Source organism: Nycticebus coucang, chromosome 6 (assembly GCF_027406575.1).
Source record: "Nycticebus coucang isolate mNycCou1 chromosome 6, mNycCou1.pri, whole genome shotgun sequence".
NCBI lineage: Eukaryota > Metazoa > Chordata > Mammalia > Primates > Lorisidae > Nycticebus > Nycticebus coucang.
The window spans coordinates 134,468,513-134,592,798 of record NC_069785.1 but is presented as its reverse complement, the minus strand read 5'-3'; the positions used below and the strand labels follow the sequence as shown (position 1 = coordinate 134,592,798).

Below are 124,286 nucleotides of genomic sequence, written 5' to 3'. Positions count from 1 at the left end.
AAAGAATTAGCAAGGAAGCAGTTATAGGTTTCCGATGATACAACCTACAACATATAAAGCCATGATCATTAAAATACTTTACAGGCAAAAATTTGGGAGATAAACATGCCTCAAAGCTAGCTTTTATCAAGGGATTCTGCAGCAGCAATGACCGTGAGTTTCTATTTTAAAGAAATACAGGGTGTTGGGAGGAGACAGGCAACAGAGTCCTGAGCCCACTCAGAATAGAAAGCTGAGAGAAGACACTTTCATAAAGTTGAATTAGATAATTAATGTCAGGGTGAACATAAATAAACTGACCTTAAAGAAAGAGTCATCCGGGAAACTTGCTTTTCTTGACCAAGGGTAAAATAAAAACACTTTCAGACAAATGAAAATCAAGAGAATTTACCACCAATTTACACTAGGGTTAGCAATAAATAAGGCAGAGGAAATAGGATCACAGGTAAAAGGTTGAAGACACAGGAGGAATTGTGACTTCCTTTATGTAAAGTGAGAAAAGTTCCAAAGATGGTGGTGATGTTTGCACAATACTGGGCTAATGGGCTGAGTAAGCCCCTTAAAAGTTGTTAAAATAGGAAATTTTATGCTAGTTTTACCAAAATTAACCAAAAAAACTTTTAAAAGATGATTTTAAAAGGAAAGAATTATAAGGCAAAATGCTAGAAAATACATAGGTAATTCTAAACCAATACTTAATATATAAGACAATAATGTCTGTATGTCTAATAGACAAAAATAACAATTTTCTAAAATAACAAGGCTGAACCAAGGTCCTAGACAAAATAGCACACAATTACAGAGGGGGACAGTCTGGGGTAAAGTAGAATAAAAGTCTCAAAGTATTTCAGAGAGGGTAAATATATCACTTCATTTTATATTCTGTTGGAAATACATGTTAGGAAAACAGCAAAAGAATAAGCAGAAGTGTAACTTCTAGTATAGTAGAAGTAAAAATAAAATTGAAAGAGAAAAAGAATCAATCCAAAAAAGGCAAGACAGGACAGAAAAAAAGTAGAGCAAAGGAATAGCATATAATAAAAGAAGTACCAGCAGATCCCAATAAATGGATGTTTCAAATGTACTGTACTGAACAGTACAACAAAGAGAAAAAGATTGCCAAATAATGTATACAAAAGTACACACAGAGAACTGTACAAGCTGTTCTTAATGACACCTAAAAAATAAGGATGTTGCAAGGGCTGAAAGTCAAAATATAGAAAAAGATACCAGCCAAATACTTACTGAAGGAAAACTAGAGTTAATGTCAGACCCCAAAAAGAATACTTACTACATGATTCCATTTATATACAATTCTCGAAAATGCAAACTAATCTGTAGTGATAGAAAGTGTATCAGAGATTGCCTGGGGAATAGAAATGGGGTTGAGGGAGGATGCCCAGGAAAAGGGAGGTCTAAGAGAACAGAGGTCGTCTCAAGGAGGCCCCAAGGACACATCTGCAAGGTCCTTCCCGTGGTGACTCAGCTCTTAGGAATTTATAGAAAATTAACTTCCTGGAACCTGGAAACTAATGCTTGTTTACTCTTCTGTAAAAGCCAGAGCCCCACTTCTCCAGCTTGACTCAAACTGACCAATGACAAAGGTATTCATGGGTCCCAACTTTTAACTGGAGATAAAAAGGAGAAGACTGAGCCAGTTGGGGAGTGCCATCATTTTAGACTCTAGTCCGCCATTGCTCAGCCAGCTGAAATAAAGTCCTTCCTCTTTTAAACATGGTGTATGGGTGCTCTTCCTCTCCATTGGGCCTCATCTTCCTGCAACAGGGTGGGGGAAGAAGTTGCAAAACTTCAAAAAGAAACTTGAGAATAATGAGTATGTTCAGTTTTTCGATTGCAGTGACAGATTCATGGAGACATACGTATTTCAAAACCTATTAAGTTGTGATCCCTTTAAACATGTACAGTTTAATGTATGTTAATTATGCCTCAATAGTGCTATTTTAAAGTTATTTTGGAATTTCTGAAAATTATAAGCCAAAAACTCTTTTAAATTGGTTAAAAATATGAAAAGATAATTTAATCTCCTTTGTTTATAATATGATTAAGATTCATTAAGATCTCTCAGGATTTTTAGGAAAAAGAGTCATCCCTTACACATGTATGAGACGGGGCAAACAACCCAGTGATATAATAGATACAGAGTATCAAGAACATTTCACAGAAGAGAAAATTCAAGTGCCCTTTGGGAAGCTATGCGCTGATACCAGCGTCTAGTCCATCTTTGAAAGCAATTTTGGAACTTTTTCTAAGGTCTGACAATTAAGTTTGAGGACTTGCCATCGTGCCCTTATATTGGCAGCACTGTACAAACAACTCTGTAAAGTTTCATAATCTTGGCATATCAGGGTCTCATAACTGTGTTAGTATTGACATGTGGCAGTGTCCCACCAAGTGGTGTTCACTATTGTTGTTTTATGTTTTTTTTAATTGTTTCAGATTCATTAAGGGTACAAACAATTAGGTTACACTGATTGTATTTGTGAAGTAAAATCCCTCTAATAATTGTGTCCTTCCCCCCAAGAGGTGTGCCATACACCATAACCCTCCTCTTCCCCTCCAATCCCCCTCTCCCCTGTTCCCCTGTCCCCCACCTTGAATTGATTTGAGTTTATCTCTTATGAGGGTATATATTAGATAGTCTATTGGCTTCACATTAGAACTGAGTACGTTGAATTTTTGCTTCTTCATTCTTGTGTTTACACCTAAGAAGAATGCGTTCCAATTCCATCCAGGTTGTTGTATGTTCTTGTGTGCTGTATGACAACAGCTCTGATGGTCATTCCAGAAAAAGAGTTCCAAAATTGCTTTGAAAGGTGGACTAGGCCCTGGCATCAGCACATAGCTTCCCAAGCGGAGGTACTTCAAAGGTGGCTGTAGTGATATTCAGCAGCGAGATATATAGCACTTTTTCTAGGCTGGGTTTGAGAACTTCATTGTCAGAACTTGTGCATGCATATGTGTGTGTGTGTGCGTGCATTATCTTTAAAAAGATAATTATTGGAAAAGACAGAACAAAATCATTATACAAAAATCTGAAAGAGATGTGTTAGCATACAATTGAGTCTGTAAGAGAATTTGAGTGGTAAGCAGTCACAAAACAAATACAAATTGATTGTTTCTTGGCTAAGTGTGGTGGCTCATGCCTATAATCCTTGCACTTTGGGAGGCCAAGGCAAGAGGATTGCTAAAGGCAAGAGGATGGCTTGAGGCCAGGAGTTCAAGACCACCCTGAGCAAGACAGCGTGACCCCCTATCTCTATAAAAAAAATTTATAAAAATTAAAAAAAAAATTTTTCCCCTAAATAGTAACAGTAATCATAGGAAACACCACAGAAAATACATGCTTACAGTGAGCCTACTATGTGCTTACCTGGGTCCTTCAAGAAAGCAGATGTGAGTGGGGTGCCCCTTTTGTGACAAGGTGACCCAATAGAAGGTGCTTGCCAAAATTGACTAAGGCACCTTTGGGGAGATGTTTAAGGCCAAGCACCCCAAGACCGGCCAGAAGGTGGCTCTGGAGAAGAGTTTCCCATTACAGCCCTGCCAGAAGATGAAGATCCTCCAGCTCCTAAAACATGAGAATGTGGTCAACTTGATTGAGATTTGCCAAAGCAAACCTTCCCCCTATAACGGCCTCAGGAATGGGCTGTTCTTAGCTTAACCCTCAAAAGCCTTGGGGCTAGTGGAAACTCCTGGTTTCTTGAATAGGCAAATTTTATTGTGTTTATTTTGTTTAGTTGTTCAGAGGCATTCCTGGATGCAGTTAAGTCAGTTATAATTAAAAGCTGACTTTTTTCCCCAGGAAAGAAAGAAAGAAAGGAAGAAGGAAGGAAGGAAGGAAGGAAGGAAGGAAGGAAGGAAGGAAGGAAGGAAGGAAGGAAGGAAGGAAGGAAGGAAGGAAGGAAGGAAGGAAGGAAGGAAGGAAGGAGAGGGAGAGGGAGAGGGAGAGGGAGAGGGAGAGGGAGAGGGAGAGGGAGAGGGAGAGGGAGAGGGAGAGGGAGAGGGAGAGGGAGAGGGAGAGGGAGAGAGAGAGAGAGAGAGAGAGAGAGAAAAGAAGAGATGTGTGAGATGACTCAGGCATGAGCAAGGATGGGTGGAGAATTCTGTCCCAGACATGCTAGACCGGCTTCACCACTTTGCCTGTGGTCCGTTCACTCACCCAGGTGATTTTGATCCTCCCCCTTCCCCTCACTGACAGCAGGAAACACAGCTGAATGGTCCCTGATTCCCCTTCCTCTGATCACACCCATGAGTCCCTAGGTAGTTTGCAGGGAGCAGCTTGGCGGCCCCGTCCGTGGGTTCACTTGTGGCTAAACAGTTGAGCAGCTAGATTGCTAGTCATTTGTGGGAGATGGTCACTTCTGGCTTGTTTTTTTAAAAATGTGGGGGTTTGCCAACTTCTTCCCACTAATTATGATTTGGCTTCCCCTCTAGCTAACAATGACGGGGGAAATGATAGGAGAGTGGAAGAGAGGGACAATTGTAGAGTTTGAGACAGTGGTTTGCGTGTTTGCCCTGCAGAAAAAAACAGTACTGGGGAACAAAATTTAAAAAAAAACCCAAAAACTTTAGTAGAATAGGCTGAAAAGATATGAATGATTAGTTTTTTCCAAATGACAACTCCCAGAAAATATGAAAGAAAATACTTTCTAAGAATTTTCACATCTGAAACATTCAAACTTTTTGTTTGTTTCTGTTTGTTTGTTTACTTAAAGCTTAGTTTTTAGATTTCAGTGCAGGGTAAGGCATTTCTATTTTGAATAAAATCCCCCTTTTAGGTAGTGCTCTACAGCTTACAAAGCCTTTCATACAAATAGTCCCGTTTTGATCCAAGTGAGACTGCAAATATCACAGCTGACCTAATGGTAAACTGTGGTGAATTTTATACTCAATAAGAGAAAGGAAATGGGAAAATTTTTAGAAAACAAATCCTAAAGCCCAATATAGCAAAGATTAAGATCTACAGAAACATTGTTCTGAGTATTTTGGGTAATCCATGAATAATCCTCAGAAACAGATATTGCTCATGCAAATAAGATGAAAAAAAATTGGGATAGATTTTTTTCCAGCACCTATGAGAAGACTAAAAAGACAGTGATATTGTTACCGGGGCCATAGATGCATAATTTTGAATACTGAGAAGAAACTAAAGGCTATTAGTGAGAGAAATAACCCTTACCTGTTGGAAGTACCACATTTCTCTAATTATTAAAAGTGGGAAACAGTAGGAAATGAGGGGGAAACTGTTGTAACTTGACGCCTCCTGTGATACTTCACGTTATGGTTTTGAGTTTCCTGAGCTACCTGCTCACTCTCAGCAAACATAACAAGAGATCAGCAGGTCCTGCATGTATTTAAGGAAGAACTTTTCTCTGCCTTAATGGTGTTTTTTATTTATTATACTCAGGTGGTTATGGAATGTAAACATTCTTTTAACTGCTCTTTCTTATCACATTAAAATAACCAACAGAGAACTAAGCAAGATTCTTCTGCCTTAGGTCTTCTCTTTGAATTCCGATATAGGACTCAATTGCTTTAAAGTGTAGTCAATAAAAAAAAATCAGAAGAAAAAAAAAATTTTTTTTTGAGACAGAGTCCCACTCTGTGTCCCTGGGTAGAATGCTGTGGCGTCATAGCTTACAACCACTTCAAACTCTTGGGCTCAAAGTGATTCTTTTGCCTCAACCTCCTAAGTAGCTGGGACTACAGGTGCTCACCACAATATCAGCTAGTTATTTGGAGTTTTTCTTTTTTCTATTTTTGGTAGAAATGGGGGCTTGCTCTTTTCAGGCCAGCCTTGAACTCCTGAACTCAAGCAGTCCACCTGCCTTGGCCTCCCAGAGTGCTAGGATCACAGGCATGAGCCACCATACCCAGCCAAAATCAAAAAGTTTTGAGTTAAAACTTCTAAAAATTGGGCGGCGCCTGTGGCTCAGCGGGTAGGGCGCCGGTCCCATATGCCGGAGGTGGCGGGTTCAAACCCAGCCCCGGCCAAATTAAAAAAAAAAAAAAAAAAAAAAAAAAAAAAAAAACTTCTAAAAATTTCCTAATCAGCAAGAAATATTAATCACTAATATCTAAAAATGCAATCATTGCTGGTGACTAAGTTTCTAGGAAAAAATATTTTTAAGTGTTGTTTGTTTCTCCATACAAAAGACACAAACAACTCAACTATTTATGCTGTTTTCATGACCATTTGTATATGATTTATTTAAAACGTTGCCCTCTAAAAGGCTAGAGAATAAAATAAGAAAGTATGAATCCTTCCAAAACAATGACATTCAACTGGTGTGCCATGACAGGATCTTAGGTATGTCATGAAAAATTTTAAAGATCATTAATTAAGGCTCAGTGCCTGTAGCTCAGTGGCTAGGGCGCCAGCCACAAATAGAGGCTGGCGGGTTGGAACCCAGCCCGGGCCTGCCAAACAACAACTACAACCAAAAAATAGCTGGATGTTGTGGTGGGCTCCTATAGTCCCAGCTACATGAGAGTCTGGGGCAAGAGAATCACTTAAGCCCAAGAGTTTGAGGTTGCTATGAGCTGTGACACCACAACACTCTACTGAGGGCGACATAGTGAGACTTTGTCTCAAAAAATAAATAAAAAAAGATCATTAATTAAATTATTTTCAAAAGAAGTTCAAAGCACAGTAAGTATATTCTTGTTTTTGCTCTTTCTTTTTATCAACATAATTTAAGTGTGCCATGGAAGTTTAACCATAGTTTGAGAGTGCTATGAGATAAAACAAAGTTGGAAAACACTGCTCTAAAACTGTATTCTTCTGGGCATTTTTTTCCAAGGGGAGATCATAGTTTTTAGCACATTCTTCAAGGGCTGAGACCCCCTAAAGGTTAAGAATCATTGCCTTATAATTACTGAAAACCAAGATAATTTTAATGTTGAATTCCACAGACTTTCTTAATTAGCTATATCAGTGCTTCCCAAATTTTAATTCAAATATGAACCATCCTATCTAAAATGCAAAATATGATTCAGATCCAAGGTAGAGTTTGAGATTCTGTATTTCTAATAAATTCCCATGTGATACTGTTGCTGTTGGTCCATGGATGACACTTTAAGTGATAGCAAATAACATGAGGTCTGACCATGAAGTTCGGGAACTTTCCACCATGCACTTACACTGCCAGCACTGTACAAATAATTCAGTAGGTTTCATAACCTTGGTATATCAGGGCTTCACAGCTGGATTCATGTCCACATGTGGTAGCATCTTACTGAGTGGTATTCATTATTTTTGTTCAGTGTTTTTGCCTGTTCTGTCATGAGAATGTTGGAGCTTGAATGAAAGCAACAAACAAACATTACATTTCTTGTTAAACTTGGCAAAAGTGGAAGTGAAATCAGGGACATATCATCAAAGTTTATGAAGATAATGCCATGAAGAAAACAGTAGCGTACAAATGGATAAATGTTTTTCTGAGGTGAGAGAAAGTGTCACTGATAAAGAGAGGTCAGGGAAGCCAGTAACAGGCAGAACTGATGAAAACATTGCAAAATTCATCAAATTGTGCTTCAAAGTCAGTGGCTGACTGTGAGAGGCATAGGGGATCAAGCAAACATTGGTGGAGAAACAGGAAAATCTTAACTGAAAATCTTTGCCAACAACTCATGGCTCTTGCCTCACAACAATGCACCAGCTCACATGGCACTGTCTACAAGAGAGTTTTTAGTCAGTAAACAACTGTATTAGAACACCTTTCCTACTTACCTGATATGGTCCCCCGTGACTTTTTTCTAAGGGAAAAAAGGAAAATTTCCTTTCCTTTTTAGCTGCAGATAAAGGAAAGATTGAAAGGAACACATTTTGATGACATTCAGGACATTGAGGATAATACAAGGACAGCTCTGATGGCCATTCCAGAAATAATTACAAAATTGCTCTGAAGTGTGACTAGGGGCTGGTGTCAGTGCACAGCTTCCCAAGAGGGATACTTCAAGATGACCATAATGATATTCAGCAATGAGGTAGGTACCACTTTTTCTAGGATGAGTTTGCAAACTTAATTGTCAGACCTTGTGCATGACACACCCAAATAGGATCTGCAGAATTCAGAAAGTTTCACTCATTAAGAAGATTCTAATACTGTATTTTGTTAATACACTCTAATGTTTGGCAAAGACAGGGCAGTGAACATTTACCTTAACTTTGGCACAATTAAAATAAACAGTATATTCATAAAGGGATAATTTATACCCCTCACCACTATATATATGTATATATATATATATTTTTTTTTTTTGAGACACAGTTTCACTCTGTCGCCCTGGGTAGGGTACCATGACATCATCATAGCTTACAGCAACCTCAGACTCCTGGGCTCAAGCCATCCTCTTGCTTCAGCCTCCTGAGTACCTGGGATTACAGGTGCCCACCACAAAGGCAGGCTAGTTTTTCTATTTTTAGTAGAGATGGGGGTCTTGCTCTTGCTCAGGCTGGTCTCAAACTTGTAACGTCAAGCAATCCACCCACCTTGGCCTCCCAGAGTGCTAGGATTACAGGTGTGAGCCACCATGCCTGGCATCAGACTCTTGAGCTCGAGCCATCTCTTGCCTCAGCCTCCTGAGTGGCTGGAACTACAGGTACCCGCCACAAAGTTGAGCTCGTTTTTCTATTTTTAGTAGAGACAGGGTCTCACTCTTGCTCAGACTGATCTCAAACTCCTGAGCTCAAGAGATCCACTTGCCTTAGCCTTCCAGTGTGTTAGAATTACAGGCGTGAGCCACTGAGCCCAACAAACATCACCACTATTTTGAAGTCCGAAGTGGATTTTTTGCAGATCTCATACACCTTAGAGCCTCTCTGAATTCCCTATTTTTTCTGTTTCTTCCATTCCCCCAAGTCTGAGATCTGGTGGAATAGGAATTTAATAAAATGCTTTCTGTTCCCCAAGTGCCCACACAGATAGAAACTGCTTGCTCTTGATAATTAAAAAAAATAATGTCCTTGTTACATTATCTTCAACACTATGAAATACCACCTTCTCTTTTTCATCCTCAGGCTTATAAAGCCTTGTTAGAAACAGGTGTTAAAAATAGCTAAAACAGATACATTTTATTATTCCAACAGAAACAGAATCATCCATGTCTTACAGATTTACCTTCTTGTTTTTCTTATCTGCTCATTATAATTGACTTAACCATGATTATTTATACCTATCTGGAAGTTCTGCCAACATTTGAAACTTAACACAAAAAATTAAACAAACAATTCTCTTTTTACTAATATGCATCTTCTATGGTCCAAACAACTTTGTGATCAAAACCTTAAGATTTGTTTAAATTTGGGCCAGCCCTGTGGCTCCTGCCTGTAATCCCACTACTTCAGGAGGTTGAGGTGGGAGTATCGCTTGAGACTAAGAGTTTAAGACTAGGTAGCATAGTATGACTCCATCTCTACAATATATTTTAAAAGTAGCTGGGGGGCAGGGACAGTGGTGGTATGCACTTGTAATTCCACTTGCATGAGGGACTGAGGTGGGAGGATCAACTGAGCCCAGGCATTCAAGGCCGCAGTGAGCTATGATCACACCACTACACACCAGCCTGGGCAACGGAGAGAGACCCTGACTCTAAAAAGAGAAAATTTTGACTGGGCTTGGTGGCTTGCACTTGTAATCCTAGCACTCTGGAAGGCCAAGGCAGGTGGATTGCTTGAGCTCACAGGTTCGAGACCAGCCTGAGCAAAAGCAAGACCCCGCCTCTACTAAAAATAGACAAACTGAGGCAAGAGGATCACTTGAGCCCAAGAGTTGGAGGTTGCTGTGAGCTATGACACCACGGTACTCTACCCAGGGTGACAGCTTGAGACTCTGTCTCAAAAAAAAAAAAAGAGAGAGAAGATTTTGTTTGTCTCTATGTTAAGCTCCTCCCTGACGCATTTATTATAAGTCTTATTAAATCATCCTCCCTCTCTGGTCTGTCCTTGTGGTATGTAGAATTTCAAATGGGAAAGAAAATAAAGAACTGCACCAGCTTTTTTCTCTCCAGCTCTAACCAAAAACTGCAGACTTCCCTCTGACATCCGAAAAGGAAAAGACTGTAGGGAAGAGGAAGAAAAGCTGCTAACGAAGGGAAACAGTAACACAAAATGTGTTCTAATGCTGCTCGTCCCTAAGTGGAGAGCAGGATGGAAGCCATTTTAAAAATTGTGCCATATAGGGCGGCGCCTGTGGCTCAGTCGCCGGCCCCATGTACGGAGGGTTGCGGGTTCAAACCCAGCCCCGGCCAAACTGCAACCAAAAAATAGCTGGGCGTTGTGGCGGGCGCCTGTAGTCCCAGCTGCTCGGGAGGCTGAGGCAAGAGAATCGCCTAAGCCCAGGAGTTGGAGGTTGCTGTGAGCTGTGTGACGCCACGGCACTCTACCGAGGGCCATAAAGTGAGACTCTGTCTCTACAAAAAAAAAAAATTGTGCCATATAATGAAACTGTTGGGCACGTGGTCTCTGCTGTCAAACCTACCTCTCCCACTGCTTCTTAGCATTCTTATGCTAAGCATTCTTAGCCTCCTTTTCTATGTCTATAAAATAAAGGTAACGCTACAGGATGTCTACCAAATTAGCTATCCTTCCTTTTTGTTTATTAATAAAATTACCTGTGGTAATCTCCAGACTCCCCTGCAACTAGAGATGACCATGGCACATAGCTTTAACCAAAGAGATGTTGACACAAGTCTTTGAGAGATGCCCTCTGTCCTTTCTCTCCGGAAGGCAAATGTAACGTCTGGAGAAGTTACATTATGACTTTGAAAATAAAAGACATATGCTGAGACTAGTGGAGAAAGAAGACAGATCCTGTAAGAAAGAGGCCAAGAGAAAAAAAAAGAAAGAAAGAATATAGAATAAGCCTGAGTTCTTGGCGACTTCATCGAGTCACACGCCAAACCTGGACTGGCCTCCTTTTTTTTTTTTACAGTTTTTGGCCGGGGCTGGGTTTGAACTCACCATCTCCGGCATATGGGTCCAGTGCCCTGCTCCTTGAGCCACAGGCGCCGCCCTGGACTGGCCTCCTTATTGAGTGGAAGAAAAAAAAAAAAACCCTGACTTTTTTTAAACTCTTTTTTTTTTTTTTAACTTACAATAGGGTTTTTTGTTACATAAAGCACATCCTGATATACTATTTGACAGTTATTAAGAACATTAAGTGTTGTGGGCCAGCCGTGGTGGCTCATGCCTGTAATCCTAGCACTTTGGGAAGCCAAGGCAAGAGGATTGCTTGAGCTCAGGAGCTTGAGACCCATCTGAGCAAGAGCAAAACCCTCATTTCTACAACAACAACAACAACAACAAAAAAAAAACAGAAAAAATTTAGCCGGGCTTGGTGACACCTGTCTGTAGTCCCTGACACTTGGGAGGCTGAGGCAGGAGGATTGCTTAAGCCCAGGAGTTTAACCTTACCGTGAGTTATTACTGAGACTGTCTCAAAAGAAAAGTGTTATAATGAATATAAAAATGGCTACCATAGGCTTAGCATATTGTAAGCATGCAATAAGTGTTAGTAATTATCACTGTCGTTATTAATATTATTATTCCCTATTGCTGCTTCTCTCCACCTAAGCACAAGATTTTCCCATTCTACCTTATTTCCACACCCTTCAACCAAATTGAGGCACTCATTACATCACCTCTACATATATATATTTTTTTCTTTTTTTTTTTTTTTGCAGTTTTAGGCCGGGGCTGGGTTTGAACCCACCACCTTTGGCATATGGGGCTGGTGCCCTACTCCTTTGAGCCACAGGCACTGCCCACATCACCTCTATATTATAATCATCCCTCAAAGTTGTACCTTGAAAGATGAATTATTTTAGACAGGCAGAGAGAAGGGCTGAGGGCTTTATTGGTGAGAGAGAAAATGGTATTAAAACAGGTAGAGAGATAGGGAAACAGTACAGCAGAAAGTCCATGCCTTTCTAGAGGATTAGTGGGAGATAAGGGAGAAAGGTAGGTTGGAACCAGATGGTCTGTAACTGGTAAAGGACAGGCGGAAGAATTTGCAGTGCATTTTCCTGTAAGAATTGTAGCACCGCCTTCCTATTTTTTTTTTTTTTTTTTTTGCAGTTTTTGGACAGGGCTGGGTTTGAATCCACCACCTCCGGCCTATGGGGCCAGCGCCCTACTCCTTTGAGCCAAAGGAGGAAGGAAAGTAATCTGATTAAAGGAAAGTCAGAATACTTGGTTCTTTTATTTACTTGGTAGTGTTATTCAACTTCACTGGAATTTAGTTTGCTTGACTATTATATGAAGAAATTAAAGCAGATGCTCTTAAAGATCACTGCCAGTTCTAAAATTCTAAGATCCATTGGAAAGTATTAAAATGTCTAAATATATATAAACTTGAGTTAAGAGCCAGAAATTCAGTATCAGCCATGACTTATCCTTCTATTCATTTATTCTTTCTTTCAAAAAAATGAATTTATTTTATGTTGTGTGCTTTGCATATGAGGAACCTTGCTGCTATTGCCAGTCTCAACGCAAGCCAGCTAGCATACCCACAGACATCAGAACAATCTTCCCCCAAATGCCCCAGGAGTCTACAGCAGCAAGCCGTGGCCCTCCTTTCTTCTGTCTTTTTTTTTTTTTCCCCTTTCTTTTCCTCTTTCTTTACTTCATTCTCTTTCTTTCTTTCCTTCCTTCCTTCCTTCCTTCCTTCCTTCCTTCCTTCCTTCCTTCCTTCCTTCCTTCCTTCCTTCCTTCCTTCTCTCTCTTTTTTTCTTTCTTTCTCTCTTTCTTGACACAGACTTACTCTGTCACCCTTGGTAGAGTGCTGTGGCATCATCATACCTCACTGCAACCTCAGACTCTTGGCAATCGCTCGCCTCAGCCTCCCGAGTAGCTGGACTGCAGGCAACTGTCAAGACACCCAGCTAGTTTTTCTATTTTTAGGTTCTTGCTCTTGCTCAGGCTGGCATGGAACTCCTGAACTCAAGCAATCTATCTGCCTTGTCCTCCCAGTGTGCAAGGATTACAGGCGTGAACCACTGAGCCCTGCCCCTCTGTTCCTACCTCCCTTTCCTCCTTCCTTTTCTTTATCTTTTCTTTTCTTTCTTTCTTTTTTTTGGATAGAATGTAACCCGGTTACCCAGGCTAGAGTGCCGTGGCATCAGCCTAGCTTACAGCAACCTCAAAGTCATGAGCGCAAGTGATCCTCCTGCTTCAACCTCCTGAATAGCTAGGCTGCAGGCTGCCATCAAGACACTAGGCTAATTTTTCTAATTTTAGTACAGATGGGTTCTTGCTCTTGCTTAGGCTGGCATGGAACTCCTGAGCTCACGTGATCCTCCCCCCGCCCCCCAGCCTCCCAGTGTTAGGATTGAGCCCCTGTGCCTGGCCCCACGCTGCTTTCCTACCCCTCTATCAACCAACTCCGGTACCTGGGGAGTTCCCATCTCTTTCTAGTCTTCTTTCTCTATCCTTCCACATGATGCCGGATTCCTAGTTAGGCCAAACATTAATTTACAAATCAGGGCGGTGCCTGTGGCTCAAAGGAGTAGGGCACCGGCCCCATATACCAGAGGTGGCGGGTTCAAACCCAGCCCCAGCCAAAAACTGCAAAAAAAAAGAAAACAAAATCAAATGTGACAGAAGAATACAAACAATTTAATAGTAACAAATGTATTATGCTTATTTTTAAAACAGATCTATTATTTTTCAATTATATTTGTAATACCAATCATAAGAGAAAATAGAGGAAATATTTTGAAGGAACAATAAGGTAATAATATCACCATCTAAAGGGTAAAAATGTTAACTTTGGGGGCTATTTCTTTGCAAGATGGCTTTCATATAGTTGTAATCATTTTGCATATGTAATTTGTTTAAGTTGCAAATACTTTCTATGTTATTACATTGGCTTTCTATGAAACTAGTTCATAGCTAGATAAGATTTTAAATCTATCATGAAATATTTAACATATGCAAAATATATAAAGAGGCTCGGTGCCCACAGCACAGTGGTTAGGGCGCCAGCCACATACACCGAGGCTGGCAGGTTGAATATTGGCCCGGGCCAGCTAAACAACAATGACAACCGCAACAAAAAATACCCGGGCTTTGTGGTGGGCACCTGTAGTCCCAGCTACTTGGGAGGCTGAGGCAAGAGAATCACTCAAGCCCAAGAGTTCGAGGTTGCCTTGAGCTGTGATGCCATAGCACTCTGCGAGAGTGACATAGACCCTCCCTCCCCCCCAAAATATATATATACAAAGAATAGAATGCATATCCATGTATCCCCACAGAGCTTAAGAAATAAAACACTGCATGAGCAGTGCCTATGGCTAAAGGAGTAGGGCACCAGCCCCATAGGCTGGAGGTGGCAGGTTCAAACCCAGCTCCGGCCAAAAACTGCAAAAAAAAAAAAAAAAGAAGAAAGAAAGAAAACATTGCCAGTGCAATCGACAATTCTTTTTTGCGTTATGGTCCTCATTTGCAGTCTCTCCTTCCCCAACAACATAACCACTTTCTGAAATCTGGTGATTATTCAGCCGTTCTTTATTCTTTTGCCACATATGTATGTATTGCTAAGTAATACTATTTGCATGTTTCAAACTTTACATAACTAGTATCATGTAATATATATAGTATCCTACAATATGCTTTCATTTCTTTCGTAACATTGTGTTTATCCAAATTGTCCATTTTGATTCATATTTACTATATCATATTTCATCAAATAAATATACAATAATTTCTCCTGTGTTCGCCTACTGTTCAATATTTAGGTGCTTTGCAACCCTAAATGCTATTTTGACCAATGCCTTTTTGCATAATATATTTATTACACGAATTTTCCTCATTTAGGATTATTCTCCATGTATAGATCCCAGAAGTAAAGCAACCAAAAAGCATGAATATTTGTGAGATGCTCACATGCCCTGCCACACTGCTTTCCAAAAATACTGTACACATTTTATATTGTCTTCAGATATATAACAGTTCCCTTTTTTATCACTTACTCACCAGTTATGAATGATATCATTAGTGTTTGCTTAACTTTGGCTCATTTGCTCAGCAAAAACTGGTGTATTGATTTCTGGTGAAGTTGAAATTGAATTACTTGGCTGGGTGCAGTGGCTCACGCCTATAATTCCAACACTCTTGGAAAGCCGAGGAGAATGGATTGCCTGAGTTCAGGAGTTTGAGACCAGCCTGAGAAATAGCCAGACTCCATCTCTACTAAAAATAAAAAAATCAGCCAAGTATTGTGATCAGCGCCAAGAGTAGCAGCTCTCAGGAGGCTGAGGTAAGAGGACGGCTTGAGCCCAAGAATTTGACATTGCTCTGAGCTATGATGATGCCATAGCACTCTACCCAGGGTAAGGGAGTGAGACTCTGTCTAAAAAAAGAAACAAGAAAAGAAATTGAATTACTTTTCCATATTATCTATTAATTCTATTACCTCCTTTGAAATCTTTTTATGCCTTTAGCCCATCACATCTTAGTAACTTTTTATGTAACACTATATTAACTTTTAGCCAAATTTGCTACAAACTTTTTCTTAGTCTTTTTTAATACATGGCTTAGTTTAGTTAGTTTTTTTTAACTTAATTTTTATTAAATCATAACTGTATACATTTATAAGTTACAATGTGATGATTTGATATACACTATGGAATGCTAAGATCAAACAGATTAATATAACCATCACCTCACTTACCTATTTTTTGTGGTAAAACATTTATAATAGACTCTTAGTTGTTTTGAAATGTACCCTTGCATTATGCACATGAAGTGAGATCTCGCCAAATATTGTTCCTCTGCACCTTCCACCCCCGTCCTCTCCCCTTTCCAGGGTCTCACTCTGTTGCCCAGGCTGGAGTTCAATGGCACGATCATAGCTCACTGCAACCTTGAATGATTTTCTTTTCTTTATTTTTATGTTCTCTTAAGAAAATAATTAGCAGTTCAAAGTGACCTGTTAATTATTTTCCTAAGAGAACATAAAAACAAGTGATTAAAGCCTTTCAAATTACATTTCACTAAATTGTCTGAAGTTAGGAAAATTAGCACTCCATGGCTTTTTTTTTTTTTTTTTTGTGGTTTTTGGCCGGGGCTGGGTTTGAACCCACCACCTGCAGCATATGGGACCAGTGCCCTATTCCTTGAGCCACAGGAGCCACCCAGCTTTTTTTTTTTTTAAGCAGGATTTTGTTCCGTCAGCCAAGCTGGAGAGCAGTGGCACAAGCGTAGTTCACTGTAACCTCAAACTCTTGGGCTCAAGTGATCTTCCCACCTCGGCCTCCAGAGAAGCTAGGATTATAGGTGAGTGCCACCGCCATGCCCAGCTTCACTTACTATTTCTTTGTGAATTTCTTCTACTTGGGAGAATGACAATTTTCACAATTTTAAAATAAAGATTTGACCTTTGGGGTGGCGCCTGTGGCTCAAGGAGTAGGGCGCCGGTCCCATACACTGGTGGTGGTGGGTTCAAACCCAGCCCCGGCCAAAAAATAAAAAAGATTTGACCTTTGAGAAAATTCAAGACACAGGTTGAATGAATCAGTGATTCTATTCTGAGAAGAGTGGAAATAGATATTTTTAATTATCCCTATACCTTCTCTACTATGAAGACAGTCCAAGGAATTAGCAGATGTTCTCCTTTGAAGCCTTATAGAATTAATAAAGCTCTTGACAGGTCGAAACAACTATCAATCTAACAAGAAATATTATAGAACAATTGCTTTCTGTTGAGGCCTGAGGCAAAGGCTAGAAAACACATAGGGAGTGTGTGGTTGTCCTTTTAAATAGAGCAGAAAGGGAAAGGAAAGCATGAGAAATCAGGCTGAGCTGGCTGAGTCGGGTAGTAAAGGATCTTTTACGACCTGCTGAAGAATATGAGTTTTGTTCCACCGCAATTGACAGCCCTAAAATACTATTTTTGCTTTTATTCTGGACATCCCATACATCAATAGTTATCTTTAAAATACACAGACATGTTTGGTACTATCTTTGTCATAGTTGCAACATCGTGAATCTAATTAAATAATAGAATGTTAGCATTTCTCCTTGAATTCAGGAGGCAGTGTAGAAAATGGCCTGGATAAAGGAGATAGAGATGGAGAACGGCCACTGGGAGACTGACTGCAATAGTCCAGGTGGGACACCAAGAAGGTCTGATGTTACATCGTGCTGTGCACTGCAGGGACCCACAGCTGAACAAGACACGGCCATCGGCCATCGGGGACGGATCGTGAAAATGCCAACTCCATGCTTGTTTCCCCTAACATAATGCCCCCGGAGACAGCAGTAAAGAAAGATCTGAATAAGGGAAGACGGGCTTTTATTAAAATCCTGCTGAAGACAAAGATCATAGAAAATAATTTTTGCTTGCTGTTTTCAGTTTGACCCTGTTGCTTCCCATAATCGATTTAAACACCCTGCTGTTTGTGTTTTGACCAACTGTACAAAACAAGGCAACAGGGACGTTGTAGTCAGCAGCTGCCTGGACTCGTTAGTGGATGTGATTTCAGTAACTAACTACTTGCTGACTCAGAGACAGAGGAAAACAAAACTCTCTGGTCCCCTGTTCTCTGCGGCCAGCCAAGCGATTACAAGACTGTCAAAGTCCACGGTGGTGAGACTTTTTATAGTGTTTGGTATTTGCTGTGTCACTCCTTAATCTGAACTGAAAATAAGTCATGTAAATCATTGCTGGGACTTGGCATCTGGCCCCACAAGACCAGACGTCCCTCCTCCTTCTCTGGCCCGGGCCTCCATTCACCTGATCTCTGTGTGGGTCCACAGAGTGGGCTGAAGGCAAAGTTACCGCCGCCCCCTCCCCCATCCCTGGTAAAGAACACAAATGTCCAGCACAGAGCTAGTCCCCTAGTAGAAAAAGGATGGAGTTTGGAATCAGATGTGGTTGAATACTGGCTTTGTCAGGCTGAATGACTCCTGCAAGTTGATTCACCTCTTGCAACCATTCTTAACGAGTGAAATTCCCACACATACAAATTCAAAAATGAGAGTTGTGCAACACCTGCTGTGCTCACACTTTGCTGGTAGAAATGTGTAATGTGCAGCCACTTTGGAAAATAGTTTTGCAGTTTCTTATAAAGTTAAACATTAATTAATCATACAACCCACCCATTCTTTGCCTGGCATCTATCTACCCAAGAGGAATGAAAACATATGTCACACAAAGACTTGTGTGTGAACATTCACAGCAGAATTATTCATAACGGAGCTGCGAAAACACAGTGCTAAGAGAAAGAAGCCAGACAGAAAAGATCACGTATTGTGTGAATCCATTTACAGGAGGAGAGAAAAATCTTCAGACTTAAAGTGAGTTAGGGCTGCCTGGGACTGGGGGACAGGGATGAAAAGAAACTGCAAATGGGCGTGAGAGATCATTTGGGGGATGATGGAAATGTTCTAAAATTGGATTGTGGTGATGGATGCACAACTATAGATGTAGTAAAAGTAACTGAGAAGTATACTTAAAATGGTGACATTTTGTGGCATATAAATGATACCTAATAAAGCTGTTTAAAAAAAAAAAACACTGGCAAGTAGTAGGCACTCAATACTATAGTGTATAGTTAACATTTAATAAGCACTTATTGGTAAGAAAACACTACTTTAAACGTGTTATTAATACATACCTTTGCTCAAATTAACTCTTTAAAAAAAAAATACATTATATTTCTAGCTTTTTCTTTTCTTGAAATAGAGTCTCACTCTGTTGCCCAGGCTAAAGTGCCGTGGTGTCAGATGGTTTAAGCCATCCTCCTGCCTCAGCCTCCCAACTAGCTGGGACTGCAGGCACCCGCCACATTGCACAGCTTTTTTTTTTTCTTTTCTATTTTTAGTGGAGATAGGGGTCTTGCTCTTGCTCAGGTTTTCCTCCAACTCCTCTCAGGCTCAAGCAATCCTCCTGCCTCGGTCTCCCAAAGTGCTAGGATTACAGGTGTGTGCCACCACCATGCCCAGCTTTTTTTTTGAACAATAAAACAATTAAAAGTTTTAAAACTAGAAAAAAGCTTGCAGAATAAAAATAGAAAGGAAAAAATTTTTCAAATAGTTGTACAATGTGTTTATGTTTTAAGCTGTGTTATTACAAAAGTGTCAAAAAGTCAAAGAAATAAATTAAAAGTTGATAAAGTAAAACAGTTACAGTAAGCTAAGGTTAATGACTTACTGGAGAAAAATATTTTGTATAGGCTGGGCACAGTGGCTCATGCCTGTAATCCCAGGACTCTGGGAGACCGAGGCGGGTGGATTGCCTGAGCTCACAGGTTCAAGATCAGCCTGAGCAAGAGCAAGGCTCTAAAAATAGCCAGACATTGTGGCAGGCCTCTGTAGTCCCAGGTACTTGGGAAGCTGAGGCAAGAGAATAGCTTGAGCCCAAGAATTTGAGGTTACTGTGAGCTACATCACCACAGCACTCTACTGAGGGAGACAAAATGAAATTCTGGGCTAATCTTACTGGAGTTAGATGATATCTCAAGGTGGTTTTGATTTGCATTTCTCTGATGATTAAGGATGATGAGCATTTTTACATGTGTTTGTAGACCATGTGCCTGTCTTCATCATAGAAGTTTCTGTTCAAGTCTCTTACCCATATAGAAATGGCGTTATTTATTATTTTCTTATTGATTAATTTGAGTTCTCTGTAGATTCTAGTTATCAGACCTTGTGTCGGAAAACTACAGACAAAGGCGAGGATGCAGAGAGAAGGGAACGCTTCTACACTGCTGGTGGGAATGCAAGCTAATATGACCTTTTTGGAAAGAAGTTTGGGGAACACTCAAGGAACTAAAAGTAGATCTACCTTTTGATCCTGCAATTCCTCTACTAGGTATATACCCAGGTGATGAAAAATCATTTTACAACCAAGACATTTGCATCAGAATGTTCACTGCAGCCCAATTCATAATAGCCAAGACATGGAAACAGCCCAAGTGCCCATCAACCCATAAATGGATTAACAAATTGTGGTATATGTACACCATGGAATATTACGCAGCCATAAAAAAGATGGAGACTTCACATCTTTTATATTTACTTGGATGGAGCTGGAACATATTCTTCTTAGTAAAGTATCTCAAGAATGGAAAAAAAGTATCCAATGTACTCAATACTACTATGAAATCAATATATAATCACCTACACATCCTATGAATGGCAAAACATAACTATAGTCCAGAAAGTAGAAGGGAAGCGGAGAGAGAGGGAAGGGGAGCAGGGTTATGGGAGGAAGGAGGGCATTTGGGGGGACCTCATCTAATGTGCAAGATGCAATGGTACATTTCAAAACTATTAAGAAATGAGTATAATTGTGATGGATGTGTTACTTAGTTCAATGTAAGCATTTCACGTTGTATATCGAAGCAGTACCCTGAACCCCATATATACATCAATGTACAAAGTTATGATTTAATAAAAAATAAAAAAAATAATAGGGTGGTGCCTGTGGTTCAGTGAGTAGGGCGCCGGCCCCATATACCGAGGGTGGCGGGTTCAAACCCTGCCCTGGCTGAACTGCAACCAAAAAATAGCCGGGCGTTGTGGCGGGCACCTGTAGTCCCAGCTGCTCGGGAGGCTGAGGCAGGAGAATCGCCGAAGCCCAAGAGCTAGAGGTTGCTGTGAGTCCTGTGACATCATGGCACTCTACCGAAGGCAGTAAAGTGAGACTCTGTCTCTACAAAAAAAAAATAATTAAAAAAAATAATAATAAATAAAAAATGAAATTCTGTCTCAAAACATTTTTTTTCGTAAATTTAGGGCAGCCTAAGTGTACAGTGTCTATAAAGCCCATAGTAATGTCCGGTAACGTCCTGAGCTCACATTCACTCACTCACTGACCCACCCAGAGCAACTTCCAGTCCTACAAGCTCCCTTCGTGGTAAGTGCCCTGTATTTTCAACATCTTTCACACTGTATTCTCACTGCACCTTTTCTCTGTTTAAATATGCTAAGATACACAGACACTTAGGTATGTGTTAAAGCAGCCTGCAGTGTTCAGCGCAGTAACGAGGGTGCAGATTTACAGGCTAGGAGCGACAGGCCGTGCTGTGCTGCCCAGTTGTGCAGTGGGGTACCCCATCCTGGTTTGTGGGAGCACACTCCGCAGTCTGCACACAACTACCTCGATGCATTGCCCAGAAACACCCCTGTCGGGAAGCAAAACACGACTGTGCTGTGAAAATAAGCACGAGGAATGCCACACAGTCTGTTCACAGATGGATGCAGTTGCTTGAAGGAGGGTCTCTCTGAAGGAGGCTAAGGAGGCTGAGTGTGAAAGAGCCAACTTAGCCCTGCTGGACGTGAGTACGCTGGCAGCTGGGAGCCAAGGCACACCCCACCTTCTACACACAGTTGAGATCACTGGAGGCCAGAGACCTTCTTAGGGCTCATCTGAGGCAGCTAGGCCTGCTGCTGCTGCCGCTTTCTCATTATCCATGATATGTCCATGAGCAGAACCCCCCGGAGACAGGGGCTGGGCAGAGGGCTGGGGCCTGGCTCACCAGGCCTGGCCCCTTATGAGGCAGCAGGACATGGCTATCTGCAGCATCCCTCTGGAGGTGGCCTGGTTGCTCCCCGAGGCTCTGAAGGGGCCTGAGAAAAGGGCTCAGAGGCTGGGATAGTGAAGGCGCTGCCCCCCACGTGGACTGTGGAAAGGGAGGCCTCTGGGGCCCCTGTGTGCACATCCTGGAGTTCAGATGTGTGTGCCACATAGTCATGACCCTCAGAACAGGAGCAGAGGGACAGCTGAAGTGTCCGCCCTCCCAGGGGAGGAGCCACATGGCCTGTGAGGCACACTCAGACCATGTGAGAATCAGAGCTTCCAGGCCCTGGGCAGCAACCCAGCCAAGAGAGGGCCACACAGCTCCTCTCTGGGAGGAGGAGGCATTTGTCCCCTTCTGCTAGAGGACAAAGGACCCTGCGGGGATGGAGAAAGGCATGAGGCTAGGATTGATTTGAATAGAAGATCAAAAATTTGCTGTCCGCGGTGGGTTGTGGGAGAGATAGGCCCGCTGCTCCCGGCGCGGCCTTTCTTTCTTTCTCTTTTTTTTAAAATTTATTTATTATTAAATCATAGCCGTTACATTAATGCAATCATGGGACACCATACACTGTTTTCATATACCATTTGACATATATATATGTATTTTTTTTTTTTTTTGGCCGGGGCTGGGTTTGAACCCACCACCTCCGGCATATGGGACCAGCACCCTACCCCTTTGAGCCACAGGTGCTGCCCCATTTGACATATTTTCATCACACTGGTTAACATAGCCTTCCTGGCATTTTCTTAGTTACTGTGTTAAGACATTTATATTCTACATTTAGTAAGTTTTTTGTTTTTGTTTTTTTTTTTTGGTTTTTGGCGGGGGCTGGGTTTGAACCCGCCACCTCTGGCATATGGGACCAGCGCCCTACTCCTCGAGCCACAGGCGCCGCCGGTAAGTTTCACATGTACCCTTGTAAGATGCACCGCAGGTGTGGTCCCACCAATCACGCTCCCTCTGCCCATCCTCCCCCCTCTTCTCCCCTCCCTTTCCCCGTTCCCCATATTCTTAGGTTATAATTGGGTTGTTTGGGTGCGGCCTTTCTGAAGTGCTGAGGCTTGGTTATTCCTTTCCCGCGGGCCAGGTAGCATGAGGTCCGCTGTGCCTTCTGGGAGATGTAGTCTGGGCATCCTTAGGAGGTCACCGCGCTTCTGAAGGTTTCGTTGTCATTAGTCGTTGGGCAAGATATGAGGGAAATGGGCATTTTTTTTTGAGATTTCAAAGCCTTCTTTATTGATATATAATAATTCTACATGTTTATGAGGTGCATGTGATTTTTGATGCATACATACAATGAGTAATGATCAAATGGGGGTTTGAGAATATCTATCTCCCTAGATATTTATCATTTCTTGGTGATGAGAATATTTCATGTCTTCTTTTCTAGCTATTGTGAAATACAATAAACTACTGTTAACTAGAAAAAAAAAAAAGAAGATCAAAAATTTACACTGGCTTTTTTCTTATTAAAAAAAGTCAGATCAGACATTTATGGATTCTGCTCAAGGAGTAGTAGAGGAAACCTTACCTTTCTTCAAGTTAGTGGCTTACCAAGAATACAAGAAATCTTGGGAATGAGAAAATAATCTTCCTTTCCCACAGTAAGGGTAAGATTGAGTGTGGTGGAAGGTGTTAATTAGGTAAAATAAAACATTTGGTTACTTCACTTGGTTTAGACTGTTCGATAAACAGGGTAGAGAAGGATTAAAACAACTTCAAAAGATCTCACTTTCATACTCTGCCATTTCAAGTAATGCCTATTACTGTCAGATCTAAAATTATCTTTGGTGCCAGCTGTATTTCGGGAAACCCCGCTCTAGGGAAGTGAAGAGCTGCCTTCAGCCCCACCCTCCAACCCTGGGGTTGCCCAACAGGGGCGCTCAAAGATGTGGGGGTGGAATGATAGCTGCTTCTCCTCCAAATCTTCAGAAACCTTGGTCTGTCTTTTCCCTGTGAACATCCAGGGTAAAATTTAGGGACTCACCATACCTGACCCAAATGAATATTTTTCTCTCCATTTATTTTCCCCCCCTTTCTACACGGAACCAACAAGGCTCCAGCTTAGTATTTTCTATTTTTTCTCCTTCTCTCATTTGCTCTATTTTTCTTCCCCTTCCTGATTTCTTGACTCTTACTTTTTCTTTGATCAGCAAGGGAGAAATTCACCCAGCATTTTTTCCTCTCCATTGGCAGCTCTTGGGGCAAAACGAAAACCCAAAGTCAGAACTACCCAAGGCACCGTTTGATGTCAGGTTCTGTCCCTGAACTTCCTGAATTATATTTCTTTATCTGTTGTCTTAATATGAATACCTGCTTCCCAGGAATTTCGTGAAGCTCCAAGGAAGAAACATAAAAATGTACATCGTTGAGTTCCAAAAAAGGGTTTCTTTTTATTATTGTGGTGGTGATTTTTAATAAAGCACCTTTTAAAAAATAATTGTTCAAATTAAGATATTTATATATGTTTCAACATCTCCCAGAAACATAAGAGTGAATGAAAAGAGTAAGTTGCAGAACTATATGCAATATTATCATGAATTTTAAAACCCACAAAACAATTTTACTACTACACGAGATTCACAATTTATACATCTGTAGGAGTAGCATTTATTTCATATGGGTAGGAAAACATACTACATTCACGCTAAAGGTTGCTCCTGAAGAGAAAGGTGTAATGAGACTGGGGAAAGGTACACTGGGGACTTCAGCTATTAACTAGTGTTCTATTTCTTTTCTTTTCTTTTTTTTTGAGACAGAGCCTTAAGCTGTCGCCCTGGGTAGAGTGCTGTAGTCTCACAGCAACCTCCAACTCCTGGGCTCAAGCGATTCTCCTGCCTCCGCCTCCCAAGTAGCAGGGACTATAGGCGCCCGCCACAATGCCCGGCTATTTTTTGGTTGTAGTTCAGCCGGGGCCGGGTTTGAACCCGCCACCCTCAGTATACGGGGCCAGTGCCTTACCAACTGAGCCACAGGCGCCGGCCCTAGTGTTCTATTTCTTAAGAGAAACAGATATTGAAGGCAAATATGACGAATTATGAACAATTTGTCGTTCATTTGTACAATTTGTCGTTAATTTGTTGATTGAACAGTTGTTCAAGCTGGGTGACAGGCACATGAGGGTTTATTATTCCATGCACCTTATTGAAAAAAATTTGTTCTTAAAAAATGTTTCAGTTCATTGCTGAAAAGTCTGGAGAAAACAGAAAACAATAAAGGCAAGAGTCACAATAACAGAAAGAACTGCCAACATTTTTTGGTATGTATACCTCCCATTTCTTTTTTATTCATTTATACATACAATTGTAATTTTTTTTTTGAGACAGTCTCACTGTGTTGCTCTTGGTAAAGTGCTGTGGCATCACAGCTCACAGCAACCTCCAACTCCCGGGCTTCAGTGATTCTCTTGCCTCAGCCTCCCGAGTAGCTGGGACTACAGGCGCCCTCCACAACACCCAGCTATTTTTTGTTGCAGTTGTTGTTGTTTTAGCTGGCCTGGGCTGGATTTGAACCCGTCAGCCTCAGCGTACGTGGACAGCACCAGAAACACTGTACTATGGGCTCTGAGCCATATAAATGTAATTTAAAAACAATTGGATAACTTTATTTTGTGGTACTTAAATTGCAACCGGTTGGATTACCTTTGGCCTAAGTGTTAAACGGCAGATCTGATGCAAATAAAACCATTTCTACTCCCTTTTGTTATCGAAGCTTCTGGCTTATAAACTTGCCCTTCACAAAAGATCTGCTGTGTGGGGTGTAAATATTTAATTTAATCCACATTCACTTAGACCTGCCTGATGTTTGTTCTTCATTTATATTTCACCATGTTATGTAATGCCAAATTCATCTGCCCATTCACTGCATTCAGTTTAGGGTTTAAAAAAACAAAATAGTTTGTTGGCATTGTATAGATGCCTCATTTTCAGATGATCAACTACATTTTTCTTTCTGATCTAGTTGGTTTAGAACTGTACATGTGTCCTCTTTAAACTTTAATAATAGATGAGGGTATTTTTTTTTCTCTCTGCTCTTCCATTTTTCAACCACCTACTTTTACTTTGGGTTCAAACTCAGGAGTCAGAGAGGGTCAAGGTTGCAATACTCAACCAGTCAAGAAACCTGGACTTGGTGTCTTATATTTAGAAAAGTCACCTGGAAATCTAGGACTGCCCAATATAGTAGCCACTAGTTACGTGTGGCAATTTTAATTTGTTTATTTATTTGAGACAGAGTCTTACTCTGTCACCATGGGTTCAGTTCCGTGCCATCATCAGTATTCACAGCAACCTCAAACTCTTGAACTTGAGTAATCCTCTTGCCTCAGTCTCTCAAGTAGCTGCGACTATAGGCACATGTCAGTCTAGTTTTGCTATTTTAGTAGAAATGGGGTCTGGCTTTTGCTTAGGCTGGTCTTGAACTCCTGAGCTCAAGCAATCTGCCCGCCTCGGCCTCCCAGAGTGCTAGGATGACAGGTGTGAGTCACTGCCCCCAGCTGCAATGTAAGTTGAATTCATGAAAATAACAAATAAAATAATAATAAATAAAAATTCAGCTCCTCAGTCACATGAGGAATATTTCTAGAACTCAATAATGACATGTGGTTAGTGGCTATTGTATTGGCAGCACAGATACAGAACATCTCCAATTCTGGCAAGTCACTGTTGATATTCTGGTCTGTAATTAGGGGGCAGCAGCTATGGTCAGAGCTCTCTAAATTTCCCACTTATCTTCTAGCTTTGAGAAACATTTTCAGCTGCATCTCTGGATGAAGAAACTTAAGACATGAATGATGAAGACAGGTTATAAGAGGCCTCTCCACTCTTCCCCAGAGATGGCTATTTCTGGGCAGCACTCTGGCTCTGCTCTGGTCTACACCTCTGAGCCATTATAAAATGTTCCGTAACACCGGGCGTGGTGGCTCACACCTGTAATCCTAGCACTCTGGGAGACCGAGGTGGGTGGATTGCCTGAGCTCACAGGTTGGAGACCAGCCTGAGCCAAAGCGACACTCCCGTCTCTAAAAACAGCTGGGTGTTGTGGCGGGCACCTGTAGTCCCAGCTACTTGGGAGGCTGAGGCAGGAGGATTGCTTGAGCCCAAGACTTTGAGGTTGCTGTGAGCTGTGACACCACGGAACTCTATGCACTCTACTGGGGGCGACAAAGTGAGACTTTGTCTCAAAAAAAAAAAAGTTCAATAACAATCTTACCGGGAGATGGAAGTAGATCCACCCATCTAAACTTCCTTATTTCACAAATTCATCTTTGTGAAAGACAAGAATTTAAGGATCTGAGGTAAATGTAATAGAGAATCCAGTTTTATCCTTAGACAAACTTCCAGTTACTCCATCTATCTGTTTGCTTTTTGGAAAAAAGACTAATGGGTAATTAATACATGTTGAGTATAGCAAGCAGGGAATTAGCCAATAGGTATTAAGTGACTCCAGAAGGCTAATAAGTGATCACAGCTCAGAATGAATGCCACTTTTGGAAAACACATGCTCTGCGGAGAGGCAGTGTAGGCAGCTAAGTTGACGCCTGGTAATCTTCGAATCAAGGAAGAGCAGTTAGCAAATGAAATTTCTGGTGAATACATCTTCCCCAAACTCATGAGATTTCTTTTACAATCCTTTCCATCTTTTCCATGCTCTCACCTAGTGCACTGGTATTTAATTTTTCATTGGCTTCTTTCTCCCTCTAGATTTTTTCCATTTGGCTTTTACAGAGGTGGGTTCTGTGGCTATTCTAGAATGACTCAATATGGCATTTAAACTTTAAATCACCACATTTTATTAGAACACCTATAAAGTATTTATTATTTCAATTAATAAAACTATGTTCTCGGCAAAAATTGCCTTGGGCCATAAGTACAAAGTTAAAAACATTCGGTAAGTTATGTAAAACCATAAAAGCCTTCTGCAAATGACAAATGTGTGCTTTAGGCAGTAAGCCATTTTAAAGCAGCTTTCACAAAATACTCTTCTATAGAGGAGCCAGCTGAAGCAAGATAAATGTCGGCCCAAACTCTGTAAAAAGCCAAACTAGAGGCTTCAGCAGGACTGGAGTAGGAAGTTTCATAAGCAAGCAATATTGGTGATGAGGCCTCTGCGCTGTCTGTCCCCTGCTCTGCAGGTGGTACTTGGGAACTCTAAGTAGACATGGCCTTCCTGATCCCAAATGGCCAGAGAAATGTAGGGAAGAAGGTGATCACCGGGGTAACCAAATCTCAAACCACTTAAGTCTCTAATAGACATGGTCAACCCTTCAAATTTTCCCTAGAAGCAAAATAGGCAGCTTGTTCAGGCCCCTGAACACAAATTTAATCTCACACTTTCAGAGTTTCAGAGGTAAAAGAACTATAATAAGTCTGATTCATCTTAACTTCATTTCGTGTTTTCCCCTGAGCGGTAGGCAAATATTAGCTAGGTGTGCTGTCACCCTGGGCTTCTCTTCAACTCACTAGAGGCTAATCAACACTCCCAGCTCATCATCTTTTCCTCCCTGTATTAGCAATAAGGAGCTTGGAAAGAGGATCTGAGAAGCTTCTTTGATTTAAATCAGCAGCACGGAGTTACTAGTTACAAATAATCTCGCAGGTTGTTGAACAAATCCTTCAATGTTGCCTGTATAAAAACAGTCACATGTGTAAGAGAACGCAGATTCTTGGGCTCCACCTAGGACCGAGGGAATCAGAATTTTTGGAGAGAGGTGCCAAGGATTTGCATTCTAATAAGTTTTCTTTGCGGTTCTTATGGACATTAAAAATTAAGATCAAATGGATGGAAGAAAAAAAAGGGTTTCCTTCCTTTGCCTTTTACTACAAAGAAACAAGATGAGTTGGAGATACCGCTAAGTCTCCGGATCAGAAAGTAGTAAAATTGATCATTGAGAAATAAGTCAGGGCAAAAAAGCAGAAGGAAAGAATTTAAATGCTATAAATTCAATGACTTGGCAAGTCCTTAGTGATCAGATGCCTCTCATTTTTCAAGCTATTCCCAATTTCAAATATCATGTTCTAGCCGTCAAGACCATCAACAAATGTTCATCTTTTCTTTATTTCCATTTCTTATCTGTAAAATGAAAATAGAAATAGTGTTTTTAGAAAGATGGATCAAATTAGATAATATATCTAGCTGAAAGTAGTTGGCAAGCCATAAAGTACTTTTCAACCATTAGTAAGTCCAGGGAGTAGTGAATTGTATTATTCTATCATTGCCTAATTCTTTGTCAGTTTGGAAAAAAAAATCAGCTCCCAATTCAATCTTCTTTTTGAACTAGGGCCATATCTTTGAATCATGAATGAATTGTATTTCAGCACAATCCAGTCATTCACTCTGTTTTTTTCTTTGCAACTGAGTTATCCATGCGATAATTAACACCGATTGTGGAGATACTCAGACAAGATGCATTGTTAAATCCTCATGCCTCTAATCATTCTTCATATTGTTTCTTTTATTTTTTGTTCATGTAACATTATCTATTTGAAAGTTTTAAATTATTTTTTTAGAGACAAGATCTCACTGTGTTTCCCAGGCTGGAGTGCAGTGGCCCAATCCTAGCTCACTGCAGCCTCAAAATCCTGGGCTCAAGTCATTCATTCTCCTGCCTTAGTCTCCTGAGATCCAGGACTACAGGATCAGCACCATGCCCAGCTAATTTTTAAATTTACTATAGAGGCAGAGTCTCATTATGTCGCCTAGGCTGGTCCTGATCTCCTGGGCTCCAGCAATCCTCCAGCCCTGGTCTCCCAAAGTCTGGGATTACAGGTATAAGGCATTGTACCTGACCTATTTGGTTTTCAAAATAAGTAATACATTTGTGGCCAAGTGTAGTGGCTTGTGTGCCATAGTCCCAACTACTTGGGAGGCAGGAGCATCGCTAGAGCCCAGGAGTTTGAGGTTGCAGTGAACTATGATCGCACCGCTGCACTCCCTAGTTGAGGCAACAGAATAAGACCCTGCCTCAAAACTAAATAAAATAAGTAATACATTTGAAAGAATCAAAAATAGAAAAGAGGGCGGCGCCTGTGGCTCAGTCGGTAAGGCGCCGGCCCCACATACCGAGGGTGGCGGGTTCAAACCCGGCCCCTGCTGAACTGCAACCAAAAAATAGCTGGGCATGGTGGCGGGCTCCTGTCGTCCCAGCTACTCGGGAGGCTGAGGCAAGAGAATCGCTTAAGCCCAGGAGTTGGAAGTTGCTGTGAGCTGTGTGATGCCATGGCACTCTACCCGAAGGGCATAAAGTGACTCTCTGTCTCTACAAAAAAAAAAAAAAAAAAATAGAAAAGAATACAAACCTACAAAATAAAAAAGTCTGTTTATGGCGGCGCCTGTGGCTCAGTCAGTAAGGCGCCGGCCCCATATACCAAGGGTGGCGTGTTCAAACCCAGCCCCGGCCAAACTGCAACCAAAAAAAAAATAGCCGGGCATTGTGGCGGGCGCCTGTAGTCCCAGCTACTCGGGAGGCTGAGGCAAGAGAATCCCTTAAACCCAGGAGTTAGAGGTTTCTGTGAGCTGTGTGAGGCCACGGCACTCTACCGAGGGCCATAAAGTGAGACTCTGTCTCTACAAAAAAAAAAAAAAAAAGTCTCTTTAAAAAATGAATAAAAAAATAAAGTCTCTTTACACTGTCACCTATCCCTCTAGGTCATGCCTCCCCTTTATAGGCAATCACTGTTATTGATTTCATGTGTATACTTACAGAGATTATTTTTATTTATACATAAGCAGATCTAAGTATATGAGGTCTGACAACGAAGTTCGCAAAGTGAGCCTAGTAAAAGTACTTTGAAGGGTGGACCAGGCACCGGCATCAGTGCATAGCTTTTTAAGGGGAGTACTTCAAAGGTTGACTGTAGTGATATTCAACAATGAGGCACGTAGCACTTTTTCTAGGGTGAGTTCAAGAAGTTAAATGACAGCAAATTAAAACCACTCTAAGATGTCACCTAATCCCAGCAAGATTAGCCTGCATCACAAAGTCCCAATGCTGGCGTGGATGTGGAGAGAAGGAACGCTTCTACCCTGCTGGTGGGATTGCAAACTAATACAGCCTTTTTGGAGAGATGTATGGAGAATCCTCAAAGATCTAAAAGTAGTTATTCCATTTGACCCTGCAATCCCATTGCTAGGTAAGATACATTTCAGAACAAAAAAACATTTACCACATAGACATTTACACTAGAATGCTTCTTGCAGCTGAATTCATAGTTGCCAAGTTGTGGAAGCAACCTAAGTGCCCATCAACCCATGAATGGATCAACAAACTGTGGTGTATGTATACCATGGAATATTATTCAGCCATTAAAAAAGATGGAGACTTTACATCTTTTACATTTACCTGGATGGAGTTGAAATACATTCTTCTTAGTAAGTATCTTAAGAACGGAAAAATAGGGCAGCGCCTGTCGCTCTGGCCACATAGGAGGAGTAGGGTGCCAGCCCCATATACCAGAGGTGGCAGGTTCAAACCTGGCCCCGGTCAAAAACTGCAAAAAACCTAGACTTTTGGGCGGCGCCTGTGGTTCAGTAAGTAAGGGTGGTGGGTTTGAACCCAGCCCGGGCCAAACTGCAACAAAACAATAGCGGGGTGTTGTGGCGGACACCTGTAGTCCCAGCTATTCAGGAGGCTGAGGTAAGAGAATCACCTAAGCCCAAGAGCTGCAGGTTGCTATGAGCTGTGACGTCACAGCACTCTACTGAGGGCAACAAAGTGAGACTCTATCTCTAAAACAAAACAAAAAGAAAGGAAAAATAAATATCCAATGTACTCCATACTAATATGAAATCAATACATAAACAATTGCATGTCCCTAAGAACAATAAAATGTTACTATAGTCCAGTTTGTGGGTAGAGGGAAGAGTGGGGAAGGGCAAGGACATATGGCAGAGGGAGGGCACGGCAGGATCTCACCTACTATGCACATCGTGTAACACACCTTCTGGGTGAGGGACTTTTCTACAAATAGAATTTTATCCTAGAAGTGAGAATGATGTAACCTAAATACTGTACCCTCGTATTAATTTGAATAAAGTTAAAATAAAAACAAAAAAGAAGTTAAATGACCTCCAGGCACTGTAGCTCATGCTAGGCCGGTGGATAGCTTGAGCTCCAGAGTTCCAGACCAGACTGAGTAAGAATGAGACTTGATCTCTACTAAAAATAGAAAAACGAGCTGGGCCTTGTGGCGGGTGCCTGTAGTGCCAGCTACTCGGGAGGCAAGAGGACAGCTTGAGCTCAGGAGTTGGAGGTTGCTGTGAGCTGTGATGGCACAGCACTCTACCCAGGGCAACAAAGTGAGACTCTGTCTCCAAAAAAACACAAAAACAAAAACTTAACTGTGAGTCCTGGTATGTGTCATGTCACTGCCTTTTTTATTTTTATTTATTTTTTTTTTAGAGACAGTCTCACTTATCACCCTTGCTAGAGTGCTGTGGCGTCACAGCTCACAGCAACCTCAAACTCCAGGGCTTAAGCGATTCTCTTGCCTCAGACTCCTGAGTAGCTGGGACTACTGGTGCCCGCCACAACACCCCGCTATTTTTTTGTTGCAGTTTAGCTGGGGCTGGGTTTGAACCCACCACCCTCGGTATATGGGTCTGGCGCCCTACTCACTGAGCCACAGGCGCCGCCCTGCCTTTTTTATTTTTTAACATCATGCAGCACACTGCATACACAGCTGTGCACCTTGCTTGCTTTGCTTACCAATAAATCTTAGCGATCTTTCTGTAACATAAATAGAACATAGTTCCCTCAATCTTTTTTTATACCTATCGCGAATTCCGTTGTATACATATGCTATTATTCATTTTGCCAATTTCGTGTTAATGAACTTTTAGATGGTTTTCAATCTCTTGCTATTACAAATAACATTGTAATGAATAATGAAATCAACATTCATCATTTCCCATTTGTGTGAGTCTACGTGATAAATTCCATATGGCTTATTTTCTAGCCTCTAAATGTTTTAGTTGGTTTTTTGGCTCTATTCCCAAGTTGTGCACATCTTTCTTCAATTAGGGAAAACAAATTTGTACACAACATCCTATGAATAATCTTCCCAGTGCTAAATATAACAGGATTGCTTTTTTCTCTTTTTGTTTTTGCAAATCAGATCTTAACAGGATTGTAAGCCTGGGTGGCACCTGTGGCTCAAGGAGTAGGGTGCCGGTCCCATATGCCAGAGGTGGCGGGTTCAAACCCAGCCCCCGCCAAAAAAAAAAAAAAAAAACAGGATTGTAAGCCCATTTTTAAAGTGGCCTAACTACTATTCCAAAATACTAAGTTTGTTGAAAATAATGACCTGACATAGCTGAAGAATATTAAATACTGGAGCACCAAAGTTTCTAGTTATTTTACTACTATTTTGTGTTAGACCTTTTTCTCTTTAACATGTGTTATTTTCCTTGGTTCCCATCTTAATGGAATGTATCTTAGTATTGTCAGCAGCTGTAGCAGAAAAGCACAGTCTGGATAATTGATAAAGAATCTAAGTTTCTTTGGATTATGTTTCTGAAGGTTGGCAAGTCCAAGTGCATGGCTCTGGCACCAGGTGAGTGTCATCCCATGAAGAAGACAAGATAGCAAGCAGGTGAGATAGAAAAAAAAGAGGGATGAACTCATCTTTTCATCAAGAAACCACTTCTGAGATAACCCACTCCCAGAATAATGACATTAATCTACTCATGAAGGTGGAGCCTTTACGACCTAATTATCTCTTTAAAAGCCCCCACCTCCTAATACTGCTACATTAGCAGTTAAATTTCTACATGAGTTTTGTAGGAACCATTTAAACCATACCAGAGGGCTTGATTAAGGTCAGGGCTGCCCAATACACAACAATTATGAACATCAAGTAGAATGAGAAAATATTATTTTAACTTCAAAGTATGCCTGCTGGCAAAATGTTGTGATTTGACATATTTCATCTTGAGCCAAGCACCGTGGTTCATGCCTATAATCCTAGCACTCTGGGAGGCTGAGGCAGATTGACTGCTTGAGCTTAGGAGTTCCAGGCCAGCCTGAGCAAAAGTGAGACCCTATCTCTAAAAATAGCGCGGCGTTGTGGCAGACACGGATAGTCGCAGCTCCTCGGGAGGCTGAGGCAAGAGGATTGCTCAAGCCCAAGACTTTGAGGTTGCTGTGAGCACTACCATGGGTGAGAGTGAGACTCTGTCTCAGAAAAAAAAAAAAAAATTCAACTCAGCTCCTGTAGCTCAGTGGCTAGGGTGTCAGCCACATACACCAGAGCTGGTAGGTTCAAACCCAGCCCCGGCCTGCCAAACAACAATAACAACTACAACCAAAAAATAGCCGGGCGTTGTGGTGGGCGCCTGTTGTCCCAGCTACTTGGGAGGTTGAGTCAAGAGAATCACATAAGCCCAAGAGTTTGAGGTTGCTGCGAGCTGTGACGCTACAGCACTCTACTGAGAACGACATAGTGAGACTCTGTCTCAAAAGAAAAAAAAAATTCATCTCATTATCAGCTTATATGTCTCGATTTTAGCTTTAGAAATAACACCATACAAACATGGCATATCTTTGGCCCGAGAATTTAGTAGCTATATCCTTTAAGGTGTCAGCAACTGCTTGGGAATTTCCAGTTTTCCTTAATGTTGATTACTGTTCAATGATTCAAAGTGACTTAGTGGCGTGAAGAAATAACTACTGACTCTAAGGATTTTGAGGTATTTCTGAGTGTACACAAGCCAAATTACACTGGGTTTGTTTTTGATAAGAGGCGAAATGCAAATAAGAAAAAGCCACACACAGCCGCTGCAAAGTTCGATTTTAACTACCGTAATTGTGTCACCACAATTTTCTCAATGCCGCACATGTCCTTTCTTTCCATTCCTCACTCCCAAACATCCTTTGGCCAGAATTGCTCAAGCGGGGATAAAAAGGACTTTAAAAAACAAAAATCTGTTCTTGCATTTCTTCAAGCTAAATAGAGGGTTAGCGGTTTGAGAAACGGAGGCAGAGACCTTGAAACAGATGTGTGGTTGAGAGCTGACTTACGTTTTCATCAGATGCTTGTGAACTTAAATTAGAATTGACACGGAGGGCAGCGCCTATGGCTCAAGGAGTAGGGCGCTGGTCCCATATGCTGGAGGTGGCAGGTTCAAACCCAGCCCCGGCCAAAAACCACAAAAAAAAAAAAAAAAAAGAATTGGGGCGGCGCCTGTGGCTCAGTGAGTAGGGCGCCGGCCCCATATGCCGAGGGTGGCGGGTTCAAACCCAGCCCCGGCCAAACTGCAACAAAAAATAGCCGGGCGTTGTGGCGGGCGCCTGTAGTCCCAGCTGCTCGGGAGGCTGAGGCAAGAGAATCGCGTAGGCCCAGGAGTTAGAGGTTGCTGTGAGCCGTGTGACGCCACGGCACTCTACCCGAGGGCAGTACAGTGAGACTCTGTCTCTACAAAAAAAAAAAAAAAAAAAGAATTGACACGGAACACAGCTGAGTGCTAAATGATAAAAAACAATACAATTCATGATTGAACACCCTGCCCCAAATTTATAAAGAACTAAGCAAACTGGCATATAGATGCAGAAGAATCTGATGGAGAGCCATCCTTTACCTATTCTCGAAGGCAGAAATCTTTCCATCTGCCTGCCCCATACCCTTTGTCACTGTAAATTCAACCTCATAGATCCTGAAAACTGTGGCCTTCATCTATCCAGGGCAGCAGCCAAGAGCAAAAGATTAAAAACAACCACTACAAGAATAACATCTCCTTGAAAGTATGGATTATTGCTCCATATGTAGTTTTTTTTTTTTTATTGTTGGGAATTCGTTGAGGGTACAATAAACCAGGTTACACTGATTGCATTTATTAGAAAAAGTCCCTCTTGCAATCGTATCCTGCCCCCAAAAGGTGTGGCACATACCAAGGCCCCCCCCTTCCCTCTCTTTCTGCCTTTCCCCACCCCTCCCTCCTTCTTTCTCTCTCTGCTCTCCCCTTCCCCACCCCTACCGTGACCTTAATTGTCATTAATTGTCCTCATATCAAAATTGAGTACATAGGATTCATGCTTCTCCATTCTTGTGATGCTTTACTAAGAATAATGTCTTCCACTTCCATCCAGGTTAATACGAAGGATGTAAAGTCTCCATTTTTTTTAATGGCTGAATAGTATTCCATGGTATACATATACCGCAGCTTGTTAATCCATTCCAGGGTTGGTGGGCATTTAGGCTGTTTCCACATTTTGGTGATTGTAAATTGAGCTGCAACATATGTAGTCTTTATGAATTAAAACTGTTAAAATCTTTTTATTTGGTGAAATTAACATGAGTTGTTTTTTTTTTTTTTTTCGGTTTTTGGCTGAGGCTGGGCTTGAACTCACCACCTCTGACATATGGGGCTGGCGCCCTACCCGTTTGAGCCACAGGCTATTCAAGTATCACTTACCCTCTCCTCACATGTCAGTTCTTGATACACGTGCCTTATAGCTTATCTTTACTGCTTTCTTTAAACTTCAGTGTAAATAATTTCTGTCACATCTGAACGGTTATGCTTAGAGTCAAAAATCTCAGTTATTGGGCGATGCCTGTGGCTCAAAGGAATAGGGCACTGGCCCCATACGCCGGAGGTGGCGGGTTCAAACCCAGCCCCGGCCAAAAACTGCAAAAAAAAAAAAAAAATCTCAGTTATTCAGGCTCTGTGCCTGTAGCTCAGCGTCTAGGGCACCGGCCACATACACCTGGGCTGGCGGTTCGAACCCCAGCCGGGGCCTGGCAAATAACAATGACAACTACGACCAAAAAATAGCCAAGCATTGTGGCGGGCGCCTGTAGTAGCAGCCACTTAGGAGGCTGAGGCAAGAGACTCGCTTACACCCAAGAATTTGAGGTTGCTGTGAGCTGTGACACTATAGCACTCTACCAAGGGTGACATAGTGAGACTCTGTCTCAAAAAAAAAAAAAAAATCTCAGTGATTCAAGCTATGGGTATGCATTTTTAAATTACTTGTATTGAATATTCAATTCTATCTGCCTCTTGTAGTCTCTTGCTTTAGAGTTAATCTCTTCTCGTTTAGTTTAAATACTTTTTAGTATGTATCTCAAAGGAAAAAAAGAGGAGGATTTTTTTTTATCACAAATTACAGTACCTCGTCACATCTAACAAATTCAACAAAAATTCTCAAGATGAGTCTTAATTTCTTAATGTTTAACATGGCCACGTAAGTTAGTGTGGAAATTCCAGCAAGGTACAAGTAACAACAACTCTGCGTTTTGGGGGGGCGGGGTTGCAGTTTTTGGCCGGAGCTGGGTTTGAACCCGCCATCTCCGGCATATGGGCCCAGCGCCCTGCTCCTTTGAGCAAGAGGCGCCGCCCAACAGCTCTGGTTTTTGAAAAGATCGGGAGCAGATCTGGCCATTTGGAGATTACCAATATCTGAAGGTGTGATGGTGGCATTAGTCACCATGCAGTGGTGAGTGCCTTGTCTCAACTGCAACCCAGCCCAAAGAGGAGTGAAACACCACTTCCTGTAGATCTGGAAACAACTCAAGTTCTCAGCAGCCTTCATCATGTAAATGTAACAGGGATTTAAAAGCTGATGTGAGGATGAATGTTTCTGGACTGCTGGATGCAGAACTCTTTTTATCTCAAAATAGTACAGACATCATCAAACGTCCTCGTAGGGCAGACATCCAGGAGCTGCTTTGAACGTTGCTGACTGTGCTTTTAAAGAAATGTGCCAGAATGTGATCAAGAATGACTTCTTATAGAAAGTCAGGACAGAAAGGGCTACACATGGGGCCTCCAGAGTCTGGACACCAAGGTCATCGTTGAGCGTAAAAGCTATTGAGAATCAGCATGTACTTTTTACAAGAAGCCATCTGCCGGAATAATGGTGTTCTGGGTGAAAATGTGGGAAACATGCATTTCCAACAAATGGACGGTAAACTGTTTGGTGGTGTTCAAGCAGTGTGTGTCCAGTCTAGTACTGAAGAGAACCAGTTCTGGAAAAAGGCAGACCTGGGCTCAAATCCTATGGTTCCCATGTATTTTCTTTCTTTCTTTTTTTTGCAGTTTTTGGCCGGGGCTGGGTTTGAACCTACCACCTCCAGCATATGGGGCCGGCGCCCTACTCCTTTGAGCCACAGGCACCACCCCCCATGTATTTTCTATATAACGTAGAATAAATTATTTAGTCTCTCTAAGCTTCAGAGAGTTGTTGTGAGTATGAAATTAAAAATTAATTTTCCAGATACTTTGATACTGGAAAGGATGGATGCTCCCCATATAGTACGAGTATTCTGATCTCCTAAAATTGGGAACCCCATTGTTTATTGATGTATTTTTTTTAGTTCTACATGACAATTTCTTTTGCATTGATTACTCTGAGATAGTATTTTACAGGCTCTAAAAAGGTCATATTTCTGACTTGCAAAACAAAGGACTATTATATGACTCAGAAATTCCATTTTTAGGTATATATCTGAGATAAATAAAATCACGTCCACATAGGGCAGTGCCTGTGGCTCAAAGGTGTAGGGCGCTGGCTCCATATACCAGAGGTGGCATGTTCAAACCCAGCCCCAGCCAAAAACTGCAAAAAAGACAAAAAAGTCCACATAAAAACATATGCACAAATTTCCATAGAAGCATTATTATTATTACTATTATTATTTTAGACAGTCTCACTCTGTTGTCTCGGTTAGAGTACAAGGGTATCATCATAGCTCATGACAACCTCTAAATCCTGGACTCAAGCAATCCTCCTGCCTCAGCCTCCTGAGAGGTGGGATTATTAGCTTGCACCACCACACCTGGCTGATATTTTTCTGATTTTAGTAAAGATGGGGGTTTCTCTCTTGCTCAGGCTGGTCTCGAACTCCTGACCTCTAGCAATGCTCCTGCCTTGGCTTCCCAAGGATTATAGGTGTGAGTCACCGTGCCCAGCCAGGAGCGTCATTCTTGGTCATCAAAGAGTGGAAATGACCCAAATGTGTACCAACTCCTGAGCAGACAAACAAAATGTGGTCTAGCCTTGTGGTGAAATACTACTTGGCAATCAAAGGAATAAAATAGTGGTGCAGGATGGAACCTGGTTGAACTTTGAAAACATTATGCTTAGTAGAAGAAGCCAGACACAAAAACCACCTATTTTATGATTCCACGTATATGAAATGTCTAGAAGGCAGATACATCTAGATACAAAGAGTAAATTAGTGGTTGCCTAAGGCTAGAGGTGGGGTGAGTTGGAGGGAAATGGGGAAATGACTGCTAATGGGCACTGTACTTCAATTGGCTGTAATGAAAATGTTCTAAAATTGATTGTGGTAAAAGTTGCACAACTTTTATGAATATACAAAAAACCATTGAATTTTCATTTTAATTGGATGAGTTGTATGATATGCATGCTATATCTCAATAAAGCTGTTGCCCTGGCTAGTCTAACTAGAACAACAGAGTGAGATTGTCTCAAAAAAAAAATAATAATATGGTGGCACCTGTGGCTCAACGGAGTAGGGCACTGGCCCGGTATGCCGGAGGTGATGTGTTCAAACCCCGCCCCGGCCAAAAACTGCAAATAATAATAATAATACCCCGTTTCCCCGAAAATAAGACATCCTCCGAAAATAAGACCCACTTATAGGAAAGATAAGACATCCCCTGAAAATAAGACCTAGTGCATCTTTGGGTGCACACCTTAAAATAAGACAGGGTATATTTCTATGGACATCTGTGCATATGCTTTTGTGTGTATGTATGTTTTTATTTATCTTGGATACACACCAAAAATGGAATTTCTCAGTCATATAGTGGTCTTTGTTTTATAAGTCAGAAATATGACTTTATTAGCACCCTGAACTATACATATAACAAAACAATAAACAACAAACCAGGAAGCCCGGTGCCTGTTGCACAGTGGTTACAGCACCAGCCACATACACCAAGGCTGGCTGGTTCAAACCCAGCCTGGGCCAGGTAAACAACAATGACAACTGCAACAACAACAAAAACTAGCCGGGCGTTGTGGCGGGCGCCTTTAGTCCCAGCTACTCGGGAGCTGAGGCAAGAGAATCACTTAAGCCCAAGAGTTTGAGGTTGCTGTGAGCTGTGATGCCACAGCACTCTACCCAGGGCGACATAGTGAAACTAGTCTCAAAAAAAAAAATAAAACAGGAATAAACCTTGGGGTCCCTCCGATCACCTCTTAGTCTGTGAGGCTATGCCTGAGAAGTTTGTTGGTTTCATCCTCTGACATCTCGGCAGCACCTGTGGCTCAGTGGGTAGGGCACCAGCCCCATATATCAAGGGTGGCAGGTTCAAACCCAGCCCCAGCCAAACTGCAACAATAAAATAGCTGGGTGTTGTGGCGGGCGCCTGTAGTCCCAGCTACTCAGGAGGCTGAGACAAGAGAATCGCCTAAGCCCAGGAGTTGGAGGTTGCTGTGAGCTGTGTGATGCCACAGCACTCTACCAAGGGCCATAAAGTGAGACTCTGTCTCTACAAAAAAAAAAAAAGTAGACCTCATTCTCTGACATCTTGTAATAAAACAAACACTGCCGAGACAAGCCACAGAAGATTCTACGACACGTTAGCTTGATCTGTAGTTTATCTCCAAGTCAAAGGTTTTCAAAGCTAATTTCAAATTTCAAAGTAATTTAAAGCTGAGGGGTTTCATAAGCTCTACTTAATCAGCATATAGTCAATGATGCACAGAAGAGCAAATAGAGAAGTGAAAAAGCATCCCAGGAAGGACATTTAGGAAGGACAATAGAGGACAGAGAGGCCAACCTGGTGTCCGATCCGAACTAAACTGAACATTGAGAAAACAGTCACTAATGCTGTCTACTGTCTACTCAACATCTTCCCCCACTTTCTCCTCCCTATTTGATTTTCATCCAGTTTTCCGCCCCTTCCCAGCACTGCCAATTCCCTGGGAGGTCCTGCTTGGCTTAGCGCTTTCAGCACCTGTGTTCCTCCCCAACTCCTATTCCATTGTTACCAGCTCAGGGGTGGGCCTATGACCTAAATTGTTCAACCAGCGAGCCTCAGGATTCTTGTTTCGAAGCTGGCCAAAAAGCTGTCTTTTCTTCTGAACAGTTTCCTATGCAGATGTGGGAAAGGACCTGCAACATTGCAAGTGATTCATCTGTGGCCCCCAGATGAAACAGCCACATCGGGAGGACCAAGAGGATCAGAGATGTGAACTGAAGTCCTGATTGGAAGATGCCTGATCTCTGCACCTTCACCTTTATGCTTTTCCAGATTAGTAAGTCAATAAACACTACTTTTGTTTAAATCAGTTTGAGTAGACATCTTTATTATTTATAGCCAAAAAATCCTAATGAGATAAGTGCTATTTTTAATCCTAATGAATTCCTTCTAAATGAGTTAATATCTACAAAGATGCTTAGGACCATGCCTGCCATTTAGCAAGTGCTAATAAGAGTTAGTTATAGTTATTATTATCAATACAAGTGGTGGTACTATGTATTATAAAACAGAGACAACAATGATTACCCAGTCCACTTACCAAGGTAGTGTTAACAAGACCAAGAAAAACCAGAGAAAAATAAACCATTCCCAAACAAAAGAGAAGGGAATGATTACTCCCTCCATTACAAAAGTAATACATGTTCATTTTAGAAAATTTGGAAAACACGGATATATATTAAGTAGAATAAAACAATCACTTACAATCCCAGAAAAAATGAACATGTTTATTGTCTTCCAGCCTACTTTAAATGCATAATTGAAATGATTCTAAATATGCAACTTACATCATGATTTTTTAAAATTTATCTTATCTCATAAGCATTGTATCTATAATTCATTCTCATCTTGGATTATTTTCCTAGGATGGAGTCCCAGAAATGAAATAAGTGAGCCTTTCAGGGTTCTTTTGAATGTGAAATGAGACAATGGACACAAAAGAAATCTGAAAATTGGAAGGCACTATATGAATACAAGTTACTATTGTAATATTGTCATCTCTCTCCCCAAACTTGCACCACAACTATGAACAACCAGCCACAACGACCCACTGTCCTGTACTAAGCACTTAGCTGCTGTGTGCTGAGCTAAACCCACAAACACTTCATCCATCGTTCCATTTAGTCTTTAGCAGGTTAAGCTAATATTATCCCACAGGTGTCAAAATAAGGGACAAAAGGCTTGTCCCTAGGGTTCTTCTCTGTCATCATTCTCTTGCCATGACATGCTGTTCCATCCTCCCATGCCAACACCCAGGTGGATGCCTCTGCTTGGCTGAACACCTATTAGCCATAGCTGCCTTTTTTGTCTAAGTGACTCCTACCTTTTCAGACTTAAAGCATCTTGTCCCTTGGGAAGTTGTCTCTGTTCTCATAATTCATTTTATATCATAAGCAAAGTACAGGGCACATTTGCAAGTGCTAAATAAATATCTGTTAAATTAATTATTATGTGACTTTGGTACAGATTTCTTATCAGGAGATATTGGTTACTTTATTAATAAGATACATTCTACCCAGAAAAAGGACAAATTTTCAGAACAGTATATATTTAGCATGTGAAACATTGTGCTCAGTTTTGAATTCTACATTTTTAGAGGCTGAAGGGTAAATCGTAAAGTATACAGAGATAGAAGGATGGTAAGAATGTGTGAAAACATTATCACAAGTAAATTGGTTAAAGAAATGAGTCTGTTTATCTGAAAGCAAAGACTTCCAGGGGGAAGAATGGGGCATGGATGCTGTCTTCAAATAGATGATGAAGTTTAACTTACTAAAAATATAAATTTCTAGTCAATAGTACCACAAGTGTCTCCATCCTTCCATTACGGGCTCTGTAGAAAGGACTTCTGCACAGGATAGAAAGATGACCCAAGTACCTTAAACTTCAATTTGAGGCATCTCAACCCAAATAATTTCACATCAGCTTTTCTAAGAAGCAAGTGCCATGTAGAAATCACCAGGAATAAGAACTTTTAGGGTAGGCAGTTCTAGCACTGAGCAGGGTTTTGTTTGCTTGTTTTGAGACAGTCTCACTCTGTTGCCCAGGCTAGAGTGCCCCGGCATCAGTCTAGCTCACAGCAACTTCAAACTCCTAGGCTCATGCCATCCACCTGCCTCAGTCTCTTGGGTAGCTGGGACCACAGGCGCTAATGTTTTTGTTTTTAGTAGAGACAGGGTCTCACTCTTACTTAGGCTGGTCTTGAACTCCTGAACTCAACAGATCCACCTCTTGCCTGGACCTCCCAGAATGCTAGGATTATAGGTGTGAGCCACTGCACCTGGCCCCTAGCATTGAGGTTTTTATTATCTTTTTATATTTTCTGAAGGGAGAAGAAATCATTCAAAGACGGGCGCTAAAAAGAGCCCTAAAAATGTAGCATGACAATGGGCCGCTGAGAAAATGGCCAAGTAAAGAGGTAGAACAAGCCAACTAGAGTATAAAGAATGGGATGTCCAGGGCGGCGCCTGTGGCTCAGTCGGTAAGGCGCCGGCCCCATATACGGAGGGTGGCGGGTTCAAACCCGGCCCCGGCTGAACTGCAACCAAAAAAAAAAATAGCCGGGCGTTGTGGCGGGCGCCTGTGGTCCCAGCTACTCGGGAGGCTGAGGCAAGAGAATCGCTTAAGCCCAAGAGTTAGAGGTTGCTGTGAGCTGTGTGAGGCCACGGCACTGTACCGAGGGCCATAAAGTGAGACTCTGTCTCTACAAAAAAAAAAAAAAGAATGGGATGTCCTGGTGGCACCTGTGGCTCAAAGGGGTAGGGCGCCAGCCTCATATGCCAGAGGTAGCGGGTTCAAGCCCAGCCCCGGCCAAAAACTGCAAAAAAATAAAAAGAATGGGATGTCCCCTTTCAAATAAGATTCAGGAACAACAGTGAGTGAAAGACGCTAAGTAGATAGGGCCACCCACCATGACAACTCCTCCCAGAGTGACTTCCAACCAGAGACAGTTTTCTTGCAGAGCTAATGAAGATTAAGAAGCTTCAGAGCTACTGCTGCAGTCTCTTCCAAGATCCTGGTAGGGACCCTAGGAGTCTTACATTGTTGGTAAGAGGGCATGCAACTTGTGTAAGTTTTAGGCCTTATAAACTTCAGGCCTGTAGACCAGTTTGCCAGCAAAACAAAATTTAATATATGCATAGTGTGTTTAAAAATTTTTCTCAAGCATTTAGTTTCAGACACACCTACATACCCAGATTGTAATCAGTTAAATATTATCTTTGAAAACAAAAAATAGTTACATGCATACTTTGGGGCCAGATTATTTCCCAGGTCTAGGCCTTGATTTGGCATCAACATTGGGGCTCTGTATTGATTTTAAGTACTTGATGTTTTTGCCCACTTGACTTGTTTGATAAAATCAGACCTTTGTTTTAGTGTAGACCAGTAGGAGGTATAAGAAATTCATTTGATTATAAATTAAAATATAGATATTTAATTATAAATTAAACATAAATGAAAATATTTAAATCCTAATTATCTATTCATGTAGTAAAGATGTAAATCATACAAGGTTAAGCCTGTTCTGTTTTAAGCAACTGCATTACTTTCCTCTGAGAAATGATTCTTACCAGCCCAGCGTCAGTGGCAGACAGAACACAGGAGCATTCTAAGCTGGAGAGAAAGATGGGAGAGCTAGATAGCTTTCTCACTCCTCCAGAGTCTCATGTTTATAGTGACCTCTGTTTATGATTAGAAGTGTGATTTTACAGAATATCACAAAGCCACCTCGAAATGTAGGCAAAAAGTATGGCCAAGCCATTGATGCATTTTCATGTATCCACTGAGGAATTTATCAGACTAGTATTTTCTGATACATGGTAGATGGGGAGGTAGTTAGCCTGATGTGATCAGAAGACTGTAAGTTGACAGGAAAACGGTTTCAATTTCCTCCCCTTTAGCACTGGTTTTGGGATACGGAGAATTATTTAACCTCGTTGAGCCTCAACGTCCTCATCTGTAAAATGAGAACAATGTACATCTTACAAATCTCAGCTGTCTCTCTTGTATTTTTCATTTTCTTTCCTTCAACCAAGCCTTCTTATCAGTGACAGCAACAACAAAACTCTCCATCCATACTTTACAAGAGCCACTCTCCCAGTTCATTTGTTCTTTCAATAGGAACCATCTTGGAAAAGACTATCGTACTTGTTAGCTCTCCGTCCTGTGAGACATTTTAACCTTTACTTCCTACGAGTAGCTTTTACCCTTACCAAGAAATGACCGAAACCAAGTTCAGTGATCTCTAAGTTCAGTGTTCCTTTTTTAGTTCTCATCCTATTAGCCCTTTCTAGCTTTGGACTCAATGCTCTGAGACTCTGTGTTAAAAAAAAAAAAAAAAAAAAAATTTAATTGTGACCATTCTGACTTTTTTGTTGGTAAATGTTCTTTCTTTAAACTTGCTTTGTGATGATACAAATGGATTGAATAGAAAAGTAATATATCCTTCTGTATTTTTTTTTCTGCCTTTCTTTTTGCAGTTTCCCCTGGCTATCTCATGAATTTTGGGAGAGGTAGGTAACCCCCCAAATTCCATTTCTGACTCCAGCCTCCTCTCTGAGCTGTTTCCCCAAGTAACTGCAACACATCTCACGCTGGAGATTTTCCTGGCATTTCACATCTCCACCTGCTACCCATCTCCATAATCTCATTTTCCCTGTTTCTGCCCATGGCAGCAGCATCACCGTATTCTTCCAGAAACCACGTTTGGACACTTGAGATTTTTTTTTTTTTTTTTTTGTGGTTTTTGGCCGGAGCTGGGTTTGAACCGCCACCTCTGGCATATGGGACCGGCGCCCTACTCCTTGAGCCACAGGCGCCGCCTGACACTTGAGATTTTTTAAATTCCTTGTCCCATCTCCTACACTCTACTCCACTGATTCCCTGGGCCAGCCATTGGCCAAGGCCATAGTTTTACCTTTTGCACCAGTCTCCTTGCCAACCCCACCACATCTCTCTTAGTTCCGCCCATATTTACTCTCTCCCCAAGATCACAGTGGATCTTAGCTGTGTCCTTGCCTCCAGGCCCTACTTTATTCCTTAAGTAGCTATGACACTCATTTTTGCCTCACAGCCAAAACGAACTGTGTCCTTATCCAAAGGTTTCTGTGGCTCCCCGTATCTTTTAGGTAAACACACCAACCATCCTACCTTATCTATGTATTGCAAACCCTGTGTTAAGTGAAACATGATTCAGATATTCTTTTGCACGCCTCACGTTCATTCTCATGCTATGCCTTTGGTGGCACTCCTTCCATGCTTCACATTCTCTCCTGAAACTGTATATGCACATTCTGGGTACAAGATCTGACAATTAAGTTTGTGAACTCTTCCCAGAAAAAGTGCTCCATACCTCATTGCTGAATATCAGTGAGGGCCCTTGGCCATCTCGTGACCATAGTGATATTCAGCAAGGAGGTATGTAGTGCTTTCTCTAGGAGGAGTTCTCACACTTAATTGTCAGACCTTGTATGATGACAGTTCTGATGGCCATTCCAGAAAAAGAGTTTCAAAATTGCTTTGAAGGGTGGACTAGGCCTTGGCATGGGTGCATAGCCCCCAGAGGGGAGTACTTTGAAGGTGACTGTAGTGATAGTCAGCCATGAGGTATGTAACACTTTTTCGAAGGCAAGTTTGAAAACTTGTCAGACCTGTATGTTTCCAGAAGGTCTCAAAAATCATCTCTTCTGTGATCTTTGCTTGATGTCCTTAGACAGATACAACCAACTTCTTCCTCTTCTGCACTTCCTCAAAAATTTCAATTCTCCCCTTCATCCATTTCTGGCTTTCCACCTAGCACTGTATTTCTGAACATGCAAGTTTCATCTCCCTCGCTGCATTATAAACCTCATTTAGTTCTGTGTTCATTCAGCAATTACCTTTTGAATGCCTGTTACATACAACACGATGCTAAATTGTGGAGGTATAAAAATAAACAGGATGTGGTTCCTCCCCTCCAAGGACTTATAGTAAAATTAAGGGAACAGTAAAGAAAATAAATGACTAATACTTAAATAATTTATTCGTTACATATAACGAATAGTGAGGCAGAGGTTTGCAGCTCCTGAAGAAGGGGAAGAGCAGAGAACTTCCATGACCTGGTGATGTTTGAATCAAGTCTTTAAATACAGAGTCCATCATGGATGAGGGAGGAGAGGTAATCTGGGTAAAAGGAAGGAGATATTTAAAGGCTACCAGTTACAGGCCAAGGCATATGACTGATTCATGCTGACTTCCCTTATTGTAATGATTCCAACACCTGCATTCAACTGGGACTGTTCCATCATAAAGTATTCATCTTTTTTATTTATAATGAGAAAAACAAAGGTAATGCAGGGGCTTGTCAAAAAGTTCAATTTCACTCAATTTTTAAATTAAAACATTATGGGCCAGGCGCAGTAGCTCACGCCTGTAATCCTAGCACTCTGGGACGCCGAGGCAGGTGGATGGCTTGAGCTCAGGAGTTTGAGACCAGCCTGAGCAAGAGCAAGACCTCTGTCTCTAAAACTACCTCAGTGTGGCTGTACACACTTGTAGTGCCAGCTACTCGGAGGCTAAGGCAGGAGAATCACGTGAGCCCAAGAGTTTGAGGTTGCTATGATGCCACAGCATTCTACCCAGGGTGACAGGGTGAGATTGTGTTAAAAAAAATTTTTTTTTTAAATTATGACCATTCTGACTTTTTTTTTGGGTAAATGTTCTTTCTTTAAAGAAATGGTGGTGACCAAGGGCAATGTCTCACATCTGTAACCCTCGCACACAAGGAGGCTGAGGCAGGAGGATCACTTGAAGTCAGGAATTTGAGACAGACCTGAGCAAGAGCGAGACTTGGTCTTTCCTAAACATTAGCCGGGCATGGTGATGCATGCCTCTAGTCCCAGCTTCTCTGCAGGATGAGGCAGGAGCATTGCTTGAGCCCAGGAGTTTGAGACCACAGGGAGCCAGAATGACACCAGGGTAACAGAGTCAGAATCTGTTTCAAAAAAATAAATAAATAGGGCGTGCCTGTGGCTCAGTCAGTAGGGCGCCGGCCCCATATACCGAGGGTGGTGGGTTCAAACCCGGCCCCGGCCAAACTGCAACCAAAAAAAAAAAAATAGCCGGGTGTTGTGGCGGGCGCCTGTAGTCCCAGCTACTCGGGAGGCTGAGGCAAGAGAATCGCATAAGCCCAGGAGTTGGAGGTTGCTGTGAGCTGTGTGAGGCCACGGCACTCTACCAAGGGCCATAAAGTGAGACTCTGTCTCTACAAAAAAAAAAAAGAGTTTATAAAAAAAAATAATAATAAATAAATAAATGAAAAATTGTGATATATAGTTATATTTTAATTTAACGGTTTTATTTAGAAAACCAAAAGAACTGGTAATTTTAAGTTATTTACTCCAATTAAAACTCTTTTTCCTGGACTATGATATTCAATAATTGAGTAAGTACTACTTTAGAGCAGTGGTTCTCATAAGTACTAGTGGATCCGAAATCCCTAGAAAGCTTTAAAAATACCCCATTTCCCCAAAAATAAGACCTATTTACAGGAAAGCTAAGACATCCCCTGAAAATAAGACCTAGCGCGTCTTTGGGAGCACACCTTAAAATAAGACACTGTCTTATTTTCGGGGAAACAGGGTATATATGCATTTCCTTGGGTCACCCAAGATATAGAAATTTAGAATTTCTGAGGTTGGGGCTTAGGAATTTGCCTTTTGAAAATAAATTTAGGGCGGCGCCTGTGGCTCAGGGAGTAGGGCGCCGGCCCCATATGCCAAGGGTGGTGGGTTCAAACCCAGCCCCGGCCAAACTGCAACAACAACAGAAAAAATAGCTGGGCGTTGTGGCGGGCGCCTGTAGTCCCAGCTGCTTGGGAGGCTGAGGCAAGAGAATTGCTTAAGCCCAGGAGTTGGAGGTTGCTGTGAGCTGCGTGACGCCACGGCACTCTACCGAGGGCAGTAAAGTGAGACTCTGTCTCTACAAAAAAAAAAAAAAAAAGAAAAGCAATTTAGTTGGGGCCAGGTGCAGTGGCTCACGCCTATAATCCTAGCACTCTGGGAGGCTGAGGTGGTTGGATCACCTGAGCTCACAGGTTCAAGACCAGCCCCAGCCAGAGTGAGACCTTGTTTTTAAAAATAGCCAGTGTTGTGGTGGGCACCTGTAGTCCCAGCTACTTGGGAGGCTGAGGCAAGAGGATTGCTTGAGCCCAAGAGTCTGAGGCTGCTATGAGCTATGACACTCTACCAAGGGCGACAAAGTGAGACTCTCTCTCCAAAAAAAAAAAAGAAAGAAAGAAAATAAACTTAGTTGATTCCTGATTTGGGAGCAACCATCCTAGCCCCGGCCACTTCACTCCGAATAGTGAAGTTGGATAGAAAAACAGCAAATCAATGAGAGGGTGCTGCTCATGTAACTGTACATGTGGGAACTTGTGTGTAAACTTTGCTTTTTTGTTCAAACAAGGAAACACGCATATCTTAAATGTATGGAAGAGAATTGCTTCGGGCAGTGCTTGTGGCTCAAAGGAGTAGGGTGCCAGCCCCATATACCAGAGGTGGTGGGTTCAAACCCAGCCCCAGTCAAAAAAAGAATTGCTTTAGGAGTCCAATTCTTAAGAAAGTAGAAGAAATAGAACGGTATTTTAGGACTTGTACTTTTAGGCACAAAAGACAAAATAAAATCTTTATACTCTTAAACCTCAGTCACAGAAGTGAGTGTATTTGGGCTGACAAATCATTGTTTGAGAATTGCAAGACTAGGGATGCTCTTGTCAGTGTTATTCATTTAAATTCTTGCTCTCTCACCCACCCTGGAGTACAGTGGTATGATCATAGCCCACTGTACTCTCAAATTCCTAGGGTCAAGAGATCCTCCTGCCTCTACATCCCAAGTTGCTAGGACTACAGCCATCTCATCTGGCCAATTTTTAAATTTTTTTGTAGCTCAATGGAGTCTCACTATGTTGTTCAGGCTGGGATTGAACTTCTGGCCTTAAGCAATCCTTCCACCTCAGCCTTCCAAAGTGCTGGGTTATAGGTATGAGCCACTGAGCCCAATCTGTTGGTTTTATTTAATAAAAGGAAAGTAACATTTCAGTCTAGAATACTGATGGCAAGTAACTCTTAATAATAATCCTTGGATGACCTGAAAATGCAAATAAACTTTTTGTAGGACCTAACTGATTAAATTAGTTAATCAATCAATCAATTAATTAATTTATGTGTTTAGAGAGTCTCACTCTGTAGCCTTGGGTAGAGACTCATGGCATCATAGCTCACAGAAACCTCAAACTCTTGGGCTCAGGTGATCCTCTTCTCTCAACCTCCTGAGTAGCTAGGGCTATAGGCACCCACCACAACACCCAGCTAGTTTTTCTATTTTTAGTAGAGACAGGTCATGCTCTTGCTCAGACTGGTCTTGAACTCCTGAGCTCAGGCGATCCATCCATCTTGGCCTCCCAGAGTGCTGGGATTACAGGTGTGAGCCATTGCACCTGGCCTGGCCTACCTAAGTTTAGATTGAAGATAATTTTCCTGCATTTCCTTATCCCAACCCATGATATTAGAGTTCAGTCTTGGATATGCAGTCCCCAACGCATAAATATCCACACCAATGCTCTGAGCTAAGATATTTCATTTGCTTTTCTCTGAGCATTTAGATTCATGGAAATGTAGCAAGTCTTTGGTTTCGTAGCCAAGAAAATAGACCCTAAGGGAACTACATGACTCACCCAGGGTCCACAACAGAACTGAGATTATGCAGTTACTTGATACTATTTCCATACACACCTTTTTTTTTTTTTTTTTGAGACAGACTCTCAAGCTGTTGCCCTGGGTAGAGTGCAGTGGCATCACAGCTCACGGCAACCTACAACTCTTGGGCTTAAGCGATTCTCTTGTCTCAGCCTCTCAAGTAGCTGGGACTACAGGTGCCCACCACAACATCCGGCTATATATATATATATTTTGCTTGTAGTTATCATCATTGTTGTTTGGCAGGCCCTGGCTGGATTCCAACCTGCCAGCTCCAGTGTATGTGGCTGGCACCCTAGCCGCTTAAGCTACAGGCGCAGAGCCTCCATATACACTTTCGTATCAACTTGCAATTGGTCATATGTTGCTTTATCCTCCCTCTGCCCTAATATTTAAGTCTCTTCATGTTTCTCCCTATTATATGTTAATTTTTCATTGAATCACAGAAACTGTTAAAGACAGGTCATAATATTCACACTTGACACAGAAGAAAGTCCCCAGTGATTAAGGAGCTTGTTCATCATTATACAGTTGTATTAGCGTGGGCGGCTATAACAAAATGCCATATACTGGGTGGCTTATACAACAGGAATTTATTTTTCACAGTTCTGAAGGCTGGAGCCTCTAAGATCAAGGTGCTGATTTGGTTCCGTGATGATGGCTCTTTTCCTAGTTTGTAGATGGCTGCCTTCTTGCTGTGGGAGAGGGAGAGAGAGAAAGAGAATCAGAGGCAAGCTCTCTGGTGTCTCTTCTTATGAGGGCTCTATTTCCATCAGGACCCCCCCAACCCATGACCTCATCTAAACCTAATTACTTCCCAAAGGCTCCGTTTACAAATACCATTGGAGTAGGGCTTCAACATATGAATTTGGGGGGAGGGGCAAAGTGCACTCCATAGCAAGAGCTAAATTTATGCCAATTCCAGAATAAGGACCAGCACCCAAGATAATTCAGTGCAGTGACAATGGACATGTGTTGAGGCCTCCATTGTGCTGCAGCATGACATACTCAAGTCTTGTCAATGATGTAAGAGAACTATGGAAAAAACTCGGGCGGAGGGGAGCAAGGGCCATATTCAGAAATAGCCCTCTGAGCCTTCAGAAGTAGATTGATTACTTCCAATTAAGCAGAGGAACAGTGAAAAGGTTTTCAACAGGTAGACGTTGGGGAGAGGGCGCTGCCGGCACAGGAACAGGAAGGGCTTTGAAATGGAAAGGTGCCCCCTGTCTCTGGGGAACGGGCAGAGCCAGGTCAGTCCCAGCTGGGCGACAGGAGGCTGGAAAATCCAGGGTGCTTCCCATTCTTCCACTTGGTCCACTCTGTGAGCACCGCGTCTTCCTTTCTATTGTCAGTTTCTTGGGGGTAGGGACCCCAGTTCTCTAGTCAGTGGAACCTAAAGGGACTGGTCCAGGTCTCTGCGGTGGTGCATAAATCACAGGCTACTGAGAGGAAACAAAGCAGCGGAGTCCTGGCGGTGGCGAGGCCGTGCCAATTGTGAAATGGGGCAGCAGAACGTCTCTCCAGTGACGTGGAAATGCATCGGAGCAAAAGGTAGACAGAAACAGGTCTCTTAAGCTGAAGAAAGAAACGTGTATTTTTCCTAAAATACACGAGGAAGGGGGCCTGGGCTTTGAGGTGAGCGTGGTCCTCGCACCTCTGGTCTCCACGGGAAGCACCTATCCCTGACTTGGGCGCCCGCTGGGGAAGGAAGGGGAAGGATGCCTCAAGGCCTAAGGACTGGAGGTCAACACTGTGGAAATACCGCTGGGCTTAAAGGAGAGGAAAGGGCAAAGCCGGCTGGGAGGAGCAGCGCGCCGAGAGAGTCAGGGCCCGTGCAGGGGTCGGCGGAGGAGGAAGGCTACCTTGTTTAGCCCTTCCCCTACCTCGGGGGACGGCCTTTGGCAAACCGTCCTGGACTCCTAACAATTCATCCTGTTTTAAACAAAACCATTTCCAGAACCCAAAAAAGGGCGGTACCCAAAGGAATCCGAAAAATATTCCGCAGGGGCGGGGGAGCGGGGCGTGCCCTTGTTAGGAGGCTGCAGGGTGACAGAGGAGCAGCGCGGACACAGCCTGGCTGGGTGCGGGAGGCCGGAGCTAGCCCCCGCAGCGGCAAAGCCGCTTTTCTCCGCCCACCCCGCGCACACCCCAGCGCCTCACAGCTTCGGGGGTCTGAAGCAGGGGCGGGGCGGGCGGGGGCGCGCGGCTGGACCGGGAGGGAGAAGCAGGCTTTTCCATCCTCCGATTGGGTCTGGGCTGGACAAGGGCGGTGTCTCAGGGCGGTTCTGCGGGCTGGCATTGGACACTGCCTAAGGAGGGCGTGGACTTATGAAGTCAGTTCCGGTTGGTGTAAAACCCCCGGGGCGGCGGCGAACGGGCTTCAGATGCTGCTGGGTCGCGGTGGTAACAGCGTGCAGTCTGCGTGTGAGTCTGAGAGCCGTGCGCTAGAGAGACCCGGCGAGGGATGACCGCCACCGGGACCGCCACAGCCGCGGCCACGGGCAGGCTCCTGGTTCTGCTACTGGTCGGACTCGCTACGCCCGTCGCGGCGCTGGCCGGCTATGTCGAGGTGGGGACCGGGCGAGAACCAGAGCGCGGTCTCCTTCGTCTGCCCGGGGCGCGAGGCCTGAAGGCGGGCAGCGGGGTCCGAGGCGAGGCGGGCTGGGGGCGCTGCGGCGGGTCTGGCGCGGCTTCCCCCGCCCGCCTCCGCTTGGCGCAGTGCTTAGCGCTGGAGGTCGGGCTGCCTCCGCCGCCGCAGAGGCCAAATGAAAGGCGTCGGGGCTGCGGGGCACCGGGGGGAGGGGGGGGCTGCGGGCCGCCCCAGCCCCCATCCTGCCCGCGGCTCCGCCACATCCTCCAGAGACCCCGCGCCGCCCGGGCGCCCGCCCTCTTTCCCCCGGGACAACGCGAGCCTCTGTGGTGCGTCTTGCGGCCCCGCCTGAGTCCGCGGCTCGGCTCCCTCCGGGGGCGGCCCCGCGCACTCTGGTGCGGTTGTGGGGCCTCTGCTCCCAGGCTTCTTACCTGCGAGCTGGGCAGCCGCCGCCTTTGTTGGCCCGGTGGACCTGGCTGCGGGGATGCGGCTTCGCGGCTGCGGCCCGCGGCGGGTGGCGGCGGTGCTGGCGCGCCCGGCGAGAGCGCTCCCGCGCGGGGCAGCGGGGTGTCTGCCGCCCGGGGGCCGGGAGCCACGGCTCTGGACAATAATGTTTAATACAGCTGTTTGCCTGAGTCGGATAAAATAAGGAAAACCCCTCTCTGGTATTTGTTTTGCCCTTTTGATGCGGGGAGGGCGGTGTTCACGAGTAGGGAAGGCACCCGTGAATACCTAGTGAAAACTTTGTTTTGTTTTGTAAATTGTACTTTTTCGGTGTCGGAATTTCGGTAGTGTTGCCTCGGAGGTAATCTTGTGAACATTTTTTTTGTGCTGCGAGGTGGTTAAGTGGCCTGGCTCGTCGGGCGGATGGCGGGAGTTGAGGCCGCGGGAAGAGGCTGGGTGGCCCGGGTCTGCAGTGGGGGCTGGACGGGGCCCCTGGACTGGAGGAACCCCCTGTCGCTGAGGAAGACGTGGAACTTTATTTTTACTTGGCTTCTCGAAATAGTGCTTGCACTGTTGGATTGGAATGTGTGTTTCTGGTGTGGTTTGTTTCTTAATTCCTCTTTGCTATTTTTAAAATCAGGATTGGTTTGTGTGTGCTTTGCTAATGTCAGAAACACCTGAAGACTGGATCTGATTAAATAGGCATTAACTGAAAACTTTCCTAATAAAAATCTCAAGTTATAATGTATTTACTTATACGGAATATTCATTTCACGGGTAATATAAATCCAGTGAGGGAGGGGAAAAGAAACTTCTCTGATGGAAGGTTTAAAACCTTTGTATTCATCCTGCTTTTCCTAAAGCTTTATGGCTCTGAGATGGAAAAAAAGGAGTTAAGCTTTAAATAGAAATAGTTAACATTTATCTACACAAGATTTTACGTTAAGATTATTTTACCTCCATGCAGTAGTTAGAATTATATCTGTCATCCCCAATATGATGGCACGAGAAAACAGCTTGATGAGTGGATGGGAAGGAAAAAGGATTTTGTATGGAAGATGGGACTTAACTAGAAGGTCAAGGGTCAGAAACCATTGTGCATATTTTCATCACACTTCTCAGTGATATGAGTAATTTCATGCACTAATGAATTCACAACAGAAGATTCATCAATTTTAGAGAACATAGTAACACTTCTGCAGTGGGAAAAGATGTCAGAATTTGTTGTGGATTAAATTTGATTTTTAGCTATAACATTGTTCAACTGAAAAGTTCTAGCTAAATAGAAGGAATTAAACATTTCACAAAAATTGGTTTTATGGTAACTCTTGTTTTTCAGGATTGTATTTTGGCCCAGACTTGCTAGATTATCTTTCAAGTGGCCTTTACTTTTGTCAAGCTGCAGAATTTTATTCATGTCTATATAATTTGATTTTGTTTTATTTACTGTCATGAAAGGACTGCTTATGCCTTAATTTAGATGAGAATGGCCTACATCAGGATGTCTTTGGGAAGGTCTTTATTGAGATTAGCCAGAGGGATTCTGGCCAAATCCCTGATCATGTTGCTTGGCACAGAATTATTGATTGGCAAATCTTTGGTGTTGCTTAGTGTTGATCAAATTAATCTCGTTTACCTGTTAAAAGAGAAGCACCTCACCCCCACCCCGAACTCAAGGTCACTTCCTGTCTTAAATCCTAGACAAGTTTTGTTCTGTGCATGCTCTCACTTGGGAATCATGAGACTGTATTTGTGCTGAAACCCTGCATACTATACACTGGACATTTAGGCTTCTGAGAACCAGAACTTGAGTTCATTCTGAAGAGGGCCATTTGATTGCCAATTTTCGGAAAACTCATACCCAAAATAAAGGGTGACAACTGAGGCGGAGGAAGCTTTGTGTTGGTAATTCTGAGAGGTGGTATGGGAGATGTATAATTGTACCTTCGAATGATGCCTTGGTAATGCTTCTGGTAGAAGACTATTAGTCATTATTTTACCATAACTATGTTTACAAAATCTTTTGATAAATAGGATAAACTAAGTTTTACAACTCAGGTCCCCCTTTTGTGAAAAGAATTTGTTAGTGGGGCGCAGTGGCTCTTGCCTGTAATCCTATCACTCTGGGAGGCCAAGGCTGGTGGATTGCCTGAGCTCAGGAGTTCAAGGCCTCATCTCTACTAAAAATAGAAAAACTGGCAAGGTGAGGTGGTGCTCACCTGTAGGCCTAGCTACTTGGGAGGCTGAGGCAGGAGGATCTCTCCAGCCTAGGCGTTTGAGGTTGCAGTGGACTGTGATGATGCCTTTGCAGTCTATCCTGCTCTCTACCTGGGGCCACAGAGGAGGACCCTATCGCAAAAAAAAAAAGATAAAATATTTTCTAAGAAAATATAGCTTCCAAATTGAGAGGTACCTTAAGTGTAAAACACACAACAGATTTTGAAGAGTTAGCATGAAAAAAATTTTAAATCTCTCCATTTTTGTATTGATTACATTGTGCTTTAGACATCAGGTTCAATAAAGTACATTTGGATTAATTTCACCAGTTTCTTAGAACACTAAGGCGGCTACCAGAAAGCTTAATATCACTTGCCTGACTCACGTTATATTTCCTTTGGACAGTGCTGATTTAAAGTCTTGCTTAAAGTTGGTCCTGGTTGTCTTTTTTTTTTTTTTTTGTCTTTTTCTTCCTTTTAGCGATTCTCTTGTCCTTTGCCTCCCAAGTAGCTGGGACTACAGGCGCCCGGCCTTTTTTTTTTTCTTTTGGTAGAGACGGGGTCTCACTCTGGCTCACTCCAGCTGATTCTGGTCTCCAGCCTCTGAGCTCCGGCAATCCACCTGCCTCGGCCTCCCACAGCGCTGGGACTTCAGGTGTGAGCCACCACGCCCAGCCATCTTATTTATTTATTTTTTAGCACAATTTTGGGGTATGTTCCTGTGTTTTTCCCAATAAAGTCTTGCTTGAAGTTGGTCTCGCATAATCTTGAGTGTTAGACAATTTTTTTTTTTTTTTTAATTTTTTTTGGCTGGGGTGGGGCTTGAACCCACCACCTCCGGCATATGGGGCCGGCACCCTACTCCTTGAGCCACAGGCGCTGCCCCAAGGACAATTTTGGATATGCTCATTTTGTTATTTTTCTCAGTTGTTAACTTCAAGCTTACAAAAATGGAAAAATTGTACAAACAACTCTCATACTTTTTACCCAGATTCACCAATTGTTAGTATTTCTCCTATTCAGCATTTGCTTTATCATTCTGTTATATTATTGTGTTTTTTTTTTTTTTTTTTTTGCTGAACTCTTTGAGAATATGTTGTATAAATCATCCCCTTCGCCCCTAAGAACTTCAGTCTATTTTCTAAGAGCCAAGGACATTCTCTTACATAACCTTAGTGTGGTTATCAACCTAAAGACATTTAACTTTGATACAATGCTTGGATTAAATCTACTATTTATATTTCCATTTATCAGTTGACCCAATAATTATTTTCACTATAGCATTTGAAAACAAGGTTATTTTTAAAGCCAAAGAACTTTTGAATTCTTGACAGTAATGTGTGGAAAGTTATTTTTTTAAAATACAAAAATCAGATATTTAACTTACCTGATACTATTTTGTCCTTGGAAAATAAAACTTCTCAGACTTTTGGATTTTCTTTTTACAATAATAGAAGAAAATTTACATAGGTAGTACATATTTGTTGTAAAACATTTTAAATTACAGATAATAAGAAATGAAAAGTAAGCTGCATTCCTATCAGCTAGGGAAACCTTACTGTAAACATTGTGGTTGTTTATTTTTGTAGGCATATCATGTACATAAATTTACTAAAATGGTGCAGATTGACGCTAACAACTGATAATCATTTGACTTGTTCTAAAACAAACATCTGAAAGAAAATAATATTTTCTGTGTGACAAAAAGTAGATGTAAATCTTTTATAGTAATTATAGTTAGTATGGAGGAGCCAGTGAGAGTGAATCCTAATTGCCTATAATTCAATTTTCGTGGGTTGTTTTTTAGTGAGGTAAACTAGATTACCTTGAAGCTTAATTAAATTTAGTGTATTGTACCTTGATTTATGGCCTAAGATAGAAAGTGGTCCGTGTAGGCACATTCAAATATTACAGAAATGGGTTCCAATTCTTTGTGTCAAGTATAACTAGTAATTACTTTTGCTAGGGGAATTTTTTTTACCTAAGGGCCATGTCTTTTTTTAAATGAAGTCTTTTTAAACGTAACTATAATCTTTTTCTAGCTGACTTTTCATTTTTTTTATACATCCTATTAGCATTTATGGTGGTATGGTTCTGTGTTAAGTGCTAAGCAGTGCGGTAGTAAAAGCAAATGTGGATGGTGCTTTTCATTCTGTGGAATGCACTTGCCTGTGATTTCTAGGCCCCACCCCAGAGATTCTCATTGAGTACATCTGGGATGCTCAATTTCAAAAGCTCCTTGGGTGATTTTAATGGATAAAGAGAGAAAAACAGAACTCCTTTGGGTACATAATCTATAGTCCCCAACAGTAGTAGATAATCTTAACCCTTTCTAAAAAGGGAGCTGGTAGAGGCCAGAGGTTGAACATCAGCCTGGCCAGCCAGAGGATGTATCTGTCTGTCCCTTCCAAGTAGCGGCTGTTTGCTGTCCGTCAAGGTGTTTCTCCTAATGTTTCCCTTTTGCTTGTAAATTTTTTTTTATTCATGTCTACCTATCTTTCCCACTTTCATTTGGAGCTGTAATTTACCTGGACTTTAGTGTAGGTGGGAAGTAGGGCAGCAGGTCTTTTCCCTTTTTGGTTTTTCCATGTGGATATCCAGCCTGAGCCATTTGTCAAGGTCATGCTTTCCCTTCTGCTCTACTCTGTCACCTTCCTTGTGAATCTGTTTCTGGGTTCTCTCTTTTGTTCCACTGATCTCTTTGTTTATTTGTGCACTGCGTCAACATTGTCTTACTGTACTTTGTAATAAGGTTTTATGTCTACTACATCAAGCCCTCCTACCTTGTTCGTCTTCAGTAGTGTTTTGGCTGTTGAAATTTTGATTGGCATTACATTAAGTAGTTCAATTGAGAAGAAGTGACATTTTTCTAGTACTGAGTTTTCCAATCTGGGAACAAGGCATGTACTTTTATTTAGGTCCTGTTTAATTACTTTCAGCATGTTATAGATTTCTGCATAGAGATCTTGTATATCTTTTGTTAGATTTATTCATGGGTATTTGATCTTTTTTATGGTATTATAAATAGTTTGTGTGGTTATAGAAGTGCAGTCAATACTTTTCACATTGATCTTGTACCCAAGAACCATGGGAAGCTATATACTAATTCTAATATAATCTGTCACTTTGAATTTTTCTGAATACATTTTGTAAATTGTGATAGCTGTTTTTCTTTTGGTCTTAGTAACTTTAATTTCTTTTTCTTGCTTTACTACACTGGCTAGGACTCTAATAAAATGTTCAATAGAAGTAGTAATAGATAGAATAATACCTTTGTATAGTTCCTCTCTGAGGAACTATTTGCCATTTACATGATACTTCGATTTTTTGGGTAGATATCAGACTTTTGTCAGATAAGGAAGAGCTCTTATGTTCTCAGTTTGCTAAAGGTGTTATCGTGAATGAATGTTGAATTTTTTCAAACACCTTTTTTCCTAAACTAAGGTGATCATAGGATTTTTTTCTTCAATTTTGATAGTATGGTATGTAAGCAACTTTGCATTCCTGTAAAGGACTAAACTTGGTTGGTTGGTTGGTTTATTTTTTGGATTTGGTTTGCTAAAATTTTGTTTAGGATTTTTGCCTCTGATCAAAATTAAATTTGACCTATAATTTCTTCCATTTTTATAATATATTTGTTAGGCTTTGATTTCAAAGTTGCTGGCCTCGTAAAAGTTTAGGGGGGAAGGAACATTACCTTCTTTCCTATTTTCTGGGAATTTTAAGATTGGCATTATCTTTTTCTTAAAAGCTTGGAAAAAATTTACTGGTGAATCCATCTGGAATTTTCTTTGTGGTAAGGTTTGGATTCAATGTATTTACTAATTATGGGATTCAGATATTTTTGTCAGTTTTGGTAGTTTCTTTGGTATATTATGTGATTTTTTTTTTTTTTTTTTTTTTAGTTGACATTGTTTGGTCAATTGAAGTTCTTAATAATAAATTCTTTTGTCTTTGTAATGTTAGTAGAACCTACAATCATTTCCCCCAGCTTTTTTTTTCTTTTTTACTCAGTCTTGCCAGGTGTTTTTTCAGTTAATCAACTCTGAGCTTTGTTGATCTTCTTGTTGTATGTTTATTTTAAATTTATTTCTGCACATTATTATTGCCTGCTTTCTGCTTTCCACAGGTGTAATTTGTTCTCAAATGATTTGAGATGGTTGCCTAACTCAATTGGTTTTTCAGCCTTTCTTCTTTTCTATTATAATGCATTTATTTAAAGCCATAATTTTTTCTCTGAACAGATCTATTTATCAGGTGTAGGTAAATGTAGATTTGTTATCTCTTCCTGAAGAGGTGAGCCTCTGAGTTCTAGATCCTTCTTTATTTCCAATGATGTTTTTGCCTATATCGATACTTCCATCTAATACTTCCATTCTTATATTTTAGATACTTTTTTTTTTTAACTTACTAGACAGTCTTTTTCTTTTAATTAGAATATTCAGTCCAGTTACATCTAATGCAACTACTGATGTGCTTGGGCTTTTATCTACTTTCTTATTTAATACTTTTTGTTTGTTCTGTCAGTTTTATTCCTTCTTTGGAATTGGTTATTCTGCTTTTCCCTCTTAGGACCTTGGAACGTATTTATCTAATGAACTAAACAAAATAACCAGGTTTATAACTTGGAAAAAGGAGAGCTTCATTTCTCATAAAGTTTTAGCCTGTAGTGGCCATTGCAGCAGGCTGGGAAATAGGGATCCCAGGCACAAGCCAGGGATAGGTGCGACAAGGGACAACGGGAACAGGATTTTATACTGAGCAGGGTGTCTAAATACACAGATTTAACAAGCAGTGGGAGGAGTCATGAATGTTTATGCAGAGAGAAAATGCACATGCGCAGTTGTGCTTTATAACTCTCCTGGCTGGGAACTTAGTTTCAAAGTTTCTCTGGGGTCCCCTTGGCCAAGACAGGTTCGTTCAGTCAGTGGAGGCTTAGGATTTTGTTTTTAGTTTACATAGCCCTTTACTGTCTCCTTAGTGGTTGTTTTGGAAATTTCAATATTGTTCACTTACCAGTTTCTTTTTTTTTTTTTTTTTGTGGTTTTTGGCCGGGGCTGGGTTTGAACCCGCCACCTCCGGCATATGGGACCGGCGCCCTACTCCTTGAGCCACAGGCGCCGCCCCACTTACCAGTTTATTATACTGATTTACTCTCTTCCTGAGGGCCTTAGAACACCTTAACTCTCTGTAACTCCCTTTTCAACTTTTAAGCCATTGTTGTTATTTTAAATACAAACTGAATTTTATTTTAAACCCACAACACTATATAAACCATGTTTTGTAAGTCTTATAAATTTAGATCAGCGATTATCAACTCTGGCGGCACACGAGTATCATCTGAGGAACTATTCCAAAACACAAATGCCTGGGCCCCAGTTCAGACAGATTACAATTCAGATCTCAAGGGGAGGATTAGCCATTAGTACTATTAGTATTTTTTTTTAATTTCAGATTAATATGAGGGTACAAATGATTAGGTTACAATGTTTGTGTTTGTTGAGTAAGGTCCCTGTTGTAGTTGTGTCCCTCACGCAGGAGGTGTGTCACCTACCCTTACATTGTGTCACTAGGTGGAGGCACACCAGCCCCCTCCGTCTCTCCTCATCCCCTCAACTTGAATTGAATTGAGTTTTTCTCTTGTGTGGGCACATATTAGTTGTCTATTGTTTTATTTTTGTTTTGAGACAGAGTCTCATTCTGTTGCCCAGGCTAGAGTGCTGTTGTGTCACCATAGTTCACAGCAACTTCAAACTCCTGGGTTCAAACCATCCTTCGACCTCCACCTCCTGAGTATCTGGGACTATAGGCACCTGCCACAACACTCTTAATTTTTTTCTAATTTTAGTAGAGATGGGTTCTCAATCTTGCTCAGACTGGTCTGGAGCTCCTAATCTCAAGGAATCCTGCTGCCTTGGCCTCCCAGGGTGCTAGGATTGTAAGTGTGAGCCCCTTGCACCTGACAGCTATTAGTGTTTCTTGAAAGCTCCTCAGGTAATTCAATTCAAATTTTCAGTGAATTGAGACACTCTGATTTAGATTTACTCCTCATTCTCTTCGTTATTCTTCATGCCTTTTGCGTCTCTGACCACCTGGGATAAGTTTTCATCTTTTAAACATTGTTTAAAATAAAAAAAAAATAGATTTAGGGGGTTGAATTTTGGTCCATGTATATACAGTGTAGTGGTGAAATCTGGACTTTCATTGTACGGATCACCCAAATAGTAAAATTTTCTTTAAGGGAGGTCAGCTAGTGACAGATTCTGTTACCAGCTATCTGTTTTACTGTTTTTCTGACAAGATAGATTCATTGGGAATAGACTTTATTATTTAAAAAAAAATCCTGTTTCATTCCTGATATTGAATATTGTCAGTAGTATTGAGCGTTACAGTCATTAATTGGAGTTAGCTGTCCGTGCAATCGGTGCTCCTTTGAAAGTAATGTGTGTGGGGTGGCACCTGTGGCTCAGTCGGTAAGGCGCCGGCCCCATACACCGAGGGTGGCGGGCTCGAACCCGGCCCCGTCTGAACTGCAAACCAAAAAATAGCTGGGCGTTGTGGCGGGCGCCTGTAGTCCCAGCTACTCGGGAGACTGAGGCAAGAGAATTGCTTCAGCCCAGGAGTTGGAGGTTACGGTGAGCTGTGTGATGCCATGGCACTCTACCGAAGGCGATAAAGTGAGACTCTTGTCTCTACCAAAAAAAAAAAGAAAGGAATTGTGTGTTTACTTCTACCTTCAAGATTTTCTCATTGAATCTGGTTTTCAGTAATTTTACTTTTATGTACCTATGTGAATTTTTTGCATATGTATTCTGCTTGTGGCACTCCTTAAATCTGTGGTTTGAAGTCTTTCATCAGTTTTTTTTTTTTTAAGTAACGTATATTTTTTTTATTTTTGCAGGGTTTTTTTTTTTTTTTTTTTTTTTTTGGCCGGGGCTGGGTTTGAACCTGCCACCTCCGGCATATGGGGCCGGCGCCCTACTCCTTGAGCCACAGGTGCCGCCCTCTTTCATCAGTTTTAGAAAGTTCTTAGTCACTATCTCTGGAGACTTTCCTTCTGCCTGATTCTTCTGTCTGCTGGGACTCGGAAGCAGGCAGTGTCGCCACCTCCTCGGTGTCCTTTGCCTCGTCTGATAATTTGCTTCTGACTCATCTTTTTGCTTACTGATAATTTCATTTTACATCCAATCTGTTGTTAACTCCATTCATTGAGTTTTAATTTCAGTATCATGATATTCAGCTTTGTGATTTAAAATCGGTTCTTCTCATTTTTTTCTAGATCACAGTTGAAATTCTCAAGCTTTGTGTCTTTGTGTCTTTGAACACTGGACTAATTTGAAGTTCCGTCTGTGTCTACTCCAGTGTGGATCTTTTCCAGTTGTGTGTTTCTGTTGGTTTTATATTATTTTGTCTACTTGTTTGTCAAATTATGTTTGATCGTGTGCCAGAAATTTTATTTATACAAATGCTTATCAATTTATTTGAGGTCTAGAATAATATTATGCTCCAGAGACCAGCTTTTGGTTGCTTCTGCCTGGAGCTGAAGGACAGCAGCCGGGTGTTGCTCTGGTTTCCTGGACTGGCAGGATTGGAAGCAGAGCCCCAAGCTCTGTGGTCTTGTAAGTTTATGGTTTAGTCTTCTAGTTCAGTCTGCTTTGGGGTATCAGCTCCAAATCTTTATGTTCTCTATGTCATTATGAAATATTTAGAAAATGCAGGTGGGGGAAAAAACTAAAAAAACACCAAAAAAAACTTTATTTTTATCATTCAAATTAAAAATTTGTTTTTCCAGTTTTGCTTTCTGTACATCTTTATTTCTCAAAGAGTAGATCCCCCTTATGTGTTCATAAACCATTTTCCTTCCATTTAGCATATTGCATAACCTTCCAGGCCATTATATATTTTGTAACATCATTTTTAATGGAGTCACCCTTCATGATTTGGGGCTTTTTAACTCCCTGCAATTTTAAATGTGCAGTATCTACTCTTCTAAATGGCCATTCATACCTTGAATTTGGATGTGAGTACTTCTACTGTTGCATAAACATTATGAGACTCTTAAGATTTCATTTGAATTTTAAGATGAGTTTTTCAGTTTTTGTGGGGGGGGGAAAGCCTGTGATGATTTGATGGGTATTGGATTGAATCCGTAGATTACTGTGGTTAGTATTGTCATTTTAACAATGATAATTTTCCAATCCTCAAATGCCATAAACTTTTATCTTTTGGAAACAGATTTCTTTTTTTTTTGTAGAGACAGAGTCACACTTTATGGCCCTCGGTAGAGTGCCATGGCATCACATAGCTCACAGCAACCTCCAACTCCTGGGCTTAAGCGATTCTCCTGCCTCAGCCTCCCGAGTAGCTGGGACTACAGGTGCCCGCCACAACACCTGGCTATTTTTTGGTTGCAGTTCAGCCGGGGCCGGGTTTGAACCTGCCACCCTCAGTATATGGGGCCGGCGCCTTACCGACTGAGCCACAGGCGCCGCCCCATAAACTTTTATCTTTTAATTATTTTTGAAATTTTCTTTCATAATTGATTTGATTGAGACAGGATCTTACTCTGTTTCCCAGGCTAGAGGGCAGTGGCATCATCATAGCTTGTTGTAACCTTAAGTTCCTGGGCTCAAGTAGTCCTCCTACCTTGGGCTCCCATAGTGCTAGGATTATAAGCATGAGTCACCGTACACAGCCAAACCCTGTACACCTTTAAAGTTAATTATTGTAATTGTAATACATTTGTAATTGACAGAATGCCATTAATTTTAGTTTACACTATGACTTTTAGGTATAAGGTGTTTGGTGAATTTTCTTCTTTTCAGTTAACTGTCAGCCCTCTTCACTGTGATCCTAGTACATGCCCTGCAGTGGAGGTTACCTGGTTGTGAGTTGTCTTTGTATTTTATTTGGCCTTCAGTTTGTTGGGCTTTGTTACATTTTAAGTTACTACTGAAGAATGTTGCCCACCAAGCAGTATTGCAACTGTTAGACTGTTTTACTCCATTTTGTCCTCATTTTATAAGAATGAGGGGAAAAGAAAAATGGAAAAGTGCTTTTTTTTTTTTTTTGAGACAGAATCTCAAGCTGTCACCTTGGGTAGAATGCCGTGGCATCATAGTTCACAGCAACATCAAACTCTTGGGCTCAAGAGATCCTCTTGCCTCAGTTTTTCTATTTTTAGTAGAGCTGGGGGGGTCTCGCTTTTGATCAGGCTGGTCTCAAACTCCTGAGCTCAAGCAATCCGCCTGCCTTGGCCTCCCACAGTGCTAGGATTACAGGCGTGAGCCACCACACCTGACCTGAAAAGTGCTTATGTTATCAATAGGCACATGGTGATGGAATTGGTGTGGGCTCAATGTCATGTATCCCATGTATTTATTTGCTTGTATCGAAGCATCCTTGCACCCACCCGCCCCGGGATAAATCCCATTTGATCATGATGTATAACCTTACTAATCTGTTTCTGAGTTAGTTTGCTGGTATCTTGTTGAGGATTTTTGCATTTATGTTCATCAGGAATGTTGGCCTATACATCATCCATTCACCTGTGGAGTTTGGGTTGTTTCCACTCTTTGGCTACTGTGAATGTGTACTAGGATCACAGGTGTGAGCCACTGTGCCCAACACAACAGTGTACTCCTTTGGGCCTAAAAAGAAATAAAAAAGAAAATTAGGAAATGATTTTGACCAGATGAGGTGGAGTACAGTGATTCCCTGTAATCTCAGTGCTTTAGGAGGCCAAGGTGGGACAACTACTTGAGGCCAGGAGTTTGAGACCAGCCTGGGCAACATAGTGAGACACTATCTCTGCAAAATAAAGTTAGCTGGACGTAGCGGAACACCTGTAGTTCCACCTACTTGGGAGCCTGAGGCGAGAGCATCACTGGATCCCAGGAATTTGGGCTGCAGTGAGCCATAATCATGCCACTGCACTGCTGCCTAGATGACAGAGCAAGACCCTGTCTAAAAAGAAAAAAAAAAAAAAAAAGAAGTTGGAAGACACACACTCCCAGAAAACTACTGTTGTCAAACAGGGTGATGCCGGTGTAAAGACAGACATATAGAAATAGCCCAGTGATAAAACTCTCGCATGAATGGCTAACTAACTTTGACAGTGAGACTGAGGACAAAAATAATGTGATTGCCTAAACAGATGGAGGAAAAAATTTGAAAAAAATTCAACATTTCATGATAAAACTCTCAGTTACATAAGAAAGAATGTAACCTAATACGGTAAAAGGCCATATTATCACAAGCTCACAGCACAATACACTCAGTGGTGAAAAGTTGAAAGCTTTTCTTCTAAGATCATAACACAACAAGAATATCACTCTCAACATTTGTATTCGACATACTATTGAAAGTCATTGCCAGAACAATTAGACAAGCCAAAGAAATAAAAGGTAAACAAAGGGAAAGGAAAAAGTGAAGTGATCTGTTTGCCAGTGACATAGACTTGTACACAGAAGTCCTAAAGACTCCACAAAGTAACTGTCGGAACTAATAAATAGGTTAAGGCTGCAGGATACAAAACCAATATATGAAAATTGTGTTAGTGTATGTTTCTATACACTAACAATGGACTATCTGAAAAGGAAATTAAGAATCCAGTGCCATTTATGAGAATCAAAAAGAATAAAATATGTAGGTGTAAATGTAACTGAGAAAGTGAAAGATACACTGAAACCTACACATCACTGATGAAAGAAACGTAAAGAGAAACAAATTAATGGAAGGTGTAGTAACCAAAACCATATGGTACTGGCATACACAGCAGTGGACACAAACAGAGCGTCAAGAAATAAACCTGCCAAATGCGTCTCTTCATCAAAAGATAATGGGAAGACAGGATAGTCACACGTAAAAAGAGTGAAGTGAGACCATTATCTTACACCGCAAAAATCTCAACTCAAAATGGATTAAAGATTTCAACAGAAGACCTGGAACTATAAAATTCCTAGATGAAAACATAGGGGAAAAGCTTCATGACATTGGACTTGGCAATAATTCCTTTTCTTTTGTGTGTGTGTGTGTGTGTGTGTGTGTGTGTGGAAGTGTTTTATTTATTTTTTTAATTTTTTTATTGTTAAATCATAGCTGCGTACATTTATGCAATCAAGGGGTACAATGTGCTGGTTTCATATACAATCTAAAAAATTCTCATTAAACTGTTCAGTGTAGCCTTCATGGCATTTTCTTAGTTATTGTATGTAGACATTTGTATTCTGCATTAAGTAGGTTTCGCCTGCACCCATTCTAAGATGCACCGTAGGTGTGGCCCTACCCAGTACCCTCTCTCCACCCTGACTTCCGCCCTCCCTTCCTCTCCCTTGGCCCTTTCCCCATATTCTTGTGCTATAGTTGGGTTATAGCCTTCATATGAAAGCTATAAATTAGCTTCATAGTAGGGCTGAGTACAATGGATACTTTTTCTTCCATTCTTGAGATACTTTGCTAAGAAGAATATGTTACAGCTCCATCCAAGCATGAAAGAGGTGAAGTCTCCATCTTTCCTAAAGGCTGCATAATATTTCAAGGTATACATGTACCACAATTTGCTAGTCCATTCGTGGGTTGATGGGCAGTTGGGCTTCTTTCATGACTTAGCAATTATGAATTGGGCTGCAGTAAACATTCTGGTACAGATGTCTTTGTTATGTTGTGATTTTTGGTCTTCTGGGTATAAACCTAGTAAAGGAATTACAGGATCGAATGGCAGGTCTATTTTTAGGTCTCTGAGTATTCTCCAAACATCCTTCCAAAAGGAACGTATTAGTGTGCATTCCCACCAGCAGTGTAGAAGTGTGCCTTTTTCTCCACATCCACGCCAACATCTCTGGTTTTGGGATTTTGTTATGTGGGCTACACTTACTGGGGTTAGGTGATATCTCAAAGTAGTTTTGATTTGCATTTCTCTGATGATTAAGGATGGTGAATTTCTTTTCATGTGGCAATAACTTCTTGATGTGAAACTGGAATCACAAGCAACAAAAGCAAAATTGGACTAATAGGAGTACATCAGGCCAGTGTGGTGGCTCATACCTGTGATCCCAGCACTCTGGGAGGCCGAGGCGAGGGGATTGCTTGAGATGGGGAGTTTTGAGACCAGCCTGAGCAACACAGAGAGCCTGTCTCTACTAAACACAAAAACTAGCTGGGCGAGGTAGTGGGCGCCCATAGTCACTTTCTCCTCCAGAGGCTGAGGCAGGAGGATGGCTTGAACCTGTAGTTTGAAGTTGCAGTAAGTTATGATGATGCCACTGCATTTTTCTCCAGGACAACAGAGCCACACTCTGTCTCAGAACAAAACAAACTATATCAACCTAAAAAAATTCCACAGCAAAGGAAATAATCAACAGAGTGGAACAGCAACCTACAGAATGGGAGGAAATGTTTGCAGACCTTGTATCTGATAAGGGATTAATATTCAAAATGCACAAGAAACTTGGAAAACCCATAGTAAGCCCAAATAGCCCAATTTCAAAAATGAATTTCAAGAGCTGGGGTCTACATCGTTGCCTAGGCTAGAGTGCAGTGGTTTGATCACAGCTCGCTGCAGCCTTGAAACCCAGGCTCAAGTGACCCTCCTGCCTACAGATGCACCACCACGCCCAGTTAATTTTTAAATTTTTTGTAGAGAGGGGGTCTTAAACTCTCCATCTCAAGTGACACTTCTGTCTTGGCCTTGCTGAGATGACATGTGTGAGCCACTACACCTGGCCTTTCTCTCCTGCTTTTGAAGAAATTGGAAGATCTAGCGCCAAGGGCAAGTAGTGGTGGGCTGGGAAAGAGATCTGTGGTTTCCCTGAGGGAGGCTGGGACTGGGTGGCATTTGCCGTCTCACACCCTCATCTGCCCCCCACTCTTACGTGTTATGTAGAGGCAGTGGAGTTTTCGACCCTCGTTGAAAAGGAGGAAAAGAGAAAGTTGATTTGAAATGATCTCTTGAAATTCATGTTGAATGCCCGTGAGAGATTTTATGTGGACCAGAAGCCGCGTTTCATAACAGTCTTCTTTGGTTAGTTGATTAGACGCCACCCTGCCCCTTTACCCCCTTTTGAAGAGGATTTCTGCTTAATGTTATGTGAATGAATGTTTTTCCTTAGACAACTTTTCCCTTCTCTATCTCAGCAGATATTAGAAAAATGGTATTTGAGACTTGTATAGCTTCCTCAGGATCCACGTTAACAAAATATGCTACTGGGCTATCATTTTGAAAGATTAATCTTGTGAATTTATGTGAGTCATTGAAACTGAATGTTGGTTAGTACTGTTTTTAAACAGTTGGAGTCGTATTCAGGACAGATTAAAATCAGATTAGAGTATTTTAAGTATTGCTTTTAAGAGATTAAATGTAAAGTACAGACTCAAACCTGATAAGCTCTCAGCCAAGTGAACCATTCCATCAGTTTTATGTGTGTATCTGGAGTAAGTAAAGAAGCTGAAGCTGGCATAGGTACAGACGTATAAGGCACGTCTATCTAGTGCCAATCTTGTTAAACAAGTGGAGTCTCATTAAAATGTTCCTATAGTGGTCTGATTTTATGTGAGCAGCATTTATATCTGTCTCCAGAATGTTTTAGAAAATTAAATGTAGGGCAGGTGTGGTGGCTTACACCTGTAATCCTAGCATTACAGAAGGCTGAGGCAGGAGAATCACCAGAACATAGGAGTTAAAGGCCAGCCTGAACAAGAATGAGACCCATCTCTACTGAAAATAGAAAAATTAGCCCTGTGTTGTGGCAGGTACCTGCAGTCCAGCTAGCTACTCAGGAAGCTGAGGCAAGAGGATCACTTGAGCCCAGGAGTTTGAGGTTGCTCCAGCATAGCACTCTGCCCAGGGCCACAGAGGAAGGCTGTCTCAAAGGAAAGAAGGAAAAGAAAATTACATGTAGCATAAACTCTTTGAGTTTGAGTTTCTTCTGTAAATATTAGTAAGAAAGTGATATTGGGTATGTCACCTTTCTTATTCTCAATTGGTAATGTGTGAAGAGTGTTTTTTGGGATAGCAATGCTATATCAGTATTTAGCAATTTCTGGGTTTTATGGGAGAAAATATTTAGAAGAAAGCAGATTTATATGTAAATAAAGAAATGGTCAGAAAAGTAAGATTATCTTATAAAAATAAAATTAATATTACATCATTTTATACCAGAGTAGGGAGAGTTCATTGTTGGCTAAGTAAAATATTATCATGTTAAATATTACTGAAATGTGGCTTTTATGATGTTATTATATAGGTAACTATGAGTCTTAAATACTTTTTTTTTTTTTGTAGAGACAGAGTCTCACTTTATGGCCCTCGGTAGAGTGCCATGGCATCACACAGCTCACAGCAACCTCCAACTCCTGGGCTTAAGCGATTCTCTTGCCTCAGCCTCCCGAGTAGCTGGGACTACAGGCGCCCACCACAACGCCCAGCTATTTTTTTTGGTTGCAATTTGGCCGGGGCCGGGTTTGAACCCGCCACCCTCGGTATATGGGACCGGAGCCTTACCGACTGAGCCACAGGCGCCGCCCTTACATACTTTTGAAAATGTTTAACACTAGCGTTTTCATAGGGCTGAAGAAGTCACTTGAATCTAATGTGAACATTTGGTTATCTTTTGTAGAGTAATTCAGCCTGCTTTCCTCCTGACATTAAGTATTAGAAATGAAGGCGGGTGCAGTAGCTCAGACCATGTAATCCTAGTCTTCTGGGGGGCCAAGGTGGATGGATGGCCTGAGGTCACAGGTTTGAGACCAACTTGAGCCAGCTTGAGACCTCATCTCTAAAAATAGCCAGGCATTGTGGTGGGCGCCTGTATTCCCAGCTACTTGGAAGGCTGAGGCAAGAGAATCACTTGAGCCCAACAATTTGAGGTTGCTGTGAGCTGTGATGCTATGGCACTATACTGAGGGCAACAAAGTGACTCTGTCTCCAAAAAAAAAAGTATTAGAAATAAGTTGCAAATATTCATTCACTGAATTTCTTTCTTTTAAGACAGAGTCTCACTTTGTCACCTTTTGGTAGAGTACTGTGGCATCACGGCAAACAGCAAACCTCCAACTCCTGGGCTTAAGCGATTCTCTTGCGTCAGCCTCCCAAGTAGCTGCGACTACAGGTGCCCCTGCCACCATTCACTGAATTTCTTAATAATTGTTCCCTTAAAATTGGCAGGCTGGTGAAGAGACCTATGGTTTCCCTGGGGGAGGCTGAGACTGGGTCACCTGGGATATAGGAAGGTAAAAGAGAATTACTCTAGTACAAAGCAGTATGGATTACCCAGATTTGTCTTAGGTACTAAATTACCAGGTAGTTTTAATACCTAAATTGTTACTTTTCCTATCCGGCCATGAAGGGTTCCCGGTAATCTAGTGTTGAGTTACCCTAGAACTGGATGTCTGGAAAACAAGGAGGGACTTTTGTGGAAGTGTGTATGCTAGACAAGTTTCCATATCTGCTTAAATACTGAGGAGAACAATTAAACTCTTGTTGTCTGGTTTGGTCATTGATGTTCTCAACCAGTTCAGTTCTCATTGGCTGAATTTCTAAGAATTGTTGAAGTGGTGTATATATAGTTGTGAGTTGTCATGATATATTAAACTAAAGAATAAAGACTATTTGGGGCTACGTGAATTTAGCAAGATGGTTGCTATTTTTTCCTCCCCAGTCCATTGATAATAGTTTGGAATTTGCAGTGATTGCCATGTTCTTGTCTACCTTTTATTGATTTGCTTTTATGGGACATCTGAGTTCCATTTAAAATGTCATGATACACATTCAGAGTAATTGGTTAAACTTGGTCTGGGTGTCTGTAGGTCATCAGAGGAAGGACTTTTTTTTTCGAGATTTTTTTTTTTGTAGAGACAGAGTCTCACCTGATGGCCCTCGGTAGAGTGCCGTGGCGTCACACAGCTCACAGCAACCTCCAAATCCTTGGGCTTAGGCGATTCTCTTGACTCAGCCTCCCAACGCCCGGCTATTTTTTTTGTTGTTGCAGTTTGGCCGGGGCTGGGTTTGAACCCGCCACCCTCGGCACATGGGGCCGGCGCCCTACCCGCTGAGCCACAGGCGCCGCCCAGAGGGAGGACTTTTTAAGCACCAGGAAAGGATGGTTGGATTGTTCCAGGGAAGAGAAACCAGTTAGATATATTTTTCGGAAAATCAGTGCGCAGGGAAGGCTGTAAGCACTGGTAGGGAAACATCACAGAGTTTTCCTGAGAAGTTAGCTGAAATTAGGAGTAAAAGACCACTGAAGATGGATCTTTGGGAAAGTGCCTGGCTCTCCTTGGTGAGAACGAGGCCTTGGCGTCCTGTGAGTTAGCAGTGACTGCCATCCAGACATGTGGACTTGAAGGAAGTGGTGTGGTTCTTAGAGCAACACCACATCCTCACACTTGCTCCAGAGGAGTTTTCCAGGAAAAGAAAATGCCATCTTCTCTGTGTCACTAGCTTTAAATATTTAAGAGGCCTCAGCCAGTCTAGCCCATAGAGACAACAGTCCTGAGTACCCCTCCCCATCCAGCATTCCAGAAAGAGACTGGCGGTTTACTCAGGGCAGCAGGCCCAGCAGAAGGCAGAGGGCCTGCAGAGTGAAAGTCTCCCTTGTTCGGCCCCAGAGGTGAAGGCTACTATTGAGGAGTCCTATTTAGGATGGAAAACTTCCAACCAGCTTTTTAACGTTTTCTTCTTAAACATGAATTGTATGTCTCAGGATCACCAAACAGTTCAGGGTTGCCTGGAACATGAACAAAACAGGGAGAAACTTTGAAGGCAGTACAGGGAACAGACACATAGGTAAAGATAAGTTTTGAATATTTACGTCTAAAAAGAGAGGACATTATACCTATGAACAATAGTAATGAGAATTTCAGAAGCCGTGGTGGAAACACTGTGTCTGGGCTGACGGGGCCCACTGCAGGCTCGGGCAGCGAGTGTGAGAAGACCACACCACAGGATGTTATGTTGAAATTTCAGAATTCCAGAGTTGGGAAGATCTTAGAATTTACATCCATGTAGGGAAAAAACAGACCTGCCCAGAGGACTCAGAGAGTCAGACAGGCTTTAGATTTGTCAGCAGCCATTCTGGAAACCAGAAGACCTTAAATTCTGAGGGAAAATCATTTCCAGCCTATAATCTAGTCCTCACCCAAACTATCAATAAAATGTGTACGTACGAACTTTTTTGAGACCTCTCATGTTTGATGTTTACTGTGTATAGTCTCTTAGGAAACTGTGGGATGCTGTGAGCCACTAAAACTGGACGTAAGTCAAGAAAGGGGAAAATGAAGAGTCAGGAGACTAAAGGAAGGTGAGGAAGAATTTTCCTGATAGGTGAGGGGTACAGGGGCGGAGAGAATGGAGGCTGGGAGGGAGGAAGTGAAACGGCAGAAAACCCAGGGCACGTGACTGCTCCAGAGGGAATTATGGGACCTTTTCTCCTTACTCTCACAGGGAAGGAGATGCCTCAGAAAGGAATTGTAATCACAGTATTCTTTTATGTTGTAATGAAATAGGAAGTATTGATTTGACCAGTAGGGCAAGTGGGTGGATGGATACATGGTAGGGTTTTTCAACCTTTCTATCTCAAGGCACACTCGGAACCTATAGTTAAACTTCTGCAGCACATTTAAGTTATGTTGATTAAAAAAAAAAAATAGTTATACTGTGCTTTGAACTTATTTTGAAAATAACTGAATTAATGATCTTTAAAAATTTTTACAGCACACCTAAGATCCCCATGACATGCTGGTTGAAAATCCCTGGTGTAGGGGTAGTGGTTTAGGAGTTAAAAATCTTTTTAATAGAAAGTTGATGGATAATATCTGCACTAAAGATACAGAAATAAGACACGTTTTTAGAAACGTGAAGGTAATCAGCACATTTAAGGTCTGACTGAGCTGTGGAGGTGCCGCCTCTTAGAAGCTTTCTTTGAGGTGTGAGGACCTGTTGTGCTAGTGTGTATTCCAGCCTCATACATACTGGGTGACTTTTCAAACTGTACACGGAGTCAAGAATTTAAAAAAGGTGAAGCTTACATGTTGAATAAATTTTTTCTTGATCACTTGCTTGTATGAAGACTCAGTGCAGTGTTAATTTAGAAATCTCTACTAAGTGAATTCTGCTCATTAATGTTAGTTTAGAGCACAGGCTTCAGAGTCTGTCAGTTGCTTAGTTGGGTATAAATGATTCCTACATTCCAACTAGGCACTGTTCCCAGGTACAGGGCTAGAAGGAGAGATGAGGTCTCTCCCCTTGAGGGACTTGACATTTTTTTTTTTTTTTTCAATCTTTTTATTTTTTTGAGATAGTCTCACTCTGTTGCCCAGGCTAGAGTGTGGTGGCATCGGCCTAGCTAAGGGCAACCTCAAACTCTGGGGCTTAAGAGATCCTCTTACGTCAGCCTCCTGAGTATCTGGGACTACAGAAGCCTGCCTTAATACCTGGGTAATTTTTTCATATTTTTAATAAAGATGAGGTCTCGTTCTTGCTCATGCTAGTCTGGAATTCCTGAGCTCAAAGGATCTTCCCGCCTTGGCCTCCCAAAATGCTCAAAGTGATTACAGTTTTGAGCTACAACGCCCAGCCAAGGAAATTGGATTCTAATGGTGGGAGGTGGACACTCAAGGAAGGAAGCCAGCAAGGTAGTTTCAGACTGTAGGGGAGCAGGAGGACCTGGAGTGGGTTGGGGAAGAAGTCCTCTCAGAGGATGCTTGTTGGAGCAGTATCCTGAAGGGGAGACCAAGCTTGCTCAGGGGAGAGCAGAGAGGGGGTGCTGGGTAGAGAGTCTTGAGTTGGACAGCCTTGGCTTGTGTGCTGCCCTGAAGAGAGTGCTGGAGTGAGGCAGGGGCTGCAGTGTTGTGGCCTTGCAGGCCATACTGGTGCCTCTAAATCTCTTGGGACAGAAGCACAGTGGGTTCTGACTTGAGTGCCAGAGGGCTCTCCATAGCCACCTGACAAACAGAACAAAAGTGCTGTTGGACCCTTCACTGCTGGGGAGGGGTGTGTTCCCGGGTACTCACACACAGACATTTACATCTTTTTTATTCATTCTTTTTACTTGGGCATAGCTTTTCCTGCTATCCTTTATCCATTTATTTAGTAGGTAGGTGGCTTGAAACCAGGAAGGGTGTAATTAATGGCCAGTGCAGCAAGCAGTAAACATACTGACTAGTGGCTTTACTCAAATTACTTTATTTTTTTAAATTGCTGATAATTACAATAATGCACACGGGCATGGGTCCAAGACAGGAAGAATTATTGTCTGCAAGCAGATCTGGTGTAAGCTGATAATACAGTGTGTATTTACTTTTAAATTGAAATGCCACATAAATCATAGGAAAGATGTCCTTTAACTTGCTTTGAACTTGGAGATGGTGGAGCACTTGCATATTTTCGTTATTTTCTCAGTTTTAATGGGTATTAGAAATTAAACTGATAAGAACAGATACTACACTTGATCTTAGCCAAAAGGCCGAGAAGCGATGGGTATTAGAAATTAAAGTGGGCGGCACCTGTGGCTCAGTCCGTAGGGCGCCGGCCCCATATGCCGAGGGTGGCGGGTTCAAACCCGGCCCTGGCCAAACTGCAACCAAAAAATAGCCGGGCGTTGTGGCGGGCGCCGGTAGTCCCAGCTACTCGGGAGGTTGAGGCAAGAGAATTGCTTAAGCCCAGGAGTTGGAGGTTGCTGTGAGCCGTGTGAGGCCACGGCACTCTACCCAGGGCCATAAAGTGAGACTCTGTCTCTACAAAAAAAAAAAAAAAAAAAAAGAAATTAAAGTGACTTGTTACATCCATATTAATATCTGAATATTGCTTGCACCTAGTAAAATGTTTAGCAGAAGAGCTGTATAGAAATTTGTGTTTAGGGAGGCGCCCGTGGCTCAGCGAGTAGGGCACTGGCCCCATATACCGAGGGTGGTGGGTTCAAACCCAGCCCCGGCCAAACTGCAACAAAGAAAAAATAGCCCGGCGTTGTGGCGGGCTCCTGTAGTCCCAGCTGCTCGGGAGGCTGAGGCAAAAGAATCACGTAAGCCCAAGAGCTGGAGGTTGCTGTGAGCCGTGTGACGCCACGGCACTCTACCGAGGGCAGTAAAGTCAGACTCTGCCTCTACAGAAAAAAAAAAAAAGAAATTTGTTTTTAAAATGTGACTTTTCTCTTTCCATGTCCTGTGAAAATCATTTTGGTAAACTATCACATTTTCTAGGTGTATGTAAGCAAAGATTTGGGTTGTTTACCCAAGAATTTCTTGCCTTTCAGCATAGCAGAACCTTAAAAATACTGAGCTAAGACTGATTTCTAATATTTGGTTTTCATGGAATAATAAAACCAAGAAAAAAGCTTTCGATAACGTTGTTAATGCTTAATAATGCAAGAAGGCCGGGTACTGCGGCTCAGGCCTGTAATCCCAGCACTCTGGGAGGCTGAAGCAGGTGGATTGCCTGAGCTCATGAGTTTGAGAGCTGCCTGAGCAAGAGCGAGACCCCGTCTCTAAAAATAGCTTGGCGTTGTGGGGGGCGCCTGTAGTCAGTCCCGTCTAAGGGGAGGCCGAGACAAGAGAATCACTTGAGCCCAAGAGTTTGAGGTGGTGACACCATGGCAGTCTGCCAAGGGTGACAAGTGAGACTCTCTAAAAAAAAAAAAAAAAGAAATAATGCAAGAAGAGTATTTTTTACCTACTACCTGTTTATTATTGCTATTTTATGAAAAACATTTTCATAACAAGAGATAGAGGATGATACTAGAATTCAGGACAGTCCTTCTTCCTAGAGGACAGTTAGCAGTCCTGTGCATCCCACAGCTTCGTGCCCACACACCATCACATTAGACATTTCTTGGGTTTCTTATTTTTCAGGACATCGAAAAACCTGTTGTTGACCCTATTAACTCCCTAATGGATGTTAGGGAACCCCTATTTTAAAACACTGGTAAAAAACATCCTATATACTAAAAAAGGAATGTTTGTTTTTAGTTGCATGGATTTGTTTTCTTTTGTCATATATATTAAAGGAAAATAAATCTAGTAGAATATATATGTCACACTATGACATTGGCTATTCATGCTCGTGATCGGAACCTCTTGAAGTCAGTTACATAGCATTTCAGCCAAAGCTGACATGTTGGGTAGTTTCTCAGCCTTGGTAAAATCGCTGAGTATTTATTTTAATGAGATAGCTTGAAGAGGACAGTATTTTAAAAAGAAGTATAATCTATTATAAGTACATGAAATACTCAAAATATACTTAAAATTACTAATTTCTAATGATTGACTTAAATGCATGTGAAATAGATATCACCGACAGTGGATCCACCTGAGAGTGGGTTGCCAGGTCTATGCTCCGACCTTCTACAGAAAACCTTTCATCATTTGTATTATTTCTGTCATCTGTGAATCAACAAGAATGATTTACAATGAATATATTTCATTATTAATGTTTAATCAGTAGTACTTCTGGGTGTTTGTTACTTGAAATCATTTCACTCTTCTGAGGTTTAGGAAACACATCTTTACACACTCCCCCAAACCCCCAAAACCTTGTACTTGCTATTTTGCACACCCTTAATAAATAACCGCCTAATTGGCTGATGAGTTTAAAGGTTAAGCCCAAGTTCACACAATTTAGATCATCTTGTTTTAATACTCAGGCCTCCTGGCTTCCTGACCTCTGAAGTTAGCGTGCCTTGCAAAGTGTGACAATTAATTGCTTTGCGCTGTGGAGTCACAGTGAGTTCTGATTTAGTAAGGAAGATGTATTTGTTTTCAAGCCATATATTCTCATGCACTAGGCGTTTTAGGAAAATAGAGTTATCTCTGTTGTAGTGTAAATCAGAGTCCAAAGTTAATATTGTAGATGTCTCCTTTATTATAATAACTAAACTCTGGGTTAGCACTGAGAAATTAAATAACTTCCATGAGGTTACATAGCCTACTACATAGGGGGAGTGTCCATCAGGAAAACAAATTTGTAGAAATAACTCACGTAGTGCTCTTTTGGGTACAGAAGTGTCTTAGTAATTTAACGTGTAACTGCAGATTCATCTTGACCGCACTTCCCAGCCCCGGAAGCTGGACCGGAGCCAGGAGCCAGCAACTCCCGGCAGTTTTCTTTTAAATGGTATAGCAGTTTTAAATTCATGCAAACATTGGATGAGTCAATTCCCACATAAGATGGAGCAGCCTGCCTCATCCATGTCCCTATTTAACAGGTGGAGAAGAAAACGTGCACTCTTTTAAACCTGTTTCACGCCACCGTGGATTTGGAAGGTTGGCGAGTCGTGTGGGGCCTGCTGCACTCCTCCGGCCCCCATGATTGAAGCTCGTGGTCCGTGCAGTTGCAGCCCTTCTGGAGCCAGCCGTCGGGAGTGATGCTAATGTTCGTATGCTCGCTCTGGGCAGTAGTGCCTCTGGGCATTATCTTAATTTAATCCCCACAGCAGGCTGAGTGGAATAGCTACATTAGGAGCCCAGTTTTATAGATAAAGAAATTAGGGCCTGGTGATAATAACACCCCCCAGTGTTCTAAAGAGCTGGTTCTATGTAAGAAACACTTTAAACCTCAGAACAGCACTATGATGCTTAGTTAGTATGATTGTCATAATTTTATAGATGAGGAAACTGAGGCCCAGGGAGGTGAGTTGACCTGCCAGGTGGCACAGCCAGTCAGTGAGGGGATAGAACTCAGTTGTGGTTTGTCTGTGTCTCAAAGCCCCGCTTTTAGCCGCCTCCTGAGGTTATTAGTGCAGCGAGAAGACTGATGGTTGGCCAAGGCCAGTCCCTTGTGTCTCTATACCCTGGAAATAAATTTCTTAGACTTCCTATTTGATAATGAGCAGTTGGAAAGAAAAACAGGTACTGGGGAAGAATCTGTCCACTTGAGAATTTTATGATTGTAAATACTGTTCTGCATCTTTGCTTTTTATGTAAAAGTTATTTGTATATTTTCAATAATTTCCTTTATGAAAGACTCTTAGCTCTCATCTCAGACACATTAAAAGATAGATGTCTATTAAATTGTGGAGCTGGGATCCTTCTCAGTGTATTCCAGATGGACAGATTGCCATGTTCCTATAAAAGCCTTGGAGACAGCCTAAACCGTTTTCAGTTTTGGAAATGATAGCCTCATTTATGTTTTAAGATTTAAAGCTCTAATAAAAGCAGGTGTTACTGTATAAGTCACTCCTATGAACATAATATTAACAGCTGGTATATGTCAGTGTAAGAATAATGGACTTTTACACTTGGAGTCCCCCACAGCTAAATCACCAGTTTTTAATTAAGTTCAAATGTTTAAAAAAAAAAAAAGGCCAAGAATTTTCTATTGGTGTAATGCAAACTGTCACTGCTAAGAACAGGTTTTCTCATTTTGGTGCTAAAATGGGAAAATGCTTAACAAGAATCCTGCTATTTTATTAAATAGTGGTTTGAAGTGTGGTATTTTAAAATTCAAAGCTTCATTTCTCTGCTGCTGAAAAAGATATGGTAGAAGGTTCCAAATTACAGTTATTCTTCCACAGTAACACACAGGGGATTTCTTACGTATTAGGCTCCAGATCAGAAATGTGATCGTCCTCCCACTGCAGAGCAACAAAATTTAATGTACGTACACATGGGGCTTGGGATAAATAATACGCTTTTCAGGTATTGACCCTGCTCTGATTATACTAGCTAGTTGCCTTACCTACAAATGTCCTCTCTTTTAGACTCCTAAGCAGGGGACCTCAAACTGCGGCCCGCGGGCCACATGAGGCGGTGTGATTGTATTTGTTCCCATTTTGTTTTTTTACTTAAAAATAAGATATGTGCAGTGTGCATAGGAATTTGTTGATAGTTTTTTTTTTTTTTTTAAACTGTAGTCCGGCCCTCCAGTGGTTTGAGAGACAGTGAACTGGCCCCCTGTTTAAAAAGTTTGAGGACAGGGCGGCGCCTGTGGCTCAGTCGTAAGGCGCCGGCCCCATATACCGAGGGTGGTGGGTTCAAACCCGGCCCCGGCTGAACTGCAACCAAAAAATAGCCGGGCGTTGTGGTGGGCGCCTATAGTCCCAGCTTCTTGGGAGGCTGAGGCAGGAGAATCGCTTAAGCCCAGGAGTTGGAGGTTGCTGTGAGCTGTGTGAGGCCACGGCACTCTACGAGGGCCATAAAGTGAGACTCTGTCTCTACAAAAAAAAAAAAAAAAAGTTTGAGGACGCCTACAAAGAGTACAACCATGTATTCTAGGTTGAAATCCAGGCACAGAATGAACAGGATTTAAAACAAAAACCCTTTAGTTTGAACTAACTTTTAGACTTAAAAAAAAAGTTGCAAAAATACTAAAGAGAATTAGTTCCCCACATTCCCTTACCCTGCTTCCCTTAATGTTGACTTCTTACATAAACCAGTTGGGCGCCATGGCTCAGCCTGTAATCCTTATGCTCTGGGGTGCCGAGGTAGGAGGATCACCTGAGCTCAGCAGTTTGAGACCAAGTTAAGCAATAGCAAGACCTTGTCTCTACTAAAAATAGAAAAACTAGCTAGGCGTTGTGCACGCCTGTAGTTCCAGCCACTTGGGAGACTGAGACAAGAGGATCTCTTGAGCCCAAGAGTTTGAGGTTGCTGTGAGCTGTGATTGTTGCAGGAAGACAGGGCCCAGTGGAGAGAAAGAGCACCCAAACACCGTGTTTATAAGAGGAAGGGTTTTATTTCAGCAAATGGCATAGAACTCAAAATGGCCACGCTCCCCAACTGGCTTGGTCTTTCTCTTTTTATCTCCAGTCAAAAAGTTCCAACCCACGGGGATCTTTCTCATTGGTCTGTTAGAATCAAGCTGGAGAAGCTGTTCCAGCCCCCATAGAACTACAAGATTTCATAGAAGTGGAAATTTTCAGGTCCCAGGAAGTCTTCAGATTCTTAAGAGCTGAGTCACCAAGGTGGGGGGCGGGAGAAGGACGCTGCAGGTGTATGCTTGGGGTCTCCTTGAGAAGACCTTTGTTCTCCTAGACCTCACCCTTCCTGGGTATCCTCTCTCGTGATGACGCCATGCATTCTAGCCAGGGTGACAGTGACACTCTGCCTCAAAAAAGAAAACATCTTACATGAACCAGAATGCAATTATCAAACCCAAGAAATTTGCATTGGCACGATACTATTAACCAACTTACCTTATTTAAATAATAGCTCCATTTTCCCCACTAAAGTCCTTTGCCTGTTCTCAGATCCTTTTTAGGCTCCCACACTGTATTCACTTGTAGTTTCTGCTTAGGCTTTTCTGATCTGTAGCAGTCCCTTTCTGGATCAGCACTCTGAAATGCCTTCCTTGCTGAGTGTCTCCATTCTAAAGTATTTTTCTTCCCTTTTGTAGCTAATATCTTAGAGAAGATACCACCTTGAACGTATGCTAAGAACAGGATTTTTTTTCACTTTGGTTAAGGAAATCTTTGGTGAAGGCTCATGGGCACAGATTTAAGTTTTCATTTGTGAATCACGAAGACCCATTCAGCACTAGAACAAACAAGAATGAAAACAGGATATAGTATCTTCTGATCTTTTAATAGATTGTCATCTTTTTCGTTAAGAAAAAGGTCTTTGAGTAAGAGTGTTGTACCTTTTGCAGTCCACTTAGCATGCAGGAGGTAACTGGATGGGCCAGCTTAGTTTTGTGTTTGTTAGAATTAGAGCAGTGTCCACTTGCCTTTGCAGGGTGAGACATGAATCCTGTGTCAATGAGGCGGCGCCTTCCCGTCCATGGACAGGTAATTCTCCCAGTAGTAGGGATAAACCCTGCATTTTGGAGGATGTTCCTTCTTTGTCAGGCACTTTCACAAGCCTTGGAGCCGGAGTTGATCCTGAGGTAGGACCAGCAGCGAGGAGAGAGCTACCCAGCTGCACATAGGTGCTTTGGTGTTGGCGGAGCAGCTGTGGTCCTGAGCAGCTCCATGGAGGGAGGGAGGGAGGTGTAGGCAGGTCTAGTAGTTATGTCTCTTGAGGTGATAATCAAAGGTCCTGATTTAAAGCAGGTTCAGGCTTGGATTGATTTAGATTTGTGTATTTATTGCTTTAAGCCATTTCAGTTTTTCAACCAAGTTGTTAGAAGCACATTTTACCAAGTTGAATTTCTGTCTTTGGATAGATAAACTCTTCCCAAGCCAAATTAATAAAATGAAATTTCTTACTGAGAATGAATTATTAAGTAAAATGGAAGCACTGGGCTGGGAAAGCAATTGATGCAATTTGTTTTCAGAGCCTTAAAAATGCTGCCATGTGCATAGATCACAGGACCAGCTTAAGTGCCAACACACGGAGCATTAATTTCCTTTCTAGAGGATTCCGGGTTCACAGGATAGCAGAAGTGCTGACTTGGCAGTGAAATCCCATTTGTAACATGTTAGATTAGGAAACGGATTGATTTATATGTTGATGTAATGGATCAAGGCACGGAATGTGCTTAAGGAAATGGAGAGCACATTAAATGAGAGCATTTTCAAAGCAAAGAAGTACAGACATTACAGAAACATCATCCTGAGGAGGGCTGGGGTGTGTTTGATTAGCTGACTCCTAGACACGGTCCACAGAGGCTTGTTATATTTCAGATGATACCTTCTTGAGAGTCTCTCATGACCACAAGGATTAATCTTTCTGAACTCAAAAGTGAATCACCACAGCATATTAGCTGTCTGGACTGGTTCCAGCTCCTCTGCTCTTTCCTGGTGGTAGCCGTTGTGAGGATCTGTTGCCACTCAGCTGCCTCTCCCTGTTGCTTTAACCTCTGGTGTTTTAGATTCTCTTTGGGGAAGGTAGTGCTGACCCTCTCAGCTCAGAGATCAAACGCGCTTACCGCTGATGTGTTGACCTCGGTGGTTGACTCATAAACTGAACATTTTTACAGTTGGAACGCTTGTGGTCTTTTAGCCAACAACCCTAGTGAGTAGCATGTGGAACATAATCTTTGGTGCTGATAAATGGCTGCCTGCACTAAAATCGACCAGTCCTGAGCTGTGGCTGGAGGGAGCTCACGGAGCTAACTGACATTGTTTCTTACCTGTGTTCACTTTTGGAATTTGAGGGATAAATGGTTCCTTCTCCTACCCTGTACTTCTGAAATATTAGATACCATGCCTGAAAACCTGTGTATTTAGTAGCTGCCTTTAATGTTAAAATATACAGGCCATCACACTTAGGAGATGTTGCTCAGAATCTTTCAGATTAGTTGTGGTTGTCCCTGGTGATAGGTTTAGGAAACGTCCCTTTGGACCTGTTTGTTTGGCTTTCTCGGGCACACATCATCTTTCCTTCCTGGGCTTTCTTCATTGGTTCCTATCCAGATTTTTGAAGTAGGAAGCAAAGAATTTGGGGAGGGTGCTGATTTGGGTACATAAAAGGGTCTCAAGGCCTTCTTTGACTTACTCTCTGCATATACCAAATTTTTTTCCTACCCAGAATCCAACTTTGTAGCCATCTATAGTCCCTGGGTGTGGATCACAAAAGAAGCACGTCCAAAAGAGGCAGCCTTTTGGTACACATCTTGAACTCGGTGTGAAAATTCAACACTTTTGTCTCGTATATCTTTTATACCTTTCAGTGATTGTGTTTGAATGAAGCACCATTAGAGTATTATCTGTGAGCAAGTGTGAGTTTATTTCTACCGGTATCTTTAAATGTTTTTTCCTCCTTCAGAGGAAGCAAGAATTCACATCAGTCTGCAGCTTCATATGCAGTTATACAGCTTTCTACTTTAATAAGTAATTATTTGTCACAGCAGGACTATAATAATCAGTTCTACTTAATAAAGGTGTTAATTGTTCGTTGGATTTAATCGAGATGTTTTTCAACCCTTACACATATTGGCAACATTTTAGTTCCAAATTAGCTTTCTCCCAGCTATCCAACAAGCACTGGTGCTTCCTTCTTTTTTATTAGTAGAAAGCAGCCTAATTTTGATAAGCTCATAAGCAAATTGTTTGTTGGATGGTAAATTTGTCCTGGGAAAAGATCATTATATATTTCAAAATCAAATTTAAATTCCTGACTGGAAGGATTATCCATGTCTATGTAATTCACACAAATAAATGAAAGTTGCTAGAAAAGTTTACATTTTTCATATATTTTAAAAGGTAGAGCAAACCTTTCTTGTTAATAGAAAAACCGTTTATGTTTATGGTCTTTTTAAAAAGAATACTATAATAGATCATTTAGTCTAAACCTCCCCCACAAGTTTTACCATTTTAAAAACCTGTTTTATTTAATTTTTAATATTTTATTTAATAGCATTACAGGACACTACAAAACTCCACTGTGGTGACGGATGAGATGCCTTGCTTTTGTAGTGGCAATGCTTTTCTAGTGCGCAATACTTGGCAGAGCCTCACGGCCATGATGCCTAAGTGTCATTTCTCACCTAAAATTTCTGAGCTATTGATGATTAATATCTCTTCACAAAAAGGGTGATACTGGCCAAAGAAAGACTTTATAGGAATGTTGATGATTTTCATTCAGTGTGAGATAAAATTGTTCATGAAAACCCTTGTAGTGTTGTGTTTCCATGAATGAAGCCATCACCTTTTGAATTGTGTGAGCCAAATGTGCCATCTTCCTCTTCCCTGTCCCTCTAATCTTTGCCCATTTTAATCTCCCCGATCTCTTGAACCTCTCTCCCCCCCCCCATTTCCCTCTTGGACTGCAACCCCAGCTTTTCCCAGTTTTTCACCCTGCAGCCAGAGAAAGCATCAGGGCCGTATTTGGAAAACAATAACTTTGTGCTTAAAACTTCTCCACACTCCATTGATAAGGTCTAAAATTCTATGTCTGTAAAAGTCTCGTCCCTGCACACTGTTTCACCATCTCTTTAAGTCCACATAGGAGCTTAAAGTGCCACAGTCTTCCGGGAGGAGGCTCCCTGCTGACCCCTGGGCCTGACCACATCCCTCCTTATGTGCGTTCCCAGCATTGTGTCCTTCTTCTTAGACCATCTGGGAATGCAGTCACACTTCTGTGTGTGTGTGACTCCTGCTGTAGGAGCCCCCAGGAAGCAGGCTGTGACCTTCTGCTCTTGTATCCTAAGCACTTAGTACGTCACTTTGCAGAGTGTTAGTTGCTCAATAAAGTTTTGTTGCATGAGTAAATTAAAATATTGGAACTGTAGTCATTCCTTATGTTCATAATTTGTCCGAGAAGGAATGGAATGTCGATTTGCTTGTCCCAGAGCAGACTGCAGTTGGGTTACAGGTCTCCAAGTTAGAAGTGCCCCGGATGTGGGGTGGGGGCTACATTTCCTCTTGAACTTTTATTTTGATTATATATGTCCAAATATTATTTTTTATTCTGGTCCAACTCCTAGGAATAGGGTTTGTTTATCAAGGTAAAAGCAGTAAAAATGAAGAATTTAGAAAGATGTGTTTTGTCACGGCACCACTGAGTGACCACCCATGGCTTTGTGCCAGCCTTTTTGGAGTAAACCTGGAATTTTTTCCTCTTTGTAGGCTCTTGCGGCCAATGCTGGAACAGGATTTGCTGTTGCTGAGCCTCAGATCGCAATGTTTTGTGGGAAGTTAAATATGCACGTGAACATCCAGACTGGGAAATGGGAACCTGACCCAACAGGTACCAAAACCTGCTTTGGAACAAAAGAAGAAGTTCTCCAGTACTGTCAGGAGGTAAGAGTGTTGCCAGAAAGTTAAAACCATTTTTTTTCTGGGTCAGGGTTGAGCCTTTTTACCTTAGAAATAGATATTCTGTCATTCCTCTCTTTTGACCTGAGACCAGGCCTTTTGTCTCTAAATGTGTGGTGTGACTGACACCTCCCAGAGGCTTTGCCTGTGTTACTGTGAGCTGTCCCTTGGCAAGGACCAGAGAAGTGCGGCCCAATTATCTGTCTCCCGCTTGCCGAGGGGAGGTGGGATGCAAAACAAGTCGTGTGTGCTATTTTCTGCTTGCTAATAGAGAGCCATCAGTACTGTAAATGATCATCTTAGGTCTGATTCAACTTTTGGGTCAAAAAGAAAAAAATGTGATATAATTTGTTGCCAAGATGAATATATAGGTCAAATATTGTTCTAATAAGTACTGACATTTCTGGAGACTTGGCCTCTTGCTTTACTTCATAAACTCAGAGTTACGTATACCCTACAAGCAAACAACTAATGGATTTGTTAGGGGCTAAAATCTTGCTGCTTTTGCTTGTCCTTAAATGCAAGAGTCTTTTTATTTATTTTTTAATTATTTCCTTATTATTTATTTGTTATTTTGAGACAGAGTCTCACTTTGTCACCCGTGGTAGAGTGATGTGGCATCATAGCTCACAGCAATCTCAAACTCTTGGGCTCGAGTGATTTTTTTGCCTCAGCCTCCCCAGTAGCTGGGACTACAGGCACCTGCCACAACACTTGGCTATTTTTTAAAGACGGAGGTCTCACTCCGGCTCAGGCTGGTGTCGAACCGGTGAGCTCAGGCAATCCACCCGCCTTGGCTTCCCAAGTGCTAGGATTACAGGCATGAGCCACCGCACCTGGTACAAGATCAAAAGAATCTTTTTAGTTGATGACTTCAGCTAGAACCAGGAATAGCAGAGTGGAACTTCTTTTTTTTTTTTTTTCTTTTGTTTTTGTTTTTTGAACTTTATATTTACATCAGATAAGGGTGGAGTCTGAGTAAACTTGGACACTTATCCTTTCTTGCAAGTGAATGTCCATCTGCAGATCAACTTATGTGTGTGTTTTTCTCTCCCTTAACAGATGTATCCAGAGCTACAGATCACCAATGTGATGGAAGCAAACCAGCCAGTCAGTGTAGATAATTGGTGCCGAAGGGACAAAAAGCAATGCAAGAGTCACATTGTCATACCTTTCAAGTGTCTTGGTGAGCATTCCTGGTTGCTTTTCAGGAAGTTCTCCCCGTCCCATTTTTAAATTTAATTATCTCTTGGCTCATGGTGAAATAGCTGCATGTGTTAGAAGCTGAGTGCTGCAGGAATTTATTGAGAGAGTTTCTTTTTGGGGTCTGTACTGCTTCCTAGTGTTGATGGTTGACCTCTTTTCAATGATTACTGACTCTGCCTCTCCCATCATGGAAATCCTTCTGTCGTTTGAGGATGAGGCTTTTCCAAGGTACTGATTAAGAGTGTTAACCCAGGGGATCTGCCCTTCTGAAGGGTAGGGGCTGGTGAGGATGTTTATGATTCTGTCCTGCTGGAGTTAACATTTGGAGCCCACTTAAGTCAAACTGTAACAGCTTCTTGCCCAGAAAGAGAGTTGTTGCTTCAAGTGCTTAGTGACAATGTTATTTATCCTAACCACTCATCACCCAACACCTGGAAATTATGCTCCCATAACTGTAGTGTGGGTGGTTCAGGACCACATTTGGTCACAGAAGCTTAAAAGGGAAAAACAGTTGATGTTAGATTATCCATGACAGGATTAACACAGAGCATTAATATAAGACATTCCGAGTAGTTTCGTAGACATACCCAATTGGAGCTTTGAATTTAACCTATTCTCCTCCATCCTGTCATTAAAACCTTTCCTTAAACTTTCAACCCCCACAGAATGGAATATGTTGCTTTTCTCATTTTCACACGTAGCAGGGAGCCAAAAACAGGAAGAATCAACACCTGACTAACAGTATTTAAAATGTTTAGCAATTAACTTTACTTCAAAAGTGTTGGGTAAAGGGAAGGTGGAACATTGTATGTGTCAAACACCATTTTCTTTAAAACTGAGCAACTTGCAATAGTGAGACTTGTTAAACATTTATGTGGTAGAGTTTAAGGAAGTTCCTCTTAGCTCAGAGAAATCTCTGGGTATGAAGTTTCATTTATTCATAAAATTCTGAAAGTATATGGCTGGGCACCAGCCACATACACCTGAGCTGGTGGTTTTGAATCCAGCCTGGGCCCGCCAAACAACAGTGATGGCTGCAACCAAAAAATATCTGGGCGTTGTAGTGGGCGTCTATAGTCCCAGCAACTTGGGAGGCAGAGGCAGGAGAGTCGCTTGAGACCAGGAGTTGGAGGTTGCTGTGAGTTGTGATTACCACGGCACTCTACCCGGGGCAACAGCTTGAGGCTCTGTCTCAAAAATAAATAAATAAATTCTGAAACTATGAAACAAGATTATTCTTGAATATTTGTAGACAATAGAAAGTGCTTAAAATTGTTGCTCCTTTTGCATTGTCCCCGTAGGGAATTTGCAGGCTGACCATCTTGCTCCCCCTGTTGGTTCTTGCCACTTGCTGGCTCTGCCACCCACCTGGACAGTCCGAGTGGGATCTGGGAGATCTCTCTGATTCTTCCATTACCATTTATCTCCCTACATCCAGTCAGTTTTCAATTATTACCTCATAAGTATGGCTTATAGCCATGATTGCTGAACTGAGGCTTCCCGGAGCATTGCAGGTTATTTTTTATTTTTTAAGGGAACATAGTGACATCTGTCACCAGGCATTCCACAAACAACTAACTGGAGGTAGTTTCTGATTTCAACATCAGATCATTCCATTTCTTTTGATGATTTCCTGTCTTTGTGGAGCTGTGTTTTCAGCAGTTCCTGTGTTAAAAAGCAAGTACCCCACAAAAGTCACTGTAGAAGAGGAAATAAGGGTGATGATGTTCAGTGTGGTTGCAGTGTTGGGGTTGAGGAGGGCCCAGTGGATCCCAAGGTGATAGGACACAAGTACTTATTAAGTTGTTGGACTAAACTACTTTTTGGGGGGGAGAGGGTTGGCCTAGGGGTGCAGCGAAAAAATTACAGAGACACTTAGGGTCCCTCGAGTCAAGAAAACCTGGGAATCTCTGGCTGTGTCCTCCTCCGGCAGATTTCCCCTGCCCTCGGTCAGCCACTTCCCGTCCAGACCGTGATGGTAGTCTCCATGCCTGTTTCTCTGTTGTCTAATAAAAATGGAGATGAAATCCTCTCTCTCCCATGCAATAAGACCCTTTAGTAGCTCTTCTATACTTAAAAAAATGTTGAAGCTCCTTAGTGTCTTAATTCCATAATTTGGTCCCTTGCTTAACTCTGCCCACTTCTCTACCCCGCTGCCCATGCTTTACACCTCATCAGCACCAACCTCCTTGGGGGGCCTGGCCACATACCACCCAGTTCTGTGTCTGGAATGACTTTCTTGTGCTGTGCTTAGGAAATTAGGGACTGCCTCCTTGGGAGGAAGCCTCCCTGGCCTTACTCTCAAGCTGCATATCCAAGTATCTGTAACGCTCTTTGCTGTTGGATTGCACTGTTGCATTGTGACAACGCTGTATAGTGATTATTTGCTTATAGACCTTTCTCCAGCAACACTGTAGACATCTTGAAAGCACCTGCTTTAGTCTTGTCTCCTTAGTACCGTGACAAGGCCTAGAACATGGGATATACTTTTTAGGATAATTACAACACAAGACTAGCCTGAACGTGCTGACTCAAACCTGTAATCCCAATATTTCAGAGGCTGAGGTAGGAGGTTGCTTGAGTCCAGGAGTTCAAGACTGGCTTGGGCAACATAGCAGGACCCTGTCTATATTATTTTAAAAAGGAAAAAAAAATGCTACCACAATTGGTACATAACAGAAATTTCATTTTATTGCTTTGTTTTCTAAATGTAATAGTTTATATTTTTCAAAATGTTACAGAACCAAACAATGAAATGATATTGTCATTAAAAACATAAAAGACAATTAAACCGTAAACCATTCTGTACCTTTTTTACATTGTGGTCAATGAATAAAGCATTACATGGTCTTCAGTGTTACTTAATTCAGACAGCTGTTTATGTTTACCCCAGCATCCATTTGGACACCTTCCTAACCACTAAGTAAAGCTATTCATGGGTATTTTTAATTAAGTACAATTATTTGAGCATGGGCTGGCTAATAAGGGATGAGGTAGCTGGAGTTTTTAAGAGAAAGGAATAGGAAAGAAAGACTGCTGGTTCATCCTTGTCATCATTTAAGGTTTTAATGTTTCTCTGCTCTTCCTACAATCATCTGCCCTTTGAGCAATTGGGTGGAACTGGCCTTGGTTAACTTGAACACCTCCTTCTTTTTTCCATAGACTCCTTAGAAAGCCATTTGGTGGTAAGTCTTTGAGTTGCTTTCTTAAACTAAAAAATAATGATTTGAAAGTAATTTCAGGTCAGGCATGCTGGCTCACACTTATAATCCTAGCACGTTGGGAAGCTTGAGGAAGGAGGATTGTGGGAGTTGGAGACCAGCCTAAGCAAGAGCAAGATCCTATCTCCGCACAACATGGAAAAATTGGCTCGGCACCTGTAGCTCAAGCAGCTAAGGCGCTGGCCACATACACCAGAGCTGGTGGGTTCGAATCCAGCCTGGGCCTGCCAAACAGCAATGACAACTACAACCAAAAAATAGCCGGGTGTTGTGGCGGGTGCCTGTAATCCCAGTTACTTGGGAGGCTAAGGCAAGAGAAATCGCTCGAATCCAGGATTGGGAGGTTGCTATGAGCTGTGATGCACGGCATTCTACCCAGGGCAACAGCTTGAGGCTCTGTCTCAAAAAAAAAAGGACAAGTTAGCTGGACATGGTGGTGTACCCTTATAATCCCAGCTAGTTGGGAGGCAGAGGCAGGAGGATTGCTTGAGCACAGGAGTTTGAGGTTGCAGTGGGCTGTGATGATGCCACTGCACTCTAGCCCAGGCAGCAGAGCAAGACACTGTCTCCAGAAAACAAAACAGATTTTCAAAGTTACAGAATGGTTTCAAAATAGTACAAAGAGTTCCGGTATACCCATCACCCAGATTGCAGATTTTCTAGCTGTTGACATTTGATTGATGTGGTAAAATTAAGTTTATTATTCTCTGCCTCCCCCACCCTCTCTCTACTGGGTTTCTTATTTGTTTCTTTGAATCACTTGGTAATAAGTTGCAGACCGTGTCCTTATGCCTTAATACTACAGTGTGTGTTTTTATATACACATATATAACCATATGTATAACCACAGTATAATTATCAAAATCAGGATCCTGTAGACAACTAACTGATACAACATCTACTCTATAGACCCTTCAGGTTCCCCCGTTCTAGTCACGTCCAGGATGCAGGGCACCGTCACATGTTGTTTAGTTTTCTCTTAGTCTTTCCTTGTCCTTCATGACCTTTGTATTTTAAAAACTACTGGCCGATTACTTTGTAAAATACTTTACAATTTCAATTTGTCCATGACCCTTTTGACTTGTGCATTTTGAGGTGACTGTCACAGAAGTGTCCTCATTGCGTCACCTTGGAGTTGTGTGATTATCACTTTGTTCCCTTAGTAGTAGTGACTTTTGTCACCTGGCTAAAATGGTGTCTACATTCATTTATTTTATTTCATTGTATACTCCTCATTTGGATTGGGCCAGCAGGAGCCCCTTTGGGCTGGTTCCTGTGTCCTTTTCATTCTCTGAGAACTTCCTTTCTGGTACAAAAAAGATCTCCAGGTCTTTGCTGTATTTTCACTCCTCTATCCCTAGGGTCTGTTTCTCTAAGACTTGGTTTCTTTTAGTGGGAATGGTATTTAGAAACCGAGACTTTAGGTATGTTTACTGCTGTTACTGCTTGTAGGCCCACTCAGCAAACAGAGCTAGGAAAAAAAAAACACACACATAGAGATTCCATATACAGACACACAAATCTGCACTTCCATGTCAGTCCATGGATATATTAAAAAACAATGACCTTGTAATGGTGTCTTCAGTATATTCACTTATGTGCTCAATAGTCCTGCAAATACTCAGTCTCTCAGCTTTTTAAAAATAGATTTGTTCCTGGCATTCTGGGAAGCCAAGGCAGGTGAAGTGCTTGAGCTCAGGAGTTCAAGACCAGCCAGAGCAAGGATGAGACCCCATCTCTACTAAAAATAGAAAAACTAAGGCCGGGCGCAGTGGCTCACACCTGTAATCCCAGCAAGGCCTGTTTACCTCAAGAACCTCTCGGGATAGCTACCAGACCTCATTGCCTAAGACTGTTTGCTCACATCTGGGAGCCATGTGAATGACATAGTTTTCCTGTTAGCAGCTGGAAAGTTCTTTTGTAGTAGGTTTATTTATGTGTGGGTATTAGTGTTGGGGGCTTCCCCAAGTGGGTAAGCAGCCTTTGTTATTTATTCTGAAAGGAATTTCAGCAACTCTGAAAAAAGCTCTAAAACCTGGATAGCTGCCATGGTACTGCTGGAGAGGTGGAATGAAAGAGAAGCTGAATCACGGGAATGAGCTGAGGTTGGAGGTAAATTGTGACTGCAGCTTAAATGAAATCATACAGGTTAGGGTTTGCTGTACTGCCTTGATCATTGATCAGCAAAAACAGCGCTTTGTGTTTGTCCTTGGACTTGATTACTGTGGCTGTTGTGCTGTATTCTAACCGATTGAACTGAGGTTGTCACACACTTGAATATGAACTTGTTAAGAGGAGACTGAACCATTTTCAGTGTTGTGGAAAATACTAATACTGATCTGCCTAGATAAGTTTTTTCCTGGGAGCTTCTGATAAATAATTATAGCCAAGGGAAAAGTAGCAGTAAAATGAAAGAACGGATGCTGAGGTTGAAATGTGTTTTGTATTTCAGTTTACTTTTCTTTTTTTTTTTAACTTTTTCTATTCTTTTCTTTCTTTCTTTTTTTTGAGACAGAGTCTCACTTACCCAGGCTAGACTGCCATGGAGTCAGCCTAGCTCACAGCAACCTCAAACTCCTGGGTTCAAGCGATTCTCCTCCTCTGATCTCCCAAGTAGCTAACTACAGGCAGGCATTGTGGTGGGCATGAGCCACTGCTCTCGGCCTAAAAGTTTATTTTCCAATAAAAGAAGTTTGCAATAAGGCAGGGGAGCAAAATCAATAATTTTTACTTTCTGTACTTATTTTTTGAGTTCTGTTTATTTTTATTTGACATTTATTGAGCTTCCATTATGCTAGTCTTGGGGATATGCACATCTTTAAATAAAGGAGTTACTTGGCCTTAAGAAATTAACCAGCCTGGCTCAGACTTATAATCCCAACACTCTGAGGCTGAGGCAGAAGGATTGTTTGAGGTCAGGGGTTCAAGACCAGCCTGAGTGGCTCGGCGCCTGTAGCACAGTGGTGAGGGCTCCAGCCACATACACCGAGGATGCCGGGTTCAAATCCAGTCTGGGACAGCTAAACAACAATGGCAACTGCGACATACTGAGCCTCTGTCTAAAAAAAAAAAAAAAACCAGCCTGAGCAAGAGCAAGAACCCTATCAAAAATAGAAGAATTAACTGGGGGCAGTGGTATGGGCCTGTAGTCCCAGCTACTTGGGAGGCTGAAGCAGGAGGATCACTGAGCCCAAAAGTTTGCGGCTGCTGTGAGCTCTGATGGTACCACAGCACTCTGCAGGGACTGCAGAATAAGACTTTGTCTCTAAAAAAAAAAAAAGGAGCTAGACATACTAAAGGAGGGAGGGGTTTTAGATTCGAGGTATATTTATTGCTTTTGTTTAATGATTTTCAAAATTTCCAAAGCACCATGGAAAAATTTTCATGTTTCATGTGTTTCTTACCACATGGTGTTCTGGTGTATAAGGGTGTCACCATTTAATGTCCTCTTAAAGGACACGTAGTATGTTTACAGGGTTTTTTGTTTGTTTTGGTTTGAGTTTTTTTTTTTTTTTTTTTTGAGACAGATTTTTACTTTGTTGCCCCCTCGGTAGAGTGCTCTGGCGTCACAGCTCACACAACCTCAAACTCTTGGGCTCAAGTGATCCTCCTGCCTCAGCCTCCCAAGTAGCTGGACTACAAACACCTGCCACAACACCTGGCTATTTTTTAGAGACGGGGTTTCGCTCCGGCTCAGGCTGGTCTCGAATTCCTGAGCTCTGGTGATGCATTCACTCCAGAGTGCTGGGATTATAGGCGTGAGCCACCTCACCCGCCCTGTTTTCAGGTTCTTGATGTTAATAAAGTAATAAATATCTTTGTTCCCTTGCTCAGTTATTTTCTTTCTTTTTTTTTTTTGTGGTTTTGGCCAGGGCTAGGTTTGAACCCACCACCTCTAGCATATGGGACCGGCGCCCTACTGCTTGAGCCACAGGCACCACCCGCTCAGTTATTTTCTTAGGGTATGTTTTTGGGATTGGAATTGTTGAATCAAAAAGTACTGCTTTTTGTTTTTTAAATTTTAGATTTTAGTTTATTTTTGAATTTAATGGTATTGATTTTTTTTCTGGTTATGAGAGGTCAGACACATTCCATCATGGAATAGCTGAAAATCGGTGGAACTTAATTTTATGGTTTCAACAGAGTTAATTAAATTTCTGACATCAACAAAAATAAAGTTTTGATTATGAAGTTTATTTTAATTCTGAAACACATCAAATGTTCTGAAAAGATAAAAATCTAATATAACAGTCACTCGTACCACTCAGATTTAAGTTCTTCAACGTGTGGTGTGTTTGTTTCATCTCTGTGTTTTTTAAAATAGAGATAAAATGGTCCGTGTGAAATTCACCAGGTGTAGAATATAAATGTCTTAACACGATAACCAAGAAAATGCTGTGAAGTCTATGTTAACCAGTTTGGTGAAAACAGTTCAAATTGTATATAAAGCCAGCACATTGTACCTCATGATTGCATTAATGTGCACAGCTATGATTTAATAATAAAAAAAGAGATAAAATGTCCCAGCGTCCCACCCTTTCATCCCATTCCTTCCCTGCCTCACAGTAGAGTAACCACTACCCCGTTGCCATTGTGTATTATCCTGTGGGATGCGTGTTTTCATACTTCCGCTGCATTGCTGTGTATCTCTAAACTGGTTTTGTATTTTAAAATGCACATTAATGGCATCGTACTGTACTTTTTGTTTTGCAGTTCGCTTTTACTTTATATCATGCTGGAATGAATCCAAGGTGTTCTAGGACTTAGTTGATTCATTTTTAACCTGCTACATAGTATTCCATTATATAAAGAAAAGTTTTAGTGTTCTATAGCAGTGGTCCCCAACCTTTTTGGCACCAGGAACCAGTTTAATGGAAGACAATTTTTACACGGATGGGAGGGGGATTTCAGGATGATTGAAGGACATTTTCATCACTACCTCAGATCATCAGGCACTAGGTTCTCATAAGGAGCACACAACCCAGATTCCTTGTGTGCACAGTTTACAGCAGGCTGTGCGCCTGGAGAATCTCACGTGGGCTTTTGACAGGAGGCAGAGCTCGGCGGTGATGCCAATGATGGGGAATGGCTGAAATTACAAGTCCGCTCACCACTCACTTCCTACTGTGCAGCCCAATCCCTAACAGGTCTCAGACTACAACTGGGGCCCTGGCCTGGGCATTGAGGACCACAGTTTATAGGATTTATATTTAGTAGTGTAATGGCTGTTTTAATTTTTTTCCTGATGTTGCAATTGTACATATCAGAGTGCGATTTTACAAATTAAAGCTCATTAACTGTTGTATAACTATAGGTATCTTTATGGCTATGGTTGTAGTTTCCTTTATGATAAAGTAGCTACACAAGACTTTAAAATAGCGTCCACGTGGATAGTTAGAGCTCATACTTAGTGCTTCTGTGAGGGTCACTTTCTGTTCTCAGCTTTCTGTGGATCGTATAGATCACTTAATCTTTACAGCAACAAGATAAGGAAACTGAGGCACAGGATGGCTGGAACTTACAATCACTGCTAGTAAATCAGTACAGAGTGAACTCTGGCATTTAACCTTATGTAAACTGCCCCCGAAGTATATGCTTTTGTTGCTTTTTGTCATAAATTAAGAAATATAAAAGTGTCCCAGTTAATACAGAGTAGTCACATTAAACAATGCAAATTGGTGATTGGATGTCAGAATTTAAGTAATTTCAACCTTAGATTATCAGAGTTGTTTCTCTCAGAGGCAGACCGTAGGATTTTGTTATTTGCAAGCATTGACTGTAAACCTTGAAGATTGCTAAAGCTTACATACAGGCACTACATCCCCTAGAGCCTTCAGGGTCCTCAGAAGCAGAAATGTGTCTGACTTACCTTGACCTTGCTGCTTTAGTGTCAGATGGAGCTATTTGACCTCCAGGTCCCTGTCCTAATAGTGCTGAGGAACCTGACTGCCACATGCCATGCTGTTTTCATGTGGGATACTGTATTTACTGTTCCAGTTTGTCACATCAGAAACACATCTTTCCACCCTATGAGATCATTGACTCCCTTTCTCCTACCATTTAGGTAAATTGACTTCTCCACTGACAGGACTGAGGCAGAGGGTCCTGGAGGTGAGGGGGAACCCAGCCATAATGACCAAGGTGGGGCTTGGGTCTACACAGACTTTCCATTAGCTGAGTCCTAAGACCTTTCTTAGATCCGACTGCTTTCAGGGTATGTTTTTTCCTTAATACCTAAGGTTGGCCCCCCTCCTTCCTTTTCCCCTGCCCCAACTTATTGCATCTCTCCTGAGCTAAGCGTCTTTCTTTCCTCCACTTAGACCTGTGGGGGGCATGTGACTGACGCATCAGAACCCCCTGGGATGCATGTGCGGGGCAGATTACTGAGTCTAGCCTATGCTTTTGGGTCAGAGTCTCTGAGTGATAATGCAGTAATGTGTGTGTTTTTAGCTTACAGAGAGCTGCAAGCGCAGCCAAACACAGACCGTGATTCAGCTCACCCTCGTCATGTTGCCCGGCTATGTCACCGTCACCATGAGCCTTTCCTACTCTGTCTGGGCCTCCCACCCCTGATTATTTGGAAACAAACCAGATAGCTTCTTTCTGCAAAAAGCTATTTATTGCAAATAAATAAAATGACAATACAATTACCACATTTTGGAAATTTCCCAAAAAGTCCACCCCAGAATATCCTTATATTTGGATTTTCCTTACTGTTTTATAAGGATTAGATTCAAATGACATATTTTGGCAGGAATACTATGTAGGTGATGTGTTCTCCTTAGGACATTGTAGTGCAAGTTTGTTCACTATTGGCTATTTGAAGTCAGTCACCTGGTTACAGTGGTTTTGCCAGAGTCTCCCAATGTAAAAGCACCTTTGTCCCCTTGTAATTAATCAGACATTGATGATTTTTACCTAAATCAGTTATTACAATGGTTATCTAATGAAGAGCCATCTGTGCACATCAGCAGAACACCTAGTCTCGGTATTCTAGGCATTTTGTTACTCAGGTGTGGGCAGAAATGAGGAAGGAGGCGGCTGGGAATGTATATTACCCCTGTGAACATGGTGGCATGGAGAGTGGCTCTGCGTGTGTTTGAGGTGGCTGTAATGGGGGTCCTGTTCATGTTCTTCTGTCACGTGTTGAGACAGCCCTGCAGTGGGACTACTGGGGTTGTAGGCAGGGGACATCAGGAAAGTCTCTGGCATTGGGCTCTGAGGGTATGGTGAGTCTTGTGGCCGCCTGCTCGTGGCCTTGTCTAGTTGGCCTTGAAGATACGAGACGTACATTTGCTTACAGTATAACTGCTATCACAATCTGCAGTGAGGGACGTTCCTATCCTGAATCGTGACCAGATTTGCTTCTGACAGAGGTTCTTTTTTTTTAGTGGGTGAATTTGTAAGTGATGTTCTGCTAGTTCCAGAAAAGTGCCAGTTTTTCCACAAAGAGCGGATGGAGGTGTGTGAGAATCACCAGCACTGGCACACCGTAGTGAAAGAGGTGAGACGGCGGTGGGGAGGTCGGGTGTTGTGTCTGTCTGGGGAGGAAGCGTTTTTCTCTGTCTCCTTAATTAAAAATACTTTGCAGAGGAATATATATTTGCACAGGGAAAAACAGTGCTGACACTGTCGCTCGTAAAATTCGGGGTGCTGACTGGTTGCTGAGCAGCGGGGCATCCTAAACGCCGAGGACAGTGTGGACATAGCCTAGTCAAGCTGCTCTGGGTCCCTGCATGGCTACAGCCAGGATTAGATGCCATTTGATCCTTCCGGTGGACAGAAAGGCCCTGTCTTCCTGCGGTTGTTAATTAGGTCAGCTCCTCTGTCTGCAGTCGTCCTGTGGGGAGATTCTGAATTAGTGCCCATACTGGTGGCAAATGTCAATTAACACTGCATGCCTGGAATTGGTATCCATAATAACTAGGGAAAACTCCCTTTAGTTTTTTCCAAGTTTAGTTTTTCAGTGTTTTTGGAACAGATGATGTTTCTCCATTGTAAATTAAGTAAAATTTTTCAATGCTATGTGGAGAAACTTGAAAAAAAAATTTTTAAAAAGTAAAATGTATAAATCTTAAAATAATAGCATTGCCATTTTTTGACAGAAAATTTATGTGTCTAGAAGAGAAAGCATAGTGACTTGATAGGGGTTTCTTTTGGCTAAGGGTGGGGCTCAGGGAACATTTGACCCGATTGACTGTGGAGCAGGTTCTGATGTGGTCTGGGTTTCTTTCAGGCATGTCTGACTCAGGGGATGACCTTGTACAGCTACGGCATGCTGCTTCCCTGTGGGGTGGACCAGTTCCATGGCACTGAGTATGTGTGCTGCCCCCAGACAAAGATCATTGAATCGACTGTGTCAAAAGAAGAGGAAGAGGAGGAGGAAGATGAAGAGGAAGACTACGAGATTTATAAAAGGTAGCTCCCTGTGTCCTGAGCTGTGGAACCACATTGCCTACTGGTCAGCCCTCCTGGGGAAGTGGCGGTTGGCTGCTGGCCCCTGGCTCTGGGCAAGGTGGGCAGTCCTCGTGCTCGGGTTGGTTCAGCTGTTCCATTGCAGCCTTTCTATCATGCCAGGTTGTGTTAGTTTCCGCAGGTCAGTGCAGTCTGTGTCCACTGACTTCCTTTTGCTGATGTGCTGAGCGGAGGGCTTTAGTGGTGCAGTGCAGTGTGAGCTGAGCGTATTTCCTGTCTCTGTTTTTGTGTTTCGGAGCAGGGAAGAGGACCATTGTTGTGCCTTGTGCACGGGCCGTATTACCCTTCCTTTTTTCCCTTGTGGCCTTTAGTGAATTTCCTACCGAAGCAGATCTGGAAGACTTCACAGAAGCAGCTGTGGACGAGGAGGAGGAGGAGGAAGGAGAGGAAGTGGTGGAAGACCGTGATTACTACTACGACACCTTTAGAGGGGATGACTACAATGAGGAGAACCCAACTGAGCCCAGCAGCCAGAGAGCTATCTCAGACAAGGAGATCACTCACGATGTTAAAGGTAACCCAACAGGAAGCCGCAGCTTCAAAATCCATGTGGTAATTCTTTGTGTAGACTTCCGTGTTGCATTTATCACAGGTAAGTCAGTCACAGAAGGAAAGGTGGTGTCTTTGCTGAAGGTGACTTCAGCTCTCTGGTGTGGTGTGTGGAGAGCCGGCAAGCTCTTCCAGAGAGAGACGCAGACTTGAATTAGAAAAACAAAGTTTGCATTTTAAGGATTAAATTAGAAAACAAGGACTAGAGAATAAAAGCGACAACATGATCCACCCTTCAACAAGATTCTTCCACATTTAGCTAAGATGTCCCCTCTCGAGGGTGAGCCACACTCAGGCCCTGTCCTCCTAACACAGACATACCTTCCCGGCTTCTCCTTCCAAGTCCGCTCCCACCTGCAGGCCGCCCTGTTTGTCTAGGTGTTTGTAGCTGGGAAGGTGAAATTTAATGGCCTGCTGACAACCAACTGGGGCTTGTAACTTTTTTTCCATCTTGCCAATTAAAAAAATAAAATGTGGTATTTCCAGAGCCATTTGTAAACAGCCTCCTGCTGAGTGTGCATTTGAAATCAGTTAGGATCTGAAGAATTGTTTAAGACTCAACTGGAGGGAAATCACTTACCTAGTCTAGTTTATGATTCACCTGAGAGAACGTAAAAGTGGAAAGTGCTCTTCTTTCCACGTGCTCTAGTATTTACTGCAGGTGTGCCCACCTGAAACCATCTTCCCCCAGCATTATTTCCTGTGGTCCTTGAGACCACCAAAGTGGACAGACTGGGCAGAGACCTCCACTTAACAGATCCGAAACATGAGGCTCACAGCTGCAAGACAAGGAATTGCTCTGTGTCAGCTGAAATCTCAATGGATAATAGACTCCAGACAGTGCCAAAAAAGTTCATTTCAGTCACTAAACGCCATTATTACATGAGAAGTGGCTGCAGCCTCAGAAGCGACTGGCCTGAGTTGGAGAGTTCCATTAGCCAGGGCTAGCCAGGGCCTCTGGGCTCAGCCCCTCAGCCTGTCCCGTCCTGCTGGCCTGTAGCATTGTGAAGCATGAAGGAACTGCCTGTGTCCTGCTGACACTCTGACCATTTCCACACAGCTGTCTGCTCCCAGGAGGCGATGACGGGGCCCTGCCGGGCTGTGATGCCTCGTTGGTACTTCGACCTCTCCAAGGGAAAGTGCGTGCGCTTTATATATGGCGGCTGCGGCGGCAACAGGAACAATTTTGAGTCTGAGGATTATTGTATGGCTGTGTGTAAAACGATGAGTAAGTCCCGCCTCACGCTGGCCCTGTGCAGCAGCACTGTCCTGTCCGGCGTCCGTCCTCGTGACCGCATCTGTGTGCTGTTCCCTGCTGACGCGGGTGTCTGCTGTCAGTCGTTTCTTCCCCTCATCTCTGTGCTTTCTAGATCTAGGCTGTACTTTGCTGTTGGCGGTTGGCGGTTGGCGGTTGTCGGCTCAGTTCTCCGTGTCCTGTGCTCACCCTGTGTCTGGTGGTGGTTGGTGGCAGTGGTGTGTGGCCTCCTTAGTGCGGCGGGTGGCAGAGCCGGGGCTTGATCTTTCTCACGCAGCCTTGGAGTCTTTGGGCTCCTGGGCACTTCCATGTCTGCTGGGAAGGCCGCCGTGCCCTTGGCTGTCTCTAGTTGAAAAGGTGAGCAGAACAGCATTAAGGTCTAGGCTTGTCTTTCATTCTTTCTTCTCTTTGAACTGCCCTGTCGCTAACCCCTGTGATGCATGCCAGCTGCAGGGACACCCACTCTCGAAAGGAGTGACAATAGGAGTACTTGTGGGAGTTGAGAATATTAAAATCTCTGTGCTCCAGGGAGAGAGCTCTGCAGCCGGGTGGTAGCGGCTCTTGTTTCTCCAGTATTCTGGCAACATTTGGGTCATGCAGCACTTTAGGAAGTGAGGGAATTTCAGCTGTGTCGTCTTTGATCTGAACCCCAGTTGAACTGGGGTTATGCCAAGCGTGGGTAGGAAAGAGAGTTTTCCTTTTCCTTTTGAAGGCCTCTATCTGACCTTGCTGCGCTGGCCCAGGCTGCCAGGACAGGTGGTGTCCTTGGTTCCTGCTCTTGAATTCATTAGAAGAATAAGTTGCTGCCTGTTCCTGATGTTTTTGGTTGTAGCTTCTGACAGGTTTTCATTCAAAGACCTTTATGTTTGTTCTTTCTTCTTTCCATCAATAGGCTTTTAAATCTTAATATAGAAAGTTACACTCGGGGCCGTGCCTGTGGCTCAAGGAGCAGGGCGCCGGTCCCATATGCCGGAGGTGGCGGGTTCAAACCCAGCCCTGGCCAAAAACCACAAAAAAGAAAAAAAGAAAGTTACACTGCAGAGCTTCTGGCACAGCTGCTGCACGAGAGGGCTGTTCTTCCGTGACGTAGGTGACAGGGTGAATTAAAAGGCATCCTTAGGGAGGTTGGCAAACAAACTTTGTTTATTCAGGAAAGATTTGGAGATAGAAACCGTGATATTTGCTACTTTGTAAAACTACTCAAATTAAGGACCAAGAAAACACTGTTTTGGGTTGAAGCCTGAAGACTTGAGGAGCTTAAGAATTTCTCTAAGTAAGGAGGTGGCAGTCTTTTCCAGAAGGCTAAATAGTGCTCTGAGGTGTGGTGGAATGACAGGTCTATACAGCTGCCCTTCCCTGGGCTTACATGAGGTCTGCCTGGGAGAAGCAGTGTGTTTGTGTACTGTGGGCCTGTCCTTGCAGGGCCTCGAGGGCCTAGAAGGTGGGTTTCCTTCCCCTGGTAACATTCCTGTCCCTCTTGTAAGGAACTGAGGCCAGTAGATGTGCTGGCTTTGTGAGCTGGCTGCACCATCCGGCAGAGGGTGTGGTTCTGGTCTGATTCCCCCAGATTTTCAGTGCCGAGCCTTTGGGCCTGTTGCCCCTCTCCCCTCTGATCCTAGGGAGTGTGGAGGCAGCATGTTTTGCATAATCTTTCTGTAGCCCTGTTATGGGAACCAGTGGCTCCGTCTCTAACACATAAGCCTTACGCTGCGGGCGGGTATGTTGCCAACGGTGAGGTGTGTATCAGCACGATGGACTTCAGTGTTTGAGCTTCTCCTTCACTGAAATTCTTGAGTATCTCTGGGAATGTCCTTTGCTAAGCTATATGTTCTGATTGAGTTAATCTGAAGATTGGACATTGAGATCCTTTTTAAACTAACGTAGAACTCATGTTTTTGGCTGGATGCAGCAATTCATGCCTGCAATCCTAGCACTTTGGAAGACTGAGGCAGGAGGATTGCTTGAGCTCAGGAGTTCAAGACCAGCTTGGGCAATAGTGAGATCCCATCTCTACAAAAAGTAAAAAAAAAACTTAGCTGGGTATTGTGGCATACATCTGTGTGTAGTCTTTGGAAGTGGAGGCAGGAGGATCACTTGAACCCAGGAGTTTGAGGTTGTAGTGAGCTAGGATGAAGTCCTTGCACTCTTCCATGCAACAGAGCAAGACCCTATCTTAAAAAAACCTCATGTTGGCTCAGTGCCCACACCTCAGTGGTTAGGGCACTGGCCACATGCACTGGGGCTGGTGGGTTCGAACCTGGCCCGGGCCTGCTAAATAAACAAAAAAAGCCTCATGTGTTTTTTCACAAGAGTTTAGTTGATGGTTTTTTGGTTTATTTTAAATAAAAGGAGGCACATAAAAGATACTGTTAACAGAAAAATGTTGGAATGCCTAGCAATTTGCAGCTAGTTATGCAGTTGTTTTAATATAGTAAATGACATAATTCTGGAAATTAGGTGAATTTACTTCTGAATTAAAAACCAGTTGGACCTTCGCATTTCCTCTCCACTCAGCTTTAAAATTATATGTGTCGTGATATATTGAGCAAGTCAATGCCCTTGTTCCCCAGCTTGGGAACTCTTTGTGAATTGGGCTAATAATAAGCGTTTTCTGTAGATCTGTTTTGAGAGGTTGACTAAGCAAACTTGTCCTCCCAGTCTTTTCTCTGACCAGGTGAAGCTCATTGTGCAGAGGGCATCTGTTCAGGGGGACTGTGCTCTGGGGGACTCCTGGGAAGGTTGATTGTTCTTTGTCACAGATCAGAAAGCCCAAGGTATCTTCACACAGTGGAAGGTGTCCTAGTAAAAGGGAACAACTCGGTTTAACTCGTTAGCTCTGTTACTGGGGGAGGGGCTCAGAGTCCTTCCGTGATACTGAATACTTAGAATTACAGCTAGTGTGTTTTGGACTTTCTCCACCCAGTCTTTATGCAAAGAACATTCTGTTGAACCTATTTACTAATTTACTAAGTTACTACCTAAAGATAGCCAGAAGAGAGGAAGGGACCTTACTTACTATTACTAACAAGTTTATTTAAAAACAGAGAATTTTGTGGAAATGCCTCTACTCTGGTTCCAGCTGTTATGATGCTATTGGTTATGTGTTTAGGTTTTCAGGTTTCAAGCACTGAGGGAAGGTCTGAAAGAAATCCTTTCTTGTACTGCCCTGAGATCTCCTTGGCAGATGCCTCACTGGTGCAGAAGATGCGGGGTGGGGGTGGGGGAGCTATCGGTGGATTGCTGTTAGCCTGAACTGACATGTTGATGGATGCCATGCGAGGAAGTGTGCCCATCGTAATCTAACAGAGTGCAGTTTTGGCAGATGGTGGCACCCTGCACTTTTAGCTGCAAGACAGATTGGGTCCATCTGCGGGTTTCGAGCGTCTGTCTTCTTCCTAGAGCACAGTGGTGTTTTGACAATGTGCCTGACCCCAAAGAGAACTCCCTCTGTAATTTTATTTCAGTTCCCCCAACTCCTCTGCCAACCAATGATGTTGATGTGTATTTCGAGACCTCTGCGGATGATAATGAGCACGCCCGCTTCCAGAAGGCTAAGGAGCAGCTGGAAATTCGGCACCGAAACCGAATGGATAGGGTAAACCTCAGCGTTCCCTCAGCTTCCTGGTTTCAGCTTTGATAGTGTGGTTCTCATAGTTGAAGAGAAGTAACACCATCTCCCTGGGATGTCATGCTGATGTTTAAGGACAGGGAGAGGTGCTGGTGAAGCCACCTTTGGGGTGGACTAGTCCTTCTTCCCCACCGCTGTCTGCTGAGTGTAACTATTATGTACTTGTTACCTCATCACCATCTTGCTTTAATTTTTTGTTTTATTTTAAAGAAAAAACTTTGTATCACTGTCATAAAATAGAAAACCAGTGCACATGAGAACAAAATGTGCAAATACATGTTATCCTAAATGAGAGCAAGCTTGTATTAATACATTCTAGCCAGATGCTGCTGCATGTTTGAAGTTCTGAGTCTCTGGGTGTTTTTTTTTTTTTTTTTTTTTTTTACTTTTAAAGGGGTTATAAGAATTAGAGCAGCAGGAGGACCAAAGTGCAACTTTTTTTTTTGACTTAAAGTTGAAAGAAAATTGAAAAGGGAATTTCTTGCTACTGCCAAGCTCCCCTCCCCAAATCCCACACATCACTCATGCTGGGCCTTACACTTTGGGTAATGCTCGTTATTTTATCCTCAGCAGTTCTGAAAAGTAGGTATTAACCTCAATTTTTCGGTGAGGGGACTAAAACACAGAGACTTTTAAAATAACTTGCCTAAGGTTATACAACAAAGATCACAAAATTGAGGCTCTGTTTGGAGATAGTTAAGGCCTAGAAACTTCTGAGACAGTAACAACCCTGAGCTCATGAGGAATCAGATAATGTCATTTCATATGTAGTCTCCTGCATTAGATTTAATGCCTAGCAGTATTTTTAGAAAATGAGGGAGTAGTTTCAGAGGATTATTCACTGACGATAGTGTTTATGACCTTTTATTCCAGGTAAAGAAGGAATGGGAAGAGGCAGAGCTTCAAGCTAAGAATCTCCCCAAAGCAGAGAGACAGACTCTCATTCAGGTAATGGGTTTTCTCCAGGGACAAAGCTTTCAGCCTATTTGAAAATGGTTAGAGCCAAACTCCCAGGAAATTAGAATTTGACACCTCTTTTTAGCTGAGGGCTTAGGTTACAAGGAAGATGTAACTGGCATATTTTCTTTTTCATCTCTAGTATTGCTCACCTATGGTAGAAAGAAACCAACCCTCCACCAGACCACGCCTAATTCATGCCTGAAAGTAACCTTAGCTCAGCTGAATGTTTGTTAATTCTGCTTTCCTGGTGAAAGTCCTCTGTCGCCTTCACTCTTAGGCTGTGACTTGTTTTTCAGCAATACTGAATCCCTTTCTTCCAGACTAATGGGAAGTCAAAGATAGAAAATAAAGATCTCTGATACAGTTCATCTCTAACTTTGTAGAAATATAACCTTAAGATCACAGCAGCAAACTGCACTTCCCTTCCACAGAAGAGAGTGTGGGGAGGTATAGGGTACAAGGCTGCCTTGGGTATATAAAACTGACTACATTTTAAATCTTTTTATGTATAGCTAAAACCCCTCTCCTTCTGATATTAACACTTTGTTGGAAGACCTTTGCTTTTTTATTGGTCACCTAGAAATTTAAGTTTTAATTTCTGTATTGCCCAGTGCATTTTATCCAGAGAAATTTGGTTCAACAGGCTGAAACTATAACTGTAAACCTAGCCAGATACCTCACAGACAACTTGCCCTCCATGATGTAAACAAAAATGATTAAGGGTAACCTACCACCTTGCTGTTGGTCAGTGGTTTCCAGGTTTGGAGGCTGGTAGGTTGCTACAATGTGGAAAGGATAGTATCCTTTTTGTGTAGTCCACATTGAGAAACTTGGCCTTGGACTTGCAGCCTTGGCACTTTCAGTTGTGAAAAAACTAAGGAGTCCTTCTAACACTGAGATTTAGCTTGCTCTCCTTAGATATGGACGCAATTGTCCTGATAGAAATCTAGTACGGCCTGCTTTGATCTCAGCCTTGCTCGCTCCCTCTCAGGACCTGTCACTGTCCTGCATGGGCCTTGGGCAAGGAGCGTCAGTCCCTGAGGTCGCTGGTTTACACAGCCACCATGTGCCCAGATTACCTTGTTCTTATTCTCTTGGCTTAGCACTTCCAAGCTATGGTTAAAGCTTTAGAGAAGGAAGCAGCCAGTGAGAAGCAGCAGCTTGTGGAAACCCACCTGGCTCGAGTGGAAGCCATGCTGAATGACCGGCGTCGGATGGCTCTGGAGAATTACCTGGCCGCCCTGCAGTCAGACCCACCGAGGGTGAGTTGCAATCGGGTGGCTCTGGAGAATTACCTAGCCACCCTGCAGTTGGGTAGCTCTGGGTTAACAGGCTGCCCAAGCAGGTGACCCACCGTGGGTGAGTTGCAGCCAGAGCCGAATCACTGATGGGTCTTGTCCTGATTACTGCCTGCCCTGAAGCAGTGTGGGTATGGAACCAGTGTTTGAAACACAGGTTAATAAAAATGATATTTTTATGACAAGTTCTGGCAAGCCGATGATAGGGAAGAAAAGGTATGATGTTCGAGTTTAGTACCTATGTGTACAAGCTCTAGCCTCACATCATGTTATGCCTGCGTGTACCGTCTGCGATACGACAGTATTTTACACCAGAGTAGCATAACCTCAGGAGATTGGTTGGTAATTATCCAACTATTGAATGTTCTATGATAGCTTTATTCTCAAAGATTGAAAACAAACCTTCTATGAGTGAAGATTTTTGAACCAGTCCATTGTCAGTAAGATTATTAAGAAAAGGGTAAAGTCATTTGTAGTGATGCTCTTGTCTTTAATCTGCCTTGCTTTTAGGGGATGGGAAGTACTAGAAAGGAGGATATTTGTATCTTTCTTAAGTAAGCCAATTAAAGTCTTTCATTTTCAAATGATGGAGGAGACTACCCAGCTCATAATTCAGAAGTCAGAGGCTAAGCCAAGAAAGGGCAGTGGCTGGAGATTCTGGAAAACCATTTGTTAAGATTGGAATTTAGTTTCTGCTGCTTTACCTAGATAGTTTTTTCTTACTTGGTAAGCTAAAAAAGTTTTATGGCTTTCATTCTGTGCCTAGCTGAGCTGTACGTTTTTAGGTGAATGTTTTTAAGCTTTTGTTTTGCTGCCTATTTTCAATTCTCTATTCTCTGGATATTATAACTACTGTTCTCTCTTGCAGCCTCATCGCATTCTCCAGGCCTTGCGGCGTTACGTCCGTGCTGAGAACAAAGATCGCCTGCATACCATCCGTCATTACCAGCATGTGTTGGCCGTTGACCCAGAAAAGGCGGCTCAGATGAAATCCCAGGTATGTCAGACGTAGTAGAAACCATGTGGTGAGAGAGTTTCCGGCAAGGACGTGCTGCCTGACCGGTGGTGGACTGCACTGCTAGCTGTGCTTGTTACTTGTCCTTAAAAAATGATTTTTGATTTCTTTTTTTTTTTTTTGTAGAGACAGAGTCTCACTGTACCACCCTCGGGTAGAGTGCTGTGGCGTCACACGGCTCACAGCAACCTCTAACTCTTGGGCTTACGTGATTCTCTTGCCTCAGCCTCCTGAGCAGCTGGGACCACAGGCGCCCGCCACAACGCCCGGCTGTTTTTTTGTTGCAGTTTGGCCGGGGCTGGGCTTGAACCCGCCACCCTTGGCATATGGGGCTGGCGCCCTACTCACTGAGCCACAGGCACCGCCCATGATTTTTGATTTCTAAAGACATGTGGTATGTGAGTTGGTTTGCAAACGTAATATTTTTAAAATGTCTTCTTTGTTCAATTAAATTGATTTTTTAATATCAGTTTATTTCTGACTTTAGGGTATCACTAAATTAAAGTTCAAAATCCTTGTCTGGGCAAGTATACAGACAGACCTTAAAAATCGATCTCTTATTTTGTCCATTACAGTGATGGTTTAGACAGACCATTTTTGACATTTTAGCATCCTGGGTTTCGTCCCACACTTTGCAGTTAAGATTTATTTCTGTTTCTTCTCTCTAATGTCGGTACTGTGCACATATATCAGCTTCAGTTTTATTTTCTTATATTCATAAAAATGAACTTTCCTACAAGATAGTAGCTTCCTTTTAAACCAGAAAGCCTATAGTTTTCCTAGAGGGCCTTATAGTAACATCATTGATCTTATTTCCTCTCCTATTTTAAATACCCAATAGAACCTCTGTGAGGTGACCACCCAAGGGACTGTAACAAACTGGTATAGAGGTGGTGAACATGAGGAACGGGGCCTTGGTGATGTGGCATGTCCAGTCTGTGAAAATTAGGTCAACTTAAGGAAGTGGTCAGAGTAGGAAGATGGTCAGCTGTGGAGGTTCTGCGGTCTTTGTGAGTACGGTAGCCATGGGACGGACTTACAGTCTGGGTGCTTGTCCATCATCCCACAGACTCTCCCTCCCAGCTATTCTTGGGTGTGTGTTATGATGGTGACATAATTTGCCTAGAGCTCTTAGGAATACTGGAGCTGAATTTTGCTGCCTTTTTGAGCATAATTCTTTAATATACAGAGGTTGCTTTAGAAGTTGGGTGTTTGGGGGAATAAAAGAACCCAGATTCCTAAAGAGTGGGCAGAATGTGGCAAGGGGCTGGGTTGGAGCCCTAGGAGGTGCCTGGTGTGGGCCTGGAGCTCAAGGCCTTTCTCACCCTGGATGGGGTAGAAGGAGAAGGTGTAAAGGTCTAGAGTGCTGGGGTGGCCCCAGAGCTTGGGTGGAGAAACACATGCCTCTTGACAGGACAACACTTTTCAGGGCTGCTTGATTTTTTTTCTTTAAAGACTCAATCATTTTCCAAACTTCTGTTTCAAAGTTTGCTATGTTTTTTTTTTGTTTGTTTTTTTTTTTAAGACGGTCTCAAGCTGTTGCCCTGGGTAGAGTGCCATGTTGTCACAGCTTACAGCAACCTCCAACTCTTGGGCTCAAGTGATCCTCTTCTTGCCTCAGGTTTTCTATTTTTAGTAGAGATGGGGTCTCACTTTTGCTCAAGCTGGTCTTGAACCTATGAGCTCAAGCAATCCACCTGCCTCAGCCTCCCAGAGTGCTAGGATTATAGGCGTGAGCTACCACACCTGGCCCCTGCTATGCTTTATTTTAAAGAAAAATAGCCTGTTTTGTGTGGCAAGAGTAGGAGAGGAGGAGAGACTTTGACCAGATATATTAAATTAATGCGAGAGAATTCTTACAAGCGTGATCAGACCGCCACACCCAGTGCTATGGGAGATGCACAAGAACTCTCCCATCTTAGAATGTCGCAGTGGGGGCAGCCTGGCTCTCCTGCCCGCTACCCAGTGCTCTCCGCCTGCAATTCTAGCAAAGCTTGGCCACTGGATTACATTAATCTTTTGCCTGTTCCCTATTCTTTTATCTAAATGCCAGAATAATCTGAAAACACTCAGCCTGTTACATGTAACTGGTGCCATATCTGAGTGGCACAGAGTGATTTCCAGTGTTCACTGTGGGTTCGGGAGCCCCTGCTCTCAGGCAGTTCCTCAGTTCATTTGAGGAGGTGGGTATCTCTGTGGGCACACGCTGAGACTGGGTATGTTGCAGCTCCATTTGCATTTCTTCTCTAAGACACTCACTCTTGCACTTTCCCATCAATTTACTTGATTGACAGAATGCCAAATATAAAATTAAATTGCTTTCATCCTTGCTTTTAAAGGTCAGAGAAACATCAATCTACAATAAAAGCATCTTTCCATTTAGCTTCTTTTTGTTTGGGCCCTTCACATTAATGGCTTTAAGCCCACATAATTATCCCACTGGCTTAGATCTCCCTCTTTAGGAAAAGCTCCGTGGCTGCGAGTCCAGCCAGGCAGGGGCAGCCTTATTTGAAAGAGCTGTGGGAGCAACAGCAGCGTGCCTCTCATCACTTGGGTGATGTTAGCCCACATCCCCTTTCAGTTCCATCCCAAAATGCTTTAAAAAGAAGTGACCACTTCTAGTGACTTTTTTTATTTATTTATTTATTTTTGAATGGACAATTTTGGAACTTTTGCCTTCAGAAAAGATAGTGAGGGCGGCACCTGTGGCTCAAAAGGGGTGGGGTGCCGGTCCCATATGCCAGAGGTGGCGGGTTCGAGCCCAGCCCTGGCCAAACTCCCCCTCCACCCCTACCCCCACCCCTACACACACACAAAAGCTAGTGAGATGGTAGATCAGTCTCCCATTATCCCTGGAAAATCAGATTTATCTATACCTGAGTGTGACTTTTTTGAAGAATAGCATTTTAGTTAAATAGGAATAAACTAGTTCTCTTACTCACCATATTAATAATTTTAAGCAGTTTCTTCACTCAGCCAAATCCATGAATGGTTCCCTCTTTCCCCAAATGTACTTTTCAGCCAGTAATTTCGATCATTTTATTCTGTCTCATCTGACCAGGAGTGAAAATTGACTCCTTTTACTCAGCAAAACCTTATTGAATCTTTACCATTGTATAAGTTAAGAGTTTTGTTTTTTTGGTCTTTGAGACAGAGTCTCACTGTCAACCCTGGATAGAGTGCTGTGGCATCATAGCTCACAACATCCTCAAATTGTTGGGCTCAAGTGATCCTCTTGCCTTAGTCTCCTAAGGAAATGGGACTACAGGCTCCTACACAACATCTGGCTAGTTTTTTTCTATTTTTAGTAGAGACAGGGGTCTTGCTCTTGCTCAGGCTGGTCTCGAACTCCTGAGCTACCTACCACCTACCTCGACTTCCCAGAGTGCTAGGATTATAGGCATGAGCCACAATGCTGGGACACAAGTTAGATTTTTTAACACAGTACCTTTAGTAGTTAGTGACTTGTATGAAAATTAAATCAGCTCCTGGCTAGTAAACTACTTACTAAATTTTTTAGTAAGTTTTCTTTTAACTTGGAGCATTTTCTTTGAAGAAATTCTCATGTCACCTAAGGAGATTATATGTATTCTGAACACAGACTTTAGTGATGGGTCGGTTTGGCATGGGGATTGGTATGTTTCCTCTGACATATTTTCAGCTGGACTCTGCAGAAAATATCCTTTGTGAAATGGTGATGTCCTGTCTCTTAGTTCTCTCCTGGTCTGCTTGTTGTCTGTGATGAGACCTCCCCCCTCATAACTGTGATTCCAGGTGATGACACATCTCCATGTGATTGAAGAAAGAAGGAACCAAAGTCTCTCTCTGCTCTACAAAGTACCCTATGTAGCCCAAGAAATTCAAGAGGAAATTGGTGGGTACTGAACATACCAGGTTGGCTAGAACTTCTTGCTTGGGCTCAGGAGTGGTAACTGGGCAAGTGGGAACAGTAAGACCAGAGCAGTGGGCATTGGCACACTGTGGTTCCAGAAGTCTGGAATCCACTAGTGCTTACATGACAAGGTTGAGGAGTAGCCAAGGACAGACTTACTGGCCAGGAGCCACAGAGCTTTGAGTTTCATTGACCTTCTATTAGCAGAAGAAAAACTAGGGTGTGAAATTGCAAGGGACTGGGAAGTTTCCTGTTACCATTTCCCCCCCTGAATTGCTAATGTTTCAGGATATCCTGCTTCATATAAGTTCTCACCTTCTCTCCTAGTCTTTTTCTTCATTTATTCAATAAATTTTATTTTGTCTGCTGTTGGCTAACAGAGAAAAATGGTGCCCAAGCAGACGACATCTGCTGGAGCTCACATGATAGCAGGAGAGAAACAGATGTTGAAGTACGAAAACAAGCGTTGGGTGGTGATCAGTGCTGGGTAGAGAGTTAATGAGGGCAGGGTGTGGAGAGAGGCTGGTGGTTGGGGCAGCTGCCTGTGGGGCACGGTAGCCTGAGACCCAAGTGGGGAGATTATAAGGGATTAGTGGAGGAGACCGTGACCACAAAGGCCTCGAGTGTTGGTGAGGTGGCGCATCTGAGTGGATGAGCATGGCCGGGACATAGCGAGGTGGGGAGAGGGAGGAGGCCAAGACAGTAGGCCGGGGACAGATGCGGAAGAGATAGAGGGAAAGCAGGGGGTGTGGATTTTATTCCAGGTTGATGGGAAGCCATTAGAAGGTTTTGACTAGGAAATGAGTAGGTCTGGATTATGCTTTTTAAAACATGAACTTTTTTTTTAAAAACTTACTTGGCTCCTATGTGGAAAGTTGATTAAAATTGGAAGCCAGCCAGGAAGTGACTATAAAACTCTGCAAAGAGAGGATGGCAGTGTGCACTAAGGTGGTGACGGAGCAGCTGGGAGCTGGGGCCCTGGGGCAGTGGGGTGGTCTTTAGCAGATGCCCAGGTGTGCCTGCAGGGCTGGGGATGCATGAGAGCTGCTCTCTGAGTGGTGGTGCTAGGTGGGGATGGAAGTCAGAGGTCCTTTCATACACACTAGAAGTTGCTGTTGGGTGTTGCGTGGAGGTCTAAGGTAGGCTGTTAGGTGAGGCAGAGGCTGGGCAGCAGGGATATGAGTTTGGGAGTTGAGGTATGTATGTGGTTTAAAATCACATACGTACCTCATACATTGGGGGGAAGTGGGTCAGAGGGTCCGAACTCGCAATTATGTAGGATGAATGAGTCTGGAGTCGGAACGTACAGCACGGGGGAGTATAGTGTTATCTGCTGAAAATTTGCTGAGAGTGCGTTTGGGTGCTCTTACCAAAGAAAGGTAGCTGTGGAAGGTGCTGGCTATGTTAATTTGCAGGACAGCAATAATCACTGCATACATGTATATCAAAACCTCTTGTTGTACACCTTGAATATATGCAGTTTTTTAAAAACCAAAAATCTGTGATATATGAGGAGACCCCTTGACTGGAGCGTGGATGGAGAGGAGAGGGGTGGTGCCCGCGGTCCCCTGTGCTGGCCTCTGCGGTGCTGCACAATCAGGAAAGGTGGCTCAGGTCTCCTCCGCACATCTCGAGCTCTGGAGTGGCAGGAGTTAGCCTCTTGGAGGTTCAGTTAGCCCTTTCGGCCCACAGTGTTGGTTCTGTGCCTGGATGCCAGTCCTCCTACAACCTGCTGTCTCTGTCTTCAGATGAGCTCCTCCAGGAGCAGCGCGCGGACATGGACCAGTTCACCACCTCCATCTCGGAGACCCCCGTGGACGTCCGGGTCAGCTCTGAGGAGAGTGAGGAGATCCCGCTGTTCCACCCCTTCCCGTCCTTATCTGAGAACGAAGGTGTGTGTAAGTGACAGTGCCACTTGTGGGCAGCAGCGGGGAGGAAGAAATGAGAAAGTTACGTTTTTGGAACTGGGTTGAGATGGCCAGGTTGTGCTGCTCTGGGAGTCAGAGGAAGGGAGACTGACCATGGGCTGGGTCCTTCTCCTGTTTCGCAGATGGAGGTCTTCAAGGCCACTGCTCTTTCAGTTTGTGTAATGCCTTACATGTGGGAGGCACCTGGCAGTGTAACTAGCACCTTTGTGTTATCAGTTACCTTCTGGTAACAAACGTCTTGGGATTGTTTGGAGGTAGTTAATGGAGAGGCCAAGGTGTGGGGCTGGCTCAGGGTCACGTCTCTGACACAAGTGGGGGTGAGAAGGCAATCTTTCCTTTATTCCCCTGCTGGTTCTTGATGTGGGAAAGTATCTCTGAAAGCTGTGAGCCTGCTCCAGAAGTAAACAGGTTGCTAAGACGGGTGCCCTGAGACCAGTGCGTGTGACCAGATTCTGTTTGTTGCTATTGCACTGGCGATAATGATGGAAGTGGCCACAGCTATGGAGTGCTTGGTGGTATGGCAGCTTTAGCTAAGCATTTTTACTTGACACTCTCACTCAGGCCTCAGAGTAACCTAAAGTAGGTACTTGAGGGTCCCCATTTGGAGATTCTGCGGTTTAAAGAAGTTAAGTGACTTGCCCAAGGTTCTGGAGAGTCTGGGTTTCCACCCAAACTGATTTGGTCCTGCGGTCACTGTGTTACAGTCACATAGCTCGGGCTGGACATAGTGCAGGAACAGGGGCTTGAGGAAGGCGCCAAGTTGGAGGTGAGGTAGGGGTGGGTCTGCATTCAGCTGAGCCCTCAAGCCTTTGCATAAACGCCTCTAAACTAGTTCTCTCAGAAGTACAGGCTCAGTGCACTGGAGCCTCCAGTAAGAAAACAGGATGTTGAGGAGGTGGGCAGATGTAGGAAGGCACTTTCTGTCCCAATACCTGTTCCTGCCCCAGACCCAGACCTCTGTGGCCTGCAGGTAGCTGTGCCTGGACCCGTACCTGCTTGTTTGGGGTCAGGGGAGCTAGGACCTCATCTCCTGTCGGCACATCACAGTCAAACTAACTTCAGTGTTTGCTGTCTTCTAAGAAAAATGATTTTGTGGACTAAGACAATTTTCCAGAATTTCCCTAAAGGCCCAAACTAGACCTGCTACTCTATTCTGTGCTATCAGGGTCATCCTCCCACGATTTGCTGTGCCTCTTACTGCTGGTCTGTTCATGGGATATTTCAGGCATGTTTTTAAGGAAGAATATGTTTTGTTCAAATTATAAAGAAATTCTAAGAAAGGAATTTTAAAAGAAGCCATTTTCTTTCTTAATCTCCTTTTGTGCTATTTTATTTTGTTTTTTTTTATTGTTTTCCTTTCTGCTAGACACTCAGCCGGAGTTGAACCACCCAATGAGAAAAGGTCAGTTTGTCAGAGATGTTTCCTTCAAGACCGTCATTCCTTCTCACTCCTCTAGTGTGTCAGAAGTTTCATTTTCCATTTCATGTCATTGCCTGATTGTTTTTCCACCTCATTGCTTCCAACATGGCTGTGAGTGGAGCCCGGGTAGCCTGGGCTGCGTGTTGCTGCCAGGCCGGCCTGGCTTCCCAGCACTCAGCTTCAGAGGGCCTGGTTACTGTGTGGCACCCTTAGCTTTCCTTCCGGGATGTCCAGAGAATGTACAGTAATCAAAATAGATGGTTTTGTGAATCTTTTCAACCTGGATAGGTTTTGTTTGTTTGGTTTTTTGAGACAGGGTCTCGCTCTGTTGCCTTGGGTGGAGTGTGGTGGTGTCATCACAGCTTACTATAACTCCCAACTTCTGGGCTCAAGCCATCCACCTGCCTCAGCCTCCTGAGTAGCGGGGACTTTAGGTGGTGCCACAGTACCTGGCTCATTTTTCTATTTTTTGTAGAGAGAGAGTCTTGATATGTTGCTCAGGCTGGTGTCAAGTGATCTTCCTGCCTCAGCCCTCCAGAGTGCTGAGATTTAACAGGCATGAGCTGCCAGGCCCGTTCTCATCTGGATAGATTTTTTACAATGTGCCCAGTTTACATAGGTTGGTTTTGAATCACCAGTATATATAAAAATATGCTTCATTTACAGTCAGGTGGAGAGTCTCGTCCTTTTACCTCTGTTTTCCCTGCTGTTCCCACTTCATGTCCTTTCTTTTTAGCTTTCTTTGCCCTTTGTCTCTGCCAGTTGTCACAGGTCCACTGAGTTGTAGCATCCCTTAGAACATTAGAAGCTGATGGGCGAAGCAGGTGGAGACAAGCAAACTCTGGCTGTGCTGACAGTTGGCAGGATGTAGAGCGGTGCACGGAATGCTTTGCACACTTGGTCTCTCTGTACCACTGAACATCCCTGCAGGGCAGGAGCTCCAGTTTGTAGATGAGACGATTGGAGATGTTTCTAAGATGACATGATTTATGCTAAGCCATGAGTGTAAGTAGTGGAGGATCCAGGATTTGGACCCAGTTTGCCGTCCTCCAAGCCCATGTGATTTCTTTTTTTTCTTTTTTTTTTTGAGACAGAGCCTCAAGCTGTCACCCTGGGTAGAGTGCTGTGACATCACCACTCACAGCAACCTCCAACTCCTGGGCTCAAGCGATTCTCCTGCCTCCTCCTCCCAAGTAGCTTGGGACTACAGGCGCCCGCCACAACGCCCAGCTATTTATTTTTTGGTTGCAACCATTGTTGTTTGGCGGGCCAGGCTGGATTTGAACCCACCAGCTCAGGTGTATGTAGCTGGCGCCTTAGCAGCTTGAGCCACAGGCACCGAGCCAGCCCCTGTGACTTCTATCACCTGAATTGCCTATGTCAGTCTCCAGATCTCAGGTAATGGGGCGGTCCAACCTCTAGTGCCCTGGTGCACAGTTCAGGCATTTCAGTTCATAATGAACTATGTGAGCTCACTCGTTTGGCTTTGGCAGACTTTTATGAATGGACCAACGCTGCGTTCCCTGGCTCAGAGTTTGGTGTTCTGGTTTACATGGCAGGTTGTTCTCAGAACATAAAAGTGTGATTTGAATTTTCTGAAAATCATTTATATGTAAATGCTTTATTATGTTATACTTAGATGTGCCTCTTCTTGGAGATGACTATGCCAGTGTTTTTTTTTTTTTTAACAGCACAACTTAGATGTCTTTAAAGATGAATTTTCTATAAGTTTAACTGGCCTTTACCTTTGTATTGAAACTGCTGAGTTGGGAAAATTTAACCACTCCCCTCAGGTCTCTTAGAGTCACTTGTTTATATATTTTTTGAAACCAGTCAGTGGTCAGTGTTTAAGAACCACATGGATTTCACCACCAGAGAAGCATTTGAACACTTGAGATTGGTGATTAGCTGGTTCAATGCCACACTAGTTTTCAAATGGGATCCTACCCATGTAACTGTTAAAATTCTTAGGAAGAAAGAGATGGAAGTTGCTCATAGTTAGGGTTTGTTGGACTTGAGCATAAGCATCCTCCCTGAATCCCTGAGGCACTGCCCTTTCAGATTCTTTTTTTTTTTCCCCTTCCAGATTCTTCGTTCTCAAGTAGTTGGAGTGCAGAATTACTATTTCATTGGCATCTTGAGATTACAAAAGCCAGTGCTGATTTAACTAGAATCAAGTTGTACAATTCTTCTTTAAAGTGGAAATTTTAGAAAAAAATCACATCATTTTTGGTTGCAGTATAATGAGTTAATGCATTAGCTAGTCTTCAAGTTCAGCACTACAGTAGCTGTTACTAGTTGCCCTGTGTTGAGAACGAGTCTAGTTGTGAGCTGGAAGGCTCTGCTGTGGCTGGGCCTTGTGTCCTTGTCTGCCTTTGACAGACAGGCCCAGTGCTTTTGCACGCCCTCAGGTTGGAATCTTACCTGCAAGTAGTTACCTTAAGGTGCCAAATATGTTGTCAGGTTGGTCCCTTTATGTTTATAAAGGTTCAAATCTAGTCATTTGCATGAAATTGACTGTTGTTAAGAAACTTTTATAGCTAGAAGTCACATGCTTTGGAGCTAAAAATAGATGATTGCCTGTCACTTTCCAGCCCCCTGGGTCTGCACGGCCCCATCGCCCTGCATGTTCCGATGCCGTATTTGGAGCATCACACACAAGCTGTTGTCTTGGGTGCTGCCTGACCTTGGCAAGAGGAGAATTGCTCTTGCTCAGTTCAGAGAAAGGTGCTTTGCATCCTGGTGTTAAATTCTCCTTGTTGATGGAGCACATCTTTCCTGTTTGTTTGGAATAACCATTTAGAATGTGACTGACTGTCATCTAGGTGCTGAGAGGGAGTCCACCTAATGGCAGACAGAAGGAAGCTGATAATTACAAACTGGGGTTTTTAGGGCTGTAACCTCGGATTGTGTCCCAAGAGGAGCTGAAACTTGAAGGGCAAAGATTAGGGGGTTGTGGTAGGGAGGGTATTTAAGGCAGAAAAAGTTGCCTGTGGGCTACACCATCACACTGCAGACAAACATGCAAATCGCTGTGGTGTGAGGACCCAGGTGCTGCAGCCGCGGGCTTGTGACGCCATATACAAGGCTGCTGCGTGTTTTCCATACCAGATGCCCTCCGACTCTGTAGGGCTCGTGGTGAGCGTTCTGTCTGAAGGCTCGTGTTCCGGTTTATCTGATTTGGAGACACATCTGCACTCCCTCCTCCATTATGCCCATCAGCCCTCCGAAAACGCCTGTGTCATTCATCCATGTGGAGCACAGGGCACACTCACAAGGGGTGCGGTAGCAGGTCGCCAAGGGAGGGTCCTTGGGAGGGAGTTTGCTGCTGCCGTGAGAGCGGCCTGGGGCCAGCTGTCCTTGGAAACTCTGCTGCCATCTCTCTCCACGCAGGATCTGGAGTGGGAGAGCAGGACAGACTGATCGGTGCTGAAGAGAAAGTGATTAACAGTAAGAATAAAGTGGATGAAAACATGGTGAGCCCCCTTGTTCTCTTTCACAGCGTGTTTTACTCCTGAGACTCGTGACATGGCCGGTGTCGGGCAGGGCCACGTGGTGGGGGTGGAGTTGGGTCCCTGCTGCTATCTAGGAGGAAAATGTATTTACAACTAACAGCAAAAAACCCTGTTAGAGGCCATTTTCAAGTGAGTATAGAGTTTGAATGACTTGAGACTGGAATAGAGTCGGGTTTCATTCCTGTTCCATCTTAGGGTAGACTTCTCCTTTTACTCCTCTACCATTTTCTATCTTTTATATTTCTGCATCATCCTCAGTTGAGTTTGATATTTAAACGTGGCTTCTCAGTTATCTGAAACACTGCTCCACAGCAGAGACTTAAAGGGAAATGCAGGGGGACACCCTCCCAGGGCCAGCCTGCTAGAAGGTCTTTTCCACCACACTTGCCCCTTCCTCGGGAGTTTGGTGAGTAGGTCCAGACGTCTGTGACAGCACTGACTGTCAGTGTCTGCTCCGCACCCGCCACACGGTACATGGAGGGGAGCAGCAGTGACGTTGATACACATTTCCCTTCACCGTTTGCTAGTTGCTGACGTTCTCTTGACTGTTTCAGGTCATCGATGAGACTCTGGATGTTAAGGAAATGATTTTCAATGCCGAGAGGGTTGGCGGCCTTGAGGAGCCGGTAGGTGCCTGGCTGTGGAGCCTAATGCCGAGCGTCCTGTCCTGCTCCCTCTTCCTCCTGCGGTTGCCCTCAGTTCTGGTGGCCAGTGGGGGTTAAGAACATGAGGGTCCCTCATCCCCATCTTCCCCATACTTTTGGATAAGAAAGCGGAAATTAAAATCTCCGTGGAGGTTGGGAAAGTGTGTAGCTCTCTCCATATGGTTGCCCACAAGTTAGGAGCTTGGTGCCACCTTGGAGTTCAGAGACCTGCCTGGAGTGTGGCCCTTGCTGAGTTGTTTGGCTCACAGTGGCCAGATGGTCACGGGGCCTTGTTCTGTGTCTGCTTTGTCATTCAGGAATCCGTGGGGCCTCTACGGGAGGACTTTAGTCTGAGCAGCAGCGCCCTCATTGGCCTTCTGGTCATTGCAGTGGCCATTGCCACGGTCACAGTCATCAGCCTGGTGCTGCTGAGGAAGAGGCAGTACGGCACCATCAGCCACGGGATCGTGGAGGTGAGGGGCTGTGGGGCTGTGTGTGCTCTGGGCGGGGGGCGAGAACTGTGAGGAGTTCAGACTGCTCAGCCTCCCAAGTCCTGAGCCTGCGGCTGTCGGCTAAATGACTCACTGGATTCTTTGGTCACATTTTGGAAGTTAGCAACTAATAGATTACTCAAATCCTGTTACAAGGGGCTGTGGCCAATGTTCAGTATTAATTTGAGCCTTGACTCAGTGAATGTCAGTCATGAGAACATTTTATACTCGAGAGGGTGAAAACTATTATCAGATTATTAGTGTTTCCTTTTTACTATTTATTTATTTATTTTTGCAGTTTTGGGCTGGGGCTGTGTTTGAACCCGCCACCTCCGGTATATGGGGCCAGTACCCTACTGCTTTGAGCCACAGGCGCTGCCTGTTATTTTTATTTTTTTGAGGCAGAGTCTCATTGTGTTGCCCTCAGTAGAGTGCCGTGGCTCACAGCTCACAGCAACCTCAGACTCTTGGGCTTAAGTGATTCTCTTGCCTCAGCCTCCTAAGTAGCTGGGACTACAGGTGTCCGCCACAACACCTGGCTATTTTTGATGACAGTTGTCATTGTTTAGCAGGCCCAGGCTGGGCTCAAACCTGCCAGCCTCATTGTATGTGGCTGACACCGTATTCACTGAGCTACAGGTGCTGAGCCTTTTATTTTTTTATTTTTTTATTTTTTTGGCCGGGGCTGGGTTTGAACCCGCCACCTCCGGCATATGGGACCGGCGCCCTACTCCTTGAGCCACAGGCGCCGCCCAGAGCCTTTTTTTTTTTTTTTTTTTTTTGAGACAGAGTGTCACCTTGGGTAGAGTGCTGTGGCATCGTAGCTCACAGCAACCTCAAACTCTTGGGCTCAAGAGATCCTCCTGCCTCAGCCTCCCAAGTAGCTGGGACTACAGGCACCTGCCACAACACGTGGCTAGTTTTTTCTATTTGTAGTAGAGATGGGGTCTTGGTCTTGCTCTTGCTCAGTTTTGTCTCGAACTCCTGAGCTCAGGCAATCTACCACCCCCAGCCCTAGTGTTTCCTTTTTAGATATTTAAGAGTAAAGGACTGAGGCCTGGGCACGGTGGCTCATGCCTATAATCCTAGCACTCTGGGAGGCCGAAGCAGGTGGATTGCTTGAGCTCTCATGAGTTTAAGACCAGCCTGAGCAAAAGTGAGACCCCGTCTCTACTAAAAATAGAAAAACTGAGGCAAGAGGATCACTCAAGCCCAAGAGTTGGAGGTTGCTGTGAGTTATGATGCCATGGCACTCCACGTAGGGTGACAGCTTGAGACTCAGTCTCAAAAAAGAAAAAGAGTAAAGGACTGCTACTAGTCCTATTTTTTAATGGGAGGGAAAAAACAATAGGGAATTTAGAAAGAGCCAAAGCATCCTGTTTCTGTTCTGTCTTCTGATTAGTAATTGAACTTCTTGCCACTGTCAGGGAGTGTCCAGAGTCTCTTCATTACTGAATACAAACCCAGTAAGGAATATAATGTGCTCCGCAAAGTGAGTTCAGATGTACTTCTTAGTTGTTGGGTTTTATCTCCTGCTGGAAGCCAGCCTCACTGTAGAACAGGCATCCTCAAACTTTTTAAACAGGGAGCCAATTCACTGTCCCTCAGACAGTTGGAGGGCTCGACTGTAGTTAAAAAAAAAAAAAAAAACTATGAACAAATTCCTATGCACACTGCACATACCTTATTTTGAAGTAAAAAAAACAAAACGGGAACAAATACAATGACACTGCCTCATGTGGCCCGTGGGTTTGAGGACCCCTGCTGTAGAACTTCAGAGCTGGAAAAGACCAGAGGTGGTGTGGTTCCCCTTCTGATTTCATAGCTGAGTTAGGGGGCTTGCCTCGGCCACCCCAGGTAGTAAGTGCTGGAGCTGAGACTTACTTGCCGCTGTGTTACCAGGCATCCCGTTGACTGTCATCTTCCACATGGACAAAGCTTTCAGGGCTCTGGTTTCAAAGGCATTACCTCTCTGTCCCCTTTCTCCTCCTGGGCCCTTAGCACCAGCTCTCATTTGGTCTAATGGTAGCAGGATGCTGGCTGCTTTTGGTCCCCTTGGGATTGTGCAGCAAATAACTTCAGTCTCCCAAGACCCCGTGCTGGTGACCTCCCTGGTACTGTGGTGAGCTTTGACCTTTGTCTTTCCAGGTTGACCCAATGCTCACCCCAGAGGAGCGTCACCTGAACAAGATGCAAAACCACGGCTATGAAAACCCAACCTACAAATACCTGGAACAGATGCAGATCTAAGCGGCAGGTGTGCCTGGCGCCCGGCTGGAGCAGGGCGGTGCAGGTGGCCAGAAGAGGCCCGGCGATTTGGATTAACTACTGACCAGCAGTTGCTGCCAGAGGGTTTCATCTTACACCCTGACCTCCTGGATTGTTAAGACTATAAAGTACTACTGTAGAATTGCAATCTCCATTCTTTTAAATGGGTGAAAAATGTTAATATAACGATATATGATATATAAACCTTAAATGAGAAAATGATCTATTGCAGATATTTGATGTAGTTTTCTTTTTTAAGTTAATCAGAAATCCCACTTCTGTTGTATTGTCTCACACATACTCTCTGTGTAAATGGGCAATGTTGATTTTCGGTGTTGAGGCTATATGCGCAGGCTGTTTGTCTCAGTTACACTGTGCGGGTCAGCTCTGGGCTCATTCACTGCCCTGGCTTCTATTGAAGAAAAGAGGGGCAATGTGTCCTTCATTGAGCTTTCAGGAAGTCGCTGAGAGACTGGGTGGACTCAGGAACTAGAAGTGACCCTGAAGCACACTCTAGGAAGCCCTCTCACAATGATTTTAAAGGACCAGTTCCTCAGGAGTCTGGCATTTCCACTGCTGGGTACCTTGGTGTCCCCCCACAAATGCTGTCACCAAGGCAGTGAAAAGCATTTTCATTCCGGCCGCTTAGTGAGCCTGATGTCCACAGCTGAGGGTGTCCACTGCAGCTTTCCTTCTGAAATCCAGTTCTTCCGTGGAAGCTAGCCTGTAGTTTGTATGTGGCGTTCTTCCACTCTCCGTCATTTCCTCAGTGTAGCTTTTACGGTCCACTTCCCCTTCCAAGTATGTCCAGTCGTGTGGTCTCTTCTCCGCGGCTGTTTCCCTTCACAGGCCCTGACCCTCAGCGTCCCCTTTGTGCCCTCACTCTGCCTCCCCTGCCACCAGCCTCTTCCGTGTCCACCCGGAGAAGGCCACAGGAAGGAGGCAGCTGATGGCACAGGGAGAGCGGGGGTTGGTTGTTATGTGAAAGGAGAATGTTCCAGGTTGTTCGCGAAACTCATCTGTAGACACTGTGGAGATCTTTGAAGATTTCTGTTTCTTCCACACGAGTCTTTGTGATGCTTGTACAGTTGATGTTGATGCTCACAACTTTTTTTTTTTAATTCGTTTTCTTTTTTTCTTTTTTACAATATGAAGGTTCTGGTAACCTGTGGTGTGTTTCTTTTCTATTTTCCGGTGACGTGTCTTTTTTCTTCTTCCTTGCCTTTTGACCCTCTTGGTGTCTCTTCCCACTATGCACAGATTGAACTTCACCTACAAACTCCTGACTGTGATCTGTGGAGAATGTACAGAGTTTAAACACATCAATAAATACTTTAACTTCCACTGAGACTCCTTGCTTTGCTGACCGCAGCGCTGACCTGCGATGGTGGTTCTGTCCCTCCAGCCTTCGGGGATACGTCCGTCCAAGGCAGTCTTGACACTTGGGCTGAAATTCCATTTTTCATTGATACAATAAGAGGGAAAGTCTGCCTGGAACATTTGTCTGGCAAAATTTAATTTGGGCAACTGATATTTGTTAATATAAGACTTTTCTTAATGATACTGGAAACGACGAGTAGAGCTTATGGCTGGGTTTTCAGAGAAATGTTTACAGCCTCCATTTCTTTCTTGAGTAACTTGGCCAGAATGCCAGATCTTCTAATTGAGAGTCCCCAGTGCTTAGTGCATTGCCAGTCTAAAGACATGGTGTGGTTGCCGAGGTGACACATATATCTGTGCTTAGATGTGCATGATGTGGACCTCTGTGATGTGTCTTCCTGGGGATGCTGGCCGGGAGAGAGCCATGAGCCTCTAGCCAGGGAAGCTTCTTGGAACCAGATGTCGAGCAGGCTGGCTCTGCAGAGGGATCCAACTTCAGCCTTTGCCTCCTGTACTGCCTCTCAAGTTGCTGCTAGGGGAAGTTGTGAAGAAGAGGAAACTTAAGAGTGCTGTGACGCCATAGCTCACAGCAACCTCGAACTCTTGGGCACAAGCAATTCTCTTGCCTCACCCTCCCAAGTAGCTGGGACTGTAGGTGCTTGCTGCAACACCTGGCTGTTTTTTTTTTTTTTTTTTTTTTGTAGGGACAGAGTCATTTTATCGCGCTCGGTAGGGGTAGAGTGCCATGGAGTCACACAGCTCACTGCAACTTCCAACTCCTGGGCTTAGGTGATTCTCTTGCCTCAGCCTCCCAAGTAGCCAAGACTACAGGCGCCTGCTACAATGCCCAGCTATTTTTTTGTTGCAGTTTGGCCGGAGCCGAATTTTAAACCACCACCCTTGTATGAGGCCGGCGCCCAACACCTGGCTATTTTTACAGATGGAATCTCGCTCTTTCTCAGGTTGGTCTCGAACTCCTACGCTCAGGCAGTCCACCCGCCTCAGCCCCCTACAGTGCTAGGATTACAGGTGTGAGCCATCACACCCAGCCACCTTTGTGAATTTTTGAAACCAGTTCCTGCCACAGTGCTCTGGGGAACGTCACCACCTGGCTCTGCAGTATCAGCTGGAAAGTATGGCTCTTGCGTCATTCTGATTTCAGAGGTAACGGACCAGCCTCCACGTGCCCTCCATGCAGTGTCTCCAAGGCAGTGTCTTAGCCTTTTGAGGTAGAGCACCGGTCAGTCCCTCTTCTACAGGAAGCTGAAGTTGAGGGATGGAGCAGAGGTGCAAACCCAGCTCTGTGGGAGTCAGTTCCTGGAGCCAATGGCCCCTGGGACTTGCCATAGAGTTGATGCTTGGCAACTAGCACCCATCCCGCTCCACCTCTCAGGACTCACCCATTACCGGCACTAGTGATGGGCCTGGGAGTACTTTGGGGCTGAGAATTGCAGCGCCTTCTATTTATATATTCATTACCCAAACAGGGTCATTGCAGAGACACTGGCCTGGGAGATTACACAAGGAAATGGAGACAAGGCAGGCCTGTCCACAGCCCCACCCTGGGCTCTGCCCTGCTCCCTGGTGGCACAGCCCCTCATCAAGTAGAGAGAAACTCTCCGGGTTTCTGCCTCTGTGACTCAGCTGTGACCTCTGGGGAATGTGGCCCTGCCCACCTGGCCCTCAGCCCTCAGGTGCGAAAGTCCTCCTCCCACCTGGCCCAATGCTCTCAGTTGCAAATCAGCCCAGCAGCTGAGGTTCCAGGGAGCCAGGCCCAGTGTCTTGATAAACTCGGTTTCAGTTGCTGTGACCACTGATCCTCTCCTTTTAGCAGACGCAGATTAGTATATAATACATCCCTGAGATTTTTGTGAGGCTCAGAGGTCCAGTCAGAGGCACATGCTTTATTCGTGAAGTCATGGACACAGACATAGTGGATAGAAGGAACTAAAAAGCACCTTAGGGCTCCCTCCCTCATTTTGCAGCTGAAACCTGGCCATGGGGTCACCCACTGTTACTCAGTGGCAGAGCCC

The 124,286-nt window shown here is 43.1% G+C and overlaps 1 protein-coding gene and 1 pseudogene across 4 annotated transcripts; one reads left to right on the top strand and one right to left on the bottom strand.

Moving 5' to 3' along the window:
- The first annotated feature begins 52,550 nt into the window (after nt 1-52,550).
- APLP2 (amyloid beta precursor like protein 2) lies at nt 52,551-121,204 on the top strand. 4 transcript variants are annotated; one of them, XM_053593855.1, is made up of 18 exons: nt 52,551-52,803; nt 84,920-85,093; nt 86,171-86,294; nt 96,927-97,039; nt 97,772-97,953; nt 98,322-98,524; nt 99,620-99,787; nt 103,279-103,409; nt 104,316-104,390; nt 105,506-105,664; nt 106,569-106,697; nt 110,490-110,589; nt 112,356-112,499; nt 113,902-113,937; nt 117,349-117,431; nt 118,025-118,096; nt 118,432-118,587; nt 120,754-121,204. In XM_053593855.1, exons 1-18 carry the CDS (start codon nt 52,699-52,701, stop codon nt 120,853-120,855), a joined length of 2,256 nt encoding a protein of 751 aa, XP_053449830.1. In that variant the 5' UTR covers nt 52,551-52,698; the 3' UTR covers nt 120,856-121,204. The 4 variants fall into 4 exon arrangements, with proteins under 4 accessions (XP_053449830.1, XP_053449832.1, XP_053449831.1 ...); XM_053593857.1 differs by lacking the exon at nt 99,620-99,787; XM_053593856.1 differs by lacking the exon at nt 113,902-113,937.
- On the bottom strand, nt 74,842-74,956 carry LOC128589568 (uncharacterized; annotated as a pseudogene).
- Nucleotides 121,205-124,286: the final 3,082 nt, after the last annotated feature.

What these genes read in the sequence shown, in the direction of transcription:
- APLP2 (XM_053593855.1), top strand. Translation starts at nt 52,699, where the DNA reads ATGACCGCCACCGGGACCGCCACAGCCGCGGCCACGGGCAGGCTCCTG. An exon ending in CGCTGGCCGGCTATGTCGAG is followed by an intron (nt 52,804 to 84,919) that starts GTGGGGACCGGG and finishes TCCTCTTTGTAG; the next exon opens with GCTCTTGCGGCCAATGCTGG. An exon ending in TTGGCGGCCTTGAGGAGCCG is followed by an intron (nt 118,097 to 118,431) that starts GTAGGTGCCTGG and finishes TTTGTCATTCAG; the next exon opens with GAATCCGTGGGGCCTCTACG.